General features: G+C 39.9%; 1 protein-coding gene and 1 pseudogene across 5 annotated transcripts; both read right to left on the bottom strand.

Moving 5' to 3' along the window:
* Window positions 1-43,759: 43,759 nt before the first annotated feature.
* Window positions 43,760-82,273, bottom strand: RESF1 (retroelement silencing factor 1). Of its 5 annotated transcripts, none has more exons than XM_053662099.1 (9): window positions 82,200-82,266; window positions 80,460-80,500; window positions 80,075-80,162; window positions 79,430-79,515; window positions 67,596-67,690; window positions 61,356-61,420; window positions 51,779-56,782; window positions 50,303-50,386; window positions 43,760-44,451 (listed from the first exon to the last, which is right to left on the bottom strand). In XM_053662099.1, exons 7-9 carry the CDS (start codon window positions 56,721-56,723, stop codon window positions 44,285-44,287), a joined length of 5,196 nt encoding a protein of 1,731 aa, XP_053518074.1. In that variant the 5' UTR covers window positions 56,724-56,782; window positions 61,356-61,420; window positions 67,596-67,690; window positions 79,430-79,515; window positions 80,075-80,162; window positions 80,460-80,500; window positions 82,200-82,266; the 3' UTR covers window positions 43,760-44,284. The 5 variants fall into 5 exon arrangements, with proteins under 5 accessions (XP_053518074.1, XP_053518075.1, XP_053518073.1 ...); XM_053662100.1 differs by having other exon boundaries at window positions 67,569-67,657; XM_053662098.1 differs by having other exon boundaries at window positions 67,596-67,657.
* Window positions 44,462-50,192, bottom strand: LOC128626849 (polypyrimidine tract-binding protein 1-like; annotated as a pseudogene).
* Window positions 82,274-144,179: the final 61,906 nt, after the last annotated feature.

The raw sequence follows: 144,179 nt of genomic DNA, 5'->3' as shown, positions 1-144,179 counted from the left end.
CTATATTTCCCATACTATTCTTGCCCCCCCATCTAATTTCTATCTACTGTCTATGCTACTTGTTTTCTGTAACTTCTCCCCCCGTCTCCTCCTCCCACTCCCCTGTTGCTAACCCTCCTTGAGATCTTCATTTCTATGTTTCCACTCCTGATCTAGCTGTCCTTTTAGTTTGCTTTTGTTTTAGGTGTGGTTGTTAATAACTGTGAGTTTGTTGTCCTTTCACTGTTCATGTTTCTTTAACTTCTTTTTCTTAGATAAGTCCCTTTAACATTTCATATAATAAGGGCTTGGTGATGATGAACTCCTTGAATTTGGTCTTATCTGAGAAGTACCTTATCTGTCCTTCCGTTCTAAATGAAAGTTTTGCTGGATAGAGCAATCTTGGTTGTAGGTCTTTAGATTTCATGACTTGGAATATTTCTTTCCAGCCCCTTCTTGCCTGTAAGGTCTCTTTTGAGAAATCTGCTGACAGCCTGATGGGGACTCCTTTGTAGGTGATTGTCCCCTTACCTCTTGCTGCTTCCAGGATTCTTTCCTTCATTTTAATTTTGGCTAATGTAATTATGATATGCCTTGGTGTGTTTCTTCTTGGTCCAACTTTTTTGGTACTCTCTGAGCTTCTTGGATTTCTTGGAAGTCTATTTCCTTTGCCAGATTGGGGAAATTTTCTTTTATTATTTGTTCAAATAGTTTTTCCACTGGTGGTTGTGTCTTTCCCCCTTCTGGTACCCCTATAATTCGGATATTGGAGCGTTTATAGATGTCCTGGAGGTTCCTAATCTTCTCCTCATTTTTCTGAATTCTTATTTCTTCATTCCATTCTGTTTGATGATTTTTTTCTTCTTCCTTCTAGTTCACTCTTTTGATTTGAGTCCCAGTTTTTTTTTCATCTCTATGGTTTTCCTGTGGAATTCCATTCATTTCCCTTAATTTAGCCTTCATATGTTTCTCTAATTTGTGGCTATAGTCCACCAGATCTGTGAGGAAGCTGATGACCAGTGTTTTAAACTGTGCGTCTGAGAGATTTGCTATTTCTTCATCACTTAGATTTATCTGTGGGGCTTTGAGGTCTTCCCTGCGACATTTTTGGTCTGTTCTGGCCCTTTAAGTGGGAGGAGCGGCGCCTTGGATTCCCAGGTCGCTGGGTTGTGACGCTGTATGTGGGGGCGTGGTCAGAGCGGGGAAATGGCAATGGCGCCGCCGCCGCCGCTGCCGCCGCCAGTCCAAGCGCTCACTCCCTCACCCGCTTGCAACCATGCAACCTCAGTCAACTCGCTGCCACCGCCTCCCCACTGACTCCTCCGTAGTCGCTCACCCGGTGGGCCGCTGGGTTGCTCACTAGGTCCAATCCTGGGTTTGGAACCCATGCGACTGGATTCGCGCGTCTGGATTCCGCGCCCAGGTCCACTCCCTTGTAACTCCTCACCCGACGCCGGTTTCGCCCCTTACCGGTCGGGCCGAAGAATTTGTTGTTAGCGGACTTCCGAAAAGTTCAGTTTTCCGTGTTCTGGTTGTGTTTTCTGATGCTAATATTTAGTTGTCCCTAAACTTGGTTGTGTGAGGAGGCAGGCACATCCACCTTAAACCTCCATCTTGGCGGAAGTCCTGGAATTAAATTTTCAATGACACCAAATAATGAACATTATAGAACTGGCTGTGAAGTTCTCTTTATGCTAAGACAGCCAACACAATGATGATAGCACTGTACCTTTCACATGCACACAAGAAAACTTAGATTTGGAAGTAAGCAAAATTTACCTAGAAGAGCCATCATTTGATGTAACTGAGAAGTCATACTTCACAGACTGATAAGTAAATAAACCTCTGAATGTGTCCTCTTCAGGCACAGTCCTCATAAAAGAACTAATAACTAATGCCAGAAGTAGATGACTTTTCTTCAACAGATTTGGATAGTCTATGTTTCACGTAGTCAGTGATATTACTATAGCCACCACTGGCTATGGTAAATGTTGATAAATATTTTGTGCAATTTATATGTTCGTCATTAACTTTCTTTAGATTTACACACATGTATTTAAACAATATATAATAAAACCACTAAAGCAATAGTGACCAGACTACTCTGTACACAGTGTGGCAGAACATCTTGCCTTATTTTCTCCACTTATTTCATAGACAACTCCCCTATACTTCTGTGCAGTTCGCCAAAGGAAGCCCATGCCAGGCACAACTGGCAGATGTATCAAGTGGTCAGCAGCAGCAACAGCATCCAGTCCTTCTCTCGGCTACTATTGAACTACTCCATTATGTTACCATTCTTTTGTATGTGGTGAGAACACCTGAGATCTCTCTGCAAATTTCTAGTTTACAGTGCATTCCTACTAAGTATAGTCACCATTTGCACATATGGTACCCAGAACTTATTCATCTCATAAACGAAGGCTTGTACCCTTTGACTAGTGTCTCCTTTTTACCTCCCCCTTTTCTTCTGGTAATCACCATTCCATTTCTGTTACTTTGAGTTCAACATTTTTTATTATTTTAGGCTGTACATGTGAGACCATAGGCATTTGCCTTTCTGGCTAATTTTACTTAGCATAATACCCTCCAGTTGTCACAAATGGCGAGATGTCCTCTTTTTTTTAAGGCTGAATAATATTTCAGTATATCATATGTGTGTGTGTGTGTGTGTGTGTGTGTATATATATATATATATATATTCCAGTATGTCATATATATATATTTATATATATAACCATATATATTATATATTATACATATAATATTTTCTTTATCCATTCACCTGTTGATTAATGCTTAGGTTATTTCACCTCTTAGCTACTGTGAATAATGCTGCAGTGGACACTGGAATGCAAGTATCTCTTTTGAGATAATGAGTTCATTTCCTTATGAGCTATATTCCCAGAAGTGGAATTAGTGGCTCATATTATAGTTTTATTTTAAGTTTTTCAAGGACTCCATACTGTTTTTAATAGTGACTGCACCCATTTACATTCCCACCAATAGTGTACAAGGGTTCCCATTTCTCCACATCTTTGCTAGCACTCATGATCTATTGTCTTTTCGATGATAACCATTCGGACAGGTGTGATATCTCATTGTGGTTTGGTTTGCATGTCCTGATGATTAGTCATGTTGAGTACTTTTCCATGTAACTGATGTCTATCTGTATATTTTCTTTAGAAAATATATGTCCATTCATATCCTCTTTCTATTTTTAAATTGGGTTATTTGGTTTTTTGCAATTTAGTTGTATGAGCTCCTTATATATTTTTGGAAATGAATTCTTTAACAAATGTTCATTCCACCCAAGGTTATCTATAGATTCAATAAAAACCCTATCAAAACTTCAATGGCCAGAGGGCAATGGGGAGGGAATTTCAGGGGAAAAGGGGAAGGGTTTGCAGAAACAAGTATAAAGGACACATGGACAAAAACAAGGGGGGGTGCGGAAACAGGAGGGAGGTGGGGAGAAATGGGGGGTGGGCTGGGATGAGAGTAAAAGGCAGAAAACTGCACTTGAACAACAATTAAAATTTTTTAAAAACACAAAACGTCAATGGCATTTTGCAAAGAAATAGAAAAGTTAATCCCCAAATTTACAAGAAATCACACACACACAAAAAAAAAACCCCTGAGTAGCGAAAGCAATATTGAGCAAAAGAACAAAGTTGATGGCATCACGCTTCCTGATTTCAAACTATATTACAAAGCTCTAGTAACCAAAACAGTGTGCTAATGGCATGAAAACATATAGACCAATGAAACAGGATAGGGAGCACAGAAATAAACTCACATACACATACAAATCAATGAATTTTCAACAAACACACTGTTAATACACAATGGGGAAAGGATTGTTAATCTTTCAATAAATGGCAATGGGAAAAATTATCCATAAGTAAGAATGAAACTGAATCCTTATCTCACACCCTACACAAAAATAAACTCAAATTGGATTACATACTTAAACATCAGACCCAATCCTATAAAACTCTTAGGAGAAAATATAGGGGAAAAGCTCCCTGACATTGGTCTTGGAAATTATTTTTTTTTAAATGACAACAAAAGCACAGGCAACAAAGGCAAAAATAAATAAGGGGAACTACATCAAACTAAAATGTTTCAGCACAGAAAAAGAAACAACAAAATGAAAAGACATCCAACAGAATGGGAAAGAATATTCACGAACCAGAAGTATTCTTTTTAAATAAGAAAGACCTTGAAAGACAGTAGATGGTAACAACAGACTTATTGAACTTGAATATGCTTTCATATGAGATACATTAAAAACTAAATAAATTCTGGCTCATGTGGCTCAGGTGATTAAGTGCCAGCCAGTGAATCAAAAGGTCATTGGTTCAATTCCCAGTCAGAGCACATACCTGGATTGCGGCCAGTCGGGGGGTGTGTGAGAGGCAACCAGTTGATGTTTGTCTTGCATATTGATGTATCTCTTCCTCTCTTTCTCACTCCCTTCACCTCTTTCTAAAAGCAAGTAAATAAAAACTTTTTAAAACTAAATAAAACACATATTTTAAGGCGCAGAGTAACTATTTAGCCAGTAAAATTAATTAGACAGCAACCAGTCCTCTCCTTTACCTTTGGTTTTTATAGACTATAGCTAAAGTGAGGTTTAGATTAAGAATTTTTGAACTTCACTTCAGGAACATTTACTGAGCATTTTTAAGTGTCAAAAGCAATAAAAAGAGGTAAACTAATGTGTCCTACCCTAAAGGAATTACCACTTCCTCAGGGGATTCAGATACCGCCTGAAAAACTATGGCTATAACAGGGTTTGGAAGGTTACGCTAACACTAGTGGAGTGTAATAGGATCTCTGAAGTGGAGCTGGATGAATTCTCTCTGGAATGGTCAGGAAATGCTTCATAGATGAGGTGATATTGGAGCTGGGCTTTGGAGTAGGATGAGTAGGATTTGTTCTATCAGCTGAGGAAGCAGTAAAAGAAATTTTCCAAGAAAGGAAACATAAACATGAGCAAAGGTAGGCAGTTCCTACATACCAGAGGCTGGTATGTTTATTTGGGGAAAGTGAGGTTTAATACGGCTGGAACAAAAACATATATGAAACAGGAACAAGGGGGTGAAAGCGAAAATAGTTTGCTTTGGAAATCAACAAAGATCAACCAAATGAAAACAGGTAAAGGCTATTTTTTTCAGAGCTTGCTGCAGCAAGGGAGTCAACTACCATCCCTTGGGTTTTGGCACAGACTCAAAAGCAGGCAGAGGAGTGGGGAAACTTTACAGTGGAAAAACAGAAGCCTTCAAGTATGCCCTGATGTTCCAGCTTTGGTCAACAACTGCCAGCCTCCCTAATTTTTTCCCTGACTTTCAATTAGGGCCCAACCAAAGAAGGCCAAACATGTTCCCCTAGCCAATCATATAGGATGCCTCGCTTTTAGTTAGCCAGCCTGCAGCTTCCCCACGCCAACACCATCCAATCAGGACACACATGAAGTCTTCTGCTTTCTCCACTATGAAGCTTTGCTACTCCTGTGCCTGCCTGAAGTCTCTATTAAAATGCAAGTGATGGTAGCTGGCTCTCTTGCTACAGCAAGCTCTAAATAAATAGCTTTTGCTTGTTCTCTTTTGAGTGGTCTTTGTTTATTTCCACACAATCAAATCTAAGCTGCCATAGACCATCTCAAGTCTTCCACTTCAACTCTTACCTTCTCCAGTAAGAATTTAATAGCAATGATCTAAATCTTCCAAAACATACAAAATAATACAGTGCTTATGATGAAAAGCTTGGCATTATGTATGTAACTGCCACTGGTTGGTGTCCCCATCCATGATCCCATCTCTATAGTGTATGCCTGGCTGTTTCTAGCTGTCTGAATTTAAACACTCCCCCAGCACTTTATAACCAATGACTGAAGTCAGTTGGTATATAAATACCCAACTCCCTCAACCCTCTATGAACTGACTGGGAGCAGGCTTTCCGCAATGACTCCCAGAATTCCCCAGCATGATTATGCTCACAGTGGCAGCTGGCTTGATATCTCACCCTTTCCTTAACTACCTTCCTTCCCATCTTCTTTCTCTTGCAGTAGTCATAATCATACTAGCATGAATTAGGTCTTCCTTTTCATCTTTCCATCTCACTTCTCCATGCCAGTGTTTCCTAGGATCACCTTCAAATAAATTACTTGCTGTCAAATTCTTACCACCTTGTCTGCTTCATTGGAAACCCAAGTGAATACAATCTTAGGGGTAGAAATAACCCAAATCACATTTATTCTAATAACTAGCAAATAGAGAGAGGAGACCAACCCCTGACTCCCATATGTTTCCACTGGTATATTTCTTTTGGAAAATGTTTTTAAAGTGGAAAACTTTGTAATTCCACTTGAGCAACAAAATGTGTGTGTGTGTGTGTGTGTGTGTGTGTGTGTAAAATCACAAGATGTGAACAACAGAGTAGTATAGCCAGAGGGAAAGGGGGTGGAAGATAGATAGCAGTAGGCAAAGGGGGAGAAAATGGGGGCAGAAAGAGACTTTGTCTGGGGGATGGGCACGCACTGCAGTGTGCAGATGATGTTTTACTGAGTTGTATATTTGAAACCTGTACCCCCCAAAATTCAATTAAAATAATTAACACACAAAAAAAGACATTTGGTTCATTAAAAAATATTCTCTTTTAGTAAATAAATTCTATCACTCAATGCAATTATTTAAGGCTTTTGAATTAACACAAAACTACATATAAAAGATTTCAGTGCAAATGGTTAGATAGAATCCATAGTAAAATCATATGACAAAGGAGTCTAGTCGCTTTTTATGGAATGGAAGAAAACTGGACAAAATAGCTATCATTTATAGTAGATAGGAAGAGTTTTACCATTGGTTAAGCAAAGAAGCAAATATTTTAGTAACTCAGGGCTCAATTTATACTCTTAAAAGTTATTGAGACTCCAATGAACTTTTATTTATGTAGTTTATACTTATCAATATTTACTGTATGATAAATTAAAACTAAAAACAAACATATTTAGCCCTGGCTGATGTGGCTCAGTGGATTAAGTGCTGGCTTGCAGAACAGGGGATTGCCAGTTCAATTTCTGGTCGGGGCACACGCCTGGGTTGCAGGCCAGATCTCCAGTAGGTGGCATGCAGGAGGCAAACACACATTGATGTTTCTCTCTCTCTCTTTCCTCTTTCCTTTCCTTCTCTCTAAAAATAAATAAACAGACTTCCGCCAAGATGGAGGCATAGGTGGATGTACCGTGCCTTCTCACACAACCAAGTTTAGAGACAACCAAATATTAGCAACAGAAAACACAGCCAGAACATGGAAAATTGAACTTTTCAGAAGTCCATTAACAACAAATTCTTCAGCCTGACCGGTAAGGGGCGAAACCAGCGGCTGGTGAAGCAGGGTTGCACAGGAGGACTCGGTCAGACAGACTCAGGCGCGCGGAATCCAGGCACAGGGTTGGACCTAGTGAGCGACCGAGCCAGCGACCAGGCGAGTGACCGCGGAGGAGACAGCAGGGGAGCGGGGCTGCGTGTTGACTCTGGTTGTGCATTTGTGCGCGGGTGGACAGGCGAGGGAGTGGGCAAGCGGCAGGGAGGGCGCCGCCATTTCCCTGCTCTGACCCCACCTCCACATACAGTGTCATAACCCAGCAACTCTGAGTGGCCCGGCCAGGTGAACCACCTAAGATGCTGCTCCTCACCCAGCTGTGAGAAACAGCAGAGGGGGTCGCCATTTCCCCACCCTGACCACGCCCCCACATACAGCATCACAACCCAGCGACCTTGGAGTCCAAGGCGCCGCTTCTCACACTTAAAGGGCCAGAACAGACCAAAAATGGCGCAAGAAGATCTCAAAGCACCAGAGCCTATAGATCTAAGCGATGAAGAAATAGCAAAACTCTCAGACGCACAGTTTAAAACACTGGTCATCAGGATCCTCACAGAACTGGTTGATTATAGCAACAAATTAGACAAATATATGAAGGCGAAACTAATTGAAATGAATGGAATTGCACAGGACACCAATAGCAATGAAAAGGAAACTGGGACTCAAATCAATGGAGTGGGCCAGAAGAAAGCAAATAATGGCCAAACAGAAAAGAGTCAAGAAGCAAGAATTCAAAGAAATGAGGAGAGTCTTAGGAATCTCCAGGACATCTTTAAACGCTCCAACATCCGAATTATAGGGGTACCAGAAGGGGGAAAGGCACAGCCACCAGTGGAAAACTTATTTGAACAAATAATAAAGGATAATTTCCCCAATCTGGCAAAGGAAATAGACTTCCAGGAAACCCAGGAAGCTCAGAGAGTCCCAAAGAAGTTGGACCCAAGGAGGAACACACCAAGGCACAGCGCCATTACATTAGCCAAGATTAAACTGAAGGAGAGAATCCTAGAAGCAGCAAGAGCTAAGGGGACAGTCACCTACAAAGGAGTCCCCATCAGACTGTCAGCAGATTTCTCAAAAGAGACCTTACAGGCAAGAAGGGGCTGGAAAGAGGTATTCCAAGCCATGAAATCCAAAGACCTACAACCAAGATTGCTCTATCCAGCAAAGCTTTCATTCAGAATGGAAGGACAGATAAAGTGCTTCTCAGACAAGATCAAATTCAAGGAGTTCATCATCACCAAGCCCTTATTATATGAAATGTTAAAGGGACTTATCTAAGAAAAAGAAGTTAAAGAAACATGAACAGTGAAAGGACAGCAAACTCACAGTTATCAACAACCACACCTAAAACGAAAGCAAACTAAAAGGACAGCTAGATCAGGAGTGGAAACATAGAAATGAAGATCTCAAGGCGGGTTAGCAACAGGGGAGTGGGAGGAGGAGATGGGGGGAGAAGGTACAGAAAATAAGTAGCATAGACAGTAGATAGAAAATAGATGGGGGGGCAAGAATAGCATGGGAAATATAGAATCTAAAGGACTTGAGACACATGGTCATAAACTAAAGGGGGGGTAATGGTGGGGATGGGGGGTAGGGTGGAGGGGAATGAAAGGGGGAATAGAACAACTGTAACAGCATAATCAATAAAAAATTTTAAAAAATAAATAAATAAAATAAAAATAAAAAAACTGGGGAAAAATTATGGAAAAAAATAATAATCTACAATCATTAATAACATATAAATACATTGTGAATGAGTACAAAAAAAAATATTTCATTTTTTGGCCCTGGCTGGTGTAGCTCAGTAGATTGAACATGGGCTATCAACCAAAGGGTCTCTGGTTAGATTCCTAGTCAGGGCACATGCCTGGGTTGTGGTCCAGGTTCCCAGTGGGGGCTGCATGAGAAGCAACCACACATTGATGTTTCTCTCCCTCTCTTCCTCCCTCCCTTCCCCTCTCTCTAAAAATAAATAAATAAAATCCTTAAAATATATATTTCATTTTTTAAATAATTATATTGATTTAAGGTATACAACATAATGATTTATATACATATACATAGTACAAGGATGACTACAAACTAATTAAAATATCATCTTTTCACAGTTACCATTTTTAGTGTGTGATAAGCACCTGAAATCTACTCTCTTATCAGATTTCCAGTATTCAATAAGTATTACTAACTATAGTTATTATATCTCTACAGACTGTAACTTTATATACTTTAATCAATATTTCCTTACTTCACCTATCTCCCTGATCCTAAAAAAACTGAAGATAAAACTACCACACGATCCAGAAATCCATCTTCTGGCTACATAACCCAAAGGAAATGAGTTTAGTACAGTAAGTTTTCACTTAACATCATTGCTGGGTTCTTGGAACTGTGGTGAAATGACTCATGACTCACAGCTGTTATTGAACTAAAGGGGTCTGTTTGTGTACATCAAAATCCCCCAATAAGACACAAACAGAAGCGAGCCAGAAAGAAAATGTATATTAGTTAATGAGGTAGCACCATGCCCACAGTCTCTGGAAGGAGATGGGAAGTCCAGATATACACATTGACCCCAGGCTCAACAACGCCGTCTGAGCCAAAAGAATCAGGGACAACCCATACCGTATCTGAGCAAACACTTGTCCACGAAAGTAATGAGGATGAAGACCCACTGAACAAGCTCTAGACCAGTGATGTCTCACTTATTTTCACTAGAGGCCAAATCAGCCTTAATTAGGGGCAAAAAGCTTGGTGCTGCCACCAGATAGAAACAAGGTGCCTGCTGGGGGAAATTGATAGCTATTTTAAAATATAGCACAGCAAGTAGGGGACTGTTTTTTACAGCCCGGATGTTTAACAGCCCAGTGATTTACCTTGTTTCTTCTAGCTTATCGCCTACATACCAGAGATAGTGAAGTGCTCTGCTTTCTGCTTCTGTAAATTATCTCCCGCTTTGGTCTGAAGGACAGACCTCCCCTGGCTCTATCCCCCTGCTCTATAAAACGGCTGCTTTCCCTTTGTTCGAGACTCAGAATTTGGAGACTGAATGTGCTGGGCCCGTGCACGTTAATAAACCTCGTATTCCAGAAACCCTCGGTGTCTGGTTGCTTCATTTTCCTGCAACAGTCAAGCCAGATAAAACGAGGTAGAGGGCCTGATTTGGCCCATGGGCTTTGTGTTTGCCACCTGTGCTCTAGACATTGTTTACCTACATACCAGTCACCACTTTAAAAAATCCACAGTTAACATAGATGAGAACTAAGTGATATATATATATATATACACACACACACACACACACACACAGTGGAATACGATTCAGCCTCTAACAACGAAGGAAATCCTGCCACATACAACAGTGTGGATGAACCTGGAGACAGTATGCTAAGTGAAAAGATAGACACAGAAAGAAAAAATAGTGCATGATCTCACTTATATGTGGAATCTGAAAAAGTAGAACAGATGGAAGCAGAGAGTAAAAGAGACATTTTCTATTCCAAAATTATAAAGGTAAACAAAACACACAGCAAGCACCACTGAAAATAAACACAACAAATATAGAATAGTGGTGGCTTTAGATGAGGGAGTAAGAAACACTAAGGTTGGAGAGGGTACAAAGGGCAATTAATGTCAATATTTTTTCTTCTATTTGAAAGCAACCTGGAATCAAAAATGACTGTTAATTGTGGGTGGTAGAATTTAGGTGTGTAAGGGCAAATAGAAATTAAAAATAAGAATCTTAACTTTCCAATTAAAATTGAGAAAAGAGATTCCCCTCCCTTTTCTTAGAACCTATCTTTTAGAAAGCTTGTAATTGCAAATCCTTTCTCTGCTTCTTTAAGATGTATGCAAATCTTTGTAAAAGCTTTTGACAAAAAGGAAAAAGGACTCAAGCTCTTGGACAACAATGCGGTGATTGCGAGGGGGTAGGAGGAACAGGGGTAAAAAAGGACTAAATGGTAATGGAAAAAAATACAAGTATACCCTGGCTGGTGTGACTCAGTGGATTGAGCCCCAGCCTGTGAACCAGAGGGTTGCTGGTTCAATTCCCAGTCAGGGCACATGCCTAGGTTGCAGGCCAGGTTCCCAGTATGAGGTGCTTGAGAGGCAACCACACATTGATGTTTCTCTTCCTTTTCCCTCCCTTCTCCTCTAAAAGTCAATAAATAAAATCTTTAAAAATCTATAATTAAAAAAAGATTTTGCCACTTGTAAAAGCCAGAAATGTCTTTTCTCTGGTTGCTACAGGCCATCTCTTTGAAAGGTAAAATCAAGTGAAATAGCACCCATCTTCCCGTTCCTGTGGGAGAGAAGAAGCCTGGCTTTGGTGGGCCCCTCGCTCCAAATGGCAAAATCTCCTCTCATAAATAAATGTGTTGGCAAAGGTAGGTTTATAGTTGTGAGTATGTGAAACACAGAGTTTATTCTTGTATTCTTATTTAGTAATTATTGTATTTTCCTTACAAACTGTAAACCTACTTTTGCCCATCCTTCTATATGAGAAACTGATTTTTCCTTTATATAAAGCCAATTAACATGATGGGCACTCCAATTTCCAGGTGAATTTAGCATAACCTCTGATTGACAAATGGTGTTTACAAGTCCTTCTACTGCATTGGCCAAAAAGTTCGTTTAGTTTTTTTCTGTACAATGGCTCTAGGAGTAGTTGTCTTTAACTTCATTTGAAACAATTTTGTTAGATCGTTTTGTGACAGCTGTCGTGTCAGCGCGCATTTAAAAAAATTTATCAAAATTGGTGATTTTTTGTGCAGCCATTTTAATATTGAAGATGAAAAAAATACATAACATTTTTGACACATTATGCTTTATTATTTCAAGAAAGATAAAAATGCAACTGAAATGCAAAAAAATAGACTTGTCTAGTGCATAGAGAAGGTGCTGTGACTGGACGAATGTGTCAAAAGTGGTTTGTGCAGTTTCTTGGTACTATTGACATTTTGGCCTAATAATTCTTTGCTGTGGGGCTGTGTTACGCATTGGAAGATGTTTAGCAGCAATCCTGGCCTCTACCCACTAGAAGCCAATAGTGAGATACAGTTGACATACTCAAAATATCCAAGTCAATGAAGTTATTGCTGGAAATGAAAAATGTGTCTTTTATTTAATGGAACAAACCACACAGACTCTTTGGCCAACCCAATACTTGAGGACTAGTTATTATCTTGAGGACGTGTATGTAATGGGCTGCATCTACCTGGCTGTGGAAAAGAGTGAGGTTTCTTCCTGTCTTTGCTATCTTTTAGCAGATTGCCTATGATGCGTATCATATTCAGGTGTAATACTTACTCAGTGATGAAACTTGTTTTCTATTACCTTCGTGGAGATGTTTATTGGATTGGGAGATTTCGTTTTTAATGATTTTTCCGCAACAGGTACTTATTATTGAAGGACCCGAGTTTTGTCAGCCTGAAGCATATTGATTTTAAGCTATTTTTTAAGAAACAAGACTCAGAAAGTTAGACTCCCCTCTTTTTCCACTCAAAAGATTCAGGCAGAGAAACATGCTTCAAGAAGGAGATCTTAGGATGCCTCTTAGCCTAATTTGAATGAAGTATGGTGGTAGGAAGGCATCAGGCAGGTGCCTGCTAGCTGAGTCACTGAGCAAGGATTTTCCTGCCATGTGAGTTCCGCCCTTCCTGAACCGCCTGTAAAGCACCCATTTTCACTTCTGAAACCGAACAAAACCCTGTTCCCATCTTTCTCCCTTGTCTAAAAGTCTTATATACCCAATGTCGCCTCACTGTCTTTGGAATTTTCATAGATTTACCATGTCTATGTGAATGTTACCGAACAGAGGTCCAAGGGGGGCAATATTTGGCCCACTGTGAATGTTAGCAAACAGAGGTCCAAAAGGGGCAATATTTGGCCCACCGAGGGATACCAAAAACTGCTATAGAACAACAGAGGCCCCTCCCAAGGATGGAATACTAATATCTACTGGGCTCTTCTGTCCCCCGCCAATTGGAAAGACATCTCCCAATGCCAGAGATTTGTGAAAAGGAAACAAAATGGTTATTTAATGCTATTCAGACCTAATGCCTTCATTAAAATCTCAAGTCCTTTAGGGTATACTCCTACACACACACACACACACACACACACACACACACAGCTCTCCCTTCTCCCCCTGTCCTAACTCTGGGTATCGTAAATCAGGAAAAGAGCACACATACATTTTTCCAGGCCACTGGTACCAGCGGCTGTGTTGATGCCCAGGCAGGATCTCCAATTAACCCAAAGTCATGCAGCACCTTCCACTGGCAAGAGTTCTTTGTACCAAGTTTTCCAGTCAAAGTCTCTCTTACTTTCCAGGCCACACGGCCAAAGGGAGCATCCCAAAGCCGCGTGGGCCTCTTCTACCAAAGCTGCGGGGGTCCACACTCCACCAAAAGTACATGTCCTTCTTCTTCACCTGGCCTCAGGGATCTCCATTCTGGCAAAGTTGCGTGGCTTTCTCTTTCACCTGAGAAAGAGGGGGTCTGCACTCTGCCAAAACCACATGGCTCTCTCTCAATGGCTGCCGTGTCTGGGTTTAAATCCCTGCACCGATCTTCCTCTGTACCCCTATTTCCTACTCCTCCCACAATCGGTTACACCTGACAGTATTTCTGTATTATCACAAGTTTACTGGACTGCCATTGTTAGTCTGGGCAGGTATGGCCCCATGTCCTAGAGCCAATCTTCTCCAAGCTCTCATGCAAGCGCTATAACTTGGGGGACCTGCCCCCAGTTACATCTTGGGGAGAAGTGACTTCATCCCCCTAGCTCCAAGCCTGACCACAGCCATTTAACATATCCAAGTGACCCACCAAAAGCTATAGACATATTAAATGACCATGCAATTGATTAGCTGCAAGGCTGTGGCTGTACAAAACAGCCCTGCATGTTCCTGCTCCATGAGTCCCTTCTTCCAGCTCACACCTATGGGGGGAAGGGGTGAGGACATCTTATATGTCTCTCCAATATTCCTATGTACTTTGAGTTCTGGACACCATTCCAAATCTTTTTTTGGCCCCATCCCCTTGGCTGCACCCTGTATCATGAATTCCACAGGTGCACGTATTGAACTTTGATTTTGTAATGTTAATGTCTTTGTTAATTTGATAGTTAGCCCAGCCTACAACTTAAAAGGTGAAAGTCAAAGTATTAATGTTCTTTAGCCTCCACATTATAATATTCTGTGTACTTTCTGTTTTCAAGTTAGGAAGAAAAAGGTACATTTATGAACAACTTTTCAAAATTTTGTCTACTTTTCTATACTGCTTTTTCCTATGAGCAAACTTCAATTTATTTTACCAGTAAGGCATTTTTTCCCATGGCCTTCATTTTTGCATTTAAATGTCTGAAAAACTCTATTGAGACCTTAGCATTAAATATTTATTTAAAAATTAAGAGGTTCAAGAAGAAGAGTTCTAAATCTAAAACAGTACACTGCAATTCATAGACAATTTCTTATTTTCCTATAAAATAAATTGTATATATATAATGTGACTTATTTTTCCAGCTATATTAATATTATAATTGACCGATTAAATTGCTAATTGACAAATAAAAATGTCATACATTAATATATATATACATTATGAAATTATGACAATCTAGCTAATAACCTGTAGCTACTTTGTGTGTGTGTGTGTGTGTGTGTGTGTGTTAAAAGTGGAGTGATTTAAATTTTAAAAAACAATGCCTGCCCTTTCTGCCAAATGTTAACTTCTCTAATATCAGGGTAATTGTCTTATTTACTGCTGTACCCCTGTCTCCTAACATGGTGATGGGTACGCAGAACATGTCCAAGAATTTTTTAGTTGAATCAATGAGAAGTTGGATATGTAAGCTCTTATCACAAAGCCAGGCATCAGTTATGACTCGAAAGGACTTTGGTAGAGGATGCTACAGTGTACACATGTAGCTCTCCTTGCACACAGGCTCTTTACGTCTCCGCAGCTTGTGTTTAGGTGTCTGTGGAATTCATGCTTTATCTCTGTGCCCTCTGGTTCTTCATTTCTCATTCTGTCTTGGTCTGTCACTGCCCTTCTTCAATGGTTCTTTTTTCTACTCTTACTGCATTTTCTCCGGAGCATATTTTTCTTTGACCCACTGGCTTAGTAGTGTGGGGGCTAGAAAAAAGTTAATTGTTTTCCTGCCACCTTCTAAGTTCTTCTAGCTGGGCTAATAAATTGGCAGAAAGAGATTAACAGAAGAAAAGTCAAATTTTTACATGGGGGATTCACATAGGCATCAAAAATCCAAAGACAGTGAGGCAATATTGGATATATATGACATTTTGACAAAGGAGAAAAGAGAGGATGGGCTATTAGATCCAGAAGAGAGAACGGAGGGAGAGGGGAACAGACGCAGCAGGCAAATCCTTTCTAGGCAACTGGGAAACAACGGGACACAGCAGGTATCTAGCTAAAATGCTCCTCCCGTAGCCCCATTGTTTACCTTACTTAATACAAATTAGGCTAAGGTGAACAACCTGATTCCCTCCCTAAAGTAGACCTCTCCACCTGAATCTCTTAAGCAGGAAGGGGGAGGATCGAAGGTTCTGAGTCTTTTGTTTCTTAATAACAACTTGAAATCAGTATCCCCAAAAAAGCAGCTTCAGGGTGGCAAAACTTTGGTTCCTTTCAGTAGAATCATATACTCCTTATTTCTAACTGAAAAGTAGACAGTTAAACAGTATAGTAAACTCAATTGTGCAATACTGTGTATAACAATTTCTATTAATGGTCATTGATAAAAGTATCTTTTTCCTTCTTAACCTGATGTGGGAAACTTTGAAAAACCTTTTGGTCACCCAAACCCCAAGCACTCTGGGAAGAGCGATAAGGCCGTTTGGGAAAGCAAACAACAAGATGTTCTCTAGACCAAGATTAGCCACCCCCCCCCCCCGCAAGCCCTTCCGCAGTCAGAACTAATTTCCGCATTTGGCCTTAGTACCCTGCTTCTGCCACGTAGGCATAGGGAGCCCAGTAGCCAGAACTAACTTCCGCATTCCGCTTCTGTATCCCGCTTTGCCACATAGACAGGAAGGCCCTGCAGACTATATAAACCCCAAGAATCCTTTGTTCGGGGCCCAGAATTTGGAGACTGACTCCTCTGGGTCCACGTGCGTGAAAATAAACTTCCACTTCGTATACCCAAAAGTGGCTGAGTTGTTTTCCGTAACAAACCGAGTTTAGTCAAGCTCTCTATAAATTTGTTAAATGAAAGAAAAACAAAGGTGAAGACTTCACTTTCTGGTTCTACTTGTAAAGAGCCTGAAAGTTGTCACTTCGTCCTAACAACAAATAAAGAGCTGAAAAGACCAAAAAGTTAACAATTCCTCTTGGATCCATAGGAGGGGGGAGGAGACTGGACAAACCAATGCCCTCAAGACCAGAGAGACTCAGAAGCCAACACAGGAAGTCCAGGCTTACCTGAGCCTACCCAGAGTGGAAATCACCATGACTGTAATAGACAACTTGTTGGAGGCTCAGTAGGAGCAAGTCTGAGAGTTAAAAACTCCCGAGGACTGAGATAACTTCAAGAGATAGAACAGGTTCTCACCGTAAATATCAGAGAAAAATCCCCTTGTGCGCTGGCAAGAGGTGCGGAAAAAGGAACCATTTTGAAATACACCAGAGCACTCTGTTCTTAACAAGGCCTGCCCTCAGAAGAAACTAATTAAATACAACCTAACTTGCTAGGATATTGTTACAGAACAAGAGGTCCAAAAGGGGGGGGGCAATATTTGGCCCACCTAGGGATGCCAAAAACTGCTACACAACAGGGGCCCCTCCCAAGGACAGAATACTAATATCTACTGGGCTCTTCTGTCCGCCACCAATTGAAAAGACATCTCTCTAAGCCAGAGATTTGTGAAAAGGAAACGAAATGTTTATTTAATGCTATTCAGGCCTTAACGCCTCCACTAAAATATCAAAGTCCTTTAGGGTATACTCCTACACCCACACAGCACTGCCTTCTCCCACTGTCCCAACTCCGGGTACCGTAAATCAGGAAAAGAGCACACGTCTGTTTTTCCAGGCCGCTGGTATCGTCAGCTGTGTCAGGCAGGATCTCTAGTTAATCCAAAGTACTGTGGTACCCTCTCACGGTCCACTGGCAAGAGTTCTTTGTACCAAGTTCCAGGCAAAGTCTCTCCTGCTTTCCAGGACACGCGGCCAAAGGGGGCACCCCAAAGCCGTGTGGGCCTCTTCTACCAAAGCTGCAGGGGTTCGCACTCCACCAAAAGCATGTGCCTTTCTTCTTCACCTGGCTGCAGGGATCTCCATTCTGGCAAAGCTGCGAGGTTTTCCCTTTCACCTGGGAAAGAGGGGGTCTGCACTCTGCCAAAACCACGTGGCTCCCTCTTTCACCTGGCTGCAGGGGTCACCATTCTGGCCCAAACTGTGTGACCCTCTCCTCACCTGGGCAGTTATCCCCTCATGTCCCAGAGCCAATCCTCTCCAAGCTCCCATACAGGCGCTCTCTTCAATGGCTGCCACGTCTCTGTTACTCCCTTCTCCCTGGTTCAAAACTTGGCCACAGCTATTTACCATATCTATGAAACCAGTTAAAGGTTATAGATATGTTAAATAATCATTCCAGAGGTTAGCTGTAAAACTGTTGCTATGCAAAACAGCTCTCAATGGCCCTGGCTCTATTTCTCTCTTCCCCATGGGGGGGTGGGGGGTGAGGACATCTTATATGTCTCTCCAATATTCCTATACACTTTGAATTCTGGACACCATTTCAAATCTTTTTTTTTCACCCCCCCCCACTGTACCCTGTATCAATATGACCAGAGCATAACTGAACTATGAAAAGGTAAGTACCCAACTCCATCCCATTCTAGCCATCCTGTCCCACTATGCAGGGACAGGAGATGCAAAGGAGTCTGGGAAATGTTGAACTGTGCAGCTGATGAATTCTTTGGGACTGTTGAACTCTAAGCAACCTCATGCTTGGCTGACTTCCCAGATAGCCAGAATGCTACCCAAAGACACATGTCATGACCCCAGGAAGAAGGTTAATGAAAGAATAGAGTGTAACAACTGCCTGATGTTATCCTTTAACTTTTCTTTTAACTTAACGATGTGCTGTCTCTTTGGAGGTCTACACAATTACCTGCTGTCTGGTTTTGCTATTAACGCCCTTTAAGTAGGGACCCCAGTACTCAGAAGGGTGTGGATTCTTCCTGGCCTGCTACCATTGGCAGCAGCTGCTTTGCTCATGTATGTAAGTTTCTCTTACTAATGCTGTTATGAATTTGAATAGGCTACATGTCAGTTTTTCAGAATGAATCATGAATTTAGATTTTTGGAGCTTTCCCTGACCAAACAGAAATGATTGTGAATTTTACAGGCAAGAGACATAGGCTCACTGACATCGAGACCTAATCACAGGACTACAGAATGCTTCCCCTCTCCCCACACTTAACCACCACAGTGCTAAAAGATTATTTACAGAAGTTCTTTTTAGCTAGTACATTCTGTTATGTGGTAATTAAAAATTACACACCAAAAGGCAAAAACACAATTTGAAGAGACAGAAGAAGCATTAAAACCAGACTTGGCAGCCATATTGGAACTATCAGACCATGAACAAAACACCTATGATTAACATGTGAAGGGTTCCAATGGATAAAGCGGACAGCATGCAAGAACAGATAGGAAATGTAAGCATAGAGTTGGAAATCCCAAGAACAAATAATAAATGCTAATAGATCAAAAACACTATAATAGCCCTGGCTGGTGTGGCTCAGTAGACTGAGTGCTGGCCTGTGAACCAAAAGATTGCTGGTTCAATTCTTAGTCAGGGCATAGCCCTGGCTTGTGGACCAAGTCCCCAGTTTGGGTGCATGTGAGAGGCAACTGATTGATGTTTTGCTCACACATCAATGTTTCTTTCCCTCTTTTTCTCCCTTCCCCTTCTCTAAAAATAAATACATAAAATAGTTCAAAAATTACTATAACAGAAAGAAACTGTTGAGCTGATTAGTAAACACAGTCTAGGAAAGAATTACTAAGCTTGAGAATATCTTTTAAAAAAAAGATTTTATTTATTTATTTTTAGAGGGAAGGCAAGAGAGGGAAAGAGAGAAACATCAATGTGTGGCTGCTGCCTCTTGAGTGCCGCTTACTGGGGACCTGGCCTGCCACCCAGACATGTGCCCTGATTGGGAATCGAACTGGCAACCCTTTGATTCACAGGCCAGCACTCAATCCACTGAGCCACACGAGACAGGGCAAGAGCTTGAGGATATTTTAATAGGAGCCTCAAAAACTGAAAAACAAGAAGACCAGAGAATGAAAAAAAACAGAGTAAAATACTCAAGAACTGTGGAACAACTATAAAAAGTGTAATATATGTGCAATAGAAATAGCAGAAAAATTAGAAGAGTGACAAAGGAAGAACTATTTGAATAATAATGACTGAAAATTTCCCCAAATTAATGTCAGATACCAAACTACAGATTCAGGAAGCTTGGGAAAACCAAGCAGGATAAGTGCAAAAACAAAAACAAAGAACACTACACCTAGGCATATAATTTTCAAACCCTGAAAAACCAAAGATAAAGAAAAAATCCTGAAACAAATCAGACAGGGAAAAACACTTTTAAAACAAAGATAAAGATTACATCTGACTTTTCTGAAAACATATCACCAAAAGAGAGCAAAGTAAAATATTTAAAGTGTCGAGAGAAAAAAACCACCAATCTAGAATTCTGTACCCTGTGAAATTATCTTTTCACAGGGTACAGAATTAAGTGCAGAAATAAAGACTTTCTCAGACAGATAAAAATTGAGAGAATATGTTGCCAAGTAGACTTGCATTACAAGAAGTACTGTAAACAGTTCTTTCAAAAGAAGAAAAATAAGATGTGAGAAACTTGCATCTACATTAAGAAAGGAAGAGCACCAAAGAGGGAGTAAAAGAAGGTAAAATAAGAACTTTTATTTTTCTTACTCTTAATTGATATTATAGATAATAGCTTCTTTAAAATTATAATAGCGGCCCTGATGGACACCTCAGGCTTCGCTCCTCACCCAGAGGCGGTAAGCAGGAGAAGGGGACACCATTTCCCCACTCTGACCCCGCCACCACTTACAGCGCCACAACCCAGCGACCCCACCCTGGAGGCCCCGCCCCAACCCTAAGGCTCCGCTCCTCATACTTAATGGGCGCGAAAAGACCAAAAATGTCTCAAGAAGATCTCAAAGCCCCAGAGCCCACAAATCTAAGCGATGAAGAAATAGCAAAACTTTCCGATGCACAGTTCAAAACACTGGTGATCAGGATCCTCACAGAACTGGTTGATTTTAGTCACAAATTAGAGGAACACATCAAGGCTAAACTAAGTGAAATGAAGGGAAATGCACAGGAAAGCAACAGTGACAAGAAGGAAACTGGGACTCAAATCAAAGGAGTCTACCAGAAGGAGAATAAAAATGACCAACCAGAAAAGAATGAAGAAACAAGAATTCAAAAAAATGAGGAGAGACTTAAGAACCTCCAGGACATCTTTAAACGCTCCAACATCCGAATTATAGGGGTACCAGAAGGGGGAAAGGAACAGCCACCAGTGGAAAACTTATTTGAACAAATAATAAAGGAGAATTTCCCCAACCTGGCAGAGGAAATAGACTTCCAGGAAATCCAGGAAGCTCAGAGAGTCCCAAAGAAGTTGGACCCAAGGAGGAACACACCAAGGCACAGCACCATTACATTAGCCAAGATTAAAAAAGGAGAGAATCCTAGAAGCAGCAAGAGCTAAGGGGACAGTCACCTACAAAGGAGTTCCCATCAGACTGTCAGCTGATTTCTCATAAGAGACCTTACAGGCAAGAAGGGGCTGGAAAGAGGTATTCCAAGTCATGAAAACCAAAGACCTACAACCAAGATTGATCTATCCAGCAAAACTTTCATTTAGAATGGAAGGACAGATAAAGTGCTTCTCAGATAAGAGCAAATTCAAGGAGTTCATCATCAGCAAGCCCTTATTATATGAAGTGCTAAAGGGACTTACCTAAGAAAAAGAAGATAAAAAAGATGAACAGTGAAAGGACAGCAAACTCACAGTTATTAACAACCACATCTAAAACAAAAGCAAGCTAAAAGGACAGCTAGATCAGGAGCAGAACCATAGAAATGAAGATCTCAAGGAGGGTTAGCAACAGGGGAGTGGGAGGAGGAGAAGGAGGGAGAAGGTACAGAAAATAAGTAGCATAGACAGTAGATAAAAAATAGATGGGGGGGGCAAGAATAGTATGGGAAATACAGAATCTAAAGAACATGAGACACATGGTCATAAACTAAAGGGGGGTAATGGTGGGGATGGGGGGGTAGAGTGGAGGGGAATGAAGGGGGGGATAGAACAACTGTAATGGCATAATCAATAAAAATAAATAAATAATTTTTTAAAAAGATAACTGGAAAATTCCAAATTATGGGGAGATTAAACATCACACTTCCAAATAACATATGGGTCAAAGAAGGAATCTCAAGAGAAATTTGAGAATATGTTTAACTAAAATGAAAACAATTTATCAGAATTTGTGGGATGCAGTAAAAGTAATGCTTAGTTGTAAACTTATATGATTGAATGCACATATTATAAAAGAAAAATCTAAAGTCAATAACCTAAGTTTTCATCTGAGGAAACTAGAACAAAAAAAGAGCAAACTAAATGCAAAGTAACAGAGAAAAAGAAATAGTGATAGAGCAGAAATCAATAAAATCAACAACAAAAGACATCCAAGCCACAGCAATTTTTTTGGATGAATCACTCTACCTAATGTCAGACTATATACTACAAGTCCACAGGAATCAAAACAGCATGGTACTGGCATAAAAACAGACAGACAGATCAATGGAACAGAATAGAGAGCCCAGAAATAAAACCACTCCTTTATGGTCAATAAATATTTGACAGAAGAAACAGGCACATGCAATGGGATAAAGATAGTCTATTCAATAATTAACAGTGTTGGGAAAATGGGACAGACGTGCAGAAAAAATAAAACTAGACTACCTTCTTACACTATACACGAAAATAAATCCAAAATGGATTAAAAACTTAAATGTTAGACTCAAAACCAGAAAAATCATAGAAGAAAACATAAGCAGTAAAATCTCAGACCTTTCTAATGGCAATATTTTTAATGATATATTTCCTCAGGCAAGGGAAACAAAAAAAATAAACCAATAGGACTACATCAAAATAAAATGCTTTTGAAGAAAAAGGAAACCATCAACAAAATGAAAAGACAACCCACTGAATGAGCGAACATATTTGCCAATGATACATCTGATAAGGGGCTAATATCCAAAATATATAAAGAACTTATACAACTCAACACCCCCTCTCCAAAAACTATCCAATTAAAAATGGGCAAAGGACCTGGATAGACACTTCTCCAAAGAGGACATATGGCGAATAGACATATGGAAAGATGCTTAATGTCACAAATTATCAGAGAAATGCAAATTAAACCACAATGAGATATCACCTCACATCGGTCAGAATGCCTATCATCAATAAATCTACAAAAACAAGTGCTGGTGAGGATGTAGGAAAAAGAAAACTCTCATACACTGTTGGTGGGAATGCAGACTAGTGTAGCCACCATGGAAAACAGTATAGAGTTTCCTCAAAAAATTAAAAATGGAACTGTCTTATGTTCCAGTGATTCCACTTCTGGGAATACATCTGAAGAAACCCAAAACACTAATTCAAAAAAATATATGCATCCCTATGTTCACTGCAGAACTATTGAGTTGGCCAAAAAGTTCGTTTAGTTTTTTTCCATACAGTGGCTCTAGTAGTGTTTAGTTGTCTTTAACTTCATTCGATGTTAGATTGTATTGTGACGCCATATTAGCATGCATTTAAAAATATATTAAAATTGGTGAGAACTTCCGCCAAGATGGAGGTATAGGTGGATGTGCCGTGCCTTCTCACACAACCAAGTTTAGGGACAACTAAATATTAGCACCAGAGAACACAACCAGAACACGGAAAATTGAACTTTTCAGAAGTCCGTTAACAACAAATTCTTCAGCCCAACTGGTAAGGCGGCGTCTCGTGAGGAGTTGCACGGGAGGGCTCCGGTCGGAGGGACCCAGGCGCGGAGTCCAGCCGCACGAATCCAGACGCACGGGTTCCAGGCCCAGGATTGGACCTAGTGAGTGACTGAGCGACCCACCGGGTGAGCGACTGCTGAGGAGACAGTGGGGAGGCGGTCCTGCGTGTTGACTGCGGTTGCCAGTCTGCGGGCGAGCTGACGGGCGAGGGAGTGGGCGGTCCCCGTGGCGCGAGGCAGGAGAGGGCGCCGCCATTTCCCCGCTCTGACCACGCCCCCACATGCAGCGTCACAACCCAGCGACCTGGGAGTCCAAGGCGCCGCTTCTCACATTTAAAGGGCCAGAACAGACCAAAAATGTCGCAGGAAGACCTCAAAGCCCCAGAGATAAATCTAAGCGACTAAGAAATAGCAAAACTCTCAGACGCACAGTTTAAAACACTGGTCATCAGGATCCTCACAGATCTGGTGAATTATAGCCACAAATTAGAGAAACATATGAAGGCTAAACTAAGGGAAATGAATGGAATTCCACAGGAAACCCATAGAGATGAAAAGGAAACTGGGACTCAAATCAATGGAGTGGACCAGAAGAAAGCAAATAATGGCCAAACAGAAAAGAGTCAAGGAGCAAGAATTCAAAGAAATGAGGAGAGACTTAGGAACCTCCAGGACATCTTTAAACGCTCCAATATCCGAATTATAGGGGTACCAGAAGGGGGAAAGACACAACCACCAGTGGAAAAATTATTTCAACAAATAATAAAAGAAAATTTCCCCAATCTGGCAAAGGAAATAGACTTCCAAGAAATCCAAGAGGCTCAGAGAGTACCAAAAAAGTTGGACTCAAGAAGAAACACACCAAGGCATATCATCATTACATTAGCCAAAATTAAAATGAAGGAGAGAATCCTAGAAGCAGCAAGAGCTAAGGGGACAGTCACCTACAAAGGAGTCCCCATCAGACTGTCAGCAGATTTCTCAAAAGAGACCTTACAGGCAAGAAGGGGCTGGAAAGAAATATTCCAAGTCATGAAATCTAAAGACCTACAACCAAGATTGATCTATCCAGCAAAGCTTTCATTTAGAATGGAAGGACAGATAAGGTGCTTCTCAGATAAGATCAAATTCAAGGAGTTCATCATCACCAAGCCCTTATTATATGAAATGTTAAAGGGACTTATCTAAGAAAAAGAAGTTAAAGAAACATGAACAGTGAAAGAACAACAAGCTCACAGTTATTAACAACCACACCTAAAAAGAAAGCAAACTAAAAGAACAGCTAGATCAGGAGTGGAAACATAGAAATGAAGATCTCAAGGCGGGTTAGCAACAGGGGAGTGGGAGGAGGAGATGGGGGGAGAAGGTACAGAAAATAAGTAGCATAGACAGTAGATAGAAAATAGCCGGGGGGGGGCAAGAATAGCATGGGAAATATAGAACCTAAAGGACTTGAGACACATGGACATAAACTAAAGGGGGGTAAGGGTGGGGATGGAGGGGCAGGGTGGAGGGGAATGAAGGGGGGAATAGAACAACTGTAACAGCATAATCAATTAAAAAAAATTAATTTAATAAAAAAAATTGGTGAATTTTTGTGCAGCCAGTTTAATATTGAACATGGAAGAAAATATGCAACATTTTTAACATATTATGCTTTATTCTTTCAAGAAAAGTAAAAATGCAACTGCAATGCAAAAGATTTGGGCAGTGTGTAGAGAAGGTGCAGTGACTGATCAAGCATATCAAAAGTGGTTTGCAAAAATTCTTGATACTATTGACATTTTGGCCAAATAATTTATGCTGTGGGGCTGTCTTATGCATTGGAAGATGTTTAGCAAAATCCCTGGCCTCTACCCACTAGAAGCCAAGAGTGGGAGACAGCCAGTATATTAAAAATATCCAAATCAATAATGTTCCTGGTGAAAATTTTAAAAAGTCTTTTATTTTACAGAAAAAAACTAAACAAATTTTTGGGTATACCCAATACAATAGCCAAAATTTTGAAGCACCCCAAGTGCTCATCAATAAATGAGTAGATAAAAAAAGCTGTGGTATATTTGTGCGATGGAATACTACTCTGCCATGAAAAGGAACTTCTCCCTTTGCAACAGCATGGGTGGACCTGGAGAGTGTTATGCCAAGTGAGAAAAACAAGTACCATATGATTTCACTTAAATGTGATATCTCATGAACAAAATTAATGAAATAGAAACAGACTCATAGATATAGAGAACAGGCTACAACTTTCAAAGGGGAGGGTGGTTGGGTGGCTGAGTTAAAAAGGTGAAGAGATTATGCAAAAAAACCCCAACAACTCATACGAACAGACAACTCTGTAGTGATTATCATCGGGAAAACAGGGTGAGGACAGGTAGAAGAGGGTAAAGGGGGTCAACTGGTGACAGAAGTAGACTTGAATTTATGTAGAGAACACATGATACAATATACAGATGATGTATTCTAGACTGTACAGTTGAAACCTACATAATTCTATTAACCAATGTCACAGCAATAAATTCAATAAAATATTTTCAAATGCCAAGAGGTTATTGACAAGATACTCAACAAATAACTTTTTAAAAGCAAGGGGGAAAAGTGAACAGGACCTTTTTGAATCTCAGCTTCTTGGTTCCAGGGCTCACGTATTTGGCTATGATGAAGACATCACCATATACAGGGCTGGGCAGAAGCCTGATTGAGTGTCATTGGTAGGGTAATAATAATGGTGTAATAATTTATAGTTTTAACTTGAACATTTCACCTAAAATGTCATATGTTGTGCTTGAATGTGATATTGGTATGTTATAGAATTGCATGCTTATAATTGTATAATAAAAGATTTTGTAATTAAAAAAAAGCACTATTTGTGCTGGACCCTGTATTGTCTACTGGCATAAGTCATGTGTTCATCCATTACAACACCTGTTACATAATTTTCTTTTAGCTGATGTAGTAACTAGGCCATTCTACTATTTTGTCAAGCCAGACGTGTCTGGGTTGTTGGGGCTTATCGTAATGCTGGTGAATTCTGCGTGTGTAATTCCATTCCCTTATGTCCTTCACCATAAACAAGTTCCTAGGCCTGAGGTGATTTGTACAGAATATGAAGGAATAGAATGTGAATATCAGTGAATAAGGCCTTCTGGTTAGTGCTGGTAAAAGCATGTTGGGTGGGAAAGGCAAATCCATATCTGTATGTTTCTATTCCTATTAGGACAAATTGCAGCTCTTTCCATCACAGAAAGTATCCAGTGTATCGAGCTATCTTTAAGTGGTTTGTTAGTTCAGCAGCTCAGCATGGTTTTAGCACACAGGTACCTAGCAGAAGCAGAAGGCAGATAAGCCTCATTGAGGGGAACCCCATGCAGAGGTTGCTATGCCCAACTGTTGCTATGTTACTGCACATACGGGCCTATTAAGCAAGCATCAGAGTGACTAGGGAAAGAGGATGACTAACATCCACAGGACTGGCTGTATTGTCCATCTGACAATCGAGAGCCTGCTCTGCAGTGGACGCCCTCTGATGAGCACTGATATAGGTCACGGATTTGTCATACTGTGCCCAGTCTGAGAGGTCCTCCACATAACTTTCCCCTCAGATTTCCTTATTAGTGATCTCAATCTTTTTCTAAGTTTCTGACCAGCAGCTCAACCAATTAGCCATGGTCTATGAATCAATGCCGACTTGATATCAGGATATCTATCCATCAATAGCCAAAGTTAATAATCAGATGCAGACTTCTTAAACACTCTGTTACTTGTTTAATAGATTTATCAAACCAGATGGGGCATTCTGGTAATTATTTAATGCTGGCTTTTTGCCTGTCTGTCCTAGTAAGTTGACAGACACCATTAAGGTGAATGAACTAGTACTGTTTCTGCTTCATATTTAATCACACTCAAGAGTTTGCTCATAAAAAGGATGGGGTGTTGCAGTATAAGCAACTCAAAAGTGACTTAAAAGAGTTCTTCTTATTTCTTTCTAAGGACAGGATATAAGCAGGTTGGCTGCAATAAGACTTCATTTTCTATTGGTTACATACCATAAGACAAATGCCTTCAAATATTTGTCTTTTTAATAACTACTTTTAAGCATTTTCTTTTTTAATTTTTTTAAATTGATTATGCCATTACATTTGTTCTATTCCCCCCCTCCGTTCCCCTCCACCCTGCACACCCCTCCCCTTCCATTCCCCCCCCTTTAGTTCATGACCACGTGTCTCAAGTTCTTTAGATTCTGTATTTCCCCTACTATTCTTACCCTCCCCCTATCTATTTTCTATCTACTGTCTATGCTACTTATTTTTTGTACCTTCTCCTCCCCTTCTCCTTCTCCCACTCCCCTGTTGCTAATCCTCCACGTGATGCTCATTTCTATGGTTCACTCCTGATCTAGCTGTCCTCTTAATTTGCTTTTATTTTAGGTGTGGTTGCTGATAACTGTGAGTTTGCTGTCCTTTCACTGTTCATCTTTTTTATCTTCTTTTTCTTAGGTAAGTTCCTTTAGCATTTCATATAATAAAGGCTTGGTGATGATGAACTCCTTGAATTTGCTCTTATCTGAGAAGCACTTTATCTGTCCTTCCATTCTAAATGAAAGTTTTGCTGGATAGATCAATCTTGGTTGTAGGTCTTTGGTTTTCATGACTTGGAATACCTCTTTCCAGCCCCTTCTTGCCTGTAAGTTCTCTTTTGAGAAATCAGCTGACAGTCTGATGGGAACTCCTTTGTAGGTGACTGTCCCCTTATCTCTTACTGCTTCTAGGATTCTCTCCTTCAGTTTAATCTCGGCTAATGTAATGGTGCTGTGCCTTGGTGTGTTCCTCCTTGGGTCCAACTTCTTTGGGACCCTGAGCTTCCTGGATTTTCTGGAAGTCTATTTCCTTTGCCAGAACAGGGAAGTTCTCTTTTATTATTTGTTCAAATAAGGTTTCCACTCGTGACTGTTCCTCTTCCCCTTCTGGTACCCCTATAATTCAAATGTTGGAGTGTTTAAAGATGTCCTGGAGGTTCCTAAGCCTCTCCTCATTTTTTTGAATTCTTGTTTCTTCATCCTTTTCTGTTTGGTCATTTTTTTCCTTCCTTCTGGTCTACTCCCTTGATTTGAGTCCCAGTCTCCTATCCATTACTATTGATTTCCTGTGCATTACCATTCATTTCAACTAGTTTAGCCTTGATGTGTTCCTCTAATTTGTGACTAAAATCAACCAGTTCTGTGAGGATCCTGATCACCAGTGTTTTGAACTGTGCATCTGAAAGTTTGGCTATTTTTTCATTGCTTAGATTTATTGGCTCTGGGGCTCTGAGTTGTTCTTGAGCCATGTTTTGATCTGTTTGTACCTGTTAAGTGTGAGGAGCGGAGCCTTAGTTGTTTACCAGGGCGGGCCCACCCAGGTCGCTGGTTTGTGATGCTGTATGTGGGGGCAGGGTCAGAGAGGGAGTAATGGTGGTCCTCTCTGCTCACCCAGTCTGTGCCACCTCTGCCCCCGCTTGTTTATCTGAGCAGAAATGTGCGAGCCCGCCGCCCTGCACCATGCAGTCTCAATGCTCGCCTCTTCACTGGTTTATCTGCAGGCAAATGCTCGACGGACCGCAGACAGCCAGCCGCGCCTCTTCCCCGGGTCGGCCTGTAGCTAGCCTGCACCTGGAATCTGCGCCTTTGGCTGCTTGCGCACCACCCCGGTCAGGGGTATTTTTGGCCAACCTGCTCCTCTGCTGACTTCACCCCCTTACCGGTTTAGCTGAGCATTTCATTGTTTTTGGACTCCGTATTGTCGTTTTTCTGTGTGGTTTGGTTGTGTTTATTATTGTTAAAACTTTATTATTTTTAGATTTGGTTGTGCGCGGACGCAAGGTATTTCCACCTACGCCTCCATCTTTGTGGAAGTCAAGCATTTTCTGACAGATACTTAATTCTTCAGCAACTGCTTCACATAGTAGTACATAATGTATGTTGTGTTTTGGGTAGAGTTTCATGTCCTCATTAATGTTCCACTTATTAATTACATAATGATCCTTTCATCTATCCATGGAGGAGGCATACCAGGAGACTGAGGAGCCCAGGAGTTAAGTCACAGAGCTGGGTCTGAATTCCAGCTGTCACTAACTTTAGATACGTTATTTAACCTTTTAAGCCCAAATGTTCACTCCTCAACAGTCATAAATTGATTAATAAAATAAATATTTATTAAGAAAACTTGGTAGGAATTGGATATACAATGGTGAGGAAAACAGTTTTCCGTTTAACACTGGGGATAATAATACCTGCATCTTAAGGTTGAATGTGTGTTAAATGAGAAAATATATGCCAGGCAATATATTGGCATAGCATTTGACAGATTCTCAAAAATTCAGTACCTCTTAAGTATAACCATAGATATTTGAGAATACCTTTTTTGTAGTATCCTCTGTTCTTCAATTCAGTAGCTATGAGCCACATGTGGCTATTGAGAATTTGAAATGCTAATCTGAATTAAATGTCCTGTACATGTAAAATACATACCCAGATTCTGAATCTCAGTACCAAATAGGGAATGTAAAATGGCTTATTAATAATTTTTACATTTACATATAGATAATATATTTTTAATGTATTTTTTTAAAGATTTTATTTATTTTTAGACGGAGAAGGTGAGGAGACAGAGGGAAACATCAATATGTGGTTGCCTCTCACACACCCTGCACTAGGGACCTGGTCTGAACCCCGGGAATGTGCCCTGGCTGGGAATCAAACCTGCAACCCTCTGGTTCACAGGCTAGTGCTCAATCCACTAAGCCACACACACCAGGACTATTAGATAAAACGTATTACTAAAAGTAGTTTCTTTGCATTCAAGGAGCTCCTAATTTATCTAGGAATTGATATTAACTGCAATATAACATGATTAGTACTTCTATAGTAGCATAAAGTCAGCAAAATCTTGGAAACAGAGTCGCTGTTTAAGACATATGAAGAGTTTTGGGTCACTGGGTACTTCAGACAGGAAAATGGGCAAATTCCAAAGTCCCCTGATTCACTGTTGTGCTCACAGACCCCTGGCGTACCACCTGAAATATTTTGGGAACTGCTGGGTCCTGATGTATTGCAAATGCCAACTCTTGTATTTTTTCCTGCCATGTCTTCTACAGCAACTTCAATTGTTGTTAAGACGATCTCCTTCTTAGCGGCAATGACCCCTGTCTTAACAAAAGGAAAAGCATGTATAGTCGTCGGAAAGGTCTAATTAGACCATGAAGTTCCCCATGGGCACAAACATCTTTTTAGGAACAATGATGTGACACTGAGCATCTTTTCATGTCTATTGACCATCTGAATGTCCTCTTTGGAGAAGAGTCTATTCAGGTCCTTTGTCCATTTTTTATCTGAGTTGGGGTTTTATTTATTATTTTTATTTTTTTAGTGTTGTGAAAGTTCTTTACACATTTTGGACATTAACTCCTTATCAGATGTATCATTGGTGAATATGTTCTCCCATTCAATGGGTTTGTTTCCTTTGTTGTGTAAAAACTTTTGTTTGATGTAGTCCCATTTGCTTATTTTTTCCTTTTGTTTCCCTTGCTGTAGGAGATATATCAGAAAAAAAATATTAGTATTAGAAAAGTCTGAGATTTTACTGCTTATGTTTTCATCTTGGATCTTTATGGTTTTGAATCTAACATTTAAGTCTTTAATCCATTTTGAGTTTATTTTTGTGTATGGCATAAGCAGGTGGTCTAGTTTCATTTTTTTCATGTATCTGTCCAATTTTTCCACCACCACTCATTGAATAGACTGTCTTTACTCCTACTATATGTATTCTTGCCTCCTAGGAAAATATTAATTCACTATAAAGGAGTGGCTTTATTTCTGGGCTCTGTATTCTGTTCCAAAGATATATGTCTGTTCTTATGCCAGTAACAGTCTATTTCAATTACTATGGACTTGCTGTATAGTCTATCAGATATTGTGATTGTTCCAACTTCTGTTCTTCTTTCTCAAGATTACTGTGAGTATTCGAAGTCTTTAATGGCCCCATATAAATTTTCAGAATACTTGTTATTCTGTAAAATATGCCATTGGTATCTTGATAGAAATTGCATTGACTCTATCAATTGCTTTAGGTCGTACGGACATTTTAATAATGTTAATTCTTCCTGTTCATGAACATGGTGTATGTTTTCACTTATTTGTCTTCTTCAACTTTTTTTTAGTGTTTTATATTTCAACTACAGGTCTTTTACATCCTTGGTTGAATTTATTCATAGGGCAGTTTGTGGGTTTGCTTTTTTTTTTTAAATGCAATTGTAAATGGGATTGTTTTCTTAGTTTCCCTTTCTGATAGTTCATTAATGGTGTAAAAGAATGCACCTGATTTCTGGATATTTTGCATCCTGCTACTTTACTAAATCTATTTATTAGTTCTAGCAGTTTTTGGTGGAATCCATATACAATATCATGATGTCATCTTCAAACGACACCTTCCTTTCCAATTTGGATGCCTTTTATTTTTCTTTTCTGATTGCTGGGACTAGGACTTCAGTATTGTTGAATGAGAGTGATGAAAGCAGACATCCCTGTCCCATTCCCAATCTTAAGGGAAATGTTTTTAGTTTTTGCCCATCATGAATTATGTTGCCTGTAGACTTGTCATATATGGCCTTTATTATATTGAAGTATGTTCCCTCTATTCTCACTTTGCTGCGTTGTTATAAGTGGTTGCTGTATTTTATCAAATGATTTTGAAGTGACATTATTTTTATCCATATCGTTTATTGATAAGATCATATTATTTTTATCCCTCATTTTATTTATGTGTTGTATCACACTTATTGATTTTCAGATATTTACCAATCTTGCATCGTCACAATGAATCCCACTTGATGGAGGCATATTTTGGATATGGAGTTCAAAGCAATCAGAGCAAATTTAATATAACAAAAATGCTGCCACAGTGACAGTAACAATTCCATGACCATTGGGTCTCCAGTTACAACAGCCTGGAATCCCAAGCAAATCAATTCGGAATTAGATTTCAGAGTAGGAGAGAGGAAGGAAGCAACCGAAGGGACTTAGTAAAGAAAATGCTAAATTTCCTTTCCTTCCCCATCTTTTTCAATTTGGGTCAACATTCTAGGTTTCTATTACTATTTTTAAAATTCCATTATTTCACAGACAAATCTATTTTATCTAGGCAAAAGGTATGAGAAACTTAAAAATATATCAAACTAAACCTCAGACATTATTTCATTAACCTTACCTCCCCTACCAATACATTCTTAAAAGTATATCCATTCGCTTTATGGCGCACCTTTTCATCTTGAAGTCCAAATCTTGATGTTCGGTCCCAAGCTACTATCATGTAGCTGAGGAGGACTTGTGGATCCTCATGACCTTGTGACTGTTTTGATATGATAGTTTTTGTTTACATACATAGTTTAGGTAAAATCCTGACTTATACTCCAAATCTCTGCTCTGCAGTCTAAACATAATGTAAAGAAGCTTAACAAATTTCTCTGAGTTCCACTTTTAAATATCTAGAGTTAGAAGGAAATCAAACTCCAATGATTTCCTTGAGACACTGCTTCTATCTCTGGATTATCTTGAAGAGAACCTCAAAAAAAAAATTAGTTGTCAAGTCCAGTAGAGTTAGTCTTGACCACTTTCATCTAGATTAAAGACAGGCAAGAACAGCATTAACCTGGCTGTAATAAGGCAATATAAGGCATTCCAAAGTCAATAGGAAGGCTTTTAAAGTGATTGATTTTCATCTCCTTTATTCTCCCATAACATTTATGCCTCTAACAAACATCCATTGACATTTGGACACTTGCTTTTTTCATATCTTCTAGACTGGAGGTCGCTACGAACTTGTTTTCACACATCTTTGCAGCTTCTACCCTAGTACTGTGCTTTCCACAAGCTTCATACATTATAGGTATTTAATATTTGCTCATTTAATTCCAGGAAATAAATCATATATAACATGTTGATCGATGTCACCATCCAGATAGATTTCCTGTACTTTTACTCTAAAACTAGCTTTCATATATTATTGTTTTCTGTAGGTAACTCCTTAGATGAATAGTTTTCTTTCATCTGCTTTTGAAATAGTCTTAACATGTAAAAGCAATACCTAATGTAAAAATATTAATTATTAAATAAAGAATACTGATAGCAGCTAATCCAGTGTTGTTAAGCACTTACATGCAACACTAATGGTTTGATTTTTTTTTAAGATTTTATTTATTTTTAGAGAGGGGAAGGAAGAGAGAGAAACATCAATATGTGGTTGCCTTTTGAGTGCCCTCTATTGGGGACCTGGCCAGCAACCCAGGGATGAGCCCTGACTGGGACTCCAACTGGTCACCCTTTGGTTTGCAGGCCAGCACTCAATCCATTGAGCCACACCAGCCAGGGATGGTTTATGATTTTTTAAAAGTATTTAAAAGTTAACGTTGACTTTTTGGCAATCATGCAAGACTAAACATATCCATTTAATTGTGCGTGTTCCTACATCACCACTGTAACCATTCAAAGAGTTTTTTTTACAATTGTAAAAATTGAGGAATTTCCAGGTATTATTCCATGAGAAATTGAAACTTTTTTTTTTCATTTTTAAAGACTGTTGTTCAAGTACACTTGTCTCCATTTCCCCCAGAACATTCCCCTGAAACAAATTTTCAAGTATTTTTCATGTAAAACCGAATCCCTTACATGGTTATATAAATAACATTTTTATGAAAAACATTATTTATGAAAATTGAGAAGTCTGATGGTGTTTTATGTTTTCATAAATCTCTTTAATTTCTGACTTTAGAGAGGACAGCTGAATTCTCAGATCAATTTGTGCATTGTCTGTTGTTGAGCTTTGTTGTCTTGCTTGATGTATGTTAAGAACATCTCCTGGCTGGTGTAGCTCAGTGGATTGAGCGCGGGTGGGCCTGTGAACCAGACAATCGCGGTTCGATTCCCAGTCAGGGCACATGCCTAGGTTGCAGACCAGTTCCCTGCAGGCCAGTTCCCAGCAGGGGACGCACGAAAGGCAACCATACATTGATGTTTCTCTCCCTCTCTCCTTCCCTTCCCCTCTAAAGATAAATACATTAAAAAAAAAAAAAAAGAACATCTAGTCTTACACACAGACGTAGCTTTTTCTGCATACAGAACAAGTGCTCTCTCTCAACAGCCTTTTCAGGCAATCATATTCTTCTCTGATACTGTACCAAAAGCTGACAAGCAGTCGTTTCCAAAAGGTTTGTTGTAATATGGAAGCTGAAGCCACATGGAACTTCTCATTCTTCTATTAAAATCCATTGGTCTAGTTGGCTTTTGAATGGCTATCTTATCACTTTGCATTGGTCATCATAAAATATTGGTTCACTTAGTTATGCAGATCTTCCAAATACTGACACATTTTAGCACACATCCCATCATAGGCATGCAGTCAAGCTCAGGATTCCCAGATACAAGTTTTCTAAAATCCTAACTTTTCTTGGAAGGCTCAGATTTTAGCATTAGCAACAATACTTTTATTTTCCTTGAAATGTCAGGATGTGGTTTGAGAAAAAGGTCCATCAATGATTTCACTGAAGTTAAACTGAGGTTTCAGAGAACTAGTTCAGTTTACGAGCCAAACATTTACATCTGTTTTTCCTCAATGGCCACCACATATCATTGCTTCTGTATCTCTGCTTCAAATTAGACTGGAACGCATGCAGTTCTGTGTACTTGGTATTTCATCACAGGATATTTAAAAGATGTATACGCAAGAGCTGAAACTTAATAACAATTTTCATTGCCTTAAGAGATATTTTTAAATGAGAAAAGTTTTGTTAAAAAATTCTGAGAGTTCCCAGCAGTAAAGAATACAATGACCAATATAAAGACTACAGTAGTCTAGAGTTGCTATTAAACACTCAAATATTCAAGATGAGCACAGCTGCTTAACATTGTGAGTGCAGTCTTCCTGACTTCATAATACTTTTAAAATTGTGCCAAAATAGGACTTCCAGCCAAGATGGAGGCATAGGTAGACACACTGTGCCTCCTTGAATAACCAAAATAAGAACAACAATTCAGAAACAAAGTAACAACCAAAACTGAAAGAAAATTGAACTGTATGGAAGTCCAACCACCAAGGAGTTAAAATAGACACATTTATCCAGACAGGTAGGTGGGGCGCAGTCAGGCAGCTGAGCGAAGAGGGGTTGGGGCACAGGAAGCAGTGACACCGGGAGTGCAAGGCACCCCAGGCGCACAAGGTGGCACCGGACAGACCCTGGGCACCCAGGCGGCGACTGGCAGACTTTGGGCATGGGGTAGCAATGGGCAGACCCAGTGAGGCGGTGATTGAGAAGTGGGGCACCGTGCACAAGGTGGCTAGCTGACTGGGCAGTGGTTCCACATTCACATGCAGATAACCGGGGAAGGAGACAGATTGCTCAACCCAGGGTCCTAGTGCCAGGAAATAATGCCTCAAAACACTGATTGAAAATACCTGTGGGGGTTGAAGTGCAAGGAGAGACTCCCACCCTCACAGGAAAGTTTGTTGGAGAAACCCACAGAGTCCTAGAATGCACACAAGCCCACCCACCCGGGAATCAGCACCAGAAAGGCCCAATATGCTTGGGTGAAGTGGAGGAAGGGAGTGAGGTGCAACAGAGATCAGAGCAAAGCGCCATTTTTTTCCCTCTCAGACCCTGCCCCCACATACAGCATCACAACCCAGCAACGTGGGTGGCCCCGCCCTGGTGAACACGTAAGGCTCCGTCCCTCATACAAAACAGGTGCGAACAGACCAAAACATTATGGCTTAAGCACAAAAACAGCTCAAAGCCCCACAGCCAATATTTCTAAGCGACCAAGAGATAGCCAACCTATCAGATGCATAGTTCAAAACACTGGTGATCAGAATGCTCACAGAACTGGTTTATTTTAGTCACAAATTGGAGGAACACATCAAGGCTAAACTAAGGAAAATGAAGGGAAATGCACAGGAAGCCAATAGTGACAAGAAGGAAACTGGGACTCAAATCAATGGAGTGGACCAGAAGGAAGAAAAAAATGACCAAACAGGAAAGAATGAGGAAACAAGAATTCAAAAAAATGAGGAGAGGCTTAGGAACCTTCAGGACATCTTTAAACATTCCAACATCCAAATTATAGGGGTACCAGAATGGGAAGAGGAAGAGCAACAAGTAGAAAACTTACTTGAATAATAAAGGAGAACTTCCCCAATCTGGCAAAGGAAATACACTTCCAGGAAGTCCAGGAAGCTCAGAGAGTCCCAAAGAAGTTGGACCCAAGGAGGAACACACCGAGGCACATCATCATTATATTAGCCAAGATTAAAATGAAGGAGGACTTCCGCCAAGATGGAGACGTAGGTGGAGGAACCACCTTGCATCTGTGCATAACCAAATCTAAGAACAACTATTTTTAATAGCAGTCACAACCAAGCCACACGGAAAATCGACAATACGGAGTCCAAAGGACAACTAGATACTCAGCTGGACCGGTACGAGGAGCGAAGCCAGCAGCGGAGCAGGTTAGCAAGAAAAAATTCCCGGGTGGTGCGCGGTGAGCGCGCAAGCAACCGAAAGCGCTGATCGTGAGCGAGCTGGCTGCCGGAGCGCACAGGGAAGAGGTGCGGCGGGTCGGTCGGTCGCGCATTTACGTGCGGAGAAACCAGTGAGAAGGGAAGCCTGCGCGGGGCAGCAGCCTCGCACAATTCCGATCGGATAAACAAGCCCGAGGCGTGTGGTGTGACTGGACGGGCTGGGCTAGCGGAGAGGACCGCCATTGCTCCCTCTCTGACCACGCCCCCACATATAGCGTCACAAACCAGCGACCAGGGTCTCCCCGTCCTGGTAAACAACTAAGGCTCCGCTCTGCTTACTTAACAGCACGAATAGACCAAAAATGGCTCTAGGACAACTCAGAGCCCCAGAACCGATAGACCTAAGCGATGAAGAAATAGCCAGTCTTTCAGATGCACAGTTCAAAACACTGGTTATCAGGATCCTTACAGAACTGGTTGATTTTAGTCACAAATTAGAGAAACATATGGAAGCTAAACTAATTGAAATGAATGGTAATACAAAGGAAACCAATAGTAATGGAAAGAAAATTGGGACTCAAACCAAGGGAGTGGACCAGAAGGAAGAAAAAAATGATCAAACAGAAAAAAATGAAGAAATAAGAATTCAGAAAAATGAGGAGAGGCTTAGAAACCTCCAGGACATCTTTAAACGCTCCAACATCCGAATTATAGGGGTACCAGAAGGGGGAAAGGCACAGCCACCAGTGGAAAACTTATTTGAACAAATAATAAAGGAGAATTTCCCCAAGCTGGCAAAGGAAATAGACTTCCAAGAAATCCAGGAAGCTCAGAGAGTCCCAAAGAAGTTGGACCCAAGAAGGGACACACCAAGGCACATCATCATTACATTAGCCAAGATTAAAATGAAGGAGAGAATCCTAGAAGCAGTAAGAGCTAAGGGGACAGTCACCTACAAAGGAGTTCCCATCAGACTGTCAGCTGATTTCTCATAAGAGACCTTACAGGCAAGAAGGGGCTGGAAAGAGGTATTCCAAGTCATGAAAACCAAAGATCTACAACCAAGATTGCTCTACCCAGCAAAGTTTTCATTTAGAATGGAAGGACAGATAAAGTGCTTCTCAGATAAGAGCAAATTCAAGGAGTTCATCATCACCAAGCCCTTATTATATGAAATGTTAAAGGGACTTACCTAAGAAAAAGAAGATAAAAAAGATGAACAGTGAAAGGACAGAAAACTCACAGTTATTAAGAACCACACCTAAAACAAAAGCAAACTAAGAGGACAGCTAGATCAGGAGCAGAACCATAGAAATGAAGATCTCATGGAGGGTTAGCAACAGGGGAGTGGGAGGAGCGGAAGGGGGGAGAAGGTACAGAAAATAAGTAGCATAGACAGTAGATAGAAAATAGATAGGGGGAGGGTAAGAATAGCAGGGGAAATACAGAATCTAAAGAATTTGAGACACGTGTTCATGAACTAAAGGGGGAAATGGTGGGGGAGGGGTATGCAGGGTGGAGGGGAATGGGGGGGAATAGAGCAAATGTAATGGCATAATCAATAAAAAAAGTTAAAAAAAAATGAAGGAGAGAATTCTACAAGCAGCAAGAGATAAGGGGACAGTCACCTACAAAGGAGCTCCCATCAGACTGTCAGCTGATTTCTCAAGAGACCTTGCAGGCAAAGGGGCTGGAAAAAAATATTCCAAGTCATGAAATTCAAGGACCTACATCCAAAATTGCTCTATCCATCAAAGCTTTCATTTGGAATGGAAGGACAGATAAAGTGCTTCTCAGATAAGGTCAAGTTGAAGGAGTTCATCATCAACAAGCCCTTATTTTATGAAGTGTTAAAGGGACTTGTCTAAGAAAAAGAAGCTAAAAAACATGTATACTAAAATGACAGCAAACTCACAATTACTAACAACCACACCTAAAATAAAAACAAAGGAAACAATTAAAATGGGAACAGAACCACAGAAATGGATATCACATGGAGGGTTAGCAACAGGGGAGTGGGAGGAGGAGAGGGGGGAAGAGGTACAGAGAATAAGTAGTATAGACAGTAGGTAGAAAATAGATAGGGGGGAGGGCAAGAATAGTATGGGAAATATAGAATCTAAAGAACTTGAGACACTAGGTCATAAACTAAAGGGGGGAAATGATGGGGGCAGGGGGGCAGTGTGGAGGGGAACGAAGGGGGAATAGAACTGTAATGGGATAATCAATAAAATATATTTTAAAAAAGAAAAACTTAACTAATAGAAAATTGTGCCAAAATACACATAAAAATTATCATCATAAGGATTTTTAAGTGTACAGTTCAGTAATGTTAAGAATATTCACTAGGAAAACCAAAACTACACACCTATTAAACAACTCCAAATCTCTCCCTACTTGCATAACTGTAGTTTAAATGAATAAACTACATAACATTAAGATTTTATAAAAATAGCCAACACTTTTCTAGTAGTCATAAATACACAGAAACATTTGAAATTATATTTTGCCTTCCATGCCTTCTTGAACTTTCCTCAATCAAATATAATTTTTGTTCAAATCTAAATGACACCTAGAAAATATTTACATGTTACAGCCTAGTTATCATTTCTCCCTTAAAAGCAACGAAATGGTATCAGCATCATGGTGGACAAAGAAGATCCGTTTGTATCTCTTGTTAAAGCTACTACAGGTCAGACATCTGTAATTCGAAAAAGGTTCCTCTGCTAAAAGAGGGATGCCCAAGAGATGTACACATTGGGACAGCTGAAGAAGGGCATATTAGAATGAGTAGGGGAAGGGAGAGGTGGAAGGACAGGGACAGTGGCCAAATAGGCAGTTGAGCAGCTATCCTGTCCCACTGAACGAGAAACTAAACTGTAACACACACACCAACAAGGTAAGAGGCAAAGAATCAGAATATATGCCTAAGAAACCAGCTTCCTTTCCATCCCCCATTGCCACAGAATGTGGTAGTAACAGCTGAAGGCATTAAATAGCACAGTGGTGCCAGGGGCCATGACTAACAAGTGGGTAGGTACTGCAGATTGGTGAGCATGCCTCCCTTCCCCCAGCCACCTTGGCAAAACATAGCAGAGGCAGTGGAGATGTATCAAGCAACCCAGCAGGGTTGGCCAGGGTCAGCTGCTATTTGTAACAAAGCAGCAGCATTGGGAGACTGCAAATCTACTGTAGTTACCCACAACCCAGTCACATGCGCCCACATCCATGATGTTCCCCAAGGAGTGAGGTAACCCGGGCAAAAAGGGGACATCCACTCCATGATGAAAGCAATACAGCCCCACAGCTATCCTACCAGTAGTGCAGGTAAAACAAAACTTGTACCACAGCACCATCTACTGGAAAAGAAGAGACCTCTACTCATTAACATGAATTAACAGCAAATCAGTATCTAAACAAGCAGAGTTCACTAGCTCAAATACATAGGCAGATAAACAATCCATCAAGTACCTATAAAGATGGTAGCACAGAAAAAAAACTAAGTCTCCAGAAACCAAACTCAGAAAAGTCATCAAGGGAACCCTCTTGCATATGGGTGGGTAGGCAGAATAATGAACCCAATGTGGAAAATATGAACTTTCCCAAAAAAACTAAAAAATGGAACTGCCTTATGACCCAGTGATTCCATTCTGGGGATATATCCAAAGAAACCCAAAATATTGATTCAAAAAATATATGCACTCCAATGTAGGAGCCCAGGAGGCCTGAAAGGGGTCAAGGATAGGGTCCTGCACCGCAGATGTGGTGACTGGACCTGGTTTCTGGCCTCGGGGCTGTCTTGGGTTGTGACTGTTCTCTGACCCCTTGAGAAACTAGCTGCCTTTCCTTACCCATTAACTCATATCCTTGACATGTGCGTCATGTACCTGGAAGATATGTTAGCTTGGGAACATCCTGACCCTGAAAGGAGAGATAAACTTTAAGGGTCAAGGAAGTGAGCTACGTGCCAAAGGGTTGCTCCTTTGTTCTCTGTGTACTCAAGATTGTATTTAAGCTTGAGAACTGCGCAATAAACTTGCCTTATGCCAGCAGAGCATTTGGTCCTCTCCTTTGTTTCATCCCTCGCTCAGCCTCACGACCACCCTTGCTGCAGCAGGCTGCGGCACTCCAATGTTCAATGCACTGCTGCTTATAATAGCCAAGATTTGGAAGCAGCTCGTCACCATCAGTAGATGAGTAGATAAAAAAGCTGTGGTACATGCCTTGGCTGGGTGGCTCAGCTGGTGGGAATATCTTCCCATATATGTATCAAAAGGTCATGGGTTCATACGCAATCCGGGCACACACACCTAGGTTCCCTCACATTCATGTTTCTGAGAAATAAGCCAGTCTGAGAAAGACAAATACAAATGATTTCATTTATATGTGTAAAATAAAATAAACAAAATAGAAACAGAAAACTATCATAGATACAGAGAACTGACTGATAGATGTCAGAGGGGAGGGATACTGGAGAGCTGGGTGAAATACATGAAGGGACTAAGCAAAAGAGAAAGCCCAGACAATAACATGGTGATTACCAGTCAGAAAGGGGGGTGGGGGTCAGGAAAGAGACGGTAAACAGGATAAATGGTGATGTTAGGAGACTAGACTTAGGAGATGAACACACAATGCAATACACAGATGATGTATTATGGAACTGTATCCTCGAAACTTATATAATTTTATTTACCAATCTAACCCCAATAAATTCAATTAAAACAGTGGTAAAAGACCTGTACACTGAAAACTACAAGATGTTGCTGGGTAGTACAGTTGGCTGGAGCATCAACTGGTATACCAAAGAGGTTGGTATTCCAGGTCAGGGCACATGCCTAGGTTGCAGGTTGGATACCCAGCCAGGGAACACACAGAAAGCAACCAACTGATGCTTCTCTCTCCCCTCCTTCCTCTCTAAAATCTGAAAAACATATCCTTGGGTGATGATACTTAAAAAAGGCATTGTTGAAAGAAGTTGAAGACACACAGATGTGGGAAGATACTGTGTTCATAAATTGGAAAAATTAGTATTGCTAATGAGGACATATTATCTATATCAGGGGTGTCAAACTCATTTTCTGTGGGGACCACATTGGCCACATGGTTGCCTTCAAATGGCCAAAAGTAACTTCAGCTCCTTAACAGTTAAGAAGTTACATTTATACAGTCCTAAAATTATTTCAGACTTTTTGAAGTTCCCAACTTCAAACTAAAACTACATGACAAGGCTATAGCAATCAAAATGGTATGGTATGGTATGGTATGGTATGGTATGGTATGGTATGGTATGGTATGGTATTGTAAGAAAAACTGACACACAGATCAATGGAAGAGAACTAAAATTCCAGAAATCAACCTACACATATATGAACAACTAATTTTTTATTAATAAACCAAGACTATAGCATGGAAAAAAGAAGTCTCTTTAATAATTAGTATTGGGAACCTGGACAGCCACACGCAAAACAATAAAAATAGACTACAACACAAAAACTAACTCAAAGTAGATCAATGACTTGAATGTAAGACCTGAAACAATAAAACACATCTAAGAAAATGTAGGCACTGAGCTTGTGGGTACTGGTTTAGGTGTTTTTGTGAATTTAAATCCAAAGGCAAGGAAAACAAAAGAAAATATAAACTGACAACATAAAAGCTTCTGCAGTTTAAGAGAAACCATCAACGACTAAGGCAACCTCTTATATAAATGAGAGAAGATATCTGAAAAGGTTATTTCCAAAGTACATAAAGAACTCACACAACTCAACAATCAAAATAACAAACAATCCAATTTAAAAAATGGGCAGAGTACCCGAATAGATGTTTTTTAAAGGCAAGCATTCAAGTGGCCAACACATGAGAAGTGATGTCAAACATCACTACTTGTTAGAGAAATCAAAACCACAATGAGATATCACTTCGCACCCGTTGGAATGGTTATAAGAAAGATAATAGCAAGTGTTAGAAAAAATGTAGAGAAAAGTGAACCCTCCTACACTATTGATGGGATTGTAAATACGCAAAAACAGTAGAGGTTCCTCTAGGACCTAAAAATAGAACTACCGTGAGATCCAGCAATTGTTCCTCTGGGTATTTTACCTGAAAAATAGGAAAGCACTCATTTGCAAACAGTTATGTGTCCCTATGCTCACTGCAGCATTATTTACAATACCCAAGACATGGAAACAACCTAAATGTACGTGGATGGGTGATCAGGAAAAGATGTGAGACACATACCCACACATACATGCAAATGGAATACTTCTTAGCTATAGTCAAGATTAAATATTGCCATTTGTGACAACACAGATGGATCTTTACTGTTAAGTGAAATAAACCAGACAAAAAAGGACATATGGCTTCAATCAATGTGGAATATAAAAACAAAAGACAAATGAAAACTAACAAAAGAAACAAAACCAAATTCATTGATACAGACAATAGAATAGTGTTCAGCTGAGGGGAAGGCAAAGTGGGTAAAAGGCTCCAATACATGGTGATGGAAACTACACTTTAGGAGGTTGGAGGTGAACACGCAACAGATACTGAATTGTGATGCTGTACATCTGAAACTTATATAATGTTATTTACTGTTAATCAATGTTACTGTAATAAGTTTAATTTAAAAAGTAAAAAACACCTTTCTAAAATGTGTTCTGTCCTGAGAGCAGAAAATCAAACACAGACCAATCCATTTTGATTTCAAATATATATTTTTTAAAAATAAACATTTATTTCAAGTATGAAAAGTAATGTTTCAACATTATCCAAACTGTTCAGTTTAACAAGTATAAAATGAGGCTTTTGACAAAGTTTACAATTAAGTATTAAAATACTTGGGAATATACTTTGACATTCACAGTGGTAACTTCTTAAAACTAAGTTTTAAAACAAAAATGTAACTGCAATCACAACTAAAATAAACAAGTCCTTAACTGAAGACTAGATCTCCCTCAAAATAGAGTTGGCATTTCAAAATAAGATTTGTATAAGAATCTTTTAAAATAATGGTAAACTTGGCTCAATAATTTTGAAATTCAATACATTATGGTTTCCTTGACAAATACCATCTGCTTTTTTTGTCTGCTAACCACAAACAAGATTCTCCAGCAATTTTAAGTATTTTCAATGATATACATAACCTAAATGGTAACCAACTCTGACCAAGAAACTATTTTAGCAATTCTGTGTACTTCCAGCAAAATATTCTGAACGGAAAATGACAAAAAATTTTCTCATGGCATTTACAGAACCATCAGAAGAATTAAAGTCTCAAAATTATTTTAAAGGACTGCTACCAAGGCTTCTGCTCCTCTTCTCCAGGTACATCTTTTTGTAGGTTTGAAACATTGCTTTTGAATCCTTTACTTGGCTTTGTAGTGTCTCAAATCCATCTGCACTGAAGGTTCTCTTGGCGTTTCTTGCATTTCCCAAGTCGTTATCATCTAGGAAAACAAATTTCATTTATTTACTTTATTATTCTCTTCATGCTTGTGACCTTTATACAGTTTATCAAAATAATTAGAGAAAAACATTCCTGGGAATCAAAAATTAGGACAAGAAGTTAAAAACTTTGACAAACTATGGCTTTTTTCAATCAAACTATGAATTACACATGATACATCTTACCTGTCCTTTGGGGCTGTTTTCTAGTCTTGTTTCTGTCTTTACTGCTGAGGGCTGTTCTGCTCTAATTTTTTCCTTGCTCAATACAAATTGCATTTATCATCTGAACACTGTTTTGTGGCCTTCTAAATAGCAATCTGAACTACCATATACACAGCATAAACATCAGCCAATTCCAAATAGTGAATGGATCACTTTAAAATTATGGCCGTTACATATTCCACAACATGCCTACATTTCTGTTTCATTACACTCTTTCAGTGCTGCAGTAGCCTCACTAATCCTTTTTTCTGATGGGCCCAGCTTTTCATAATTTTGTGCATTTGTAAATGTGGCTCTATTTCACTGTCTCCCCAATTCAGTTTTCATACCTTTATTTGCCCTGTAGCCACCACTTTCTGGATGATAGTTTTGTTATACCTCTTTCTGCCTGGGTGAGTCAAGTATCCTGTCCTCTTCTTGTATGTTTCAAGTTCTACACCCTTGCTCTGTCTGGTGTGGCTCAGTGGATTGAGAGCCAGCCTGCAAACTAAAGGGCCACTGGGTTTGATTCCTAGTCAGGGCACAAGCCTGGGTTTTCAGCCAGTCCCCTAGCTGCGGGTAACCAAGGATACCACTGATGTCTCTATCCCTCTTTCTGCCTCCCCACCTCTCTACAAGTAATCTTAAAAAAAATTTTTTTATCACATCAGTATTGCTGATGCCTGACATAGGTGTCCATGTAGCTTTCAATTGAATCCTGTTACTTCCTCTTCTACCTTAACCCAGTACTGAGTTTTGTAAGTCGCTTCACCCATACTCCAAACTTTGCTACCAAATGGAGATGTATGCTGATTTAAAGTGTTTCCTTGTATTACTGGAATAGCTATTTTGGAGTCTTGATGTTTGTTTCACCTCGGATTCACATTCTCTTCATCTTGGCATTTCATCTTCTACTCTTTTCCCTAAGTCTCTTCGGACTTTGACAGAGCTCTGTAAGTTGTATAACTGAGCCTCCCCTCACCTAATTCACTGTGATGAGACTGTTAAAAGGAAATAGATTAATGCTTCCCTCTCCACAGCATGACAGGAAAATGGGGAAGAACCTCTCCTGAGTTGCAAATCTCATTGAACTTACTGCTTGGTTTGTGTTCGTGCCCCCCACCCCCTTTCACGATTCTCATATTGATATCTCACCTTCACGACTGGCTTCTTATCCTGTTAACTGTTTTTATGCCTGTCATTTACCCCATGCTTATCTGAGTCTCTTTGGTCATCCTCTACACGCATCCTTCTGAGCATTTTCATATCCAGGTTCTAAGTATGCCACAAGTATGTCTTTGGGGTAATATTTGTGTATCTCCTGTTTCTATGGACCTTTCTTGCTTCCATCTGCATGTCCATTTCCATCTCTTTTTTATTTCCTGTATTCCAACTTTAGAAATTTTTTACTCAGATCTAATTCTTGTTTTCCTGTTTAAGAGTGCATTTCTCCTCCTGTAATTCAACTTAAGATTTTTCCTACACCCATCTTCAATCTTTTGACTCATTTCCACATATATTTATGCTTCCAGCTGTCTTCTCAATTTGCCATTCTTTTGAAAATGTGCTTCTCCTTGCTATTCATGGTCAATTCTTTTTCTGCACTTTCAAATGACTCTCAACTCTTGATATATTCAATTAACCAAAACTAAGATAAAAACTCCCAAGCTTCTAATTCTCAATGCAAGACACTAAATAAACTATACTCATTCTACTAAAAATTTAAAAGCTCTAGTTTTTATGGTTGGCCCTCAGTCCAAATCCCTCCCCAACTACAACAACAAAAAAACCCCTTCACTGGAAGCATCAGTATCTCATCATGAAAATAACTGAATTTCACACTTAATGTCAAAAGTGAGGGCACCCAGTTCAAGCCCCTCACATTCAGTATCTAAGCCATAACTTCAAATGATTTAACCTGGCACTGATAAAATAGGAATCTACCTCCCACTTGACTTAGAAAATTAAAATAACTATCAAATTAACTACCTTGTAAATCGCTAATCTAGCAGTTGGCAGAGTATGGCCGGCAAACTAAAACTAGTCTCTAGTCCACTTTGGAAAATAAAATTTAAGTGCATTATATAGCCCATTCTCATTCATTATTCTATGACCACTTTCTTACTGCAATGTGAGAATTGGGTAATTTAGGAGAGAGACCTTATAAATCTGTGAAAACTATTATCTACTATGTAGTCCTACACAGAAAAAGTATGCTTCCCCTCATCTAACTGTGACATTTACTTTCTTATTAAAAGGCAATAGATCACTGCTTCCCTCCCCGGAGCACAACGAAGAAAATAGGAGAATGTCTTTCTGCCAGTCATTCAAATATTGATTTTTTTCTTTTCTTGTCTTTTGTTTTTGGCAGGACAGTGTTTACTCAAGATCCAGTGCAGCATGGCAAAACTGACTCCTACAACATGAAGAGAAAGCCTGTGGAGAAGACAAAGTTGGTATAAAACCTCTTTAATTCGCTTCTCCACACATTATAAGGCATCAGGTGGGCAGTGGGGCTGTGCCATACTCATACTAAGCCTGTAATTGCTGTTATCAAAATTGGTATCTGTGTCACCATAAAAAACTGTATGTGGTACCCCTCATATCTTACAACAGGTATAAAAAACTATAAATACTGAGCCCTGGATGGTGTGGCTCAGTGGACTGAGCACGAGCCTTAAACCAAAAAGTTGGTGGCTTGATTCCCGGGGCACGTGTTTGGATTGCAGGGCAGGTCCCTGGTTGGGAGTGTATGAGAGGCAGCCAACTGATGTTTCTTTCCCTCTCTTTCACCTGGCATTTCCCTCTCTTTCACCTGGCATTTCCCTCTCTCGGAAAATAGAAAATAAATAAAATCTTTAAAAGATTTATACTTATACACTTGTCCCTACGTAGACATGGAAACTCAGGGGTCGAGGCCCTAATAAGAGGTGCCAGGCTTGCCAGTACAAAGTCTGTGCACGTGGAAGCTCCTAGCACCTGTAAGTTTAGGACTACACAAGGTTAAGGAGACAGTTAAGGTCTGAGAGCTGTTATCCCACCTTAACACATCTTAGCACTAGAGGCAGAACAACAACAACAAAACCCCCGAAACACTCTGGTTCAAAATTTATAGGAAAAAAGAAATCCTGAAAGTTTAAGAGCCCTTCTCTTCCCAGACAGAAGGCAGGTTAGGGATAAAAAGTACAGTATTCAAGGTCATATATGGAGGAAATTTCCATTACACTCACGCCATTTTTATTTATCTTGCTATATAAAAAGCTAAAATTTTCTTTTGCACAAAAATGAAGATTAGAATATTTGGTTAGGTGGAAATATTGTTAGGCTCAGATGTCTACAACTCCATCCAAGTACAATACAACAATTTACAATGAAACAAAAGCTCTAAGCTGAAGAAATACCAGGTAGACACCCCTGGGGGTCTGGGCCAAGGAGGGGCACCTCAAGACAGGGAGAATAAGACACTTAATTAAATGGAGGACTGGGATGACAGCATAACCTGCAGTTGGCAGCCTCCTGACATGACAAGACACACGATCCCTGAAGGAAGCTGTCCACTCAGTCCTCAAACCCCTACACATTTGCTACCACAGAAGGCCCTGCCACAGCAGTCTGTTTTAAGGCAGAAGAAAGTCAAGTGAGGTTTTGGGAACACCCATTCCACAGGATGCAGAAGGCACACGCAAGGGGCCAAGGAAGTGCAAGGTGAATTAGATTAGATTTTTTTTAGAAAGTTAAACCGATTTATCTTTTTAAAATAAAATCTCTGGTCTCTTAGAAAGTTATTTCAGATGCTTTTAAAGCTGAAATGATGGAAGTTATCGCTGGTACTGTCCATTCAGCTGGTTGGTGGTGGAGCCTAGATGCTGGAGTTGGAGGATACCCACAGGTGGTGTGGTTCTTGCTCAGGTTGTGTATGTGCACAAAGATTAGCGCCTGGTGGCCTCCTCCACTGAACTCATTTGGATCAGCGACATCTTGCAGTCCTTCTTTAGGAAATTGAATCCTTTCGCAATTTTCGCATCACCGAACAAGAAGATCTTGACGTTGTCCTTGGATACCCAAAATGTTGGTGAGGCTGAGGACAGGAATATATTCTGGAAGTTATTGGAGACTGGCTTCTTAAGTGGTCCAGGGGTGAGTTCCCACAGTCCTTGATGAGGCCCTTGCAGGGCAGCTGCATGTTCTGGGGCTTGGACAGTGTGGTGTGCACCAGCTTCCCATACAGTTTCTGCCTGTCACGGTGGCTCACAGCCAGCTTGGCCTTGCTCCCATCTGCCATCTGTGCCAGGATGTTCTACTTATTACTGAACAAAATCTTCACCCGCTGCACATCACGTATGTGCTGAAATGAATTAAGAAGCCTTGTAGTGTGTCTTTTTCAGGGTTGAGGTTGCTGACCAACAGGACAGAATTTCCAGCTCCTGCCAGGCCTAGAAAGGATCCTGATCCTTTCTAGCTCCTGATCCAGCTCCCGATCCAGCCTTCTGTTGCTGCTGTAGGTGCCAATGCCCGCTCCCACTCCACTGACTGGGTGTGATGACCATAGAGGCCAAGAAGCCTTGCACTTTGGGACAGAGAGGCCTATACATTGAGGAATGGCAAAGGTAGGAAGGATACCAGCTCCTACATGCAGAAGATCAGACATTATACCAAGTACACCAATGGGCATGGTCATAGCATGGTCCAGTGAGGGATGGCTGGAAGGCAGGTCAGGAGAACGGTAGTCTCATGCTTTGTCATTGTTGTATCTGACACAGAGCTTGATGAGCTTGGAAAAGTGGGTGCAGAGTATATAAATGTAGTTGTTCTGCCCATCTAGCACAGCTTGGCCTGGTTGGGACTCACAGTTTTGACATGCTGCAGCAATGCCTGGTACTAGTTGCTCTTGGTAAAAGTGATGGTTGTCAGAACTGTGCCGTACTTGGAAAAGATTTGGTGAAGCATGTCCAGGGTGACAGGGTAGAAGTTCTCCAAGATGATACTGATCACTGGGGTCTGGCCAGCCATCGCCATTCCAACATTCACAGGAACATCCAAGGCAGCCAGCACCAGGTTCCCAGACTCAAATGAGTTCACAACCTACACAGCTACCTGGACCTGCGCCTCCTAGGGTGAGCTGTCCATCTTGAGCTGGTGGTTGGAGAACTTGATATAGATAGGCTAGCTGCAAAGCATGGGTACCATTGAAGTGTAGTAGTTCATCATGGTACTGGCTGCCTCCTTTGTGTTCATCTCAATGAAGGCACGCTCTCTCCCTTTCAGCACCAGGGGGTTGGTGACCTTCTCAAAGGGCAGTACAAGGGAAATGACCTCACCCTCAGTGACATCACTGGGGAGCCTCCAGATACGGATCACTCTGGAGGGCATGCCTATACTCCTGTTGTCTCCTTTGAACTTCTTGCTATCACTTCCATTTGCTGAGAAGGCCAAGTTGGATCTGTTAGTAACATAGCCAGAGAAAGGCTATGACCAATACCCACTTGGTACCAACTGCAGTGTCTGTGTGTGCAGTGTCTACTGCACACAAAAGAGACATGCGGGGAATGAAGTGGAGGTACTCAACTTCATAATAGTTTCCTAAGTATAATCCAGCTTATATATTAAACAGAGTAAAAGAGAAGATAAAAAAATTAATGATGATTTTACCTATTTCTTGGTTGGCTTCTGGAATCTTTTTCTCCTCAGGCGCACATTTTATCCAGTCTTCTTTTGTGCTTTTTATGCCTGTAACTATTTAAATATTCATTTTCAGATCTTACATATTGCTGTTCACCACTTTTAGTACTACAACTTAGGGAAATCAGGTAGCCTTAAAGTAGATTTTAGAAGATACTAACATATTTACATATTAAAAGGGCTCAAAAAATGTTTTATCCCATTTGAAATGCCTGTATCTTACATTTGAAAAACAAGTTGCTTTAAAAGTTCACCTTCACTATGTAATTATTTTTCTCCCACTTAGGCTGAACACGAACACATTTCAAGGTATTTAAAGGAACATGACAGAAAAGGATTTTACATTGCCCGAGTGCACTTTCAGTGTTCCTGTTACATCCATGCCTCAAATTCTAAGGATGTAGTTAAAAGCACCAAGTGAATAATCACATATCCCTTCACCTTCCAGGAAAATGTACTTTATTTACACTGTAATTTTATGCCCTAAGAGATATTATTCAAAAAGCACAGGAAAAAACAGATTTTCATTCAAACCCTGTAGTTTTTCCAGCTGGGTCTCTGAGTACAATATTTTATATGTAATATCCAAAACCCCTAAATTTTCCCTTATTACTACAAATAACTAGTCAACTATTTTCTCCTTTCCTCCTATACTAACATTGAGAAGTTTATCAACAAGCTAACCAATAGTCGTATTTGCCACTCTGGCTTCGATGACTTCACACTGGATAATACAGTTTCCATGGTCTTGGCCTTTCATGTGCAGATTGGACATTACCACTTTAACTTTAGGGATAACAATCAACAACTGCTTCAAAGATGGTAAAGGGTTGAAAACTTATACACAGTATAAAAAGATCACTAATAATCATTATATATATCTGAAATTCATAGGCCTATGAAATTGCAACTCTAAAGGGGTATTAACAAAAGCCTCCTAAAATAACACATTTCTAACGCAATGCAATGTTTTCCCACAGTATAGGGGCACTAAAGGAAATCTTTGTCGCCCTGGCTGGTGTAACTCAGTGGATTGAGCATGGGCCCGTGAATCAACGGATTGAGGTTCGATTCCCAGTCAGGGCACATGCCTAGGTTGCAAGCCAATTACCAGCAGGGAACACACAAGAGGCAACCATATATTAATATATTTTCTTCTTCTCTCCTTCCCTTCCCCTCTAAAGATAAATAAATAGGGAAAAAAAAAGGAAATCTTTGTATTTGGCAGACCTTACAATTTTATATGCCTCATTATTCGTAGAAATTTTGTACCATTTAAGAGTAAGATAAACTTAAAACTATCACCCTGAACTACTGATTCACTGAGAACAACAGATAGCAAAAATGCATTCATTCTTTCCTAACTACCCAGAACGCATTAGAACTGTTAACTTACTAGTGCTTTACAATTGTATAGACACTATTAAAAAAAAAAAAGTAACAAACCTTGTACAGGGGCTTGCTCCTTCCTAGGATAAGGCTCCAGATCCTTCTGTTCTTCAGTGGAGGTTATACTCTTATTATTAATCAGTCCATCTGGACATAATTTAAACTCCAGCAAACTTTGTTTTTCAGTGGTATCTTTCTTGGGTAAAGGGCTCCTAGGTTTATTTTCCAGTCTCTTCTCTTTCTCTTTATTCAACTTCTTGGGTAAACCATCTAATTTTGTGAGACAAATGCTCTCGCGTTCAGTGCATTTAAATGCAACTCTGTTCAAATATTGTTTCCTTTGTTCCTTTGCTTGAGGTGACATCTGGTTGAGTTCAACTCCATTATTAACATTTGAATTTGTGTCTAGTTCGGTTTTATCAATCCGTATTTTATCAGGTTGCTTTCCAACAACTGTTTCTTTAACATTCTCCAAATAGTTTGTTTTAGACCCTTCAGGATGGTGGGTTTTGATGCTTTTGTCATGGCTTATACAAATATTTGATTCTTTACAGGTTTGTACACTGCTGTGTCTCTCATTTGATTTCCCACAACTTCCGACTTGCATAGAAACTTTACTGGCCCTCGTGTATTGAGTGTCACATGGTATATTTTTCCCACAAGTTTTCTTTGATGTTTTCATACCCATTTCTTTATGTTTCTGCCTTTGTAAATACTCCTGTGAAAAAACTTGATTACTTTTAGATGAACTATACTTACAGCCTGAGGACTTAATGTTTGATATTATCTTTTCTTTGACTCTTTCATCTCGGTTTGACAGAAAATTACTTATTTTAAATATACTGCCTCCATTTTTATTCTGTTCTTGTTTATTATACTTCATCCTTTTAATAGCTGATTCAAGTATGCTCCCTTCACCTAACTTCCTTTTTTCTGGAACTTTGAGTTCAGAGTCACTTGCTTTCAATTTTTTCTTTTCTGGCAATATTGGCTGTATCAGAGAACCATTCTTCTTATGCAGATCTTTATTTTTATTTGTCGAGAAACCTGTCTTTGCTTTTAGTGGATGTGAGTTTTGTGCTGTGAGCTTCCTCTGCAAATTCTCTTGAGAAAATTTTACTTTATTACTAGAGTGAAAAGTTACCTCATGAAATTTCAGTTTTTCTTTCCTTTTGTGACAATGCAAGGAATCCAGTTTTTTATCACCTTTACCTAAAGGTTGAGTGGGTAATTCTTGTTGTGTCCTTAGTGAGCCGTTTTTTGTTTTGAAGGTCTCTTTTATATTATTGCCTTCTTCTATTTCAGAAAACTGATTTTCCCCATCTGGAAAAGTTGGAGGAATATTTGGGGGACCTTTAAATCCTATAGGAACATCTCTATCAGATGTAAGCTCTTCTTGCTTACAACTGTTGGTCTCCGAAGAACACTGATCTTTCCCTTCTTCCACCTTTGAAGTTGAGTTCTTGGTGGAATTACACTGGCACTGGGGTAGTCCTTCATATTCCATAGCGAGCCACCCCAATGCACAGCAACGGACATCATCTTTCTCTGAATCCATTACAGAATTACAACTTTCTCCACCTCCAGGTTCTTGAGCAGCACACTGGCTGCCTTCTTTTGTGACCAGATCTTCTTTTTGAGATTCTGTCAATGTGTCTTCCGTATAGGGTTGATCATGCTGTTCAGGAAATAATTCTTTCATTTGCTCTGAGTTTAATATTGTAATTTTAATTTGGTCTGCTGAGTCTTTGGAGTCACAGCTGGTTTTATCGCAAGACTGGTCTTTTGAGATTTGGTCTGATATTTGTCGTGCCACATGACCATGACTTGTGATTGCTGCTTCAATTCCATAGGGAAACTCTTTCAGAAGTTCTGATAGCTGATCATGTGGATATAAAGTGGATGTCTTATCATTGAGAACCTCATTTCTCGAAGAACCCTGAGCAGTGTAATTATAGAACACATCGATTTCCTGAGTGTTACTCCCCTGCTGAACAGCAGCTGATGGACACGTATCTATAGCTGTGATTTCTTTTTTAGTGATATGCTCCAAATTGAATTCCTCTGTTTCACTATTTGCTTCAACATTCTTCAAAAGTGATGATTCTGGAGGTTGCAGTGACTTTGACTGATCAGGTATTTTATCTGAAACATCCATGCACTGTATAAAATTATCTTTTTGAAAATGAAAGTCCTTCTTTTCAGTGATGTTTTCTGATGGTTCTTTTTGTTGTGTACTACTGATCACTTGGAGATTGAACAGAGAAGACTTCTGTGGCTCAACCTTTTCAACAGGTGAGTTGAATATCTTTGCTATTTGGGAATTGTAAGATGTATCGCCTTCAACAAGAGAACATATATTGCCAATCTGTAACAAATCACCACTCATAGTACCACTGCTCCTGGATTTAGACAAGGCTTGTAGATCACTCACAGGGTAGTGAACATCTAGTTCTGATATGATATGTTTTCCTTGACTGGCATTAGATATAACTTCTGAATTACCATCAGTTGACTTGCTTTGCTTTTCCTTCTGAATTAGTGGCCAGTTTTTAGTGTTTGTTGATGTACCTGCAACTGGTTCATTAACTTTCAAAGTAGAAGTTTCTCTTGTATTTTCTGCCAATTGATTCTGTAAGCTACAAACACTGCCTTCCTTAATAACTGGATACACTGTTTCAGATAAAACTTCAGAGGTTATTCCTTTGACAGGCAATGTTTTGACATCTGTAAGAATTAAAGGGGACACTACAGCAATCTGAAGTTCTGTTCCCTTTGTAATAGTTGCACCTGAAGACTCATAATTCTGTACTATCATTGGCACAGCTGTTACTTGTGAGCAGTTTACTATCTTATTCTGAGAATTTCCCACAACTGAAAATGGGCTCTTATCACAGATTTCTACAGGTTTTGAAATTCCAACTGATGTTCTGTTTGTTGCCAAGTCATGACACTGTTTGTTTTCTGTAGCTTCTAAAGGTTGCTTTTTCCACAGAGAAAGACAGGTTGCTAACAATTCCATAGAACAGCGACCGTCACTTTTTGAAGTTATTCCATTTGTTGAGGATTTCGGCTCAAAGCAAAAAGAACTGTCTGAAATCTTGGCATTTATATTGCAAGCACTTGAAGCTTCCATGGTTTTCAAGTTCAGATGGTTACCAGTGCTTTGGGTATTGGGATTCATTTCAAAACTGTATGGTTTTGAATCCTGAATAGTTTCACAGCTATCTTTTAATAACTTCTTCCCAGTTTTATCTCCAGGTGCAAGGAGATTGAGAAGTAGTCTATTTTTATTTACATATTTTGAAGCGTACTCCTCAAAGGCCATAGACTGAGGAACAGAAGTTGTTTCAGAATTTGTTTGTACATTTTCTTCAACATTGACTAAATTTCCTGATGAAAACTGGGTGTTACTTAATGTCTTAACAGTTGATGTCTTTAAAGAAGCCGTAACTTTCAAATCATGTAACTGGTCTGGCACCTTTTCCGAACTCACAGAATTGATTAAAATGGAATTGACCTGGTTAAAATTTCTGCAATTGGTGTCCAAGGAACTGTGTGTTCTATTTGTTTCTTCTGCAGTTTCCACTATTGTTGGCTGTTTATCCTCTGAAGTCCCTGGAGTGAACAGAGTTACCTCTTGTCCAGACTGGATTTTGGCAGTTTGTTTCACAGAAAGTTCAGAATTTTGAGCTGATTCACAAGAGCTATTAGTTGCTTTAATACAACCTGCTGCCATCAAAACATTTTTATCAATTTTAACTTTCCTTGCCAGTTCAGAAAATTTCTTTTTCATTTCTACTAATGTTTTAATATCTCTCACTAACCTTTCTTTTGTGGCACTTGTGTCCAGTACTTGATTTGAAGTTACATTGCAAGAATCTACTCTTTCTTCTTGATTATTCTGAGCAAGCATCTGAACGCCATCCACAGAAAATCTAACAGGGTCATTAAAAGGCTGACTGGCATTAGTATTTACTTTCAAGTTATAGAAATTTCCAACCGTGCTGACATTTTCATTGATGTTTTGCTGTTGAAAGCCTCTGTTAAAGGCTTTCCTTATTTCAGGTAAGTGTGCTTCTTGACTCTGAGGAACATCTACAGTAGAGTGTTTAATAACATGCTGAGTATTTTGCAAAGGCTGACTTGTATATCTATACCCATAAGGAGGAGGAGGAGGTCTTTTGTCAATCTGAGTAATTGCATATTGATAGGACTGTACAGTTGCAGGTTGCTTTGAGTGTAAATTCAGTGCAGAATTTGGAGGAAGACTATTCTTTATTTGTAATGATGCAGATGACATAGGATTTTGCTTCTGAAGAGTAGGGTTTTGCAAAAAACTTCGTGCTGGATAACTGTATTGCCTTGGAAGTGGTCTGTAATCCGGATAAGGTAGTCCACTGGCTGTATACTGTTGTGCCCAGTTACCCTGTTGCTCTGATGAGTTAAGTCTCTGGTTTCCTTGATAAGTTACAGGAACCCTTACAGAATTAGAAGGGATCATCTGTACTTGCATAGAATAGGTATCTGATGTTACAAATTGATTCTGTAGTGTATTTACATTGGGTATATTAGTTCTAAACCCGGTTTGTTGAGACACAGTTGCTCCTGCATGAGGAAACATAGAATTCCTCATCGGTGATTCCATCCATGTATTTTGTGCAATTCCTGAAGACATTTGCAAACTATGATTTAGTTGGGTAGGTCCTTTCACATTTGCATATGATATTCTTTCTACTGAACTCTGTGATGCCACAATTGTCCCACTATGCATATCAGATACTGACATTTGTTGAGGAGTTTTATAATTTCTGATGTTGTACAGTGGCTGTGAAACTGGGTTTGAATTACTAAGAAACATGCATGCTGGTTGGTTATTTCCAGGAGAGTTTAAAGAACCTTGAGATGGTGTGTTTATTAAAGTCGTCTCTAAAAAAGATGACTGGTTTTTAGGATACAACGGTGGCATGGTGAAACTCTCTGGTTTTGCATTCCAATTCATTGTTGCTTTGATGTAGTAGAAGTATATTAAAAGTCAGGTTTTTTTTAATGAGAGGATATCTGTAGGAAATAAAGACCTTTTATTATAAAGCTGTTTTGCCTGGATGGAATTCCTTAAAATGAATTTTTTTTTTTTACCTTAACACCAATGTTGACTGTATCTATCATAATTCCTAACACCTCAGATTAGAAAAATCCTCATCTTTAATTTGGGAAAGTGAAATAGTAAAGGAGGATGCAACAATGCATATGGTACCAATACTATTTCTAGGATGTTTACAAGGAATTCCTTCTATACAATAAAGTTAGATTTTCTTTGTTATGCTTAAGTAATTACTTTTTGCATTTACTGTAAGTAGCTTTTTTTTCTAAGTAACCCATGTTCACTATTAAAAAGATTTAAAATACTACCATCTAGCCCTGTGTCCATACTCCCTAAGGGTATGTCAACTATTAACATCTCCTTTCAGGAAATTTATATACATAAAAAACACTAATAGACAAATAAAACATCATCTGTTAAACAAATGTAATCCAAACAAACACACTGTCTACACTTTACCTGATTTTCATCACAATACCTATAGTATCTTATCATTTCACTATACATATATCTACCTCACTGTCTGCAAAACATTCTACTTTATGGGAATATCAGCATTTAACTAGTCAGAATATTGACCAAATGTAGGCATACCTAGTACATTTATTATGCTTTGCTTTAGTGCTTTACAAATTGAAGGCAAGAGGCTCCACCAGCAAAAAAAATAGATTGTAGCTCTCCCTCATTGGTTTAACAATATACTCACTTTATTACAGTGGTCAAGAACTGAACCCACAGTATCTCTGTGATATGTGTGTATTTGTTTTTCTTAGTTTTTGTACTTACAAACTATCACACCAAGCATTCTTGTATTTATGATTTTTTTTTATTTCTGCTAAATGTTTTGGAATTTCTTGGAACTCAAATCAATGTGTCAAATGGCACTTTGACAGACTGGAAGTTATTTTCATAAACACTACAAGAAGTACCTTACAAAAAGGTTGAAATAAATTACAGCCTCACTAAGTTTAACAACGGACAAATCCATAGCCACAGTAAATGATAGAGGAAAGACATGTTAAAATAACACTAAACAAACTTGACTTACGCCCTGGCCAGGTAGCTTAGTAGGTTAGGGCATCGTCCACATATGCCAAGATTGGGGGTTTGATCCCAGGTCAGGGTACATATAAGAATCAATCACTGAATGCATGGATAGGTGGAACAACAAACTGTTATTTTCTCTCTCCTTCAAATTAATAAAAAAGCCCTGGCCATGCAGCTCAGTTGGTTGGAGCATTGTTCCATATGCCAAAAGGTCACAGGTTTGATTCCCAGTAGGAGAGCATCCAGGAGGCAAACAAACAATGTCTCTCTAATTTTTAAAAACATTTAAACAAACATGACTTAAACATATTAATAACACACAAAGAACTCCAGAATATGCATATTTTCCAAATGCACATGAATTTTAACCAATACTGACCATATGGCTGGGCCAGAAGCAAATATCAAATTTCAAAGGGTTAAAATTATTCAAATTAACCTAGAAATCATAGAGAAAATGTAACTAGAAAATTGCCAAATAGTTGAGAAATAAGGAATGCACATTCTACTTGAATGCAGAGATCTCTGGTGTCTCTTCCTCTACTTAAAACATCACCAGTCCTATTGTGTTAGGGACCTACCATCCCTATGTTCACATATTACCTGAATACAAATTACAGTATTAAACTGACTCATTGAAAAAAACAAACAAACAAAAACTGAAAAATAATCTCCACATCACAAGACGTGACAATTTTAGGTAAACCATAGAAATAAAATACAGTGAAATAAAGTAATGACAAAAATTTAGAGATTCAATAAGCCAAGTTGATTCTTTAAAAATAAATAAATAAATAAAACATTAAGCCTCTGCTCTGACAACACAGTATTAAGAAAGGAGGCTAGCACTAAGTACTACAGATGCTAAAATGTAAGTATTTATTTTAAGTAATTTTCTCCAATACATTTAAACTTTAGATGGAAAAAACATGAAAAAAAAATTTTTAAATAAAAAAGAAAATTTAGGTGGAAAAGAAATTCCTTGAAAAACACACCTAACCAGGACTGACATAACACTTATCGATTTAAAGAAACTTAGCCCTGGTAGGTTTGGCTCAGTGAATTAATTGAGCAGGTAGGTTCAATTCCCAGTCAGGGAACATGCCTAGGTTCCTGGCCAGATCCCCAGTAGGGGGCACATGCAAGAGGCAACCACACATTGATGTTTCTCTCCCTTTCTTTCTCCCTCCCTTCCCCTCTCTAAACGTAAATAAAATCTTTAAAAAAAAAACAAAATAAAGAAATTTAGTTATCTTTTCACAAAAAAAAAAAAGCCAGGCCCATGTGGCTTCAATGAATAATCTAACCTCTTTTAAAAACAAAAGAGAAGATACTTCAGAGCTCATTTACTGAGTTTATAGAGAAGCTGAAAAGAAGGAAAATTAAAAAGCCAATTTCTAACAGTGAGATAGAAAAAACAATCCTGAATGTTAGCAATCCAAATGGGGGGAAATATGAAAGGATAACATCACGATGAAATTAAGGTTGTTTTAGGAATACAAAGTTTGCCATTTGAAAATTAACCAAATTATATTACAGTAATTTTTTCAAAATCATGATTCTTTCACAAGATAGAAGAAATTTTTATAAAATTCATTCATTAAAATACCCATTCGTTAAAAATATTTGTACCAAATCAAAAACAGAAATATTTTCTATTCATTAAAACCTATTCATTATCCATCCATTAGAATATTTGTACCAAACCAAATAGAAAAATTTTCAATTATGATAAATGGTAGCTTCCACATTTTAGATGCCAATAACACAAAGATGCCACTATCTTGTCATTGTACCAGACAGCCAAGAAAGGAAGAGCCAAGTAGGAAAACATAAAGCTGACTACTCAAAGAAGTACTGTAGAAAATACAATTCTTTAAGACCTTTAAGACTACCGATTCTCAACCTCTTCATCTCATGGCACTCGTAAACTACTAACATTCCGCAGCACACCAAAACCATTTCTTGATGATCTGACAAATAGGTATGATTTTAATTCATTCCCACAGGACAACTATTGTTGTGTTGACTGTTGTCACTTTTTTATTTGACCATCTATGGGAAAATAGGTCAGTGCCAGACTATGTAATCAGGTATAGCATGTTTTAAAAATTCTTGTGACACACGAGTGTGCCTACTGTGGCATACCAGTTGAAATCACTGTTTTAGACTATAAAGTTATAACTTATTAAAATCCCTGAAAACAAGATCAATATACAAGAAGATACCAGCAGTTTTTAGGAAAAACATCATTTTCAATATTATAAAACAAATGTTTATAAAATATAAATGTGTAAGACCTCTGATTAGAATTAACAAAGATTTAAGTGTCAAGACATGACATTTAAATGTTTGAAGACAAATAAAGAATATCAATTACCTTAAAACTTATCTATAGATTCAATTTAATTCAAGTAAAAATCTCAAGAGATTTATTTTGGCAGAAATTTACAAGCTGATTCTGAAACGTACATGGATATGCAAAACAGCAAGAATAACAAAGACCAACATTCATATGTACATACATGTGAATTAGGACAAAGTTGGATGGCCCAATGAGTTGTAGTTTATTCACTAAATTCAAGAAAAACAAGAATGAAGGCATCCACTTTTTCAAATTAAAAACAGATCCTGATGAGGAAAATGTATGGACTCTTTACACACCTTCTCCTAGGAAAACTCCTAACAAGATAACTGATTGACCAGGTAGAAGTATAACTCAAAATAAAAGGCAGCACTTTAAGTGTTATTGATGCCTAATAAATTCCTCCATATGTGAATCTGTTATAAACTGAACTGAGCCCCCCCCAATTCATGATTGAAGCCCTAACCCCAACTGTGACTGTGTTTGGAGATAGGTTCTTTAGTATAATAATTAAGGTTAAATGAGATGATAAGAGTGAGTCTCTAACCCAACAAGACTGGGATATCCTTACAAAAGAAACACCAGGTATATGGACACAAGGGAAGATGATAGCGATAGGAGGTCACCCGGAGAAGATGGCTATCTGAAAGCCAAGGAGAGGCCTCAGAATAAACCAAGCGCCTGGTCTTAACTTTAAGACTCTAGAACTGCTACATATAAATGTGTTCTTTAAGCCACCCAGACTATGAATTAGTTTGTGAGGGCAGCCCTAATAGGCAAATACAGAGCATATGGGTAGAAAGAGAAATGACCCTTACGAGTAATTTGGTTTTCCCACATTCTCTCTCTTTTTTGGGGACAGCGAAGACACTGAAGCCTTGAAAAGCACTCCTGAACAATCTAAACTAGAGGAAGGGAGTTAAGTTTTCTGACATTTTTTGATTGAAGAGTATCTATGTTTGGACATATTTTAGAGCTTTTGTGATTAATGGCAATTACCAGAGACAGATTTCTAGTCTATTATTTTAATTCCTTTTAGAAAATAAACTATTTTGCCCCAAATTTCCACCTTACTTACTCCCTCATCACCACTCACCTGTGACAACAGTGACACTTACCTGACAAAACCCTGGCTGTGGCTGAACTTATGAAATCTCCTCTGCACAGGAGTAGCTCAAGTTTTCTGGAGGAAAAAAAAAATCGTTTAATCCAACAGACTGATCCGCCACCACCAAAACTATAAAACAAATTCTTGCAATCTGCATTTACAGTGACCAAGCTGACCTTCCTCCTATCAAACCTCTACATTTAAAGTCCTATTTCCTTTTTCCTTTATTCTCAGTATAAACCCATCTCTGTTAAGGCACTCAGACATGTGGGTGTGCACATATACACACAGACTCTAGGGTTTCCAGTACTCAGAAAACACAAGTAACCTCACAGGGACCCACATCCCTCAATTCTCCGACCCACGCCAGTGAAAGTCTTTAAGCATGGTTAAAAACCACAAATATAATAAGTCAGATTTTAAATGTATAACACATTTACAGGTAGAAATAAAAAATAACATGAATTTGCATTTCCATAAGATAATGAAAAAAATCATTAAAGAAATTTAAATGCTAACTAAATTAGAAAATATTCACTTCAGCTTTGGCCAGTGTGGCTCAATTGGCTGCAGCATCATCCAGTGGACCAAAAGGTATTAGGTTCGATTCTTGGCCAGGGTACCTGTTTAGGTTGTGAGTTCACTCTGTACCCAGGGGCACATGTGAACGGCAACCAACTGATGCTTCTGTCTCATATCTATGGTCCTCTCCTTTTCTTTCTCCCTCCCTTCCCCTCTCTAAAAACCAATAAATAAGCATATCCTTGGGTGAGGATTAAAAAAAAAGTTCACTTAATGCAAAAGAAAACAGCTCTGACTGGTGTGGCTCAACAATGGGTTGAGTGCCATTCCACAAAAATCGCCACATGATTCCAGGTCAAGTCACGTGCCTGAATTGTGGGCCAGGCCCCCACCTCCCAACCCTGTTGGGGGTATGCAAGAAGCAGCCTACCGATGTTGCTATCGCCCTCTTTCTCCTCCCTCCTTTCCCCTCTTTCTAAAAGTGAATATATAGAAATCTTTTTTAAAATACAAAAGAAAACAGTAAGGAAGGGGATATCAACAAAGGTAAATGTGGTGCTCAACACCTCACATCTAAATTACAGAAAAACCATCATTCAGAACAGGTCAAAATACAACTGAACGAAGTCCTACAACTAGGGAATTAAAGATGAAGCTACATCAAGACTGACAGGAGCAGAGACATGCAAAAGGGCTGGTCACATACTCATGTGTAGCAAATAAAAATTGGGAGGGATATCTTAGCTATGCAGATCCCCACTTCAAGAGCGAGGGTCCCAGCCTAGGATTCAAGTTCCAAGAAGATGAGTCCCCATAGCTTCTGGCTATAAAACTCAGCTGAGATTGAGGCTGAAAGAAAGGGAGGATTCTGGAGTCCCAGGCAGTTCATCTAAAGGGGCCCAGGCATGGATTTACTCAAACTCCCTCCCTCTGAGCTCCAGCACAGAGACAGCAGCTGAAAGTGTACCAGAGACATAGAGGGAGGAACTGAAATGTCTGGCATCAGTAAGGGTAAGAGCTGGGGGCCAGCTCTCTCCCAAACAAAAGTGCTGACAGAGGCCACTGTTCCTTTTCTGAGCCCTACTTGCAGAGTCAGCAGCACCGTATCTGAGTCTCCATCAACCTGGCTCACACTGTATGTCCAGCCCTGGTGATTCCCTGAGGCCCCACTCCACCCAAGTTGTTTCCAGTCCCTTCTGGCCTGCTAAATTCTAAATTTCTGTTGAGAAATCAGCTGACCATCTTACAGGAGATCTCTTGTAGGTAACTGTTTTCTCTTGCTGCTTTTAAGAGTCTCTCTTTGTATTTAACCATATCACTTTTTAAAATAAAATTTTATTCATTTTCTGAGATAAGGGAAGAGGGAGAAAAACAGCAAGGTGCAAGAGAAACATCGATCGGTTGCCTATTGCACATATCCAACTGGGGTCCTGGCCCACAGCCCAAGCATGTGCCCTGACTGGGAATTGAACTGGTGACCTTTTAATTGTAGGACGATGCCCAGTCACCTAAGTCACACCAGTCAGATACTTTTAGCATTTTAATTGTGATGTGTCTTGATTTGCGCCTCTTTGTGTTGACTCAGTGCTTCCTGGATTTGTATGACTATCTCTTTCACCAAGTTAGAGAAGTTTTCTGTTGTTTTAATTTAATTTAATTTGTTGTTCAAGTACAGTTTTCTGCCTTTTATCCCCATCCCAGCCCACCCTGTTATTTTTTCAAATAGGTTTTCAATTTCCTTTCTCACTTCCTCCTCGTACTACCCCCATGATGGAAATATCAGTATGCTTTAAGTTGTCCCAGAGGTTCCTTATGCTGACCTCATTTTTTTCTTCTTCTTGCTGTTCTGATTGGTTATTTTATTGTTTTATTTTCTAAACCACTGCTTTGATTCTCAGCTTTACCCTCTCTACTGTTGATTGTAAGCTGTTCAATTAGTGTATCCTTCATTCCTGACTGGATTTTTTTTTTTGCCATTGAGGTTCCCATTAAGTTCATCAAATATCTTTATAACCAGTGTTTTGAACTGTTAGGTTGCTTGTCTCCATTCTGTGTAGTTCTTTTTCTGCAGTTTTGTTCTTTCATTCGGAATATGCCTGTCTCCTCATTTTGGCAGCCTTCACTTAGAATTTTGTATATATTAGGTATAGCTGCTACACCCCATGCCTGGTAAAGAGGTCTTATGTAGCAGTGTTCCGTAGGTTCCAGTAGCACAGCCTGCCCCTTACTTAAGCAGAATATTCAGGGCATGGCAACCCTATGGTCTATGTATATCCTCCTGTTGTAATTTAGCCTTGATTGCTGTTGGTGTATTAGTGAGAGCAACAAATTTACCCCCCTCTGATCAGCTTCAAGAACTGGCTGCATTTACTGACAACTCAGGGGTTCACCCCAAAGAGCAGGACTTAAGTTAGCGAGGCTCTGGTGCCAGTGAGTTTATCAGCTGAATGCGTTGCTCATGGAGGTGGTTTGGTAGTGGTCCTTGGATGTGGTTGAAGCTGGCCACTAGGTGTTCTAGCTCAGGGATCTCCCAGGAGTGCAGGACAAGGTCAGTCACCACTGCCTATGTTCTTCTCTGGCCCCCTGGCATGACCTACAAGGCAATTTGAGATGGCTGCTACTTGTGCTGGGTTTGGTGGTGCCCAAAGGAGGCCACTCTGTGAACCAAGGCCAGCTGCTGCTAGTGCCATGCCTGGGACCACTCAGCAAGAGGTATGGGGCACTCTGAGGCCAGATGCTTCTCCACTGAGAGATTTTCGGAGAGCCTGAAGTGTAAGCTAAGGCAGGCCCTTCCTCTGGAAAAGCAACTGGAAACAACTTGGGCAGAGTAGGGCCTCAGGGAATCATTATTATTCACTATTAACCATTATTCAATGATGAAACACAAAAACATGCAACCAAGATTACTCTACCTAGCAAAACTATCCTTTAGAATTGAAGGACAGATAGTTTCCCAGAGAAGAAAAAAACTGAAGGACCTTATCATTAGCACCAAACCAGTATTATGTGAAACGTTAAAGAGTTTACTTTAATAAGAAGAGAAAAATAATTAAAAATATGAAAAAAAAGGCCTTGGCTGGGTAGCTCAGTTTGTTAGAGCATCATCCCAATATGCCGAGGTTGCTGGTTTGATCCCTAGTCAGAGCACATACAAAAAAGGAAGCAATGAATGTATAAATAAGTGGAATAACAAATCGATGTTTCTCTCTCTCTCAAAATCAATAAAACAGTTTTTAAAAATATGTATAATAAAATGGCTATAAATTCATATCAACAATCAAATCTAAAAAACAATCACTTAGTACCTGCAGTTTCTGTGCATAATGTGCTCCCATGTATAGTACGTACCCATGATTTTGTGGGTATTATACATGGGGTTATACCCATATTATAGAATCATTATACCTGTGTATAATGCACAGCAAGTCATGTGATGTCTAATCACTGGGGTGTACACCTTAAACTAAAGTCAACTGTAAATTAAGAGATTTTTCAGAAATAAAAGTATCAGCCACTATGCCAAACAAAGTAGGTCAATGAGAGGTTTTTTTCTCCCTTATATCAGAATTATAACAGGCATTACAATTAGCATCTGCTGATAAAACGAGAAGTACCTCATGAGTTTTGGCTGGGGGTGGGGGTGAACCCAATAAGGAATGAAGAAATACGTAAGAAACACAAAACAAAAAGTACTAATAGACATAAATCCAAATATGTAATTTACAACATTAAATGTGAATGAATTAAACAAACCAAAAGATAGTGAATGTCACACTAGATTTTAAAAAGCTAACTAACTATATGCTGTTTTAGTAGACACAATTTTTTTAAAAGATTTTATTTATTTACTTTGGGAGTGAGGGGAAGGTAAGGAGAAAGAGAGGGATAGAAATACTGACATGAAAGAGAAACATCAATGGGTTGCTTCTTGCCTGCCCCCAACTGGGGACTTGGCCCACAATCCAGGCATGTGTCTTGACTGGGAATCAAACCAGCAACCTTTTGGTTCGCAGGCTGACACCCAATCCACTGCGCCACACTAACCAGGGCTTCAATAAACACCCTTCACATTCAAAGATACAAACATCTGGCTGATGTAGATCAGTGAATTGAGTGGGGGGCCTGAATTGAGTGAAACAAAAAAGCGCAGTTCAATTCCCAGTCAGGGCACATGCCTGGGTTGCAGGCCAGTTCCTAGCAGAGGACACAGGAGAGGCAACCATACATTGATATTTCACTCCTTCTCTCCTTCCCTTCCCCCTTAAAATTAAATTAAATTAAATTAAAATTAAAATTAAAAATAAAATATAAGATAAAATAAAATAAAATAGATAAAAATAAAATAAAATTTAAAAAGGTACAGACTGAAAATAAAATAAAAGGGGATATGCACTTCAGCCACAAAAAGGCAGATAACAATATTAATTATCAGATAGAATAGAAAACAAAAAATGATAATAAAGAGGGACATTTTATAACCATCCAGGGGTCAAGCCATCAAGAAAATACTAACAATTATAAACATATGTACCTAACATACAGTATCAAAATACAAGTAAAAATATAAACAAGGGAGAAATAAATCAGCAATTCATAGAGCCCAAAACTTCAATTCCCCACTATTAACAAATTGGTAGGAAAAAAAGCAATAAAAATATAGATGTTTCGAACACATTATACACTGCCCCATTCGTTTCCAGTGGGGGCTGAAAAAAAAACCACAAAAAACTCGAACACTTGAAGTTGCAGGTCATGAATAATTGCCCACTGGTTGCCTTAGGTTTAAAGCTCTATCCTCAGGGTAGGATCCAACAGTACAAGTACTCTTGTAAACTGGCAAAGAGAGCCACAAACAGCCCAATAATGGCAGCAGGTGCCATCAAGCCATCAAAGCATCGGCTTCTTATATTCTGTTGTGGGAAATTCTCCCAGGAACATCTTTGCTCTGACTAGCTACATGCAAATTGGTCAAACCTAAATGATGCACAAAGTTTGGCTCTACTAACCACCACCTCATCTGGTATTACAGCTCACTGAATATGCTAATACTACTAAGATGTGGTGGCCCCCAGTGGGAGGCAACCAACCATCTCTTCTGAGTTGACACTGATAAAGTACTATGCCCCAAACTGGAAATTCAGAGGCATACTACACATACTACTAATGCTAAGAGAGAATCCATGGTGCTTTTCTGTGTACTCATTAAAAATCTTTGAATTTTTAAGTTAAATAATCTTGCACCTTGGAAATACAAGGTCTATCTTTAGGTCTGACAGTTTCTGGCCTTAACATCTTTCTGGATTTTAATCTTATATATTATTACTCTTGCTTCCTGTGAGAAAACTAGAAATAAAGCAAGTCATCAAAAAATACAAAGTGTAAGAAGTTGTGAAGAGCAAGTTGTGGCCTGAAGAATTCAAATTAATTTGTGAAGCAGAGGGGAAAAAAGGAAGTGAATTGCTGTTATAAATGGCGACTATATCTACTATAAATCTAACAATGTGTGTAGATTTCTACATGAAAATTTCATAAAGACCTCACTAAGGTTAAGATTTGTGAGACATTATTCCATTTAAAAATATTTTAGATCTGTGCAAAGCACTATATTTTAATTGAAAAATTGCCAATCCAGCAGCTTCATTTATTTCTAAGTCAGCCTTATTACAAAATTTACAAAGCAAAAAGTAACATAAATTCATACCTTTGAGGAATAATCAACAATATTTACCTTGCCAGGTAGCTCAGTTGGTTACAGCTGTCCCAACATACGTATGGTTGAGGGTTCAATCCCTAGTTAGGGCACATATAAGAACCAACCAATGACTGCATTAAAAAGTAGAACAAGAAGACAATGTTTCTCTCTTAAAACAACAACAAAAAAAACAACTTCACTAATGTCTGTCTTAAACATAGATGCAAAATATATATACCCATGAACATAACTAAAAATGGACCTATTTTATAAATATACATATATGTTTGGTCAGGGTAGGTCTGCACTAGTTCAGATGAAATATTAAGAACAAACTATGCCACATCAACAATTGTTTTATATACAAGTGGAACCATTACTTCTTCGAATAAACTAGAACATTCATTATCAGAGTGAAAGTGCTATGAATAGCCTAGATGATAAGCATTTAAAAAAAAAAAGACTGTCTCTGGAACATAAAACACAAAGATGCATATCTAGACAGTATCCTGTAGGCTTTAATAAATGTCTGTTGAGTGAATAAACATTATCTGTAATTGCTGAACACCAAATTAAAGAGAAGTCCTTATTTAAACTTATAAATGGGAAAATGTCCTACCTTTTCCTTCTCCACACCTATGCCAACCATGATTTCATTTATATTTCAATAACTCGAAAACACGGACTTCTTAAAAAATGTAAACATATACAGATACATATACATTTACTGTGTATGCATATATGTGTGTGTATACTCATGTGTATGTGTGCATACAAAAATAAATACTCCTCATAACTGGGAGGGGAAAAAAACCCAACTATGTTCTGGGCACTTTTCATTATGGATTTGTAACTTTCACATCTAATGTGTTCCAAAAGCCAAAGTATACTTAGAGAGTACATATTGAAACAATTAATTGAAAGCCAGCATTTTTTTGTTAAAAAAAATAAATACTATGTATTCGAAAAAGCTATATATACTTCTAATTTTTAAAAAATCAACAAAACTACAAACATTCCAGTATAAAAGCCATTTTTCAGGAATTCCGAAAGTATTATGATTTATTAAAACTATTCAAGCTCTGGCTTTTATATCCTCAGTTATAGAAGAAATTAGATTGCTTATAATGCATTCTGTAAAAGCTAATTTGAGAATTTACTATTTGTTAAGAACTCTGCTGAATGGTCTAAATACATTATCACATTTAATTGTCACAATATGAATGAAGTTAAGCAGTCTTCCCTAAGCAACAGCACTATGGCTAGAAGGGCTAGAAGTCCTATTATAGCTGCCAAGTTGGTTCTCCATAGTGGTAGGGAGAGGCACACAAGAAACAATCTTGTGGCCATATCTCACAAGGCTGCATATCAACATCTGTTCTAGGAGAACTTGCAGGGTGTCCTGCAAGGTGTGGGTCAGACTGAGATTAAATGTGCAGCCTATGAGAAGACAAAGGTCATTGGGGCACCATGGTGAAGCTGCTCACCTACAGGTCTACTCTCCAATCTCTAAGGGGAGTGGGATACACTACTCTACTTCTCCTGGCTGATTAATCCAGGTACTGCGTGGAGTATTGGCAATCACATATATCCCATGAAGACTGGCCAGAAGGAAGTTCAGAGCAATGCAACTATCAATTTGCCTAAAAACTTTACACTACAGGTTACATTCGAACAACACAACACAGGGGATGGGGAACCGACTCCTCCTCCCCACCCACTGCTGTTGAAAATCAAGTATAACTTCTGACTTTCTCAAAACGAACTTCCAATAGTCTGCTGCTGACCGAAAGCCTTACTAATAACGGAAGCAATTCATACATTTTATATTTTGTTTGATATCCTGTACCCTTACAAAGTTATAGTACTGTATGTACATACTTATTGAAGAATTAATCTATATATAAGATGATCTGAACAGTCCAAACTCATGTGGTTCAAGGGTCAATTGTAGTTTGTTGTGTTTCCAGAGTAAAGGTCAGAGACAAATTTCAGACCACCTCTTCCAGTTATTATTCCTTAAAATGAGAATTAAAGATAACAGAGTACACATGAAGAAGTCAGTTAACCCACCTTAGAGTTCTGCCTAACAACTCATTTCAGAGCTCTCTCTAGGTATCCACCCCAAGAAAACACGATCCATTCAAGGGTTAGAGATCTCAAATTTTTGAAACTCTTTTGACAGCTGCCTCAAGTACACAATTAGTGTTTAGCAGAAAAGTATAGACTACATAAGATGCAGTATACTGTTGGGGTACAAACTGTATTAGGAGTATTAAGAATCACTTATTAAAATAGGAGTAAGCCAATTTTATACCTCAGACGACAGAAAAATTCCTTCAGTAAAACTGATCAGTCCCATACAACAGGCTGAAATGCCCCTGAAGAAAAATCTGATAAAACTGTTTTTCCTTGTTAGTTACTCCTGTCCATTATAGACCACATTCCAGTGCTTACTCTGGTTGTCTCGGGTTCTGTTGAGAGGGTCGTAAGAGCCTCAATACAGACATTTCGTTGGAACAGGTTAATATCCAGACTTTATATAAAACTGGAGGTTTGTAATCAAGGATGCAAAAGGACCTCAAGCAACAGAAGAGACCTATAGGACAGAATTTACTTCTTGTCAGCAGGATCAGGTAAAGGATGACAGACCCGGCAATCAGTTAAATTCAGAGCCATAATTACAGCCTAGGAAACACAAGAGTGTTCTGCTTTCCCTTAATCAGGAACCCACAGGAAATCATGACTAATAGGATGAGGTATTCAGGCCTTTGCCCAAGGACACAACTCCCAAGGACATTCACTGCTGAAAGTTTCTTAAGATTAGGATCTTCCATTGGCTAGCAATATGCTGAGGATGGTGGCAAAACCAGGGGTAAATTAGAGTAATGGTTTCTGCTCCCACTGCTTGATCACCTGCCTCCTCGCGCCCCACCTCCACTGTCTTCTATCCCCAACAAACATAGAAGATATGCAAATTTTGCTGGGTAAGAAAAGATGGCAATCATTCAATTGTGAAACTGACTAATTTCATGGTTCAAGCCACCCAAGCCACAACACACTTTGTCCAAAGACATGGTCATGTGTAAGGAAAACGTAAAAACCAATAGAAGTTGTGGCAGTGAATCCTTAGGGCTGTGATGAAGCAAATCACCTACCAGAAAAGAATGTCTATCACCCAATAAACACCTTTCAACTACTTCAACTAAAACTACATGTGGCAAAAAGCAGAGAGGAGAACCCAACTATTTTTCTGTTAAGCCAGACATTAAAGAGATTTGTAAAAATACCAAAAAATGCTACTCTTTTTACTATTGTTTTTGGAAACTATTTATTTGTAAGGATTTATTTTACTTTTAAATAACATAATTATTAAACATTTCTCAGTTTTATTTTCTAATGTAGATGTTATTGTAAACTACATAAACAAATGTTCTTTGGGGTCCTGAAGAGTTTTTAATGTATATGAATTCTTCTTGAGACTCTGTGTCCCTGTTTCCTGCAGCTGCAGAAAAAACATGTCCCTTAAATTCTCATGGAAAGAAGCTTGAAGTATACACCTGACCTCTAAGCATTGGTCCTATATTATATCCTTCACTGTCATAAAGTTTCACCAAAAGAATACAACAGAGAAAAGGTTCAAAACCCCAAGTTGGGTCTTCAAAAAGATCAAAGAAATCAACAAAGCTTTAGCTAGACTGACCAAGAAAAAAAAAACACTCAAATTACTAAAATCAGCAATAAAATAGGGACATTACTACTAACCTTACATTTTAAAAATACTACGAATAAACTGTATGCTAATACATTGAATAATTTGGATGAAAAGGACAAACAACCTGTTATATAATTTGTGTTTAAAAATACATACAACAGGTCCTCAGCACTGTTTTGTTGTAACGCTGATAAGATGCTTTAGAAAACTTAACTCTTTTTATACCAATTAATCCATGCTAAAATTGACTTTATCATAGTCATTTCAGTTAAAGCCTCAGAATCTATCAACAATATTCAGTTTAGATTTAGTTTGGGTTTACCATATGTAGTCTTTATCCCCATTTCTGACACAGAACTCCTAAAATTAATAAAGGTGTCTTTTCATTTGATCAATCATGACTATGTTTTAAAAAGACCTCCATAATAAACCAAAAGGACAGGGTTCTGAGGGCTTCAGGGTTGGTGAACACGTGGAAATCTGGGGAGAGTGGCTAGGAGAGGTCATTAAAGCCCCTTTCCACAGACCTCACCCTATGAATCTCTGCTGTTGATTCATATCCTTTGCCATCAACTAGTAATCAAGTCAAGTAAAATGTTTTTTGAGTTTTCTGAGCTGCCCTAGCAAATTAAATGCACCTGAGAATGGGGGTCTTTAAAACCACTATAAATCTATAGCCAGTCAGTCCATCATAAGTATAGGTAACAACCTCAACTTGTAACTACCATCTGACGCCCAGAGGTTCCTGGGAACCTGAAATCTGTAGCCAGTGGGTCAGAAACACCAGTAAGAAGTAACTAGCATCTGAAGGGTAGAGATTTGATCTTGTGGGACTCAGCCTTCAATCTGTGGGCAGACAACTGCTTGTGTTGGTGTGAAGATCAATTCCCGAAGAACACACATTGAAATTGTATGCAGAACCCCCAAAGGACCTCCAAAAGACATATTGACCAAAATTGACTCAAGAAGATACAGGAAATCTAAGCAGAACTAGAGAGATTGTATTAGTAACAAAAACTGTCCAGGAAGAAATAGGCCCAGGCTGTGTTCTGGTGAATCGTATTAAAAATTTAACTTAAAACCAATTCCACTAACTTTTCTAAAACATGAAATAGGAGAGAATATTTCCCAACTCAATTCTCTGGAGCCAATATTATCATAATACCAAAACCAGAAATCACAAAAAACTATAGATCAATCTGTTATATTCACAAAAATCTTCAACAAAATACTAAAACCAAATACGACAGCAAGTAAAAAAAGTTATATGCCATGACTAAATGGGACATATCTCAGAAATATGATTGGTTCCACATTAACAATAAAAACTGAATGTTATGTAACATATCAATAGAATAAAGGACAAATCACATCACAGCAGATGAAGTCAACACATAATATGACTGAAACTAAATGTACCTTGAAATCCAATACCCTTTCATGGTAAAAATACTGAACTAGAAACAGAAGAAAATTTACTTAACTTGATTGATAAGAGGCACCTACAAAAAACTCACAGCTTACATACTTAATGGTGGAAGAAGACTGAATGCTTTCCCTCTGAGATAGGAACAAGACAATGTCTTTTCTTGCCAATTCTATTCACACTGTATTACGGGGTTCTAACCAGAACAATTAGGCGAAAAGAATAAGTAAGAGGAATACAGACTGGTAATAAAGAAGTAAAGCTATCTCTACTTGCAAACAACATCATTTTGTATGTAAGAAAATTGTTAAAGAATCCACTTAGGACTTCCGCCAAGATGGAGGTATAGGTGGATATGCCATGCCTTCTCACACAACCAAGTTTAGACGCAACTAAATATTAGCAACAGAAAACACAGCCAGAACACAGAAAACTGAACTTTTCGGAAGTCTGTTAACAACAAATTCTTCAGCCTGACCGGTAAGGGGCGAAACCAGCAGCTGGTGGAGCAGGGTTGCACAGGAAAACTTGGTCAGACGGACTCAGGCGCGCGGAATCCAGGCGCAGGGTTGGACCTAGTGAGCGACCCAGCAAGCGACCAAGCGAGCGACCGCGGGGGAAACAGCGAGGGAGCAGGGCTGCGGGTTGACTGTGGTCGTGCATTTGTGAGCGGATAGACAAGCGAGGGAGTGGGCGACTGGACCGGAACCCAGCGAGTCCCCACAGCAAGCGGCAGGGAGAGCGCTGCCATTTCCCTGCTCTGACCCCACCTCCACATACAGCGTCATAACCCAGCGACTCTGAGTGGCTCGGCCCTGGTGAACCACCTAAGGCTCTGCTCCTCACCCAGCGGAGCAAAACAGCAGAGGGGGTCGCCATTTCCCCGCTCTGACCACGCCCCCACATACAGCGTCACAACCCAGCGACCTGGGAGTCGAAGGCGCCACTCCTCACACTTAAAGGACGCGAACAGACCAAAAATGGCTCAAGAAGATCTCAAAGCCCCAGAGGCTATAAATCTAAGCGATGAAGAAATAGCAAAACTCTCAGACGCACAGTTTAAAACACTGGTCATCAGGATCCTCACAGAACTGGTTGATTATAGCAACAAATTAGACAAATATATGAAGGCGAAACTAATTGAAATGAATGGAATTGCACAGGACACCAATAGCAATGAAAAGGAAACTGGGACTCAAATCAATGGAGTGGACCAGAAGAAAGCAAATAATGGCCGAACAGAAAAGAGTCAAGAAGCAAGAATTCAAACAAATGAGGAGAGGCTTAGGAACCTCCAGGACATCTTTAAACGCTCCAACATCCGAATTATAGGGTACCAGAAGGGGGAAAGGGACAGCCACCAGTGGAAAACTTATTTAGACTTCCAGGAAATCCAGGAAGTTCAGAGAGTCCCAAAGAAGTTGGACCCAAGAAGAAACACACCAAGGCATCATCATTACATTAGCCAAGATTAACATGAAGGAGAGAATCCTAGAAGCAGCAAGAGATAAGGGGACAGTCACCTACAAAGGAGTCCCCATCAGACTGTCAGCAGATTTCTCAAAAGAGACCTTACAGGCAAGAAGGGGCTGGAAAGAGGTATTCCAAGACATGAAAACCAAAGACCTACAACCAAGATTGCTCTACCCAGCAAAACTTTCATTTAGAATGGAAGGACAGATAAAGTGCTTCTCAGATAAGATCAAATTCAAGGAGTTCATCATCACCAAGCCCTTATTATATGAAATGTTAAAGGGACTTATCTAAGAAAAAGAAGTTAAAGAAACATGAACAGTGAAAGGACAGCCAGCTCACAGTCATTAACAACCACACCTAAAACGAAAGCAAACTAAAAGGACAGCTAGATCAGGAGTGGAAACATAGAAATGAAGATCTCAAGGAGGGTTAGCAACAGGGGAGTGGGAGGAGGAGAAGGGGGGAGAAGGTACAGAAAATAAGTAGCATAGACAGTAGATAGAAAATAGATGGGGGGGGGCAAGAATAGCATGGGAAATATAGAATCTAAAGGACTTGAGACACATGGTCATAAACTAAAAGGGGGTAATGATGGGGATGGGGGGGTAGGGTGGAGGGGAATGAAGGGGGGGAATAGAACAACTGTAACAGCATAATCAATAAAAAAAATAAAAAAAAAAAAAGAATCCACTTAGGAAAAAAATCAGGTCCGGACTTCTGCCAAGATGGAGGCGTATACGGAAACACTTAGCCTTCTCGCACAACCAAATCTAAAAACAACCAAGTTATAGCAACAATAAAGGCAGCCAAACCACAGAAAATCGAACTATATGGAAGTCTGACAACAACAAACCCTTCAGCCAAACCAGTAAGAGGGGCAGAACCAACAGCAGAGTGGGGTGGGGCAGGAAAGACCCATGGGACCCATGGGCGCGCCAGCAACCGTGAGCGGATCCTGGGTGTGGAGTAGTGGACGGACCCACTGAGAGCTGACCACGGTCACACATTCTGGCGCAGGTAAACTGTAAACCCATTAAAGAGTGAGCAGTGAGACAGACCGCGCAGGCCCCAGTGGCGGGAAGTGGTAGAGGGGACTGCCATTGTCCCTCTCTGACCCCGCCCCCACATAGAGCCTCACAAACCAGCGACCTGGGTGGCCCCACCTTGGTGAACAACTAAGGCTCCACTCCTCATAGTAACAGGCATGAACAGATCAAAACATGGCTCAAGAACAACTCAGAGCCCCAGAGCCAATAAATCTAAGCAATGAAGAAATAGCCAAACTTTCAGATGCACAGTTCAAAACACTGGTGATCAGGATGCTCACAGAACTGGTTGATTTTAGTCACATATTAGAAAAACATATGAAGGCTAAACTAATTGAAATGAAGGGAAATGCACAGGAAACCAATAGTGATGGAAAGGAAACTGGGACTCAAATCAAAGGAGTGGACCAGAAAAAAGAAAAAAATGACCAAACAGAAAAGGATGAAGAAACAAGAATTCAAAAAAATGAGGAGAGGCTTAGGAACCTTCAGGACATCTTTAAATGTTCCAACATCCGAATTATAGGGGTACCAGAAGGGGAAGAGGAACAGCCACAAGTGGAAACCGTATCTGAACAAATAATAAAGGAGAACTTTCCCAATCTGGCAAAAGAAATAGACCCAGGAAATCCAGGAAGCTCATAAAGTCCCAAAGAAGTTGGACCCAAGAAGGAACACACCAAGGCACATCATCATTACATTAGCCAAGATTAACATGAAGGAGAGAATCCTAGAAGCAGCAAGAGATGAGGAGCCTGTCACCTACAAAGGAGTTCCCATCACACTGTCAGCGGATTTCTCAAAAGAGACCTTACAGGCAAGAAGGGGCTGGAAAGAAGTATTCCAACTCATGAAATCCAAAGACCTACAACCAAGATTGCTCTATCCAGCAAAGCTTTCGTTTAAAATGGAAGGACAGATAAAGTGCTTCTCAGATAAGTTTAAATTCAAGGAGTTCATCATCACCAAGCCCTTGTTATAGGAAATGTTAAAGGGATTTATGTAAGAAAAAGAAGATAAAAAAGATGAACAGTGAAAGGACAGCAAACTCATAGTTATTAAGAACCACACCTAAAACAAAAGCAAACTAAGACAGCTAGATCAGGAATGGAACCACAGAAATGGAGATCACATGGAGGGTTAGCAACAGGGGAGTAGGAGAAGGGGGGAGAAGGTACAGAAAATAAGTAGCATAGATGGTAGGTAGAAAATAGACAGGGGGTAGGACAAGAATAGTATGAGAAATATAGAATCTAAAGAACTTGTGACACGTGGACATAAAGTAAAGGGGGGGAATGGTGGGGGAGGGGGTGTGCAGGGTGGAGGGGAAGGGGGGAAAATGGGACAACTGTAATGGCATAATCAATAATATATAAAAAATAAAAAATAGTAACTTTCTTGTCACAACCAGTTTCCTGTAAAATCCTTCATTTCTCACTTTTTATTTAACTTTTCAATTTATTTCTGTGAAATATTATATTAATTTCCTGCAACTTCTTGGAGCACTTTTCTATTTACCAGATCGGATCATGCCTGAATCATGAATCTTTCAATAAAGCCAAGTAGATCTTCAAATTTATTCAGTTTAATTTTGTTTAATACTAAAAAAGTAACAGTAAATAAGATATCTGGTATCAACATAGGATAGACATTGATCATACAAATGTCAATGAACTTATGAAAGGATAAAAACAAAGTGTGGCATATCTACACAATGTATTACCTGGAAATAAAAAGGAATGACATATATACATCTGTCAACATGGATGATCCTTAAAAACATTATGCTTGGGGAGAAAAGAGTAATACAAGACCATGTGATTTCATGTACAGGAGGAAATGTTCAGAAATCTAAAGACAAACTACATTAGCAGCTGCCTAGGAAAGAGTGGTTTGGGGAAGAATAAAGAGTGACTGCAAAGTGAGTATGGAGATTCTTTTTAAGGTAGATAAAATGCACTAAAATTGATTGTGGTGATGAAATGAGCTAATTAGATTACATCTCTAATTGGGTTTTTTAAAAAACCAACCAAACCCAAAATCCAAACAGCATTTTCCTATTAGCACAGACATGAACACATGACCAAATGAGAGCCAATGAAATTTAAACTTTTGGTAGGACAAGCAGACAAAAGACGTGGTCTGTGCAAGTTGAAGCTGATTAGCTATCTGAACAAAAGGCCACGTAATAAGTCTGACGAGGGTGGTGACCAAAGTAACCTCACAAGATGATGGATCATAAATTCCTAACTGGACAAGTCATGGTGGGAAGTCACACCCTAGGCCAAGGACTTCCTTAGTAAAAGGTTTATCATTGCCTTAAGCCAGCCCCGTCCCACCCGCTGTTTGGGCATTTTTGAAATTCCAGAGTAATCTTTTTCAGACCCCTGGGAGGCATAACCACCCTCAAGGGAGCACAGGGATGACGTTGCCTGTGTGTCATCCCTATTTTATGGTAAATGTTAACTTCCGGTACCCACCAATGTATGATTCCTCCATTTTACTTTTTATCCAATGGTAGTGGCTTTCCCCTTTGCTTTCTCCAGCCTCCATTTATCTACCACCAATGTAATCCTTTTCCTTCTATTCCAAATGCATAAAAAAAGCAAAATTGCCATTCTTCAAAGCATTTTCTCAGTCCTTTCAATCATACTTCCATGCATGTCCTCAAGGTTCAAATAAACGCTTATAAATTTTTTTTGTATAGGTTTGGACATTTTTTCATCAACAGATATATATATACTCAGGTCACCCAAAAAGGGAGGCGTGCCTGAGAATAAAGTCAAAACTGAAGACAGCAGGTCAAAGACAATGTGTCACATCCTTAAAACTTTATTTCATATATTTCAGACTCGGATGCTGGATCAAGCGAAATCGTAAGGTTGAGCTACGTGACCTATAAATTATGTGATGCAATAAAGTATCTTTTGGAGCTTAAAAACAGTAATCTGCTTATCATTTCTATTTTTCTTTTAATTAAAAAAAATACTTATTGGTTTTAGAGAGGAAGGGGAAAAAAGAACCATCGATTGGGTACCTCCTGCTGCAGTCCCCCACCTTTCTGCCACCAGGGATAGGATTCTTGGAAGACAATTTTGACAATTTTCCCATGGGGTGGGGTGAGGGCACAGGACACAGAGCTCAGGCGGCATTGTGAGCACTCCCTATCGCTGTGCTGCCCCTCCTATAGCATGGCCCTGTTCCTAACTGTCCTGGGGGTTGGGGGATCCCTGTTTGCCTGTATGCTCCCCAACTGGCAATCAACCAGCAACCTAGATATGTGCCCTGACCAGGAGTCAAACCTGTAACCTTTTGGTGTACAGGGCAACACTCCAACTACCTATGCCACACTGGCCAGAGCATGATTGCTCTTTCTTAAAATGTAAGTATAGATTTTACTACATTTACAAACCACAAGTAAAATTTTATTACAAATATAGTCTTATAATAATTTAACACATCTTAAGATAATCAAAGTGACTGCCATTAAATCTCTGCAATGGTAACTATGAGCTAAGGTCTCACTTTGAGACACTTATTTATTTCAACAGGCCAACATTGCTTGTCAATTTAGGGGGACTAAGAATAGACATACTACATAGCTGTCTTCCAACAAAGCATTTAGAATTCTTCAATCTCCACATGGCTAATTTCTTCTTTATAACAATTATGAAGTTGATTTTAACCTGCATTTCTATAAACAGGGTTAGTGAATTGTTGTCTCTTTATCTCATATGGAAAACTTTCTATTTCACCTCTGATGAGGGGACAGAGGCAGGTGAAGGCCTGGCCAGAGAAAAAATTCACGAAATTCACCTTTAAAAATGCCTTTTTAAACAGTAAGTTAGAAAAATTCTCTAAACATTTATGCTCCGATTATGTCCAAGACTATGATAATACAAATGGGAAGGGAAGAGAGCTTCCAGCACATCACAGAAATAATATGGAATAGCAAAGCCTTGGGGCAATTTGCCCTGGGTGGAGAATTTAATGGAGGCATTTATAATTTCAAATAAGCTTGAAGGAAAAAATTAGAGTTGTATCTGGTTATTTCCTTAATAAAACAGAACCTACAACAACAGACCTACAGTTAAAAACTTAACACAAAGCCCATAAATTCAGCAAACTTAATTTTGTATAATGCAGTGTCTTAGGCCATAAAATATATTTCCTCTAACATGACAGATAAAATTTATTGAACACTTACCACGTGCCAGGAACTGTTCCAAATGTGCTGTTATGACAACAATCCTATGAGGTAGGTACCATATCCACATTTCACAGATCAGATATCTGAGACAGAGAAGTTAAACATTTTCCCAAAGTTGTACAGATAGTAAGTGCAATAGCCAAGATCTGAAGCTCAGTAGTCCGATCGCAGGCACCGTGGTTTTTACTCATTACACAAGGTTTCCTACCAAGAAACCTTGGTTTTTTACAAGATGGAAGAAGCTCTGGAGATGATCATTTTGGCTTTATAAGTTGTTACCTACCTCACAGAATGGGTCTCCCAGTATAGTGTTCTATGCTGTCTTCCCCCAACACCATGTGCCAGAAGAAAATAAATAAAAACTACCAAAAAGAAACAGAGCATGTAGAGAATAATTTTAAGTGTCTACTGCCTCGTTATCTTTCTTGGACCAGTCACCTCAGCATAAAAAATACCTTCCCTATCTTGCAAAGATGAACTGAATACTCCATGCTACTAAGCCAACCACATTATTTTGAAGTTTTGTCATCAAACCCATTGTGTCCTACAGTTTAATTTTTAGCCAATGCTGATTCATTTCATTAGAAATTTTGTTCCATAACAGATATATTAGAGTAGGCTACTTAAGGGTGGCATACTTACCTTTAAAGTAGGTGTTACTCCTTCATTACTGTATATTTCACAAATTTCACCCCAAGCACGGCCCTCTACAATGTTTACTTCCGTGGCCCTGGAAAAAGTTATATAGTTAATAATTACTCATACAAAATGTTATTTATCACCTTTATATCAAGTTTATAGTAGAAATATATGTTAACCTGTCACTTGATATGACATTGCTGTGAAAGCTGTTACTTGAAGTTGCACGAAAACTGTACTAACTTTCCTGAATTCTTAAGTATGCAAAGAAACTAAACAGCAACTAAGTCTGGCCTAAAATGCCATTCACTTTTCAAGTTAAAATTCTATGTGCCCTTCTTCTCCAAGTCCACTACTGTCCTTGCATTCCCAAATAGAAGAACTTTACCTTAGCAATTTTCTTTAACAGCTTAGCAAAAGAGAATCCAACTGTACAGGAAGAAAAAAATATGTAAGTAACTAAAACCTTAACATTCATGCATGCCAATACTGAATAACACTTCAATGATTTACACACTGAGTTCTGCAACCCACCCCATTAAAATGCACCCTAGGCTCATACATCATGTGCTGTTCTCTTTACTTAAGAGACAAGCGCTGAAAGTATTACAAATAAGTTGTTTTCACTGAAACGATACCCGAGGGTTGCTGCTGAACTCAGGACCCTAAGGACATGTGCTGAGGGGAATCCAAGCCCCTCAAGGACACCTAAAACTGGGATGCATTTTGTGCATTTAAAAATGCCTCCTAGGAACGAGCTGTTGCTGAGTAACAAAAATGTTGGGGACCACTTTGTGTGGTATCAGGAGACTGTAGACCCGCACAAGCGAGGGAAATCAGGCCTTGAAGAATGTACTGTACCCCCTGCACCTTGCTTTGCTTTGTATAGCCCTATTGGAATAAACAAACCAGACGTCTGAAGTTCAAAGCATAAGGGAGCGAACTCCCAATCACATGAACCAGGCCTTAAGGACCCTCTGGCGTCAGCATGTCTAACAGATCCTGACCTGAGTCAGATCTCTGTGTTCCTTCGAATGTTATCTATAGATAATATCTGTTTTCTATAACTATGGCCTTTGGCCATTGGTGGATGAGCTATGCATGCACGCTGTGTGCTCCTGCACATACCACGTTTTGGAGAAGGCCCGGGGCATTCTGCACCAGAGGGAATCGCCGGCCCCTTTCCCCAGACCCCGGGGAGGCACACCGATCCCCTCCGCCTCGGGGGGGGGGGGGGGCTCCCCTCAGATCCAGAGTTCTGCGACCGCCTCACTAAAATGCACCCCAGGCTCCGACATCACCTGCCGTTCTCCTTACCTGAGAGACAGGCACTGAAAGTGTTACGAGTAAATTGTTCTCACTGAAACGATTCCCGGAAAGCTTGGTGCTGAACTCAGGACCCTAAGGACGTGTGCTGAGGGGAATCCAAGCCCCTCAAGGACACCTAAAACTGGGATGCATTTTGTGCATTTAAAAATGCCTCCTAGGAACGAGCCACCGCTGAGGAGCGAAAACATCTCCGGCAGAGGCGTCCGCGGGCCACTTGGAGATGCAAGCGGGGCATTTGTTTCGGGAGGAACACAGAATAAAGGGAGTGAGTAGGACGGGAACGCTCGCTACACAGTAAGTGCAAAACAAAGATTTTTCTTCTCAGGCCAGCGACGGGAAATAATGAAGAAGAGAAGATACCAAACCACCCCACCTGACCCAGCGCCCTGAGCTTTAACAAAATGGGTACTGGCAAACGCCGCCCGCGACCTCCGCCGTGAGGAGTGAGGCAGTTGAAGGAGAACGGCCGGGGAGGTGGCGCCCTCGGGCTCAGGCTGGGGCTCAGGGTCGTCGGCTGGCTAGAGCGGTTCTCGCACCGCTAGCGAGGCAGCGGGTGCAACCCGCCGGCCGCGCTCGGGGCGGCGGCCGCGGGGCGCGCGAGCCCGCGGGGCTCTCTCCAGGCCGGGAACCGCCCGGGTGCCCGCAGCGCCGCGCGACTCCGTCACCGCCGCAGAACAAAAGCGCTCGGCGGGCGGGCGCGCGCCCTGCCCTTCCCTGGGCTGGATGGGCTCTCCGTGCCCGCAGCAGGAGACCCGACTACGCGAGCGACGGGCAGCCAGGCACTAGGTCCCACACTTACCGACGAGCGCGGATTCCAGCAAGCGTAACAGAGAAGGACGAGCTGGCCTCCCGGGTCCCAGAGTTTAAGTCAACTCCGGTCCGCCTTCAGGGGCGGGTCCAACGGCCAGACAGGGGCTTCGGGAACAGCTCGGCCCCGCCCCACGGGCGCGGGCGGCGCCGCCGCGGTCCTAGTGAAACCCGGATAAGCAGCCGCTGCGGCCAGGCCCGCCCTCTAGTGGATGGAACCGCTGTTTGCAAGGCTGATTCGCGCATCTGTTGGAGAAAACTTCAGCAGTTATCTTCTTTTAATTTGCATCAGAATCGCTCGTCCTGGCTTGTTAAAAAAGGATTGAAGTGCCCCATCTGCAAAATCACTAATTCTGTAGGTCTAAAGTGGGGTTGGAAATGTTGGTTTCTTAAAAAATTCTCTGGCTGTTGCTGTTCTTCTCAGAACCAGTGAATCAATTTTGATAAGGTCTGCAAACTTTCCATAAAACCTGTGAAAGAAAGTGCACCAAGTAAAGCATAAGAGGAAGATTTTTCTTTCCTTCTTTTTTCTTTTTCTTTATTTTTTCTTTTTAACCTATTGCAGTAGGGAGAATGTCCATTAATGCAGAGGAAACTTCTAAAAAATTGACCTTTTTCTTTTTTTGGTAAGAACTTTTTAGTAGGAGGGGTTATAGAAGGAATAAGGGAATCCTGTATGAGAAAGGACAAAAGTGTTTGGTTCTTGCATGAAGAACAGTATATTCCTTTGCCCTTGAGGTTCAAATCTTGGCTCTGCCACTTACTAGACATCTGATGGGGGAACTCAAGAGTTAAACGTTTTAACTTTAGTTAGAGTTAACGGTTTAGTGATTAAAGCATATAGAAAGCTATTATTCCAGGAACTGAAATGCATTGACTGCCCCCACCTGTCTGATTCCAAGAGACTTGCGAGCAATTCATCATTTGTGCCTCAGGAAGGCTGTAAGCAATCGGGATGGTATCTGAGCCATTGTGCTCCAGGGAGAGAATGTTCTCTGACCAGGACACAGATAAAGAATGGCTAGTCAGCAGATAAAGGGATGCTAGAAAAACACTGGACTTCAGCTTTTATCTGATTAATGTTTTTTCCTGAATTCCAAACCCCTTACCTACCCTTTTCTTCTCCTTATTAAAAAAGTCAGCTTGAGATGAGATGTTAAGATAGTTTTTATATACATAATCCTCCATTTTCTCAGATCTTCGGCATTTGAAAAATGCGCCCATCACAATTCAATCCTTGTCTCTGTTTATTGGTTCTGATAGTGACAGCATGAATACCACCTTTTCCAGTTTCAGTATAACCCTGACAAAATCACTTAACTTGTCTCTGCCAAGTTTTCCCATCTGTAAAACAAGCATAACACTAATACTTACTTAACAGGATTGATGAAATAGTTACATAAATTAATACACAACCTAGAGCAGATCCTGGAACCTGGGCTGAGTTATGAGGCTCAGTTATGAGGTTTTCCAGAACCTAAGCCACACAGGTCAGCAAGGAGAAATGAACTGAAGGGAGAGGGAGTTTTGTTGCCAGAAAGTCTGCTAGAAACCCCACTGCTTCACACCTTCAGGAAGGCTTAATGCCCAGCGAAATTTAATGCCCAGGAAATTTCAAGTCTATTTGGGATGAAGTTGCTAATCTCTCTGCCTTGTATCCTTGTCTGTGTTTGTATTGACACTTCCCTGTCTTCTATTTAGATGAATAAAGCTTGTCTGATTTTCCAAAACTGGTTTTTTTCACCAATCCTAACATACAACTGTCATTATGAATGGAAAGGGGGCTATGTAATAAATGTGATAAATTCTGTGACTTAAAAGAACCTTAAAGGGTGATCTGGTCATAAATTCCTAACTGGGTAAGTCATGGTGGGTAGTGACTTGCCAGGTCAATAAAAAGGTTTATCTTTGCCTTAAGCAAGACCCAGCTATTGTTCTTGTGCATCAAGCTTACACACCTTTGAAATTCCAGATCTAATAGTAACCACCCTCAAGGGAGCACTTGATCTCAAAAACTATTCTATAATACAGCACAGAGATTTCCCACCTTGCTTTCTCCTACCTTTATGTAACCTGACTTACATTCCCCCCTTAATTCCATACATATTAAAGAATGGCAAAACTGTTATTCTCTGGAGCATTTGAGATTTTGCTTCTAGATTTGTCATTAGTTTGGCTCAAATAAGCTCTTATAAAAGTTCTCTGCAGGTTTGGGCATTCCTGCATGAACACATTCATCAATATAACAGCTCTGAGAAGTCACGAGGAAGCAGACTTGCAAAGAACCCAGGACCTGAAAGTAAGCTTAATCAAGTGCTGGGCTTTACACTGCCTTCTCTTTCTTATATTTACAACTCAGTGTACCAAGCAAAGAACCTTTTGATCCATCTGATCAGGCTGGGGAAAGATTCCCCTAAAAGATTAGATTGCTCTTTCCTATGCCCCCTATAAAAACTACAGATCCTCTCCTTGTGCTACCCAACATGCAAAAGGAAAGGCTCTCTTAGGTCAAATTACTTTGACTGTTGGTGCTATCTCAATCTTTCAAGAGCATAATACTTAGCTCAAAAGCTTGTTAACTCTGAAACTTTTGCGGTTTAGAAAACCGCATTACGTTATTAAATTATCCATAGTAAGGAATTGTGAAAAATAATATAAATGGAGACCCTGTGAAATGGAGTTAGAGCTGTCATCCCCAGAGGAACTGCCTTGCCTGTCTTACTCCATTTGGAATGTAAAAATAGGGCAAAATAACCATTAGATTGGGCCGAAAGCAGCATTATATTCTACACAACTGTTTGCAAAGATCACAGGCAAGTGGAAGTGACTACCAGACTCAAAATTAAAGACAGTCTTTTGAATTACCATCACTATGTTAGCTTACCTGTACCTATAGAAATTTCCTCTATTCATGTAATCGTTCCCCTTCCTTTTTCATAAATACCCCTTGACTTTATTTCCTAGTCAATGCTTTCCAAATAGCTACACTTGAAATCAAATAAATGCTTTGTTGCCTCCCACTTTAGCCTTTTATTTTTAAGCTAACATAACTATGTTGGTTTACAAAAAGTGCCTATTATTCTCTTAAGTTGTAAATCAGGTCATTGGTTTTCTTTTTCTTTTCTGATCATCCCCTGTATTCTGTTTCCCCTTCTTGTTAGTAATATGTACTAGGTTTACCTGGAGAATACATTCCCCCAGCCTCCCTTGCAGCTAAGAGTAGCCATGTTTCAGTTCTTAAAATGACATATGAGCAGAAATATTGTTTGCAATTTCTACCTGAAGGAATGTCTTACTCTGAAATTTCTTTATCTTTTTTCATTTGCTTGGATCGGAATGTAGAAATGGTAGTAACCTAATTTGAACTATACAAAGGAATATAATTCCTGAGATAATTCTTTTTTTTTTATGCCACAAATCTCTTTGGCAGTTTGGTGGAGCCAATAGATCCCTTCTTAAAATAAAATATGTAAGATTACAAAGAAAGTTAATTCAATGTGAAAGTTATCAAAAATTTTTAAAATAAATCTATCTGTTAATTGAAACAATAAATTAGATCTAGTAGCAGATCTAACACCTCTGATTTTGAAACTGATGGATATAAATGATATTTCAAGTTTATCTGCATTAACTGTAATATATAAGAATACTTATGATTATTGTGATGAAAGACTTACTGTTAATACTGCTATATTACTGTGCCTTTGTTGTCCATACTCATAATTGAAGGAAATAGTACACTACTTGTCAGTAAACTGTAGGTGAAAATAGAGTTAATTGTTTTGCCCCCTAAATTCATGGTATTCTTGAATTCTCTCCATGGACGTGGTAAGCAGAATATTGGCTCCTGTGACCTTCACCTGCTAGTGTTACTCCATGGTTATGTTTCTTACATATAAAAGGGACCTTGCAGATATAACTAAGGTTACTAATTAGCTGACCTTAAAATGGGCAAGATTAGCCTGGATTATATCTATCAGGTCTCAAACTCATGTAATCATATGAGCCCATAAAAGCATAAAAAGAAGGTAGAAAAGGAGGCCAGAGAGATGTGGAAGGGAGAAAAGTCTGAGATGGAAAGCATGAGAAGGACTCAACTCAGTGGTGCTGGCCTGAATGTGGAGGGGGCCACATGGAGAGAATGAGAAGGAAATTCTGAATTCTGCCCACAGCCTGAATGAGCCACTTAGAAGCGAACTCTTCCAAGATAAGAAGTGTATGTTGATTAAGCAGCTCAGTTCTTGGTAATTTATTATGTCATAATAACACATTCCCTCTCACATTCCAAGGGCTTCTAGCAGTTAAAGATGGATTAACAAGAGAAAAATTTTAATACATGTGCATGAGGAATTCACATAAGCATGAAAATTCCAAAGACAGTAAGGCAACATTGAATATATATGGTATTTTGCACAAAGGAGAAAAGGAGAATAAGAGGTTTTAGATTTCAGAAGTGAAAATAGGGGCAATTTACAGGTAGAGAAAGAACAGAACCTAATTCTGGGTAGGCAACTCAGAAACAATGGGATACAGTAGGTATGTAGCTAACAGGTTCCTTCCTAAAACCTTCCTCCTATTTACCATACTTAATAGGTTAGGCTAAGGCGAGCATCTTAAGATTTCCTTTCTAAAACAGTTTTTCTATCTGAATCTTTTGGGCAGGAGATGGGGGGGAGGAGGTTAAAGGTCATTTCCAAGTCTTTCATGTCTTAATAACCATCTTAAAATAAATATCCCAAAAGGCAACTTTAGGGTTCCTTTCATTAGCAATAGAAAAGTAATACAATGGACTCCATGTCATAACACCTGTCCAAGGGAATGTTTAAGGCACAAAATACAAGGAAACTAGATGCTAAAAGATCTGTAAAGAAGAGCTATCCTCCAGCCTGGACCAGCTAGACTATGATTGAGAGAGAAGTATACTTCCATCTTTTAAAAGTTGATTAAAGCTCTGAATATGAAAGTATCAGCTGATGTAAAGTTTAGAAGGAGAAAAGAGAAACAGGACCAAGTCTTGAAAAACTCCAATCTTTAATGGCCAGGGAGAAGAAAAGATAAAACATAAAGAGAAAAGGAAACAACCAGAAAGACAAAAGAAAACATAGAATGGTAGCACAAAAGGCAAGGAAAGAGAACAATTCACGTGCATAAAAAATGTTCAGCTCTGTTGTTACCATATGTTAAATGCCAGGTTCTTGAACTTCAATGTCATAGAAATGAGCACTGACTCAGGACAAGATCAAGCAGATACAGTTTTTTTGGAAAGAGCTTGTGCACAAGAGAATCAAGCAGAAAAGAGAGGTCAAGGTCCCGGAAGGGTTCTTGTGGATGGCTTATATAGAGGCCTTGGAGTGACTGATTATAGGGCTTGGGAACGAGGATGAGATAAGTTGTCGCATGATTGTCATTTGGCAGCAGTTGATCCCAGGGTAGTCACAAGATGTTTTCCAGTGGACCACCCAAAGGGCTTATAAAATAATGCTTGTGAAAACATTCTGGTTATCTTTTAATTGACCAAACAACTATTTTGCAGAACACGATGTTAACAAAGATATTATCGTCATACATTCTTTCCTTTTAGGATGTGGTTAGATTAATTTTAACTATGGATTTTTACTGCAAACAAGGCTTCTAAGATAGAGTTCTTTTGGTCAAGATGGAATCCAGATGGTACCCCTCCAGGGGTGTCTAAACTTTTAGCGTCTCTAGGCCACACTGGAAGAAGAGATGTCTTGGGCCATGCATTAAATACACAAATACTAACAAAAAAAATTTTTTTAATCTCTGTGTTTTAAGTAAATTTATGATTCTGTGTTGAGCCTCATTCATAAACATCCTGGGCCTCATGTGGCTCGCGGACTGAGGGTTGGACACTCCTGCATACTGTCTCACTGTTAAAGATGAAGTAAGAATAAACTAGAAAGCACCTTTTGAATTTGACAAGAAGGGGATTAATTGGACAACTGAGCCTGGAAATGCAAAGGACCAAAGTAACTGCAGAACTAGCTAAAATGGTCATATCCTATTTAACGAGATACTGGGTTGCTTTTCAGAGACAATAGCCCAAAACCACATGCAGAGGAGAGAACTTTGACCTCTAGCTATGCCCAGGAACAAAGTCTTACCCTCCCTCTTCACCCCACCATAGAACCAAAGGATTAAACATAACCAGAACTTGAATACTGGAACCCATTCAGGAGTGAAGGGGGGCCCTGGCTGGTGTGGCTCAGTGGACTGAGTGCCTGCCTGAGAACCAAAGGGTCACCAGTTTGATTCCTAGTCAGGGTACATGCCTGGATTGCAGGCTGGGTCCCCAGTAGAGCACACATGAGAGACAACCACACATTGATGTTTTCTTTACCTCTCTCTCTCCCTTCCCCTCTCTAAATAAATAAATAAAATATTTTTTAAAAAATGAAGAATCTATTGGCCAGGGAAATCCACTGCTGACACCCTTTATTGTAAATGGCCAAGTTCCAAGTTCCTCCAATTGAAAATTGCCCCACCAAGAGTTCTGGCCAAGCAACCCTTTGCTTCCTTGCACAACCAAAAGGAGGATAACAACCAATCTAAAATCAATAAATTTTGATTGTGCCAGAAATCAAAATTTGGAAGTGCCAGAAAATCAAACTGCATAGAACTCCAACAGCCAAGGAATTAAAGAAACAGTCAAACAGAACAACCGAACCAGTGAGCTGAGACAAAGAAATATGGCTCAAATGAAAGAACAGAGCAAAACTTCAGGAAGAGAGCTAAGAGATGAGGAGATCGCCAATCTATGTGATGAAGAATTTAAAGCCCTGGTAATCAGCTCAATTACAGAACTGATTGAGCTTGGTCAAAAAATGAAAAAACAAATGAAAGATACCCAAAATAAAATAAAGCGAAATATTCAGGGAACCGTCAGCAACAGGAAGGAAACCAGGCATCAGATCAATAATTTGGACCAAAAGGAAGAACTAACCATTCGGCCAAAATAGAATGAAGAAACAAGAATTTTAAAAAATGAAGAGAAGCTTAGGAACCTCTGGGACAACTTTAAATGTTCCAATATCTGGATTATAAGGGTGCCAGACGGAGAAGAACGAGAGCAAGAAATTGAAAACATTTCAACAAATAATGAAGGAAAACTTCCCGAATCTGGCAAAGGAAATACACTTCCAGGAAGTCCAAAGAGTCCCAAAGAAGTTGGACCCAAACAAGAACACACCATGGCACATCATCATTAAGTTACCCAAGATTAAAGATAAATGGAGAATCTTAAAAGCAGCAATCAGAACGAGAGAGTTGTTTACAAAGGAGTTCCCATAAGGCTATCAGCTGATTTCTCAAAAGAAACCTTAAAAGAAGGGGCCGGAAAGAAGTATTTGAAGTCATGAAAGGCAAGGACCTACACCCAAGATTATCCATCAAAGCTTTCATTTAGAAAGGGAGGGCAGATAAAGTGCTTCTCAGATAAGGTCAACTTTAAGGAGTTCATCATCACCAAGCCCTTATCATATGAAATGTTAAAGGGACTTATCTAAGAAAAGGAAGATCAAAACTATGAACAGTAAAATGACAACAAACTCACAACCTTCAACAAATGAACCTAAAAGAAAAAAATAATGAAAAAAACTAAGCAAACAACTACAACAGGAACAGAATCAGAGAAATATACATCACATAGAGGGATTTCAGTGGGGAGGGGGAAGGGAGGAAGAGGGGGGAAGGTACATGGAAGAAGCATTATTGGTAGGCATAAAATAGACAGGGAAAGACAAAAAATGGTATAGAAAACAGAGAACTCAAAGAATTTATATGTACAACCCATGGACATGAACTAAGAGGGGGGAATGCTGGAGGGTTGGGTGTGCAGGGCAGAGGGGGGATAAAAGGGGTAAACTGGGAAAATTAGGAATCAATAAAATATACATTAAAAGAAGAAAATAACTTGCCCCACCAGCACTTTTGATTAATTTGATTTATTTTATATTTTGAGAGAGAGAAAACCATTGGTTTGTCATTGGGGATAGAATATGCAATTGCGACATACTGGTCAACATTCTAAACAACTGAGCTACTTGGCCAGGGTAAACTTGCTCCGCCAGCCCTTTGCATACATGTCCCCCAAACTCTTAAATAACCTAGTCTAGTGAGCAAGATGAGTTAGAGGCACAATTAGGTCTCTCGTTTTCTTAGTTGGCACCTTCTTAATCAGTGTATCTTTCGTTACTCCAAACTCTGACATTTGGAGTTTCAGCCTTTTGACGCATCAGGCACAAGACAGTGGGTTTGTTAACACCAAGAACAGCAAAAACAACCCTGGAGAAGAACAGCTGAAAGACTTTTTACAAGCTTAGTTAAAGACTTACCATATAACAAATAAGAAATCTGGAATTGGTGTAAGGATAAATCAGCAATTCCCCCTAATCCACTTGTACTTCCGTACTTTCCTCTGTGCTCATTTAACTACATATTAATAAATATAGCCCTGGTTGGTGCAGCTCAATGGATTGAGTGCTGGCCTGCAAACCAAAGGGTCACTGGTTCAATTCCCAGTCAGGGCATGTGTCTGGGTTTTGGGCCAGGTCCCCAGTGGGGGCCACGTGAGGCAACCACACATTGTTGTTTCTCTCCCTATCTGTTTCCCTCCCTCGCCTTCTCTAAAAATAAATAAATGAAATCTTTAAAAAATAGATATGGAAGTATTTGACTACTATTTCATTAAAGAACATATGGTACATACGCCTTCAATTCTTGCTGTATTCAACAGGCCATAGCAATCTCTCCAAGTTGTAAGTAATATCTCGAAGTCATTTTTAATAATTACTTAAAATTCATCCTTATCCTATTGAAATTCACTTTGTTTTCAATTTTGGACACTTAGGAACAATCAGTAAGTATTGGAAGAATTCCCAAGAGGTAGATTTTTGGGTTAAAGTATAACTTCAACATAACAAACATTGCCAGGTTATTTCCTGTCATTAATACCCAGAGAGTTCATATTTCCCCATCATTGACAATGGGTATCAACTCCTCAATCTGTGTCATGTCATTGGTGTGTTCACTGAACAGAAAAAAAGACCTGATCTAATGAATTACCAACTGGAAAACAGAATTCAAGGCCAATTTGGAAAACAGAGAACAGGAAGCTTAGACATTGGCCATAGCAGTCAGCCATCAAAAAGGAAAATAGTCTAGGAATTTGGGTGCTTAGAGCTTTGAGTTTTAGAAAAGGAGTGTAAAAGTAAAAAGCTACTAAATAATTAATTCATTCTCTGTTGAATCTGCTATTTTGTCCAGATTTATGCCCAAGGTGGGATAAATGCTACCATTACAGGGAATTGGTATTTAATACCATACCTTGGCCCAGTGTGGTAGGTCTATTCATTCACTGGTGATACCCCAGAATGTAGTGAGAGACACTGAAAGACAGAGAATTTGTCACAGTGGCCCTCTCAGGACAGTGGCCCTGTCGCCACAGGTGTTCCTCCTTACCCTTTCTGGCACATGAACATAGGCCCTCCCTTTCAGTTCCCTATTCTTCCTAATTTAACCATGGCTAATTCACAAGAATTCTCTCTTTTCCAAGGATGAATCTTTGACCAATTTTTCTGCAACTCAGCCAAACTTCAACTGACTCCTCTGCTAAGATGCCATCTTCTCGCAGGTGAGACTATTCATTAGAAGACTTCTCATACCCAGCATTCTTGAATAACGGTTTATGCTAACCACTGGTCCATTTTCTAAAACTGTGGTGTCTCACTTTGAATCAGAACTGGACCTTTGTCCCCAATTCCTAGACACATCAAGCATGGAACATTCCCAAGAACCTTTGATGTATCCCCTCAAGTTGCAGGGACAGGCTGGCTGAATGAACCCTGTTCCTGGTCTGCTCTTCTTGTTAAAACACCACCTTTTTTATTGTCCATAGTACAGGCCTCTTGATTTGCCTCTTGATTTAATTTGTTTTCATTACTCAAGTTTCTCACCAATGAGCTGGGCTCATAGTTCCAAGATGCTTTCCAGGCCTACTTATTTCTTGTTTGTTCTTGTCCTTTGTATATGGGCTCAACATTGTAGGGACAAATAGGGCTAAACATTGGAAGCTCTGGCAGGATCTTACCAATGACACTTTAAAACTTCTGTGGCTATTCTGGGGAATTTGGAATATGAATAAGATAATAAATTTGCTTGGCACCTTAAGCTAAATGGTTGAAAGTTTCCAAATATTTAATAATCAGCATTTTTAAGAGGGAACGAAGAGCCCTCTAAGAGGAAAATTCTAAAATTGCTGTCTTAGGAAAGGCTAATAAAAATGTGGGGGATTTAAAAATCCAACCTTACAATTTCTTCTCCCTCTCTCCTGATCCAGCCTTGGGTTGACTTTACCCTTGGGCGCCTGTACTTGACTTCTTCTTCCCCCTTGTTCTGCTTATCCTCTTCCTCCTGTACCTTTCCTGGGTCCTCTTTCCCTTTCTCTGTTAGGTAGAAGTTTTAAAAAATGTAGAAGGAGGAGGGATGGGGGAGGTCCACAGTGCTTAAAGAGAGAGCCCATAAATAACTTCGGTTAACTGCCTGCCTCTGGTCGCTATCTGCTTTATGAGGGCGTCCATAGTACTTACAGAAAAAGTTAACTGCCCTAACTTTAAGTAACTGCCTCTGGTCATGTATCTGTTTTACAAGGGATGTCAAGAGGTGGTCTGGAGCAAGATAAGGATCTGAGTTAACAGACCTCCACATATACCAACATTTAGGTGGTCACATCTTCCTGTGGGAAAGCATGCACTACTTTTGCCCACCAATCAGTGTAACTCCCTCACCCCACCCTGTAAACTATATAAATCCTCAGGACAAAGGGCCCAGGGGCCTATGCTTTTCCCATCCAATCTTGGAAAGGCCTGTTCTATTCCCTGAGAACTACTACTAATAAACTCTGCTTGCCTACTGACCAACTTGCTGATTTTAATTCTTTACTGCATCAGCATGAAGAACCAAGTTTCCCATTGTCAGAATGGGTGGGGTAAGACAAAATGGCAGCTGAACTATAACCCGGGAAAGACAGCTGACGTCAAATCAGGGAGCCGAAGCGACGGGCTTTACCAAAACGGATATCCGCATAGAAACCTGAGCCTGAGAAAAACGCCAATGATACATTGCTGCTTTATTCAAAGGGGACCAATCTCCAGCTCCCACGGAGAGCCAACGAAAATAAAACCCTGCCACATTCCCTGCTTGGGCGTGGCTTCTTCACCTCTGCACTTTGCAGACCGTAGAATCTTGCCCAGGTGCACAAACCCCAAAAAGCTCTATATGGCCTGACTTTGTGGCTGATTGGCATTTCTTCCTCGGCAGAGCCTAAGAAAACCTTTCACCCATAACATCTCCACTGCTCCTTCCTAAACACACCCCTCTCACTGGACAATATCTTTTTTTATGTCTTATAATATAGGTGAAGATGATAAGCAAATTTGCTGGCCTTATGGCTTTACACTTTGGTCAACATCAAGTTTGCATTATCTAGTTAGGAACTTTCTAAATACTCCTAAAGAAAGAGGAAAATTCACTGAGGGATTTATAATCTTAGAAATTTATATTTTGGATTCTCTAATCTCTGTCAATTAATTCATCTCTTTAGGGGGCCCAGAGATGGGAAAACTCTTATATAATATCTTAAAGAATTGATTCCTTTTACTTGACAGCATTAGCAAATCAAGGACATAACTTCTCAAAGGATAAACTCCACTTTTGTCAGAACAAAGTGTAGTTTGTTGGGCATGACATCATTATACAAAATAGAAGGTCTCACCCAGGCTAGTGTGGCTCACTGGATTGAGCATCGGCCTGCAAACCAAGAGGTAGGGGTGTTAGGTCAGAGTCGCTCAAGAAACAAGATGGACGCAGTGAGCTAAGGAGCAGGGTTTATTAGCGGGGAATGAGAGGGGATGTGGACCCAACCTAGGGAGGTTAAGACTCACTCAGTTGTTCTTAGGGCAGGATTTTTAAGCATAAAAACCCATGAAGGGTAAGTGGTTGAGGTGTCAGAGTCTGATTGGCTAGAGCTGGTTGCTGGGTGCCATTTCTGCTTTGTTCTTGATACATCTTGTCAGGCTCAAGTAAAGCTGCATCCTGTTATCCTGGATAGGCCGACCCCAGACCCCAATCTTAGCCAGGCTTCTATTTGTCCTGGGTCGGGCTGGCAGGCAGTTTCCCAGAGAGCCATTTTCCCAGGCTACAGTTTCCCAAAGTACAGTTTTCCTGCCTGGTGGTTTTCCATTCCTCCTAGGCCTACCTATGTCTGTCAAGGGGCATAAGCCTGGGCTGCAGGCCAGGTCCCCAGTCATGGGCATGCAAGAGGCAACTGAATCTCTCACACATTGTTGTTTCTCTTCCTATCTTTCTCCTCCCCCCCAAATGTAAATAAATAAAAATTATAAAAATCTTTTAAAAACTGGAAAGTCTCCCTTCAGAGACTAGAAGCTCTTGATGCCTTTTCCTGGCTAATTACCAAAACAGAATTTAGAAGAGTTTTTGAGCTCATTGGACTTTGTAGGTGATGGACTCACTGTTTCCTATACTGACTGCCCTTTAAATAATCTTAATTGGTTCCAATACTTGAGTCCTTGCCCTGAATAGACTCACTACCCTTCAACTTCCTAATTTCTATAAACTTTTCTTCATATATAGAAAATCAGGACAAACTCTCTAAGAGTCTTAACTGCAAATGGACATTAGAGACCCTTTGATTATATCCCTTTATTTGACCCCATAGCTAAAAAGCCTACCCACCTTGTCATGGTACAGGGGCAGCAGCTGCCAGTCCGGTGAGTTAGCTTTAGTACATGCACTTAACCTCATCATCCCTGATGCTGCTCAGACCTTATCCTTAAACGGAAACACCTACCTAGCATTTCTGTGCCTCTAGAGTGACTTCCTCAAAAATCATCTCCTTTTCCCCTACATGTTTTTTATCCAATGCAGGAACACTCTGAACTCCATTGAGCTCAGAACTGTCCTGGGCTTCTGTGGAAATTTTACCTGCCTCACTCTGACTTCTTTGAAACTCCTTTGGATGACCCATACTTAAAGCTGCCTGTGGTTGCATGGTAGTTCAGGGAAAACAAGGAGGCTGTCAAGCTGGACACGCCGTCATATCCCACTCAGATTTGCTTGGCTCCAGCACTCTCTCTCCCAGAGGCCACATCTGTACAAGAGTTTGATCGTCCTTTGCCAGACAAAGTTCTGTATGAGGTGATATAATTCATTCAAAATAACATGTTTCGATGCAAATGTTTGTTTTATTAACTATAAATTCATCAAATAGAACAGAAAAGGTAATTGTTTTTGCTATTAGAAATCTCCAAATTTCAAAATAAAGGAAGTAGGCTTTAAAAATTTTAATGCTCTGGTGTGTTTTTTCCTCCAAGTTTTCAGTTTTAGACTATAAAGCAGGCAAGATCATAAGTGATATAAAAAGTATAATGGCTTTTGCCCTGGTCGGTGTGGTTCAGCACATTGAGCGCAGGCCTGTGAACCAAAGGGTTGCAGGTTCGATTCCCAGTCAAGGCACATGCCTGTATGGCATCCAAGTCCTCAGTAAGGGGCACATGAGAGGCAACCACACACTGATGTGTCTCTCCCTCTCCTTTTCCCTTCCTTCCCCTCTCTATAAATAAAATATATATTTTTTAAAAAGTATAACAGCTTTGTACTCTGTCAACTTAGCTAAGTTCAAACTAACTCTCCCAGAGTTTCTTTCCCTGCACGATTCTGAGTTACAGTGGGCCACAGGAAAAATGTGAGCATGTTCTCGAAGGCCTAAGTGAAGCAGCTGTCATTTTGTTCACACTGAAAATCAGTATAGGGTGCCAGGCATTGTTCTAACGAGCACACTCGGTCACTGATCTGCTAGCTCGTGTTGCCAGGGTTACACTGGGATCCAGTTCATAGTTCCCCAGCACACACTAGCTCCTTCCTCAACTTTTCTAGTCCTGGTCCAGGTGCTTGGGTGATTAGTTCCATGGCGAAGGGCACCAGCTTCTCTTCCAGGTCAGCCAACATCATGGTTTATCCTTGTCGTTTCAAGTTTATCCTTATGGATTCCAGTTCTCACTCTTCTCTACTTCACAGGCAGCTTCCCGGAAGCCGGACTGAACAACTGCAAGCCCCACCCATCACACAGGCAACGCCTCGCGTAGACTTTTCAACCGGCTACCATTATCGTCTAAGGACTCCTGCCTGTAATAAGCTCCTTATTCTATCATTCACACATTTCTGCCTCTCATCAAACTCTGCCTGGTACAAGAAGTTGGCGCACTTATGAAATAAGCATCTTCTAATGAGGAACAGAAAATTACATTTGTAGCATTTATTGTTTGCTACGTACCAGCTACTTTGCTAACTGCGCCTTATCTCTTCTCATCGTTACCACAAAACTATTTGAATAATAGGTGAAGAGCTCAAAGAGATTAATAAATCTGTCCAAGGGCACACTGCTAGAATATGAAAAGCTCATCAATTGATAGTTTCTTCTCATAACCATTGTCATCCTGCCTCTCCAAGAAGCATCAATTCTGCACAGCAATAAATTCCTTGACAGAATGATGATGATAATGATGATTATATATTTTTACCCTCAGGTGTTTTTGACTCAAACATTCTTTTAATAAGGATCAGAATATACCACCCCAAAATATCGCACTTTGATATAAGGATTATTTTTATGTTCAAGGCATTATGAATCACAATATCACCCTCACCTGGAAGAAAGAGTGACTCTTATTCAAAGACAGGGAGCCAACACCAGGATGGGACTGCATAAGTAGGACCTTGCAAAAATATGGAATTATTACCCTTCTAATCCATTAGTTTCACTTCTCCACAGTTTATTGTCCCTTGAAGTCCAAACTCCCTTTCTTTTGGCTATATACACCCTCCTTTTTTAAAATTTCATTTTTTCCTGTGACTTCCTGTACCCATTAAGTGCCTTTTCTCCCATTAATCTGTCTTTTGTTTGTTTGTTTGTTTGTTGTTTTTTTCAGACACCCCAGACAATAAATCTGGGAGGTTACTTTTTTTCTCCTTATGTATCGCAGTTAAAAAGGAATATTTTCCGAGCAGGCAAATCACCTGAAGAAGTCCCTTTGATGAACAATGCAGAGCAGAAATGTTCGTTAAATCTTCTTAGTCAAAACTTGCAAGAGACCAACTTTATCAAATTCAATGACAGTTTAAAGTGTTAACTTGCCTCCTGTTAAAAAGTCACCTACCAAACATTCATTACGTGGAGGGGCATTCTTAGGTGTGGGAGGAAATACAAACTACAAGCTTTTGTAAAAGCCACAAGAGGCCAATCTATTACATCATATATCCTCAAAGAGTCAGGGCATGCTGAAACACGCTGTTTTGTTTGTACCAACATTTTCCTCATTGTAAAAATAATATATGCTCATTAGACAATGAGAAAAATACTGAAAAATAAAGTATTACTAATAGCCTATTACCAAAAGATGACCATCATTAATATATTAGTGTTTTCGAAAAATGAGTGTTTATATGTGTATCCGTATACATACATACACACACGTGTTTTTTCTCCCATGATTCCTTTTCTATGCATAGTTTGATATTTTTAACAAAATAGTTTTATATGTTATAATATTCGCAAACATAATTTTAATGGTTGAATATTTCTTCTGAGAAAGAGGTACCATATTTTGCTAAATCACTTCTCTAGTGGTGAATATAGGGCTCACGGATAATTGTTTTCTTTAGCTTTACTAAGACTCTGCTAACCTAAAAATAAAAACATCATGGTGAGAGGCAACACATGTTTGAGAGCCAAGAACTGCAGTTCTGGGATGAACTAATTTGGTAGAAACCCAAATAGAGTTCTCATTAAAAGGAGAAGGTAGGGAGTATTTATGAGACAAGAAAGGTGAACAATTACAGGAACAGAAGGAAGGAATTTCTATGGGAGCAGATAAGCTAGGGAAGGAATTTCTACAGATGCAGATAAGCTACCATAGTGATGCTAATTCTAAAGATTGTCTCTAATTTCAGCTTCGGAGTTATAACAGCTGCTTTCCTACAATCTTTGCAAACAGTAGTTTGGAATACAGTGTTGCTGCAGGCCTAGTCCAAAGGTTATTTTGTCCAGTTTTAACATTCCAAAGGTTTTTGAGGACTAAGACTTACAAGGCAGTTAGTTACTCTGGGATGGCAGCTCTAATTCCATTTTGAAGCAGCTCCATTTCTATTATTTTTTATAACACAATAACATGTTTAAAATCAGTACTTTTTTTTTACAATGTGGAGGTAAGGTGGAAAGGTTGTACAAATTTAATTTCCAACTCTCAACCACAGAAATAACTACTGTCTAATTTACTAACCACTATCCTATCTTTCCAGAACCTTGTTTGTGAATATACAAATATATTGAAAGGCAAAATTCTTTGATACATTTGTTTGTACGTGTAAAAGCTTTAGTGAATAATGAAGGAAACAGAATGTAAGAAAAAAGTTGATTAGAGAAGCATTGGAAAAACAGTTTTACTTATATGATCAGAGGGCAAAAAATGTCAATGTTTTTTTGACAATGTTTATAAGTAAATGTCTACCTGGCCAGAGATGAGCAATTGTCTTTCTGCACCTTCATCAAATGTCAATTGTTGTCAAATATATATGCATCATTTCCCAAGAGTGGCACATTAAAACAAGCAGACAATAAATATTCTGGCATGTATCAAATGTCAAACAGTTATCAGTTAGTCTCTCTCCAAGTTTGGGATAAATTTCAAAAATATAGAATGTATAAATAAGGTATATATTTATACACACACACCTCGTCACTTCAAAATTATAAAGGTATTCTCCTAAAAAAATGTTTCTGGCAACATTATATCTTTGTTTATCTTTGGATTTTTAAATCTCCCTCCTCCAAAAATATTTAGTTTTTTTTTTTCATCAAAACAGACAAAACACCACTTATTAATCCATCTTTTCCTGATTTGAAATAAATCTTAGATTATCATATAATATATAGAGATGTCATTGATTCTATTCTTGTCTATTGATTCTTTCTCTTTCAGTGGCCGATTTGTCTAAAACTGCTTTGATATGACAATTTATTTTATTTATTTATTTTTATTTTGAAAGTACGTTTATTAAAGCTGGAGACAGTGAAATAAGGAAGGGCTTAGAATAGAAGATGCAACAGAAAACAGCCTGGCAGGGGCTGCTTTGTCTCTCCAGAAATGTTGTAGGAAAACAAAGAAGCCTAGGTGGGGCTGCTTGGTGCACCAGAAAGTCAGATAAAAGGGACCTTGGAGACAGGTTCAGGGGGTTAGCCCCATAGTAAGATAGGATAGTGAGAAGCTATGAAAATTCCTTGGCAAGTGAAATAGGAAAACTGGAACAGCTGAATACAATGGCCAAGCAATTTACAGCCAAGTGCAGACCGTCACCAGGGCCAGAAGGTTCTGAGTGCCTGGCAGGGGACAAAACTGGGGAAACAGGACCTCACCCCCCACGGTAATCTTTCTTTTTTGTCGACAACATCTAGGCCTCAGTTGTATTTCAGCTCCATGCCCTGGTAAGCAAAACCAGGTGGGCAATGCCAAGACCAGTTGACTGGTGGGCAATGACTAAAGAGCCCTGTCACTGACCAATCAGCAGAGACCACGACCCTAAAAGAGCACACCTGGAAAATGGATGAATATTCTGCTGAAACCCTCCAGAGACATCCCTAAATTTCCTGCCTGTAAGAGAGAGTGAAAAGCCTAAGACAAAGGACTCAGCGGGGCTTCTTCCTCTGGGGAGCAGCTGGCCACATTCCCTTTCCTTTCTTCTTCTCCCTACTTTTTTCTTCACAGGCACCATCTCCGTGGGCACCTGGTAGCTTGGCCCAGGCTAATTCCCTAAATCTTCCCTCAAGGTCCCCTCTTCTCTGACTTTCCAGTGAACTAAGGAGCCCTGTTGCTTCTTCTTTGCTAAAGAAGCCCTTGCTTGTCTTACTGTCCCCTGCCTTTTTTTTTTTTAAACTAAAGATTTTACTTATTTTTAGAAAGGGAAAAGGAAAGAGAAAGAGAGGAAGAGAAACATCAGTGTGTGGTTGCCTCTTATGCACCCCCTACTGGGTACCTGGCCTGCAACCCAGGCATGTGCCCTGACTGGGATTAAACCAGCAACTCTTTGGTTCATAGGCTGGCACTCAATCCACTGAGCCACACCAGCCAGGGCCCCAACTCCAATAAATGTACCCTCATAGTCACTTGTATTCATGTTGTGAAATCTTGCCTACACAAAGTCAAGAACCCACGCGCTGCAGCTGGCCCTAGACAGACCCACTCAGGGTCTGGCCCCTGTCTGGTAACAACTGCCAGACAGGGCTGCCCATTGCAAGTCTCCTGCGGACCCATACAGTTTAAGAGATGCTGGCCTGAAAAGGGAAGACAGGTGTGGGCGTGCTCCTGAGAGAGAGAGTGCCAATGTGACAATGTTTTAACAGTTTACGCTCTGCTATCTGGGAGAAATTATACCCTATGTTTATTCTTTTATTTAATATGTATTATTTATATGAATTTATTCTTCCATATGCTTTTTGTGTGTGTGTTAATAAATTATACTCTTTTGAATTGATAGAAGTAGAATTTTGGAATCTTTGGGTAAGTTCAATGTCAAACTGTTTCTCAAAGAAGTTATACCACCTTACGCTCCCAAGAGCAGGGCATGAAGCTTCCTATTGCTCATTTCTCATCAAATGTAGTTTTATTCACCTTTTAAATCACAATAGTTCTGGTGGATATTAAGAAATAACTTACTGTGGCTATACTGATGATCACAGGGCTTAGCACCTTTACTGACTATTTACTGTATGAAATTTCTGTCTGATACAATGCCTGTTTAAGACGTTAGTACATTTGAAGAGAAGATGTCTATTTTCTCCTTGTTTTTATTTCAATTTTAACTTGACATTTTTGATCCATCTGGAATTAATTATGGTACAAGGTAAACTGTAGGAGTTCAACTATCATTTTCCAGCTGGCAAGTCACTTCTGACAATACCATTGTCACAATATACTACTGAACAATACATTCCAGGTTCTTGATGATTATAGAAGCAATTTTTGTGCACACATATGCCTGCATATCTATCTGTAGTATGTGTGTCTATAAATTCTATCAGGGCTTCCTTTGTATTGCACAGAACGCATACATAAATTAGAGAACATTTTTGTGTGTTGTTTTTCTTTCTTTCTTTTTTTTTTTTTTCTTTTTTACATTGAACTCTTCAATCCAGGAGCATGGTATGTTTCTCCATTTATTCTGGAACCCTATTCTGCTTTTTTATGTAGTTTTATAAATTTTCTTCCCAAATAACCTAGTCTCTCTTACTGTTATATTTTTCTATTATGCTTTCTGATTTCTTTTTTCTATTGATTTTTTAAAATTATAGTAACATATATATATAACATAGCATGTAACATTTTGAATTTAAGTGTGCAATTCAGTGGCATTAAGTACATTCATAATGTTGTACAGCCATCACCACTATCCCCAGATATATTCCTATCTTTATCTTATTCCTGGCTACATTGCTTAAGTAGCTCTTGGTAGACAACCTCAAATGCAAAAACATTAGTAACGAAAAGTTGGAAAGCATTTACAACTGTTATATATTCCATAAATTAATTTTGTGACTGAGAGCTTTCCATTTATCTTAGGACAAGGCAGTAGAGGGTTTGATTACTTGCTAGATTTAGATTAATTGAGAAATAATGAGTGAGCCCTGGCCGGTGTAGCTCAGGGGACTGAGCACCAGCCTGTGAATCAAAAGGTCTTTGGTTCAATTCTTGGTCAGGGCACGTGCTGTGGTTACGGGCCAGGATCCCAGTTGGGGGTGTACAAGAGGTAACCAATCAATGTTTCTCTGACACACCTATGTTTCTTTCCCTCTCTTTCTCCCTTCTTTTCCCTCTCTCTAACAATAAATAAAATCTTTTTTAAAAAGAAAGAAAGGATGAGTAATTCAAAAATTGTTGATTAGACAAAAATCCAACCACCCACCTTGCTTTCTCCCACCTTCGTTTATTCTTCCTTACATTTCCTTCTTGATTCCAAATGCATAAAAGACGCTGCAAACTGTCATTCCAAGAGGCATTTTTCTCAATCTGTTGAGATCTTGCTTCCAGATATATCCTCTGTTTGGCTCAGATAAACCCTAATAGAGTCTTTAAACTTTTCTCTACAGGTTTAGACATTCTTATGTCAACAAGAACAAGTTGCCACATTTGAGCTGATGACAATCAAGACCCAAAAACTCAGTAGCGATTTTTACCTCCCCCTTAACTGCCTCAAAGAATTTAGATAGAAGGCCTGGTCCAGGGAGAGAACTATCACTAGGGATAACTGCAGAGTATGGCTTTGGTGTGCTGGGCTGGGGAAAGTTAGGCAGGGCCTGTTCCTTCAAAGTCCTCTCTCTCTGTGCCCCTGTTTTCTCTGCACAGCATGGCAAACATTCGTTTACCAAACATTTGCTCTTCCCATCTTCTTATGAATTATCTTTCTTCCCTTTGAACCCCCAGGCCCGTATGTCTTCTCCTTAGCTAAGGATGGCATATAAACCTCAATTGCCTATCTGAGAGCCTCCTTTGTCTTTATGGGTCTCCCATACAAACTCAGATTTGGTTTTTTTCCTGTTAATCTGTCTTATGTCAATTTAATTATTAAATCAACCAAAAGAACTTAGAAGAGTAAACAAAAATTTTCCTCTCCTACAATTACCGTGAGGAAATTGATGATCTCGCAGAAGAAGTCCAGATGCAAGGCTATTCTGTCTTCTAACTTTATATGAAATGCACAAAACTCTTTAGAGAACCTTTTGGGTAAAGGAATATGCTTTATGATTTTGATTACCCTTAGGATGTCCTAGGTAAGGCTTGGAGATTTATGTACCTTTAGGGACCACCCTGGAGTAAGCACACTAATTGTGGTTACCTTTGTCCGCTAAGTTCAGAAGTAGCCATTTAAATAAAGCTGCCACCTGAGTCCTCAGTCTTCTAGTCCTCTCTGGGGATTTATTAAGTTTAGTTGGGGCTTGTTTTATAAGACCAGCCTTTACGTCTAAACATCTCATATTACTAGGATTGTGCAAGAGGACTCCACTATTTCCAATCCACTGAATTAATGCCAAATACATGGCAGAACTATTGAAAAAAATGTGATAGAAATTTGAGTTGCCCCAAAAGTTTTACTTTTGTAAACAAGTTTTATCATGTTTGAATCCTCATTCAGCCTCTTCTTGAAACTTTTCCCACATCCAACTTGTCCTTGGTTTACATCAACTTTTATCCCATTAGATAGCTTATTATCTGTCAGTCTTACTTATTCCTGTTCCAATCCAAGGCTTCACATTGCTACCTCCCATATCCCACATCCACGATAATATGTGCTGTAGGAAGAAAATAATGATAGAAACCTTGACCTCACGGAGCTTGGAATTTTAGAGAAAGCAAGATATATAGACATTGTAAAAGATAATATAAATGGAGCCACTTCAAAATGGAGTTGCACAATAAATGTTGAAGGACTATATGGATAAAGCAGAGACTTCCATGTTATAAATTCCTGGAGGACAGACATTCTCTCTATTCAATATAAGCCTAATATAATGCTTGATATATATAGCATGTCCTCAATAAATATTTGTTGAACCAAAAAAGAAAGAAAAGAAAAGAGACCCTGGCTGGTGTGGCTCAGTGGATTGAGTGCTGGCCTGTAAACCAAAGGGTCACCCGTTCAATTACCAGTCAGGGCACATGCCTGGGTTGCAGGCCAGGTCCCCAGTGGCACACAAGAGGCAAACACACACAGATGTTTCTTTCCCTCTCCCTAAAAAATAAAATAAAATAAAATGTTTTAAAAAATGGAGTTGGATTTGCTATCCCAACAGGACTGCCTCGAGTGCCTTACTCTTCAAACTTTGGAACTGTTAAAACTGGGCAAAATAACATTGGGACGAGGGTACAGCAGGACTGTATTCCAAACTACTATTCGTAAAGATAGAAAAGCAGATGTTATGACTACCAAACTCAAATTAAAAACATTCCGTAGAATTAGTGTCATTATGTTAGCGTGTTTGTACCTATGGAAACTTCTCCCTTGGTTTATTAACACCCATAGAAATTCCTTCCTTCTATTTTTTAAAAGATTTTATTTATTCATTTTTGGACAGAGGGGAAGAGAAGGAGAAAGAGAAGGAGAGAAATAGCATTGTGTGGTTGTCTCTCGAGTGCCCCATACTAGGTGGGGGCCTGGTCTGCAACCCAGGCATGTGCCCTGACTGGGAACTGAACTGGGGACCCTTTGGTTCACAGCCTGTGCTCAATCCACTGAGCCACACCAGTCAGGGCTCCTTCTATTTATGTAATTACCCCAGTTCCCTTTCTCATAAATACCTCTCGCCTTCACCTCCTAATTGGAACACTATTTGGGTTTCTGCCTGAATTAATGCTTCCCAAATATTTACTTTTTTTACTCAAATACTTGTTGCCTTTCACTTTTTCTTTTCACTTTGGCCTTTTATATTTAGATTAACAACATTAAGCTATTATAACCAGGCAGAGGCCTTATTTTCTTCTGTTTGGCCTTTTCTTTTCTTTTTCCTTTTGGCTTAAATGGTGCTTAACTAGCACCCTGGTTCCCACACCTCCCTCTTCTCTGCATGTCCACTCTCTTGCTTAATAATTAAGCCCTCAGGACAATGAGATTCTGTTCAGCATCCAATAGTCTCAAAAAACTAGGTACCGGGTCTGTTGACTACAGAGACAGCAATTTCTTTCATTCTTTTATTTTTTCTTGATGTTAAAAAGCATTTATTTAATCTGATTACTATGGTTAGAGTTTAAGTATGAATGTATTTACAAGCTTAAGATGGTATGACATTTCCAGAGGGATGTCTGGGATCCTCAGAAATGTTACAAGTTCTTGTAGAAAGCTTAAAAAACAAAACAATCCTTCCATGTAGGTAGCCAGAATTTTTAAGGCTAGATTGACAATACTCTTACTTTCCCTATCGCTTTCCCTCTCTACTTATCCCTCAAAGATTTTTCTAATATCCAGCGGAAGTCATTTAGACGCAGAGAAAGTGTTTTCAACCAAACTAAAGATAATGTCTTAACCTTAGTTGTATATCAGCTCTGGACCCAGGAAAATGGAATGATCCCACTGAACAAATCCTCAGGAAATCAGACAGAAAGATCCCCTGGCTAACATCAGGACCAGATGTAATAATCAATTACCTGCCGTCCTCACACCAAGTAATCAGTAGGGACCACAACCCTAACTCCATTAGTCACCATGATTAATGTCTTTCCCTACCTGACCTATTTCTTTAGAGGCTGTCAGCGAGGCAGGTCTTCAAGCATTAGCTCACCTGTGACTCTGGGCATGGTGCCAGCTCCTAAATTAATAAACCCTTCTTTGTTGGCTGCAGACTTCTGTTTGTGTCTTATTGGGCTTTGATGCATGCAAGCAAATGGATCCCTTCAGTCCAGTAACACTATTATGAATCAATGTAAAGTGTTGCTTTGAAAATGATAGTCATTGATGAAAAGTGGAATGTTTCTCATTATTTTCCAAGAGTAGTGAAAGATTTTATTTTCTTTTTTAAAAATTGGTATATTTTTAGAGAGGGAAAAGGAGGGAGAAAGAGAGGAAGAGTAACATCAATGTGTGGTTGCCTCTCATGTGCCCTCCCACTGGGGACCTGGCCCGCAACCCAGGCATGTGCCCTGACTGGGAATCAAACCAGTGACCCTTTGGCTTGCAGGCTGGCACTCAATCCACTGAACCACACAGCTAGGGCAAGATTTTAAAGTGAAAAAGTAGGAAGCACAAAGAAGACAAGCAAGTTTGACAAATTACAGGTTTTTACATTTGAAGAATCTCCAAATTACAATACAACCTGAAAAAATTTTTTAACATGACAAAAGTTTAATATCCTTAATGTAAAGCCTAGTGTTAAAAAGTCCTTATGCTCCTCAGAGAAAGATTGACAGTTCTATAGTCATGGTAATGTTATGGGAGAAGCTCCCAGAAACTCAGTTCTTCTCACCAATGCAGTAAAGATTTAAATATCAACAAGTCTATTATCGGGCAAGCAGGGTGTATTGGTGATCTGGTCTCATGGCAGAGAACCAGCCTAGCTAAGTCGGGCTTGGGGGCTGAAGTTCAGGGTGAAACAGGGTAAGGGTGAAGCAGGGTAAGGCTGGCCAAGCTCAAGGCAGCCAAAGGCCAAGGTGGCAAGCACAGGGGCGGCGAGGGCTGGGATGACAAGTGCTCGAGTGGCTAGAGGCCAGGTGGCCTGGCCAGGAGGCCAGAGAGCCAAGAATGTCATGTCCCAGTCCTTTGTTCTAAGGGCTTACAGAGTTGGCAGGATGGGATGGGGGTGAAGAAGTTACATATTGATTGCCAGGTAAAGGTGGTGCCAGTTTTGGGGGGGTTGAATACCCAAAGGTGCTAATGGGCTTCTTCCTTTAGGCCCTATGGGTCCTTTCTGGCCTTTCAGGCCTTGAGATGAAAGCACAGTTTCGAAAGCTTTCTTTCCCAGGTAGTGGGGGTGATACACAGAATTTCCAGGGCTGCCCTCCTCCCGTGTTAGCGTGGTGTTTCCCGTGCTGTTGGAACACCTGGCAGTATTACCCGACAGGTTCAGTGGGCAGAGACGGGGCTCCCTCCTCCTCCCTGCCTCTATTTCCCCACTGGTTGCTCATTCTACTGTAACAGTAACAAGTAACCCCTCTTAAATCAATTTGCTTCTGTGAAAATGCCTTTGAAAACTAACTGTGTGGTTCCAGAACAAGTCACCCCAAGATGTGCCTTTTTGGCATGCAGATTGATTTGAGCTCAAGGCAACTTTAGCCATAGACTCAAAAGAAACTTCTGCCCCCCCTTTTTAACTACCACTAGAACTTGAATTAGAGGTCTTACCAATAAAAGCTTATCAGCAGTAACATTTTTGACCCATCTATATGGCAGGAAAAAATTTGTATTTACTGGACATCTGCTCTTCTTATCCTCCTGCACTGACCCTTTGAAGCCCCCGAGGTACATTAATTGTTTCCTTCTTAGCTCAGATTACATTATATACCTCAGTCTCCCTCTCTAGCTGAACCTCTGCCACATGTGGGGTCTCTGACTCATGTCTGTGAGGATCCCATATATATGTATATCTTGCATTTGGTTATTTTCTCTTGCTAATCTGTCTCATGTTTATTTGAGTATTAGACCAGCTAGAATAACCTTGGGAGTAGAGATTTTGTTTCTTCCCCACACAACCAGTCAGAAACAGCCCAATGTTTCCAAAAGTCAGCTAGTCAACAAGTCTTGTCAGAACAACCTCCTCTCATCCATATAACTAGTAGAAGCCACATTTCTAAGGCTGATGTAAACCCATTCTTACCTCTATGATCAGTATAACCGCTGGATAAAGGCTTCCCAAAGACCTCATAATACCAGCCCTTTGCTTTCCTTAAGGATATGGTACCTGATCAGTGTAGTCCTCCTTTACCTAAGTCATACCTTTATTTACTTGTGTTACAGATATTGAGTGGCAGTCCCCTCTTTTGATCATGCCTGGTATAAATATGCAAACATGCTATTAGAAAAATTTGCAAAGAATGTGGGACAATAATTTATACAGGAGAATATCTAAATAAAAAAGAAGCAAGGGGGGATGTTCAGCATTGTAAGTAATCGTGGAAAATCAAATTAAAACATATAGGTACTTTCTTCTCCCCAAAACATGAATGCTGGCAAAGATTTACTGAAATAAGCAATTTACAGCCTTGAAAATTTTTTGATTTACTGTATATTGGGAGTTTTATTTTTATCCCCCTCTCTACTCCTTACACTAGAGAGAGGGAGGGAAGAAGAGGGGGAGAGAAAAGGGATGGGGGTGAGGGAGAGGGAAGGAAGGTGAAAAAGGAAGAGGTTGGGGAGGGCAAAAAAGAAAGAAGAGGAGGGAAGAAACGAGGGAGAAGTGATGCGGGAAGCTTCGGAAAACCTTTGTTCACCCAAACCCCAAGCATCCTGGGAGAGCTATATGGCCGTCTGGGAAAAGCAAACAACAGGATGTTCTCAAGGACTAAGATTAGCCCCCTGCTGTCAGAACTAATTTCCGGCATTTGGCCTTTGTACCCTGCTTCTGCCACGTAGGCATAGGAAGCCCTATAGCTAGAACGATCTTCCGCATTCCGCTTCTGTATCCCACTTTGCCACATAGACAGGAAGACCCTGCAGACTATATAAACCCCGAGAATCCTTTGTTCGGGGCTCACAATTTGGAGATTGACTCCTCTGGGCCCGTGCACATAATAAACTTCTCTGGTTTTCTGCTATCTCCTCTCGGTGTGAGTTTCTTCCCACAACAGAAGAAGAAGAAATTTCAAGAAGACCGAAGAAACACTGAAAGATATAAGATATACTATCATTTTTTATTATTAAATTATAAAATGACAAGGATGAGTGATCAAATAACAGTCTTTTGTTCTTATCTTAGCACCAGTGGCCCTGTTTATTTCTAATGATATTTGTACTGAGCAATATTGTTTTCTCACTTTAATATAGCTATGCTGGCTTGCATTCTGCCTGGCATAACTGTTCCCTCTACTTACTTTGTATTATGTTCTTTTCTATTATTATTGTCATTGAAAGACAACCTACGGAAAAGTTTTTCATTTTTTTGCCCTGGCTGAGTAGCTTAGTTGCCAAGGTTGTGAGTTTGATCTCTGGTCAGGGCCCGTACAAGAAGCAACCAATGAATGCATCAATAAGTGAAACAATAAAATCAATGTTTCTCTCTCTCTCTCTCTCTCTCAAATGAGTACATTTAAAAAAGAAAAGAGTTTTTTTAGGTTGAAAAGTCAATATAAAATATAAATTCATTCATTCATACATTCATTCATTCACTCAGACTATGAACCTAGTTTCCACAAGAATCATGTGTTGGAGAGTTTTTAAATCTTAGAATTGAAAGAAAACTTGTGATGGATTTTTAAAAATTATATTTTATTGATTATGCTATTACAGTTGTCTCAATTTTTCCCCCTTTGCCTCCCACCACCCAGCACCCCCCACTCCCTCAGGCAATTCCCCCACCATTGTTCATGTCCATGGGTCATGCATATAAGTCCTTTGGCTACTCCATTTCCTATATTGTACTTTACATCCCTGTGGGTATTCTGTAACTACCTACTTGTACTTCTCACCTCTTCACCCATTCCCTCACACCCCCCTTCCCACATGGCAACCATCAAACCACTCTCTGTATCCATGATTCTGTTTCTGCTCTTCTTTTTGGCTGAGTTTGTTTTTTAGATTCAATTGTTGATAGATATGTATTTATTGCCATTTTATTGTTTATAATTTTGATCTTTTTTACTTTCTTAAATAAGTTCTTTTACCATTTCTTATAATAAAAATGGTTTGGTGATAATGAACTCCTTTAGTTTTTTTCTTGTCTGGGAAGCACTTTATCTGCCCTTAGATTCTAAATAATTTCATTGCCGGGAAGAGCAATCTTGGCTGTAGGTCCCTGCTTTCATGACTTTGAATATTTCTTGCCAATACCTTCTAGCCTGCCAAGTTTCTGTTGAGAAATCAGCTGACAGTTTTATGAGAGCTCCCTTGTAGATAACTGCTTTCGTCTCGATGCTTTTAAATTTTTCTGTCTTTAACATTTTGCAATTTAATTATAATGTGTTTTTGTGTGGGCTTCCTTGTGTTCTTCTTGCTTAGGACTTTCTGTGCTTCTTGGACTTGTATATCAATTTCCTTCACCAGGTTAGGGAAGTTTTCCATTTTTTCAAATAGATTTTCAGATAAGATTGAGCACATTCATGGTAGCATGGTCTTACACTCAAATAGATTTTTCAAATCCTTGCTCTTTTTCTTCTCTTTTTGGTATGCTTGAAGTTGTACCAGAGACTTCTTAAACTATCCTTATTTTTTTCTGGGGTAGTGGTGGAATTTTTTTTCCTTTTTGCTCTTCTGATTGGGTGTTTTCTCCTTCCTTATCTTTCAAATCACTGATTTGATCCTCTGCTTCATCTACTCAGCTGTTGATTCCCTGTAATGTACTCCTTGTTTCTCTCTTTGTATTCTTCATTTCTGGCTAGGTTTTTTTTTCTGTGTTTTCTATTTCTATTTTTATGTTTTTCTATCTCTCTGTGGAAATTCTCACTAAGTTCATCTACTTTTCCTCTAAGGTCATTGAGTATTCTCATAAACAGTGTTTTTGAACTCTGCATCTATTAGATTGTTTGTCTCCATTTTGTTACTTCTTTTTTCTGGAGATTTGTTCTGTTCTTTCATTTGGGGCATGCTTGTTTGTCTACTCATTTTGACTGCCTTTCTGCTTTTGCTTCTGTGTACTGGGCACAGCTGCTATGCCTCCCAGTCTTGGTAGACTGATTATGCAGTAGGTATCTCACAGGACCCAGTGGCATAGTCTTCCTGTTCACCTGAACTAGGTGCTCCAGGTGCTCCCCTTGTGTGGGCGATGTGCACTTTCCTATTGTAGTTGCATCTTGATTGCTGTTGGCACATCAACCCCCCCTGTTGTGGTGGGTGTTGATTTATCCCCCAAGGAAAACTGGCTGTGAGGACTGGCTGTGACCACAGAGGAGGAGCTGCTGTGCAGGGGCATACCTCATAGAGAAGGACTTCCTTTACTGGGACTCTGGTACCCAGTGAGTTCACCCTTTGTTGTATCTCTGGTAGAGGTGGCTGGGTGATGCTTTGGCATTGTCTGAAGCTTTCCACCAGGTTTTCTGGTTCTGGGGTCTCTCTGGAGTTGCAGGCCAAAGTCAACCATCACTTGTGTCCTACCCAGGGCCATCTGTAATAAGCTACATAGTGATCTGTAGATAGCTACCACTCGTGTTGTGTTTGGAGGTCCGTGGGAGAGCCCAAGCTGGGGAACCAAGGCCAGCTGCTGCTAATGCCAGCTTTCAGGTTACTTAGCAAGAAATACAAGACATGCATAGGTTAGATGATGCTTCTCTCAGAGATTTTAGGAAAACACACAGTATGAGTCAAAGCAGGCCATTTGTGTGGAAATACCACTGGAAAGAGCTTGGGCGGGCCTGCAAGTTGAGCAGGGCAAGGTCTGTGGGAATCACCAAAGTGGGCAAACAGTGATAGCCAGGTTGATAGAGACTGAGGTATGGCACCTACCTACCAAGTCTCCGTGGGGAAAGCTCAGCCAGGGAACAATGGACTCTGCCAGCACTTCTTTCTGGGAGAAAGCTGCCCCTGGTGCAGCTTATCACCCTGCTGCCATACAATTTAATTCCTCCCCATATGTCCTTCGTGTCTTTTGAGCTGCTGCCCCAATGCTGGAGCACAGGACAAGTGAGTCTAATTACATGTGGAGGCCCTTTAAGAGTTACATCTGGAACTTCAGAAGCTTCTACCTCATTCAGCCACAATCCCTGCTGGTTTTCAGAGCCAGAATTTATGGGGATTTTTTTCTTGGCACTGGAACTGTGGGCTGGGGAACTTGGTATGGGATTGTGACCTCTTGCTCTGCAGGGGGTACTTCTTAAACTGCGATATCCCTCCCTATTTTTAACTGCCACCCATAGGTGTAGACCAGGCCCCTCTGTGTCTCTACCCCTCCTACTCATTTCAATCAATGTGACTTCTTCTTTGTACCCTTAGTTATAGGACTTCTGTTCAACTAAATTTCAGGCAGCTCTGAATGATGGTTGTTCTGTAGTTTAGTTATAATTTTGATTCGTTGTGAGAGAATGTGAGCACTGCATTAATCTACACTGTCATCTTGACCTAAGACTGGTATAGAGAAGTTTTTAAAGTTTATCTGAGCCATAATTTTGAGGAGATGCTCAGAAGGAAAATCTCAACAGACTGAGAAAATGCTCCTGAGAATGGCAGTTTTGAAGCTTACTGTATACATTAGAGTCAAAGGAAAAGACGTGAAGTAGGTTACATAAAATTCATTGGTGGTAGATCACGGGAGCAGGAGAAAATAAAGTGAGAAAATCTCTAGGACTGGATAAAAAGTCAGATGGAAAGACACATACTTCTTTTACACTGGTGGTTATAGGATAGTTAATAAGTGATATTTAGAGTACATAGAGATGGTATGCAAGGAACAAGAAAACAATGAGGTTTTCTGTGGTCTCATGCTCTGGTGCCCTGAGGTTGTGCCTTAGAGGGGTCTGGGTCTAGAAAAGAAAATTACACTGACATTTCAAAGGTATGTTTTCCCAGATGCATGAGAACCATGGACAGAGCTCAAATAAAGACTGACCTTTGCTAAGGAAGTTATAGGCCTGGCACGTGGTTACTGGCCATGGTCTGCCCAGATAAGAATTTAGAAGACTATCTCGTGTTATTTTGATACCCAAGTTTTAGGGCTTGCCATGAGCGAGCCCCCAACTCCGTCCACTCATCAGATTTAGTACATGGTCCCTTTTTTATTTACACTACTTACTTTTAGCCTTTCTAATGTTTGTATATAGCCTATAAAGTGTACTTTTGAAATCCAATCCTTTTTTTTAATTAGTAAGGCATCAAGTTTATTTACCTTTAATAAAATTAATTACATAAATGTCTACTAACCTAGTTCATGTTATTTTTTACTTCCAATTTTTTTGTTTGGTTTCTTTTGGATTAATTTTATTATCTTTCCTACTAATTTGGAAGTCACACATTGTACTGGTTTGGGGGTGTGGTTTTTATTTTTTGTATTTTAGTGACAGTTACCTTATAAATTACTTAAATAACGATGTCTAAAGTTAATATCTTTATTTCCCCCAGAAGATAAATATGTTTTAATATTATGTTAGATTTTTTCTTTGAAATTTTATTATTAAACATTATTGTTGTTTTATAGTTGATATTTGTTTAAATTTATCTCAACATTTATTACATTTTCACCCTTTGTTTCTTTTTGTATTTTATTTTATTATTTTTTATTTATTTATTTTTAATTTATTTATCTTTAGAGGGGAAGGGAAGGAGAGACGGAGAGAAACATCAATGTGTGGTTGCCTTTCATGCATCCCCTGCTGGGAACTGGCCTGCAGGGAATCGGCCTGCAACCCCGGTATGTGCCCTGACTGGGAATTGAACTGCAATTGTCTGGTTCGCAGGCCCGCGCTCAATCCACTGTCTTTTTGTATTTTAAACCTTTCATGTGGGATCATTTTCCTTCTGGCTAAGCTTTTTCTATCTTAGAGACCCAGTTTTATTATTCTGAAACTGATTTTATTTGCCTTCATTCTTGAAAGATATTTTTACTGGGTTTAGAATTCCAGCTTGTCAGTTGCTTACTCTCAGCACAATAAAAGATAAAACGTTTTTTAAAGATTTTTATTTACTTATTTTTAGAGAGAAGAAGGAAGAGAGAGAAGCATCAATGTGTGGTTGCCTCTTGAATGTCCCCTAATGCAGACCTTGCCCACAACCCAGGCATGTGCTCTGACTGGGAATCGAACTGGCAACCCTTTGGTTCACAGGCCAGCATTCAATCCACTGAGCCACAGCAGCCAGGGCTAAAGATAAAATTTTTTTTTTGTCCTGTGCATTACCATCCCTAAACCAGTATAATCTGGTTCTTTGAAGATTATCTCTTTTCTCTCCTGATGTTTTTTGATAGTTTCTTTACCATTGTAGTTATATGTATTTCGAGCCTAGGTATGAATTTATTTATATGTATCTAAAATCATAGCTTGCCACATCCAGTTCCAGCTCCAACCATGCTGTCTGACAAAGTCCGAGTGTGGGAAATATGGCTTCAAAGAAGCATATTCAGGCCTGGAGAACGTGGCATAAGCGGATATATAGTGTTGATTCTGTTCTTGCTGTCTCTTGGTGTTCTGACATTTACTTTTCTAATAATTTGGAATCTCCTAGAAATGATGGCCATTCTCAGAGCTGATCAACAACTAGGTCAGACTGAGAACTATGCCACCTTGGCCTTTCCCCAAAATAATACCCTCTCAGGGGGCCCAGAGGAGGAAAGGCCCACAATGTCCAGTGAATCCTAGGGGAAGAATATTTCCTTCCCTGACCAAGTTAAGCAGATGCAGAACAAGTTAATACTAGGTAGCAGGGAGCCAGAATTACCCAGAGCACTCCCCCAAGTTAATCCCCTCTAATAAAGTAGCCCCTGAATATCTAAAAGTTGTTGGAGTAACAGCCCTTCCTTTACCTTGAACAGGAATATATATTAATTAGAATTTAGTAGACATAGGAACAGGAGAAGCTTGTTAGATACTATAAACTAAGCACGTAGATACAATTACCAAGGAGTTAGAGTCCATAGTACATAGAGAAACATTTTAGACAGAAAGATAAATAGCTAAGTTAGACATCACAAAGGCCTTATAATAAATTTTCTAACCTCTGCTCGGTCTAGCGTACCTTTTGCCCCATGCCAAATTTTAGACCTTTAATAAACAATAAGATATTCAAACTCTGTACATAGAGTTATTTCAAATTGTCTGATTAATGGTTCTCCTACTCAAAACAATTTTTGTATAATATAATTGAAACTATGGAAATTCTTGTACTTTTCCTGGTTACCTTTGTATTGATTTTTTCTGCTTAACTGATCATGCTATACACCTGCAAATGTTAATCGCTGCCTAAAATGAAAATATAAAAACCTGCTTGTACTTGCAATAAACAGAACAGAGCTTCACTGTCCTTTGAGGCATGTTGTTGTCTGTTACCCATCGCTGATGCCCCACCCTCACCTGTGGGACCCCTTGACCCGCTGCCGCCGGACTGCGGCAATAGCTTATGGTCCTGGCTGGGTAGCTTGGTTGGTTTAAGCATCGTCCATATATGTTTGATCCAAAGTCAGGGCTCATAAAAAGAAACAACCAGTGAACGCATAAATAAGCGGAACAAAAAGTCAATGTTTCCCTGGCTGGTGTAGCTCAGTGGATTGAGCACGGGCCTGCGAACCAAAGGGTTGCCAGTTTAATTCCCAGACAGGGCACACGCCTGGGTTGCAGGCCAGGTCCCCAACTGGGGGAATGTGAGAGGCAACCACACATTGATGTTTCTCTCCCTTCATTCTTTCTTTTCTCCTCTCTCTAAAAAATAAATAAATAAAATCTTTAAAAAATAGTTCCCCCAATAGAAATCACATATGTGACATTCTCTGACTATAATGCTATTAAGTTATAAACAGACTATAAAATAATAACTAGAAAATTTCCACATCCTAGGAAACTATGAAAGATACAAATTACAAATTGAGAATAAAAATTATAATATGTTGAATATACTGATTATAAAAAATATTACGCATGGCAAATGTGGGATGCAGCTAAGCAGTAAGAAGCATTTAAAAAAGTAACATCACTGGAGCCCTTTACAATGGAGCCACAGCTGCCATCCCAGAGGAGGGATGCACATCTTATCTTATGCCTCAAGCCCTTGGAATGTTAAAACAGGACAACCTAATCTTTGGACTGGGTCTCAAGTAACGTTGGTCTCAAAGAATTGTTTTCAAAGATAACAAGAAAGCAGATGTTATGATTGATGACTACTCAACTGAAAATTAAAGACATTCCTTAGAATTAGCGTCACGACAGTAGCTTACCTACACCTAAAGCGATGCATTTCTTCTACTGATGTCATCGTTTTCCTTCCCTTTCTCAGAAATCCCCCCTGCTTTTGCCTCCTACTCAGAATGCTGTGTGTTTCTGCCTGTATCCTTCCCAGCACTGCAATTCTTTTTTGATCTCAACCACTTGTTTCTCACCTTCTTTATTTTTAGGTTAATTGAAGGGAGAAGCCCTAGGAGACCTTTGCTCACCAGGCGCCATAGGAGAAAGATAAGGCCGTCTGGGAAAAGCAAATAGCCGGACAGTCAGTAGGACTGGGACTAGCACCCCCACTGATAGAACCAATTTTCACATTCAGCTTTTGTATCTGCTTCTGCCCCGTAGATAGAACTAATTATCGCATTCTGCTTCTGTATCTTGCTTTGCCATGTAGACAGGAAGACCCCGTAGGCTATAAAACCCCCAAGAATCCTTTGTTCAGGGCTCAGAATTTGGAGACTGACTCCTATGCCCGTGCACGTTAATAATAAATCTCATACTCCAGAATCCCTCGGTGTCTGGTTGCTTCGTTTTCCTATAACATAATGAAACCAGTATGGTGGGTTTTGACCAGAACTTTAAAAAATGAGGTAGAATTGAGTGGATTAGAATATAACAGAAATGAATAGAATATGAAATATCAGAGTGCATTGCAAGATTACATTGGAATTATGAAAGTTGTTTCAATTACATACGCATCTATGTTTATATTGGGTAGTGATGAAAATAAACTGAAACTATGCATTTCAATCCAAGTTTTAAAATTATTGACTGAAATAAAAACAAATTCCACACTGACTTAGAGGTTAATGTAGGAAGGGGTCTTGACAACCTGCAGCTACCGAAGGTATGATTTATAGGAGTGGGCAAAAGTAGGTTTACAGCAAAACTCAGAGTTCATTCTTTTATTATTACATATTATTATATTTTTTCCATACAAATAACTGTTAGCCAACTTTTGCCAACCCTGAAAAGACAAAGCCAGTGCCATTTGCTATTGTGGCACCCTTTGCCTAGCAGGCCTGTGACCTTGTAAATCGTGACTGCCATTTTACTCTTCTGAGCTTCTGTCCCCAGGACTGGAAATTGCTGGAAAGCAAGAACAGAATGTGACTAACCACTCCCTGCAGCCACAGGCAGAAGATAACACTGGAACAAACTGCAGCCCATTGTTACAACACCCCAACAGCCCAGGGGCCACACAAGAGCAACGCCCCCACCCTTTGTTAATGCAATTGTAGTCCAATAAAAGCTCAAAGCCCCACCCCTGGGTGCTGGTGTATCTCTCCACCCCATGGCCCTCTGCCTTCTTGGAGAGTGAATAAAAGCTTTACTCTCTACACTTTCTTCTTAAGGTGAATTTTTGCACAGCCTTTGTCACTGACCACGCCAACAAAGCCCATTACTGTATATTTCTCAAATGAAACAATAATGGGAGGTAAAGTCATGCAGACAGCGAGAGGACAAGTTAGAATGAAACATTTGGTCCATATAAGAACATCCAAATCTAAACAGAACTTTTATGAGTTTATTTGAGTCAGACAGAATATATGTAGAAGCAATATCTCGAGACTGAGAAAAATGTCTTCTCAGAATGACAATTTACAGTTACTTTTATGCATTTGGAATTCAGAGGGGACATAAGGAAGACTACAGGAGCAGGAGAGAAAGCAAGGTGGGGAATGGATTACAAGAGAGTTAATCAGATTCTGTCCGCCCTAAGGGTGGGTATTTCAAAGGTGTGTTAACTGAGAGGAACAAGAACAATGGACAGGGCTATTTAAGGCAAAGATAAACTTTGGCTAAAAAAGGTTATATGCCTCTGGCTTGATTACCTACTATGACCTGTCCAATTAGGAACTTATGATCAGATTATACTGTGAGGTTATTTTCATAGAATCCCTTTTTCACTCACAATTTATTTTTTAAAAAATGCATCCAAGTAAATTTCAGGACCTAATTGGCTTTAATTCGATGATTTCTGAAGGGCATTCCATGAGTCATACAAATGGAAGGTTTTTGTAAGCAGAAAGAGGGTGGGACTAAGAAGTTCAGAGAGTGGATTTGTGGTAAGCAGTTGAACAAACCAGGGCAGAAAGCCTTGATGCCTAGCAATGGGGAAAACAAAAACCTTGCCCTGAGGGTAACCTTTCCTTCCTTAGCATATCACCAGTCACAGTCACATGGTGTGGATCCCCTGACCTCTCCTCCCTAGAGATAACATTCAGACTTCAGTTGTATTTCTGCACTAGGCCCAGAAATGCAGCAAAACTAGGTAAGTGATGCCAGGACCAGCTGCACTGATTAATGACCCTTTGCCCTGGTGCTGTCCAATTGGCAGAGACCACAATCCTGAAAGAGCATGAGGCAGGATAGTAAGTGTTGGGAACCTTACACCTGGCTTCTAGCTAAAAACATTGCATTGATTACAGGAACCTGTGCGCTCCACAAAGCCAATCGGCTACAGGTACATGAGGTGTGCATGCGCTCCACAAGCCAATCAGCTACAGGCACATGAGGTGTCCACGAGTACCAGTTGCACCCAAGTAATCAATAAGCGGGCCCTTCTTTGTCTCAAGCTAGCCAATAGCAAGCAACCTAATCTCTCCCTCCCCCCACTATATATATACCCAGTTCAGAAAAATAAAGTTTGCAGCTTGATCAGAATCTTTTGTCTTGCTCCCATTCTTCGCGCCTCTTGTCCCCCCAACTCATTTGTTCTAGGTAGGTGGTCGAGCCCCAGTTGATTGCTCCGCGGGCCGGAGCAAGTAAGAAGTTAGGAAAATTCTTTGACAAGTAGAAAAGGGAAACTGAGACAATATAATTAAACAAGGCCAAACAGTCTGAGCAACTTACAGCCAGCTAATGAATCACAAGGGTTTTAATCTTCCCCAGCCAAGGACACCTAGGAGCAGATGGTTTACACATTCCAAACCATCCCAGGATGGAATGTCTTTGGTCTTGGTCCCTCATCAATGATGCTCTTGATGACTTTCTCTGAAAATAAAACTAATCAGAAAATAACCCCTGACCCTTCTATATGCACATTTTGATGAACCAACATATTGAAAGACACATCTGAAAAGCTAATAAATATTCTGTTAAGACCCTACACCGAGACCTCCCCTAGGATTCCAGCCAGCAAAAGAAGGAGAAAAAGCCTCAAGACAAAGGACACATGGTGTATTCTCATTAGAGCATGCCCATGCCTGTGTCTCTTGCTGTTTTTCTCCTAAATTCTAAAGGTCTCCACAAAGCTTATAACCAGGGGAGCAATGGTCAATGACAGCTCATCCCAGTCTAACACCCTGAACTTGTCTCCAAAACCCCCTTCTCTATGAGTACCCAGTGAGCTAAAGCAGTCCTACCTGGGCTCTCCTGTTGCTTTTGCTATGCTAAGTCCTTCCTTGTTTCACTGTCCCCAGCTTTAATAAATGTATTTCTATAGTCACTTGGACTCACATGGTGAAATCTTTCCTACACAAAGTCAAGAGCCTACACGCTAGACTCCCAGTCAAGATGGAAACATAGGTAAACATGCTTCACCTCCTTGTGCAACCACAGAAAGAATTACAGTTATATCTCAAAATAACAACCAGAACTGTCACAAAATTGAGCTCTATGGAAGTCTGTCAACCAAGGATTTAAAGAAGCCACACTGATCCAGATGGGTAGGAAAGGTAGAGTCACAGAGATGGATAGAGAGGCTCAGAGATGCAGTGTGGTGTGGAGAGGGAGCGGCCACTGAACAGACACTCCCACACTCACATGTGGTAAATAAAAATCGGGAGGGATCCCAGCCCTAGGTCAGACCTCACAGACCAGGGTTCCAGCACCAGGAAGATAAATCCCGATAACTTCTAGATGTAAAAGCCAGTAGAGTTGGGGTGGCGGAAGAAACTGCCAGATTTTCAGGAGAGTCCATTTAAATGGTTCATGTGGACTTGGAAAATATGCAAACCCATCCACTCTGGGATTCACCACCAGGGCAACAGTTGGAAGGGTACCAGTCACATACGGGGAGTGGGTGAAGTGACTGGAAATAGGGTGAATGCTTAGCAAACCTCCAAAAGCCAAGCAGTGGCACTATCCCTCCTCTGAGCCCCCCACCAAACACACACACAAAACCGCAGAGTGGTGAAGCAGGTTGTCCCACCCTTGGCAATTACCTAAGGCTCTGCCCCACACAATTTACTGTTTCCTTTAAAAAAAAAAAGATTTTATTTATTTACCTTTAGAGAGAGGGAAATGGAGGGAGAGAGAGGGACAGAAACATCAATGTGCAGTTGCCTCTCATGAGGCCCTCACTTGGGACCCAGCTGGCAACCCAGGCATGTGCCTGGACTGGAAATTGAACTGGTGATTTTCTGGTTCTCGGGTGGGCACTCAATCTACTCAGCCACATCAGTCAGGACTGTAGGTTTCTTTTCTAAGACAGGGAGTCAAAGCAATTCTACCTAATACACAGAAAAAAAAAAAAAAACCCCACGGGGAGGCTGCCAAATTGAGGAGACAAAGAAATATAGCCCAAATAAAAGAACAGAACAAAACCCCAGAAAAAGCTAAACGAAATGGAGATAACCAAACTATCAGATGCAGAGTTCAAAAAACCGGTCATCAGGATGCTCAATGAACTTAGTGAGTACAGCAAAAACTTAACGGAACAGATGAAGTTTACAGTAAGTGAAATAAATAAAAAATCTACAGGGAACCAATAGTGGATAGCCAAGGATCAAATCAAAAATAAAGCCGAGAATCAAATCAATGATTTAGAACACAAGGAAGGAAAAAACATTCAATCAGAGCAATAGGAAGTAAAAAGAATTTTTAAAAATGAGGATGGGTTCAGGAATCTCTGTGACAACTTTAAACATACCAACATCTGAATAGCAACTGTAATAGCAACTGTATAGCATATTCAATAAAATATATTTTTTAAAAAGAAATAAAAATACAGAGTTATTACAAATGTTCAGCATCTTTAAAAAAGCGAGGAAGGCTGGGGAATGGGTTGGGATGGGGGTAAAAGGCAGAAAACTGTACTTGAACAAAAATTAAAATAAAAAGAACCCACATACTATTGGCTAGCCCGAGGCAGACCAGCTCAGGGCCAAGTCCCCTGTCTGGGTAACAGATTAAGGTGGGACTAACAAGTAAAAAGAGTGAATTATTTCAAGAAAGAGCACCTTTCCTTAGGGGAAAGCAGGGGAATTTATCAGGAAGATTATCTCACTAGAATTGATCAGGAAATTTCAGACTGATTGATGATTATGTTTCTGGGAGAGGTTGAAACTGTAATTAGACCAGGTAGGAAATCTTGGTTTGGTATCAGAGGCTTTCAGCACAAGTACACGCTTTTGGGCCTATGATTTTCTGTTTAACATGTTCAACTGCAAAATCATCAGTAATTTTGGGTGTCCTATGCAAGTGTTGCCTAAACTGTATGGGGACTTTATAAATAATTACTCAAACCTGGTCACCATTGAGAATGAAAGCCAAAGTCAAAAGACAACTAACTGAGACTGGTCCAAGAAATTGAGGACATACTTTAAAATGAATATTCATTAATTAGAAGTTATTTTGCACTATGAAGAATGAGCAAGTATTAAAACTGATCACCTAACTGTAAGTGTTTCATCATCATCACTAAATTATTAAGGGCTTCCTGGGTGCCTGCCCTTCATCACCATAGCCCTCCCTGACTATATCTGCCTCCACAAAATCTACCTACAATTAAGGTGGTTCATCTAGTTTAGATTCTAAACCACAAACCTGATTGTGTCAGCATGATACTGTGATTTCTTATATGAAGCATATATTTGGTCTTTCCACTGCCTCTGGCAAAATCCTTGTAATTTCCAACATAAAAGCTAGAGAGGCATCTTTTCCTATAATAGTTGTATTCACAGTTCCTGAAATAATGCCAAGTTAATGAAAGTCAAAAATGAGTGTCTTTTGTTACTCATATAACAAGTCCCTCTCCACCAGGCCTGAGTTTATGTTAAAGAAACAGCTGTTGGGAAGCTCCCAAGGTGTCCCGGGAAACCAATCAAGTGAGTAAAGGGGCGGGACTTTCAGTCTGACCCCACACTCCCATCTCTGGGGAAGGGAGAGTGGCTAAAGATGGAATCAATCACCAATGGCCAATGATTTAATCATGCCTACCTAACCGAGCCTGTACTTCAGGGCTCAAGGAACTTCTAGGTTGGACACACGGGGCTGCTGGGAGATGAGCTTGCCTAGAGAGGTCATAGCAACTCTACACACTTCCCCGCCTTTCCCACATAACTTGCCCTACCTATCTCTTCATCTGACTGTTTATCCATATCCTTTAATAGTCTTCGTATTAAATGGATAAACTAGAAATAACTATTTTTCTGAATTTTGGGAGTCAGTCTACAAATTAATCAAACCCAAGGAGGAGGTTGTAGAAACCTCCAATTTATTGCCTTATAAATTGTGAAAATTTACACAAGGAAAGGTCATGAGGAAATAAGTTAAAAAGAAAATGGAATCACTATTGTCAAGGTGCTAAGTTATTAAAAATCAAATAGATTGAAGCATGAAGAAATTATTCTATTCTTTCTTTAACTAGCCTGGGAACTTAAACTTTTGAACTTTCAGTTATCTGCCAGTGCCTGGTAGTACCTAAATACCATAGATAAACCTCTGAAAGACTTAAGAAAGAATTTCATGTGCTGGGGATATTTATATCTTTTATGGATAACCACTTTTCATGTTTACAGAAGAATATTTTATTATCCAGACCACCTGGCAATCATCATCCAGACCACCGGATATCTAGAAGATTACCATTCTGAGTCGATCCATGAGCTAAGAATGCTCACTGAAATCTACCAGGTACAAATCACTGCACTAGCCTCTGGGGTTCAAAACAGGAATAAGACCAGGTCTGCTCTCAAGGAGCTCATAAGATTCAGACTAAATAAAAAATGCAAAGATGCAAGAAGTTATAAATAGAAATTATGACAAGTACACAAAATGATCCTTTTAACTCAGGTGGGGACTTCAGAGGAGAAGTAATTCTGGGGTTGTGCCCTAAGAAATGGATAGTAAATCCCAAGAAAAGAAGGCCACTCCAGGAGTAGAGGAGGCATAAGCATGAACAAGACAGTGACTCAATCCTGGCTAATGAGGCTCAGTGGATTGAGCGCTGGCTTGCGGAACCACAGGGTCACTGGTTCAATTCCCAGTCCCGGCACATGCCCGGAATTTGGGCCAGGTCCCCAGTAGGGGGTGTCAAGAAGAAATCACACTTTGATGTTTCTCTTCCTCTCTTTCTCCCTCCCTTCCCCTCTGTCTAAAAATAAAATAAATACAATCTTTAAAAAAATATATTGAAAAAAAGACAGAGACCCAAAGAACATTATAATTTGTGGAGGAAACTCTACACGGTTTGGTGAAACTTGAGGAGATGAATATGATCCAGATTTTAAAAAGCTTTGACTTCTCTAGTAAAGAATTTTACCTTTAACAATTCAGGATAGTGTTGGGGAATCATTGAAACTACCATTAACTAATATTTGCTGAGCAGGATACTGAATATTTTACATTCTTTAAGTCGTTTAACATGCTCACAGTGCATGATCACAGTGCATAGATAATGTGATCATCCCCATTTATCATACGCAAAAACTAAAGTTCAGAATCGGTAAGTAATTGCCCCAACACTTGGCAGCAACTAAATGGTAGAACAAGGATTCGAACCAAAGTTTTTATTTTCTTTTCTTTTATCAATGTATGGTTGCCTCTTGTGCATCCCCTGCTGGGAACTGGCCTGCAACCCAGGCATGTGCTCTGACTGGGAATCAAACTGGAGACCTTTTGGTTTGCAGGCCAGCACTCAAGGCACTGAGCCACACCAGCCAGGGTCAAGTTCATACATTTCGAAGAAAAGTTATCCAAACAACTGTCACCCGCTCTTTCTGCTTTGATTTTCAAGTTAGACTTTGAAAGTCATCCTCTAGTTGTCTGAATTCCTTATACAAAGCCCTTTTTGTACGATGTGAATTTGTTTGAGGAGACATACATGCAAATCACACAATTTATGTTTACAAAATTTGTTCTCATTCTGCCCTTTTATTCATGATAACTTTAAGATGGTAAATGTCCAACTCAGCTTTTTTTTAAAAATGAAGTTCTTATTTATTTATTTTCAGAGAGAGGAGAAGGGAGGGAGAAATAGAGGAAGAGAAACATGGATTGGTTGCTTCTTGCTTACCCCCAACTGGGGACTTGGCCTGTAACCCAGATAGGTCCCTGACAGGGAATTGAACCAGTGACCCTGTGGTTCACAGGCCAGTGCTCAATCCACTGGGCCACGCCAGCCAGGGCCCATTTAGCTTTTGCCTTTCACTTACTCCTTCATCAAGCGCTGCCCTAAAGGGTTCCACTCTTAAGTACAGTCAAGGTTTAAAGATTTCAAAATTGAAAGGAAACAAAATCATAGTGCCTAAAATGGCTATTAAGGGGTCAATTTTCATCTTAAAGTACTGAATAATTTTGAGTTTACTAGTTCAGAAAGTCCTCTTTGAAGATTCTGTCTGGGCAAGAATTTATTTGAAGTATAGTAGACACTTGAAATTTGGGGGCTAACATTTCTGGGTTTTTTGCTTGTTTTGTTTTGCTTTTTTAAATTCCTGGCTTTAAAATTTTTATCAGAAATATCCTTTTAGCAATTAGTACTTTTTCTGAGTCATAAATTGGAATTTTAAGAAATCAGGCAGGTCTCAAAGTTTACAGTTAAATCTTAGATCAAAGGCTATGTTTCAGGATATTAATGGTCACAATTTTTCTTAGTATTAAATAAGAATAAAAGATGCAGGATTCTTTTTTCTTAACATGCTTTTTAAAAATTGTTTTGAGAGAGAGAGGAGGGGAGGGAGGGAGAGGAAGAGAAAGAAACAGCAATTAGTTATTCTACTTACTTATGCATTCATTAGTTAATTCTTATACGTGCCCTGACAGGGTCAAATCTACAACCTTGGTGCATCAGGAAGACACTCTAACCAGCTGAGCAACCTGGCCAGGGCTAGCCAGCACTCTTGAATTTAGCTTGTCCTAGTGGGCACTCAAAAGCTGGATTCTCTGCATTAGACCACCAAATGACAAGAATGCGGGTCCCCAAACAAAAGTAAAGAAAAAGAGTTTTTTCTAGGATTTTTCCTGCTCCTTAACTTGTATTAAAATCTCTTACTACCTTTACATAACACAGTTGTAGGCCTTAGGCTAAAACACTCCTTTGTGTGGCTAAAATGGAAACCAAGGAATGATTCTTCAGGACTATCTTAAATTACAGATTTCTTGCTAAACTAGTACCTGGCTAACCTGAGCCATCTATCTTGGATAACTAGAACAGGACACTACCTCGTCTCAGGGATTACGTTTTTGTTTTCTTATTCCTTTATGTCTTTTATAACCCATAAAATTTCTGCCGACTACCAGAAAGGGGAAGGGAAGCGAGTGTCTCATTTCTTACTGACCCTCCAGCTGCCAGCACATGTTACATTCTTTTTTCTCACCTGTATTATTAAATAAGATCTGTACTTACTTACTTATTTTTAGAGAGAGTGGAAGGGAGAGAGAAAGAGAGGGAGACAAACACTGTTGTGTGAGAGAAACATGGACCATCTGCCTCCCACACGCCCCTCACTGGCGACTTGGCCTGCAACCTGGGCAGGTTCCCTGACCAGGAATCAAACCGGTGACATCCCGATTTGTAGGACGACACCCAGCTCCCCGAGCCGCACCAGTCAGGGCCCTCACCTGTATTCTGGTGGACTTACCTTCTTAATACCCTGGACAAAGTGTTTATTATTCTGTTGGCTGTTAAGATCGAGAAAAGTCTTGCTAGAATTGGCATTATGCTCTTATAGAAGATATCATAATATATTCAGGGAATCATCTAGAAAAATATTTGTAAATGTTTCCAGTTATGAGTCAGACTTGAAATTGGGTACAGTCCCCTAGCATGATGTCAATGGGAATAATAACTTCAATATAAATATCCCTACATCCTTCAGTTTCTCTTATTTAGGTCTTAGATAATAGTTATAATAATAATAAAACAACAAATTTCCCTGTCTTTGTGTTAAATAATTCTGGAATGAAGCATTCTTTTGTGCTCTTGTGCTAAATAATGCTAGGCTCAAGCAAAAAAGAAGTTTGCTATTCTAAGAAATATTTATAGAAAATAAAACTATGAACTGACTAACAGCTCATTCATCAAGCTCAATACTTACCTTAAGACCCTCACCTGGGTTTCCTAGACAATTAAAACTAGCATGGGGCACACTTGGTCTAATCCCATTTTATTCTCTGCTTTTTGAGGTCCATTATAAAATCACCTTGCCCTGCTCTTAAAACCCTGTAAGTATGGTCTTCTGACTTTTCCTTTTGAGATGCTAAGATTCTGTCAAAGTGCTATCTCTCCTTGCAGCGAGTCTAATAAACTTAGCCTTGCTTGATCCATGGGGTCTTCTGGTGGTCTTTAGTGAGGCAGGACAGTAAGAAGCTAGGAAAATTCCTGAGCAAGTGGACTGGGGAAACTGAAATAAGAAAATCAAACGGGGCTGCCAGTTTGAGCAATTTAGAGCCAGTAAAACCTATCTCCTCTAACCAAGGACACTTGATACCTCTCCTCCCTAACTGAAAAAAACCCAAAACACAAACAAACAAAAAAAACATAGTTTAAATCTTCCTGGCCTGGGAAAATAAAGAACAAACACCCAATTAATGTCATTTGTGCCAGCTAAACCCAAGGACAAATGAAGTCAGGGGAACAAATAACAAAAACCCCATTAAAAGCCAGAGAGACCCAAGATGAAAGTGAAACAGTGTAACAAACCAAAGAAAATCCCTCAAACCCCAATATATCAAAATCTCATTTTGATGTATCAGTATACTTAAAAAATGCAACTGGAAAACGAATGAATATTCTGTTAAAACCCTCTCCTAAGATTCTCACCCACAGAAAAAAGATAAAAAGCCCTCAGAGTGAAGCTGCAGCTCAGGCTCACCTTAGAGCACACCCATGCCCCTTCCCTGCACGAACCACTGATTTCCTCAGAAACCCCAGGGCTCCCAAAGAGACTCGCAGGCAGCCAGGGAGCAGTGGGCAGCAGCGCCTCCACCTGGGCTTACCCCCATCCCATCTCCAGGGCCCCTTTCTCTGACTTGCAGGTGAGCTAACCACAGCCCCAACTTGGCTCACCCTTTCCTATAACTTTTCTAGGGACCTAAAGCAGCCCTGCCCAGGCTCTCTCCTATTATTTCTTCCACCCCAAGTCTTTCCTTTCTTTCACTGTCCCCAGCCTTAACAAATGGACTCTCAAAATCACCCAGACACGTGTTGTGAAATATTTCCTCCACAAAGTCAAGAACCCACATGCTACTTGTTGGCCTGAGGCGGACGCACTCCAGGCCGGCGCCTGTGCAGAAACACCTGGATTTAGATGGACAACAATTATAAATTAAGCAGGAAAGTTCTGATGTCACCGGGGAATTTGCCTACATCTCCCTCCCTTCCACCCCAAGGAAACACTCCCGTGGTCCTTCTCTCCAGATTTTTATATTAATCATTTCCTTGGTTTTCTTTATAACTTTTACAACTTGCTTTTGTATCTCTAAACAACATTAGGTAAAAAAAAAAAAAAACCCTTTTAATGACAAATTTCATATAAAGTAGTTGGCAATTATTTTCCTGCTCCCTACAATTCCCAGTGAGCTAACTATCCAGACTCACTCGGTCATTTCATTATTCTCGCAATAACAAGACTCCCAGTCTGAAACAGTTCAATGTTTTTGTTATTTAACATACACTAAGAAAAAATTCACTGTACTTTTTGGTTGTGAAACACTGAGTAGCAAGAAGAAAGCTGTCTGAATAAGAAAAATACAATATTGCCCACGTAGAAAATGTCCAAGGCAAGCTGAGCTCTTATAAGAGTTTATAAGAACCTAATCTGGGGTAGTTTGGGGACAAGATCATGATTTCTGAAAAACATATACAGGGCTGTAGTATAGGCCCAGGAATAGACATCCGGCAGGAATATGGTCAGGAAGCGTAGAATCTTCTGTATTTTCTATTTCTAGTTAACTGTGGCCTATTCTCAGATGATCCAGACAGCCAAGGAAAAGGAGCAAGCAGTAGAGAAACAAGCCGGGAGCAGACAAGATTCTGACCTCAGGTTAAACACGGGGACGACATTCTCAACATATCTGTCCCTTGGGTTCTACTACTCCCGATCTGAGTCAGCTGCCTTCTACACCTGGGTTCCATCCTGTGCTTTTTCTCACTATTATCTCGAGCATTCATTTTTGCCTCCTTTCCATTCCCTGTATTTCATACCTTCTACCTTCTTAGTTTTCTCATTGTGGCGGCACATACCCTCCAGTTACGTCTTTAGGAAGCGGATATGGAAAGTGTGTTTTCACCCTTTGCAAGTCTTTATGTACACTAGCAGTTGTTTGATAATTTGGCTGCATGGTTTTCTATTGAAATCAATTTCCCTTCAGAGTTTTTGAAGCATTGCTGTAACTGTCTTCTAGCTTCTTAATAATGGGGTTTAGGATGTGCTACCCCAAATATGGCACCTTCACATATTGAGTATCTTCAGTGGAGTTTGAAAAACAGCATTAGCAGGAAGGTCACTCTGACCACCTCCCCTCCCCAATTTTTCCTCCCTGAAAGCAGGAGATAAATCTCCTGCATGCAAGGTGCCCTCCCTGTACCAGGAGGAAGAGAGACATTCTTATCCTCAAAGACAGGGAATTTAGGGCCCAAAGAGCTGCATGAACAAATATTGTTACCGCTTCATTATTTATTACCCGTAGCCCACGCCTCTTTGTCCTGTCAGTTCTTCACAGACTTGTCTCTTTGTCTGAAATGTATAAAAGCTTCCTGCTCTGGTCACTTCTCCAGGTTTTCATTCTCTTGTGAACTCTCCCATGTACATGTAGCCATCCTGTGAAACTTTCATGTTTTTCTTCTGTTAATCTGTCTTTGTCAGTTTAATTTGCAGGCCCAGCCAAGGACCCTAAGAAGGAAGAACACATTTTCTTCCCCTACGTTATGGTGCTGTCGAAAAGTACAAAGCAATATTGATTCCAGTTCCTTTTTGTGCCCTGTTCCTTCTCCTCTCCTTTTCTGGTAGCCTGAGAATCTCCTCTTTTGTCCTAAGTGTTTTAAATTTCACAATCATATGTTTTGGTATAGAAAAATTTAAATCTGTTATGATGGACTCTTTCAGTTTGGAAATTTGTGGTCCTTCATGTCTGGGAGTTTTCCTTGAATTATTTTATTGTTGATTTCTCCCCCTCTGTTTTATCTTCTGGAGAATTCCATTATTTGGCTGCTGAATTTCATTATCTTACCCGTTTTCTCCCTATTTTATATCTCCTGTCTTTTTGCTGTTCTTTTTTCTTTTTACATAATTTCCTTACTTTTATATTTTAATTCTTTATTAAGTTTTCACTTCTTATATATTTAACTTCTAAAAGCTCTTTTTTTGCTCTAGGAATGTTCCTCTTTATAAAAATATTTATTTATGCCCTGGAAGGTGTGGCTCAGTGGAGTGGTTGTTGGCCTGGGAACTGAAGGGTCACCAGTTCAATTCCCTGTCAAAGCACATGCCTGGGTTGTGGGCCAGGTCCCTCATTGGGGGCATGTGAGAGGCAACTGACCAATGTTTCTCTTGCACGTGGATATTTCTCTTCATCTCTTTCTCCCTCCCTTCCCCTCTCTCTGAAAATAATGAATAAAATATTTTTAAAAGTTATTTATTTAATTGATTTGAGAGGAGAGAAGGGAAGGCAAGGGGTCAGGGGAAAGAGAGAGAGAGAGAGAGAGAACCATCTATTTGTTGCTTCACATATTCATGCATTTATTGGCTGATTCTTGTATGTGCCCCGACCAGGGACTGAATCCACAACCCTGGCGGGAAGATGTTCTAACTGACTGAGTTACCCAACCAGGCGTGAATGTTCCTCTTTCTAAAAAGAATGTCCTGTTCTTGTTTTAAAGATGTGGTATCTTCTCTTAACTCGTTCAGGACTGAGAAATGGAAAACTACAAAACCACAACTTGAAAAACAGAGAAATTGCCCAGAAACCACAATTTGCAAAATAGGCAAAGTATTTCAGCAACAGCTCAGCTTGCGCCCCTGTGCTCAGTACAGATAAAACCACAGGCTCTTTCACAAGTGCCCTTGCCTAGGCTATCAAAGCTGTCAGAGACACAGTTTGCTTGCAAAACCCCACCCGCTCTTTCCTGTTCAGCCCCACCCTTCCTTCCTGCCCCTCCCCCACCCTTGCCAACTTCCGCCCTAAAACCGCCCTTCCTTTCCTTAACTCCTCCCCAACCAAACTTTATAAAACTCAAGTTCCAGAGCTTCTCAGTGAGTCCAGTTGAAAGTCTTCATTGGCTAGTGTCTCCCTTTCTCAACACATTTCTAACAAACTGAGTTCGGTAGTCACTGTTTACAATAAACGTAACAGATTTCTTTGGTGGTTTCTTCTTGAGAGCTTTGACGGAACACAATTATGAAAAGTTTTCTTTCATCTACATATGCTGTTTTCTCCATGGGTTTTTTTTTTTTTTCTGCTCATTTGGTCTTTATGTTGCATGATAGAGACTTCCTTTAGAGTTCTGGTAATCTCTGGTTTTCTGCTCGCGAGTAAATTCGGCCTGGAAGTTCTGAGCACATGGAGAGCTTTTTCTGTATTCTGAGTTCGTGGTAGCGCCATTTATTGGTTGGGTAATTCCCAAAGTCAGTTTCTCTACTTCCTCTCTCTCGGGTTGCACAGATGTCTCCAGAGAGAGTTGTCAATCTGCCTAGAGGGGTAAAGATCTCGCTGCCACGGTTTGGGGACCCAATAGCTGAGGAAAGCTGTGGAGCAGGAGGTGAAGCTTTGGCCTGCAGGATGGGTATGACTACATAAACTCTGTTTCGCGTGGTACCGATGCCCTCAACTGTGCCTGCTGTTCCCTGGTTTTAGACTTCCATTTTTATCCTCTTTAGAGACTGCAACTTCCAATGGAGGCAGAAAGAAACAGTCATTTAGTACCATGGAGATAGGGAGAGGACAGGGGAAGGATTTAAATCTGTGGGTGATTCTGCTATATAATCATGTTTGTTTTCAATTGTCTACACTGTTGCTACAGAATTCAGCTTTCTCCATTCTTCTAAGTCAGTTGGCAATCCACTTGTTTTCTAGCTTCCAAAGGTTTATTGCTGTAGTTCTCCTCACTGCCTTTGTGCCTTTGTGTCCACCCCCCTCCCGCTCCCACTCTTAATGCCACATCGATTTTAGGGAAGGAACACTGTTAAAGTGGTGTGTGCTATCCATCATCTTAACCCAGAAAGCCTCTAATGCTTTTTGCATTAGCCACCCCCGCATTGGCATTTTACCAGAAACGCATCTTCAGAGTCAATAGTTTTTTTTGTAACGGCTCATTCACTAATAGCCGGAACTATTTTTGAAACATTTGGGCAGGTCATAAGATTAAGCGATGAACTAACTCTCTTAACTACTAAGCACTGAAGTGTCTTTCAGGTGCAAAATTAAATGAGTGAACCAATGGATTGCAGTAACTTCCTCTTTCAACATTCTCCTCCCTTGTATTTTCAGAATTACAAGTCAAAAGTGTTGGAGTTTAAAGTATGCAGAGTTTGAGGGGGGAAGGAGAAAGGAGGAAAGAGGAAGAGAGGAAAAGAAGCAGCGAGAAGAGTGACAGTGACATTTTGCCTGAAGAAGGCAGGGGAAGAAAGATTTCCCCTCTACCCTGGTAGGTTGGATAGCTGGATCTATGAAGTAAATTGACAACAGGCGGATTAACAGGAGGAAGAGAACACAAGAAGAAAAAGTGAATACCCAAAAAGCAGTGAAATTTCAGAACTTATATACTACCTCAGTAGGGCAAGGGGAGGGAGGACGAGGCCTCTTAGGGGAGAGTAAGTGATTGGGAAAGTAGATGAGTGAGCCCTTAGAAGAATAGCTGGGAGATACGATGGTTTGTAATGAAGAATATCAAGGTGAGGTTATCTTCTAGACTTCTAGCCTCCTCTCCTGTCATGAAAAGTCAGGCTTACCTGCTTGATGAAATTCTTGAGGAGGGGATTTATGACAATTGAGTCCTTTCAGAGAATCTGTCGTTAGGCAGATAAGGAGAGTTTAGAGAAAGCCTCCTCCTGCATTTGCCATTTTTCAAGTATTTTCAGCTCAAAATAATTCTTATGCCAAAGAGGTACAGTGTAGAAAAACTGGCCTGCCCACAGGCTGCTCACCTGATCCTGGCAGGGTCATCCCTTCCAAGGCCTGGTATTCAGTTTAGGAATTAAAATGTTAAATGTATCAAAGTTAGCTGAACTTCAACTCAAAAGATACTTTTATTTGTTTTTCGTGAAAGAATGAGTGTTTATCATGTGTCAGCCTTGGCACTGTGTGCTGAGGACACAAAGGTGAACAAAACAGACATAATCCTGGCCTTTATGGTGTGCACGATCTACATAGAAGAGAGTCCTGCTTTTATATTTGTTACTTTGCAGTGACAAGTATTATTATTAATGAACACACCATATATTTCTCTGCAAGGACAGACCCAGTTCTCAGTCAAATCAGTTATAGAATCTTCTCTGCTGTGTACTTTCCAGATTCAATGCAAATATCTTGTTCTGCTGCTTTCATTTTATAGATGCTCCACAGAATAGCTCGACTATTTAAGATATTCCTTGTGTTGAGAGAATGACATACCATTCATTAGTCCTCTGCTTTTTAGTTGCAATAACATTCCAGTCATGCCTTTCTGATATTTATTGAACTTGAGGTATTCCCACTTTGTTTTCAACATATAAGACATGCAAAGAATATGCAGTGACTATGTAAAGAATAGCTCAGAAGGCGCAGGAATACCCACTGTTCAGCTAAAGAAATGAATCATTGCCAATGCATTTACACCTCTGCCCTTATATGCCTCCCCTCCTTTCCCTCCAGAATTGAGTGCTACCCTGAATTTGGTCATTTCATTTCATATTTGTATAATTTCAGAGGAAACATACGTATCCTTAAGCAAAATGCAGAATTATTTTGTGTGGTTTTTACCTTATATACCTTATATGTAAGTTTTTACCTTATGTACTTTATATATTAATTCCATCACAGCTTTTTATTTTGTCTTTTTGTTTTGCTTTGTTTTTTTAATCCTCAATGGAGAATATGTTTATTTATATTAAGAAAAAGAGAAAGGGAGATTGAGAGAGATAAACATCCACGTAAGAGAGAAATATCAATTGATTGCCTCCTGTACGCATGCCAACCAGGGATTGAACCTACAATCTAGGTAAATGCTGTGATCGGGAATCAAACCTGCAAGCTTTTGGTGTACTTGTGTGATGCTCCAACCAACTGAGCCACCCAGCCAGGGCACAGCTTTTTATTTCGGATGAATATTATAAACTTAGAGATAAAAATGCAAATTATAGGGTAAGTGCTTCTTCAAATTTACTATATATTAACACTTTGTCCTTGATATTGCTTTAGCAATTTACAATCCCCATTATGCCTCTCTCCTTAATATATGAGTTCCTGTTGCTTAAAAATTAAAAGAAAAAAAAGAAAAAAAAATTCCCCTCAAACCTGGTATTTTTCTAATGAAAAATGTTTTCAACAATAATGGGTCTAAAATTATATCTGATTGCTACTGTGATTTACATCTCCTTTATAACCAATGAGAACCCTTTTCTGTGGCTAGTGGTCCATATTTCAGTGTGTCCCTTCACACTGGTGATTTGTGGTCTCCACGTCTGTGAGCCGCACAACAAGAGTGGAAGTTCCACGAGCATGAGAGCTTTGCATCCCCAGCACCGTGTGTAATGCCCAAGACACATAGATATTCAAGAAACATTTTGTTGACTTTTTGTCAGCAAAATATATATTGACTGACTAGCCCAGGGGAGGGAAGTTTTCCTCAGTCCTTTTAGGGTGCCTGGCTGGGTCTGAAAATTAAATTGACAAAACCATGTTAACTAGAGAGAAGCTTACGAATTCATTTCTTACAAGTTTTATGTGACACAGTATCCTCCTTAGGGAAATAAAGATCCCCCGATATAGTTAGACCTGTGTATTTTAATGTTAGGTTTAATGAAGAATGGACAGTCGTGGAAGGATATGGCAGGTTGAGGAGTCTGAGGGGAGTGCAGTGAATGGGGGACATTGAGCAAGACCTCTTCGTTAGCATTCTTTTCGATTTTTCCTGTCTTTGGAGAGCAGGAGGGTTTTATGACCTGTTCCAGGAGGTTCCTGCTTTCCTTTCACACCTGGCCACTAGCCCAACTGACATGCAGCACTTTCCGGAATCCTAGAGTGAGTGGAGCATAGACTCAAATTAAGACTCATGCCATACAAGTCATTTTTAGCTCACTGTACAGTGCATTGCTCGTAACACTAGTTGACAACATTTATCAGAGGCTCCTCACGTGCCAGGCACAATACTAGGAATCTTACGTATATTATCTTATTTAATCACCTCAACCAGATTATTATTACCACCCATATTGTAGACATGAAAATCAAGGGACTAAACAATTAAGTAACTTTCCTGAGACACCCATCTGCAGGTGACAGCGCCGAGAGCAGAGCCCCATGTTGGTTAGGCCCCACGGCCCACCCTTTGTAAGCACTCAGATGAGGTTTGTTGAACAAGCTGCTTCCCCTTCTGGTAGTCCCAGGCCAAAATGCGGTTATTGCCACTGGGTCATGCATTCACATAATACTCTTTACCATCACTTTACATAAACATTCAACACTTATTGAAAACACTCAGAAATTTGAAATTATCTTTCCTTTGGACTGAAGCAACAATGAAAACATTACTGCTGAGACTTATCTTTTAATATCAGATGTTTGGGTGTTACATGTTTTTCTGACAACCCAACAGACACCCTGTAACCACATCCTCTTCTTAATGCTCCCTGTTAATGCTTAAAGCTCAGGAAATTGTGAATTTTCTAAATCGATTAAGGTAATTTGCAATCTTATACAAAAGTTACTTCTTGTTGTTTCTTCTTATCTCATACCTTTTCTTTTTCCTCATGGTAGATGGCATTTTCCACAATTAATTCCATATACATTTAAATATTTTATTGCATATTTATGTTCAAGAGTATAAAAATTAAAAAATAAGGAGAAACTGAATACATATTATGGAGTATATGTTATCACTCATTTGTAAAAAGTTTTAAGGTGTTTTTTTTTTTAATGTTGGTGTTCTCTTCTTGAATTTAATGACACCTAGAAATATTTTAAATTATCTTCTGATTTTAATGATCTACTATTATTACCATAAAACAAAAGAAAAGCTTACAATATGTATACATTAAAATAATAGAGCTAAAATATTCATTATCTACATTTTTATTGTGGATATATATATGACATAAAATGTACCACAGTAAGCATGTTCAAGTTTAAAATTCAGTGGCACTTAGCACACTCACAATGTTGTACAACTATCACCACTGTCCATACCCAGGACTTTCTCATCATTCCAACTGGAAACTCTTTACCCATTAAACAATGGCTGCCTATATGTCTCTCATTCACTTCCTGACAATCTCTTTCTACTTTAGATCTTTATGAATTTTCCTATTCTAGGTTCCTCATATAAGTGAAATCAGACAATATTTGTTTTCTTCCTCTGACTTACTTCAATTAGTACAATGTTTTCAAGTTCTACCCACATTATAGCATATATCAGAATTTCATTCCTTTTAAAGGCAAAATAATATTCCATTAGATATATACTACATTTTATTGATCTATTCATCTACTGATAGATATTTGGGTTGTTTCTACCTTTTGGCTAATGTGGATAATGCTTCTAAGACATTGATGTACAAGTTTGTTTGAGTCCTTGCTTTTTGGTCTCTTGGATTTATAACTAGGAGCGGAATTGCTGGATCATGTGATCATTCTGTTTAGCTTTCTGAGGTCTGTAACCTCAGAAAACTGTTTCCATAGCACTGCATCATTTTACATTCCCAGGAGCAATGCACAAGGGTTTCAATTACCCCCCATCCTTGCCAATACTTATTCTCTTCTATTTTGTCTTCTATGATAAAGCTATCCTAATGGGTGTGATGTAGTATCTCATTGTGATGCAATTGTCTACATTTAAACTCTTATTTGAAGAAGGAAATTGAAAATAAGGGAGATAAATATACACCCTGGCTGGTGTGGCTCAGTGGATTGAGTGCAGGCTGCAAATCAAAGGGTCACCTGATCGATTCTCAGTCAGGGCACATGCCTGGGTTGCAGGCCAGGTCCCCAGTACAGGGTGCATGAGAGGCAACCACACACTGATGTTTTTTTTCCTTCTCTTTCTCCCTCCCTTCCCCTTTCTAAAAATAAATAAATACTTTTTTTTTTACAAAGAGAGAGGTAAATATAAAATAGGAAAGAAAAACTTTATACTACTTTGACTTACCATGAAATAGAATTAGAACAAAATGTACTAACAAACTGATTTTAAAAAGAACTCACATACTAACAGTTTCTTTGTAAGCATATTACAAGTGCCAGCAGTCCAAGTTCCTGCCTGTACAAGAAATGACCTTGACCACGACTTTGGGTGAGGCAGCTCAGCCAGCTGCAGGAATCTGGGGGGCACTGAGCAGCTCCAAGGTCTTGACATTAAAGATCTCTATCACGACCACCACAGATGCTGGCAGCACATCCCCAGCCCTCAGCTTTGTTCCCCCAGTATTTGTTCTCTTTGTCCTCTTTCTTTCTCTTTTTCCTTATAAAAATCGCTGCCTGCCCTGAGATGGTAAGATGGACTTTGAGATGCAAGTCCCCCATCTTTCAGGTTGCTGGCACCTGAATAAAACCACTTTCTTTTACATTAGCACCTGCCTAAAGATAGGTGCCTAAAGAGTATTGACTTTCGGACCTGCATTCAGTTGCAAAGAGACTTACCCAAGTACTTAGAGTTAGTAGGAGGGAAGGGAGAAACTAGAGTGGAAGTCTCCTAACTTGAACCAGGGCTGCTTCTTCTTCACAGTCTTGCCTTATTCTACATTATTTTTTTCTATCTATTTGGCTCATTACACATTTTGCCTGACTTACATTTAGAGATGAAATAAGATAGTGTCCGTGTTGTATTAGGCTTAACCATATGAAATTGTTGTTTTTGTAGGCCAAACACAACCAAGTATCAAGAATGTTGTATGTTGGGAACCTTACACCTGGCTTCTAGCTAAAAACATTGCATTGATTACAGGAACCTGTGCGCTCCACAAAGCCAATCGGCTACAGGTACCTGAGGTGTGCATGCACTCCCCAAGCCAATCGGCTACAGGCACATGAGGTGTCCACGAGTACCGGTTGCACCCAAGTAATCAATAAGCGGGCCCTTCTTTGTCTCAAGCTAGCCAATAGCAAGCAACCTAATCTCCTTCCTCTCCCTCCCCCCCTATATATATACCCAGTTCGGAAAAATAAAGTTTGCAGCTTGATCAGAATCTTTTGTCTTGCTGCCATTCTTCGCGCCTCTTGTCCCCCCAACTCATTTGTTCTAGGTAGGTGGTCGAGCCCCAGTTGATTGCTCCGCGGGCGGAACAAGTGGCACCCAACGTGGGGGCCTGATAGCCGCCGGAACAAAGCGCCGACCCCACCAGTGACTTCCCCGCACAGATTGGATCGCCGCGACTACTCGACCGCGAGATAGATCCAGGAGCCCCTCCCCTCGACGGTGAACTCGGCCAGGTAAGGCCCCCAATCATGGGACAAGCATGTTCACAGAATGGTATTTTTATAAGTCAATTAAAGCAAACACTCAAGGTGCGAGGAACTCGAGTTAAGAAAAAGGATTTAGTTTTATTTTTTGACTTTATATTCAAAATGTGCCCCTGGTTCCCCCAAGAGGGACGATTGACCCGCAGGGTTGGAACCGGGTCGGAGATTGCCTTAATGACTATTATCGAGTCTCTGGCCCCGAGACCGTCCCTATCACTGCCTTCAGTTATTTTAATCTTATTAAAGAAATCTTAGTCACTCATGGGCATTCTCCGGATGTCCAGAGCCTCTGTAAAGAGGGACAAGAAGTTCTAAAAAATCAATCCTGGTCCCCCTCGAGGGCCCCCTCAATTTGCCCCTCAATTTCTATTAACATAGAGGAAGAGATTAAAAAACCCCTAACCCTTCCCATAATTCCTCAAATAACCATGTCGACCAATTAAACCCAGCAGAAGAGGCCGAACTCAAAAAAGAGGCAGCTTCTTACAATAACCTTGACTGGCCTCCTCTCTCTTCTGCCCCTTACTTAAAGATCTCCCAGCTTTTCGGCCGCCCCCCTATGCACCCTCAAACCTACCGCCCGCGGCCACCCATATTCTGGTCCCCATTCTAAACAACCCCGAGCCACCAACAATCCACCAAAAACCCCTTCTCCAAAACACCTCCATTCAAGAAGCCTTAATTCTCATTAGAGAAATCAAGGCCGTGGCTAAAGAATTCACTGATTTAACCATATCCACCCCCCACTGAATTACTAGCTTTCCCCAAACTGCGGGGAGTAGACCTAGATACCCAGACTGCTGACATTTTAATAGCCACACATCAAGCTCTTAACATATCTAACCCTCACCTAGCCGAGGGGATTGCTGGTTATGTATGAGCCTAGGCACCCCCATGCCTTTAGCTATTCCTGTCAATATATCCACCCTTAATAAATCACAGCTACAATGTAACCCTAGTTTACCTTTTAGAGTCCAACCTACAATATTCCCACCCTCCCCATGCTTACAAGGCATAGCTCAAAATCATAGCTTCGACATTCCCGTCGGCTTTGTAGAGTTCACTAGTTGTAGAAGCATAACCAATTATAGTAACCCCCTTTGCCCAGGTCATGGACAAATATTCGTTTGTGGAAATAACCTGGCCTTTTCAGCCTTGCCCGCTAACTGGACCGGGCTATGTGTCTTGGCTACCTTACTACCAGATATAGATGTTCTCCCCGGAGAAGAGCCTGTCCCCATTCCCAGCTTAGACCATATTGCGGGGCGACAAAAAAGAGCATTAACATTCATACCCTTATTAGTTGGATTAGGTGTCTCTGGAGCAGTTGCCACAGGGACTGCAGGATTGGGAGTTGCAGTCCATTCATACACAAAGCTCTCTAAACAACTAATTGATGATGTCCAGGCTCTGTCCAGTACCATTAGTGACATCCAAGACCAAGTAGACTCCCTAGCAGAAGTTGTCCTTCAAAACAGATGAGGTCTAGATTTACTTACTGCAGAACAGGGAGGTATCTGTTTGGCTTTACAGGAACACTGCTGCTTCTATGCCAACAAACCAGGCATCATCCGAGACAAGATAAAACAGTTACAAGAAGACTTAGAAAAAAGAAGAAAAGAACTTTCCGAACACCCCCTTTGGGGTGGACTCAACGGAATTCTCCCCTACCTCTTTCCCCTCTTAGGACCTTTAGTTTCTATCACCCTCATCCTCTCCTTTGCCCCCTGGATTCTTAGACGTATAACCAACTTAGTCAAAGACCAACTTAACAGTGTACTAGGAAGACCTATTCAGGTGCACTATCAACAATTAGAAATGCTGAAACATGGAGCGGACTCTGAGCTGTACAGCCGCTGGGGTGCTAGCCCACGATTCCTGCCAGGTTCCCCTCCTGTGGGAGCAGCATAACCCTCGAAGGTATGCTTCACAGCCAAGTAGCTGTGATAGACACCGCTGGGTGCAAGGCAAAGCACTGCAAGGAGAGGCCTGTACATACGGCCACTTCAAGTCTCCTGAGAGGTAAGCTGACTTGCAAAGAGGTTGGTACCCAACTCCTCTCCTCCCAAAAGGTACCCTAAAGCTCAGAATGAGCCCAGGAGGAGTCAGGCCTCTGCCTCCCCCAGCCAGTTAAAGTCTACCCTATCTACATTCTCCTCGCCCTCAAAGTAATAAAAAGGGGAGGAGATGTTGGGAACCTTACACCTGGCTTCTAGCTAAAAACATTGCATTGATTACAGGAACCTGTGCGCTCCACAAAGCCAATCGGCTACAGGTACATGAGCTGTGCATGCACTCCCCAAGCCAATCGGCTACAGGCACATGAGGTGTCCACGAGTACCGGTTGCACCCAAGTAATCAATAAGCGGGCCCTTCTTTGTCTCAAGCTAGCCAATAGCAAGCAACCTAATCTCCTTCCTCTCCCTCCCCCCCTATATATATACCCAGTTCGGAAAAATAAAGTTTGCAGCTTGATCAGAATCTTTTGTCTTGCTGCCATTCTTCGTGCCTCTTGTCCCCCCAACTCATTTGTTCTAGGTAGGTGGTCGAGCCCTAGTTGATTGCTCCGCGGGCCGGAGCAGTTGTATAGTTTAACTTAATATTGAAACACGCTTCTTTGGTTAAGAACGCATTGAGAAATAAAAGTAAAATTTAGAAGAGGTCTACAAATATATTGAAAGAAAAGTTGTTGGATGGGCTTTGGAAGGTAAAGGAAGAGAAGAATTTTTGGATACGCAAAGTAGTTTATACATCCCTTAAATGTGGATTGCATTATAACTCTATCCCAGCATATTTAAAAACATGTTCAACATATTTCCTTCTAATTCTAAAGACTTTTAAACTTGGTTGTATCCTAAGACAAATAAATGTCTTTTTTGTTGAATTTTAAAGAACTTTTAACTTAATTAAGCCTCTACTATTTTTATATTCTCAGAACCACCCAGTTTTTATTTACATTTAAAATGACATGTGGGAAAGAGAAGGTTATTGCACAGCAGGTCTGCAATCGATTCTCTGTCCTTACTGGGAAAGACTTCTGGGGAAAAAAGAAGGGAGGCAATCTGGTCTAATGTTTTGGTGAACATTCCAATAAATAGGTTTCTTGGCAGAGAAACTAATGATATTTGCTAGCTAAAGAGTCCTTATTTATGAAATGCTTTTGTCAGAGTACCTAGTTTTCTATAATTGCTTATTATAACTACACCTGGAATCTCTGAATTTATAGAAAAAAATGTCATGTAAAGCTGAACAATTATCTGAGTATAAAATGGAACTTTCATGACTAAAACAGTTTTACTAGGTAAGTGTCTGGTTTGGTGAGTTTGATTTGACAATCTGATCTTTTTTGTTATTCTATTATGCACATATTAGAGGTTGCCCGTAGCTTTTCTGATTCACGGGCACATCATATATAAGATATTTTCAAATAAATACATATAATAAGCCTTTGCTCTGTTCAACAGCTGCATAATATTTTATTGTGCATAGGTATGATAATTTATTTACTCAGTCTCCTACTGGAGAGTATTTTATTCCCATTCTTTTCACTATTATAAATAATGCTGCAGTAAACATCCTTGTTAACAGATCAGCTTGCACTATTGGGAGCATATATATAAATTCTTAGAAGTGGAATTTCAAAAGATTTGTGCATTTTCAATTTTAGGAGCTATCGCTAATTGGTTCCCTACAGAAGTTATAAATTCATATCCTCGTCACCTATGTGGGGAACTGCCTGTTCTCTATACTCTCACCTCACATTTTCCAAACCAATAGGTGAAAAGTTTTAAATAATTTTAAATTTGATTTGCTTTTCTCTTGCAGGTAGAACTAAGCATCGAATAAATACATCTGTTTTGACATTTAATATCTCCTTTTAGGCCTGGGACCTGGACAGGTAGTTCAGCCACAGGGGACAACACCTGACAACACTGCATTAAAGACATCTGTTTTCAAAGGGGTTTTATGCCCGGAATTCTCCACAAAACCCTCAGGCAATTCAGGACTTAATCTCCTGTTGCCTCTTTATCAGCCTTTGGGTCTTCGGGCAAAAGACGACTCCAAGGGAGGGGTTAAATAGGAGGGGAGAAGAACTGAGTACTGCTCAGGGCAGATAAGGCCCTGGGAAGGAAACACGTTCATTAGGAGTGCTTTCAACCAACTGGGAGCAGGAAGGATATAGCGAATAATTAGAGGTGGTTTTAAAAGTGGTAAAAAAATCATTTCTTATTAATGAAGAAGAAAGTTGCACCCCAACTTTAAAAAAAGAGGAAGTGGAATGGTTGAAACATTTACATATAACATGACTTTTGGACGGTTAGTGAGTCGGCTGGAGAGAGTGGTGCTGGAAAAGGGGACACCACATTAGATATTTTAAGGGAAGAATTGCAGAATCTAGATTAATTATTTTGCACAGGGAGAGAAAAATATTTTTTTAATCTAAAATTAGATCCTCATGCTCTGAATTTCTGTCAGTCGTGTGCTGGAACTGGCTCTGACCAGCTCAGAAGAACCACATTTCCAGGAATTTTGCATGCCAGTTCTTCATACCATTAATAACTTAAAATTGGCCACAGTGAAGTATTTACACCAGGGAAATCAGCAAACACTAAAAACAAAAACAAGTTTACGGAGTTAAAAAAAAGGTAGTTTCAGTTGTGCAAGATGAAAATGTTCTAGATGTCTGCTATACACAATTGTGCTTATAGTTAAAAATATGCTGTACACTTAAACAATTTGTTGAGGGTGGATTCATATTATATGTTGTTTTTTTTAAATAAAATAAAAATAAGAAGTAAAAAAGGTAGATCATCATCATTATCATGACCATAATTTTAACATTGCCTTTGCCTTGGTGTTCTCAGTCCAGTTCCTTCCAAAACAGTAGGGTAAGTGAGAAGCAAAAGTGCAATATTCATAATGGTGTGGGCAGGCTGAAGAGAGACCAAGAAAAGATGATGAAGCTTCTCAGGGCTAGCAAGAGCCTGAAGAAGTCATCACCCTTGGGCTCTAAAGGGCAAGGGGAGGAAATAGTTATCAGAACCCAAAGAACACAGCTCAAGGGGCAAGAGAGGTGCCTGATAGAAGGCATGGACTTCAGAGAGGGATGTAGTGACCAGCAGGTAGGGAGCCAGAGGAATAAATACTTTAGACTTTCTTCTCTCATGATTCATAATCTCTAGCAGTGTCCCCAGTCCAGCTGGAAACAGTGTTAGGCAGAATAGTAACCCTCCAAGGTGTTCATGTTCTAATTGCTGAAATTTGTGAATATGTTACTTCACATAGCAAGAGACTTTACAGGTGTGATGAAGATTCTTGAGACAGGGAATCCCCATATGGACCTGCTGCAATCATAAAAGTCCTTGTACATGTCAGAGAGAGATTTGAAGATATGTTGCTGACTTTGCAGATGGAGGCAGGGGCTGTAAACCAAGGAATGTAGAAGGCTTGTAGCTTTAGAAAAGACAAAGAAACAGATTCTTTTCCAGAGCCTCCAGAAGGAATGAGCCATGCCAACACACCGATTCAGCCCAGTGAGACCATGTCAGACTTCTGACCTCCAAACTGTAAGATAGAAATTTGTGTTGTTTTAAGCCACTAAATTTGCGGTCCTTTGTGAAAGTGGCAGTACAAAACTAATACAGAAACCAAGCCTGGTGATGTAGTCCATAATGATCCAATCCCACAGGCAAAGAACAGAGTGAAAGAGGACAGGGAGTTGACCCATAGTAATAGGACAGGAGCCACTTTCTCAGGCCCTCTTTCCCGGAGCTAGCTGGACTCCATAAAGCATGGCTGATTGTTATATGAGCCTTTATATAACTGTTTGTTTTATGAAAACTTATCTTCAAAACTAGAAAATTACTGGAAGTGCCCTGAAGGTGCAGAGGCTCTGGGAACTTGCGAAACAGGGCCATCCATCTGACCCTGCACCCAAAGATAACATCAAAACAAGCTGCAGCGTAACTGAAACATCTTGCTCTACCAGCACCCCACTGCCCGATAAAAGCTCACAGCCCCCACCCCTCAGTGCTGGTGCTGGTGCACATCTCTGTCTCTAGCCCTTTCCCTCCCTTGGGAAAGTAAAAATAAAGCCCTTACTCTCTGCACTTTCTTCCCTTTGTGAGTTCGTTCACAGCCTGCATCACTGACTATGTAACACACAGGGCAAACAGAAACTATAAAGCACATTTTCCACACTTTTTACCCCACATTACACATTCTGTCCTTGGACAAAATGAGAAATTTGTTCCTCAACACCAGAGACACACAAAGTCTCATCAACCATATTTTTATGGAATGATATCAGTTCCGTCATACTCTCAGCCTGAAACCCCAAACACTAGCCATTCTAGAGCTCGCTTTTTTTTCTTTTATTAATAAGAGAAAGTTTATTTAGGAAGTCACAGAGGTAGGAGTGATCCATAGAAGAAATGGGTTCGGGAAACGTCACATGTTACGGAGGCAAAAGAAGGGCCCTTGAAGCTGGGGGGAGGGGCTGGGCAAAGGCACAGGCAGGTGTGCTC

This window comes from Artibeus jamaicensis, unplaced genomic scaffold (assembly GCF_021234435.1).
Source record: "Artibeus jamaicensis isolate MK-2021 breed Jamaican fruit bat unplaced genomic scaffold, CSHL_Jam_final contig_233, whole genome shotgun sequence".
NCBI lineage: Eukaryota > Metazoa > Chordata > Mammalia > Chiroptera > Phyllostomidae > Artibeus > Artibeus jamaicensis.
This window is presented reverse-complemented; position numbering and strand designations above follow the sequence as displayed.

Bases quoted from the DNA above. Each gene is read 5' to 3' on its own strand.
- RESF1 (XM_053662099.1), bottom strand. From the start codon at position 56,723: ATGAATTGGAATGCAAAACCAGAGAGTTTCACCATGCCACCGTTGTAT. The intron at 50,387-51,778 runs GTTTGTTACTTT...ATATTTAAATAG, and splicing joins GGAGCAAGCCCCTGTACAAG to TTACAGGCATAAAAAGCACA. The intron at 44,452-50,302 runs GTAAAATCATCA...TTGTTTTCCTAG, and splicing joins AGAAGCCAACCAAGAAATAG to ATGATAACGACTTGGGAAAT.